The 144179-nt window shown below is 41.3% G+C and overlaps 5 protein-coding genes across 5 annotated transcripts; 4 read left to right on the top strand and 1 right to left on the bottom strand.

The window, feature by feature from the left end:
- The first annotated feature begins 2492 nt into the window (after positions 1–2492).
- On the top strand, positions 2493–8344 carry LOC311261385 (uncharacterized protein). The gene is made up of 4 exons (XM_084359948.1): positions 2493–2754; positions 5711–5830; positions 8190–8228; positions 8318–8344. Exons 1-4 carry the CDS (start codon positions 2603–2605, stop codon positions 8319–8321), a joined length of 315 nt encoding a protein of 104 aa, XP_084216074.1. The 5' UTR covers positions 2493–2602; the 3' UTR covers positions 8322–8344.
- An 18164-nt stretch (positions 8345–26508) lies between these two features.
- On the top strand, positions 26509–61609 carry LOC311261923 (uncharacterized protein; the record flags this gene model as incomplete). The annotated part of the gene is made up of 35 exons (XM_084360936.1): positions 26509–26616; positions 28587–28640; positions 29432–29485; positions 29610–29654; positions 29767–29811; positions 30982–31089; positions 31205–31258; positions 31433–31486; positions 31703–31756; positions 32597–32704; positions 33619–33672; positions 33805–33912; positions 34021–34074; positions 34726–34779; positions 35494–35547; positions 35646–35699; positions 46021–46128; positions 46268–46321; positions 49094–49147; positions 49282–49335; positions 50169–50222; positions 50311–50364; positions 52497–52550; positions 52792–52845; positions 53907–53960; positions 54547–54600; positions 54773–54826; positions 54924–54941; positions 55050–55103; positions 55263–55325; positions 56486–56651; positions 56856–56962; positions 58632–58712; positions 58817–58999; positions 60748–61609. The coding sequence occupies 35 exons, from the start codon at positions 26509–26511 to the stop codon at positions 60889–60891; spliced, it is 2526 nt and encodes an 841-aa protein (XP_084217062.1). The 3' UTR covers positions 60892–61609.
- A 5123-nt stretch (positions 61610–66732) lies between these two features.
- man1b1b (mannosidase, alpha, class 1B, member 1b) lies at positions 66733–94654 on the top strand. Its single transcript, XM_084359947.1, has 15 exons — positions 66733–66995; positions 67131–67252; positions 67851–67970; positions 69524–69632; positions 69865–69983; positions 72014–72147; positions 72237–72346; positions 72584–72763; positions 74327–74475; positions 75585–75773; positions 79043–79233; positions 86711–86831; positions 87947–88141; positions 88501–88632; positions 89017–94654. Exons 3-15 carry the CDS (start codon positions 67866–67868, stop codon positions 89221–89223), a joined length of 1941 nt encoding a protein of 646 aa, XP_084216073.1. The 5' UTR covers positions 66733–66995; positions 67131–67252; positions 67851–67865; the 3' UTR covers positions 89224–94654.
- A 744-nt stretch (positions 94655–95398) lies between these two features.
- Positions 95399–106753, bottom strand: dpp7 (dipeptidyl-peptidase 7). Its single transcript, XM_084360661.1, has 13 exons — positions 106621–106753; positions 106041–106167; positions 105821–105960; positions 103501–103664; positions 101705–101840; positions 101423–101504; positions 101055–101221; positions 99839–99899; positions 99256–99374; positions 96950–97106; positions 96204–96268; positions 96053–96123; positions 95399–95959 (listed from the first exon to the last, which is right to left on the bottom strand). The coding sequence occupies exons 1-13, from the start codon at positions 106696–106698 to the stop codon at positions 95854–95856; spliced, it is 1473 nt and encodes a 490-aa protein (XP_084216787.1). The 5' UTR covers positions 106699–106753; the 3' UTR covers positions 95399–95853.
- A 3373-nt stretch (positions 106754–110126) lies between these two features.
- On the top strand, positions 110127–132132 carry noxa1 (NADPH oxidase activator 1). Its single transcript, XM_084360220.1, has 17 exons — positions 110127–110218; positions 113146–113302; positions 114887–115061; positions 115563–115645; positions 117384–117492; positions 119156–119290; positions 121845–121952; positions 122633–122692; positions 122774–122811; positions 122949–123087; positions 124406–124474; positions 126138–126225; positions 128101–128207; positions 129921–130081; positions 130563–130671; positions 131333–131456; positions 131605–132132. Exons 3-17 carry the CDS (start codon positions 114888–114890, stop codon positions 131709–131711), a joined length of 1611 nt encoding a protein of 536 aa, XP_084216346.1. The 5' UTR covers positions 110127–110218; positions 113146–113302; position 114887; the 3' UTR covers positions 131712–132132.
- The last annotated feature ends 12047 nt before the right edge of the window (positions 132133–144179 follow it).

The raw sequence follows: 144179 nt of genomic DNA on the forward strand, positions 1-144179 counted from the left end.
AAAAAGAAACAGAAACCCTTCTAACCCACCCTCCTCCCACCCTCAATAAGATCTACGGTAAATAAAGTTTTGATAATAATATCAGGATGTGCATTACATATTGAGCCTGCATACATTCCAGTGAACATCAATATGCACAGACACATATATCCAATACAACATAGGTCCATAATTCGGTCCTCCTCTTCATCTCTATTTCTACTTCGCAGTACTAATACTCCAGCCATGGAACCACTATTGAGCCATTTTAAGGTCATAAAGGTGGTGGCAACAGATCTTGTCCAGTTCTAGGCTGCACATTCAGGTTATTCATGAAGGTTAGGAAAGATGACCACATCTTGTTAAAGTCCTCGACTTTTCCTCTTGCCATGTAAGTCAATTTTTCCAGTGCCAAATTAGATGACAGTGTGCAACAAACATATCTTAGCTTCAACTGGAACAACCTTTTCTGTGAGTTTAGAAATTAAGTCGAGAACCTCTTTCCAGAATATCTGTAGTTTTTGACAGCTCCACATACAATGTAGCAGGGTACCAACTTCTTCCATACATTTGGTGCAGTAGTCAGGAATGTGACATTTTTCATAGTTTGAGACTGACATTGTAGTGACTTCTAATCACCATCAATGTATTGTTGTCAGTTTATAAACATTCAGGTAAATAGATCTGTTACTTGCAAGTTACTTGCCTGAATATTAAAACTAGTGATTTCCCGGAATGCGAAGCTGCCGATCTATGACGACATGTCGGAATTTACGTAACTGTCACAACCCCTGCCCTTCCCACCAACCCAATATATGAAATGGGCAGCATGTATGATGAGAAGTTGAGTGGGTCCAGAATTGACTCTTGTGGCACACTGCATATTAAAGATGCTGATAACAAAAAGTGATCAGAACATCAAATTGTTTTTATGATGCTCCAGTTATGTTGCAAAATTGAACAGAATTGCCAATCAGATGAAAATGTATAAAACCTGGAGGAAGGTAAGATCCTGCATCATTCTTTAGAATCCTATAGAATTACAATGTATTTTGTGTCTGGGGCATTTCTCCTCACCTTCAGTGTGGTCATGGTCTTTCAGCTAGTGTTGTTTCAGGATTTGCTCTGTTTTTGATTCTCAGTTATTTCATACAGTGGCCCCCATCTGTCAGAGCAATAGTGATGAGCAGTGTGTGGAAGATTAGCTGGACAAATAGGCTCAGGTGCAGAGCGATCAAGTGTCTGCTTGCTGGGAGAGCTGCAGCAACAATGGCAGCTTGTCCAGGATAAAGGAGCATTGTGTGCTGTTGAATAAGGGGAATTTGTGTCTGCACTGCCTCAGTATTCTGCCACTCTTTAGGCCACTCAGCTGAGCAGCGCTATCTACTCATCTACTTTTGTATCAGATGGTCTTTGAAGTCCATCAGCTCCAGACCTGTGTTAGTGACCTGCTTCGAAAATCATGATGCTGCCAGATTCAAAAGTTCTATCAGCTCATTTGCATGGTGCCTTACTTTCTAGAACGTTATGATTTGAGCTTTAGCTTTTGAACAGCAATGACCTAAGTATCAGTCTTGTGTGCAAACCTGTCATTTGTCCTCATGGAAACTGGAAAGGGTTGGCCATCTAGAATGTCCTTTCAATTCATTGCATTCTGCCCATTATATGTTGATATTTCTTGTGTACAAGTGTATGTTTTAAGCCCGAAAATAAAAGATGAGAGGTTTAGTGGGTCACCACAAACATCAGAAATCATCCTCTGGTGACCATGAATATCCACAGGTAATGACAGTACCAAAAGCTTTCATGGACAAATATTGTTTAATTGAGAAAATTTTGATCTGATAATGCTGCAATAGAACCAAAATCATTAGGAACCGTCCTTTTTGGAATATGAATGTCCATCACAGGTTTCATGCCACTATAACCAGTAGTTTTCTGGATATTTTGCAGTAGATGAAATTGGGTGGACTGGCTGGGCTCTCAACTGGGGGGTTTTGGTTTCTGGCAGAGAAAGTGTGTAGACTGTGATCCCACTTTACCTCTGTTTATACCCTCCCCTTAAATACAGAGAGCCAGTTTACTGTACAAGGATTCAGTATTCACTGAACAAGGCAGCAGACAGTCTGGGTCCTTCTACTTGACTTTCCTGGTAGCACTGACACTGAGGCATGACTGGAGAGCAATATCTTTAATTACAGGATTGTAAGGGGATTTGATACAACCTACCTACTGCATCTGTTCCACAGCCTGTTTTCCAGAGTTACAAATGTAATGCTGTTGAAGACACAACTTTGTGATTGCAATTTCTTGCCTCTCTCCCCTCAGGATCACCTGTTAAAGAGAAACCCTCCAGACAACACAAATCAAGATGCTGGAGACAAAACTCATGGCTTTAAACTTGTTGATGAACCTCACATCATACACAGCAACAACAATGAAGACGGAAGAGTTCATGACATTGACTCCTCTTCAAACATCCAAATGTTTGATGAAAATATTGTTCAGAAAAGTGCAGCAGACTCAACTGTACATATTGTAGTCAATGTGACCATGCCTGCTACACTGACACAAATGTATGAGGAAGCTCATAACTGGGAGACAAACAGTCTTTTAAGAAACAATGAAGAAGAGCGGCATTCCAGTCTGCAGCAAAGGGAGTCACTACCATCTGTACCTGCTACTGGAACAAGGAACATTATCTATGGATCTGACCAAAGAATCTACCGAATCCACAAAGGTCCAACTGGTCCAATCGGACCACAGGGAAGAAGAGTAAGCATCTCTTTAGGATGAAATTAATCAGATACACATTAATCAAGGGAACATCATTTAATACAATTTAGTGCCTAAACTATTATAATTAAAGGGGCAAAGTATGAGATATGGCAAGAACTTTTGTTTGAAACATTCAAAAATGAATCAAAATTATCAACAGAATGTGAAGAAACTACAGTGTGATGTTCTGTCAAAGTCGTCTGAGTAGTGTGTTGAAGAGATGTCTGCTGAAGTTTGCATGCTAACCAGCTAGCTCCAGCCTGTCCTGTCTGCTAGTACGACTTTTTACCTCAAGAGGCAATAAACTGTTAGCCTTCGTAGTTTCAGCTGGGAGATATATGCCAGCTGTTAGTGTAATAAATTAACAGAATAAAACACGCAAATTGTCAAGAAAAGAGACATTTTTACATCTATTTTCTTTCCTAAACAGAAAAACACAATCGTACACCATTTTCTCTTTAACTGAAGTAAGACAAGCTTAATTGCCATGTTAAAACAATCACTAATTTCAAACTCAAGATAAAAAAATAAAACTCAATAGACAGTCTTGGTTTGTCTTTCACAATTACCTCTGGTTTGGTCCAAATAAATCCTCAGGTCACAAAGTAAGATGTGAAAAAATTTTGGCTCTCCATGCCATTTTCACCCACTGCTGATGTCCAACTCTCTCTCTCCTCTGTTCCTTCATGCCTCTCCTGTCCCCACCTGCTGTGTCTTCTCGTCAGAGTCATAGTCCTGGTCAGAGCCGCTGTAAATCACCTCCTTACCATATCCCCTGTCTTCAAACTGACCTCTGCTGGTCTCAGAGGCTGTGTTTGGCATCCAGCCTTTTTTAGGTGGGCATCATCACCCATGATGACTGCCTCTGTGATCCAAGGTCCCAGTCCAGACAAACTCTACGGCCACAGGCTCCAAGGCTAACTGAGCCATGAGCTAATTAGCTAACGGTAGCTAGCTACAGCCAAGGATAGCTAGCAAAGAGCAGCAGTTGTAGGTTACTCAGGTTATGTGCTGCCCCCTATGTTTTTGGAGCTATCTTTGAATTCTGGCCATGTTCTTCAAATGACACCTTTAGGAATACCCTCACATGGTATTGCCATTATCTTAGAGTATGAGGCTGGTGTTATTCTATATTGTTCTTCCTGTCAACATGAAAAGACCAAAAACAACAATGTGTCAGTCTGACTCACAGCTCTTTTTCATTTTCCTTCGCTGTCTGTGGCTCTTAACCCCAAACCCACTGGCTCTGTCCAAACCAACACCTTTAAAGCTCATGAATAAGCACGCTGTATCTCTCATTTGTTAAATCCACAGTCATGTGGAAATGGAAGAACAACAATTTGTGTTTTGTGTGAGAGTTGGCTTTCTCATCTCACTCTTGAATGTATTTTCCAGAAGGTTGAACTGTTTCTGTAAACTCTTTAACCTCTTTCAGAACTCTGCAGGGGAGCTGCAAACCTCACATTGGGTGGTACCAAAGTAGCTTCAGCAGTATAAACTGTTTCTCTTTTCAATTCAGCAAGTTTCCCCTGTGCGGCTTATGTAATTTCCCAAGTTAGCTCTCTTTAATGGGCCTGTATTTTGGTTAAAAGTAGAGGTTTTGGTCATTCTGTACAAATAGTATGGTTACATCAACCTACGTGAAGTTGACTCATACTGGTTTTGATTGAACTTGTAAAATTGCAGGGTAGAGAGATTGCTCTCAAAACACATTGCATTAATAACATGTTGGAGAGACCACGGACCTTTTCTTTGTAAGATCATCACACTGTGGATGAGCTCAGACAGCAGGCCAGCCAGTTGTCGCCAATAAGCTGTCTACATATGTTAAAAATAGTTCAATTCTATATTGTTCTTACAGGGATGTGCTGGGAGAGAAGGCTATTTTGGATTTAAAGGTGATAAGGTGAGATATGCATGAATGAAAATGATTTTTTTTCTGTTTTTAAGTAATCATAATGAGAATATGATGATATGAGAAGATATGCACCCTGTTCCAACAGTATAACAGGTAAAAATCAGATCCTCTCGTGTGCTCTAGATGTTACTCAGCAGAGTTATCCTGTTAACTCCTTTTACCCTGCTCTATGGACAAGGTCCCGTTTTTACTCTTTACATAATAATAACGATGGGTGAAGCAAACAGGACAAGAATGAGGTGTTAAGAGTCCTGCCCTACTTAGTTACTGTTGCTAGGACTAACAAGATGGACAAAAAGAAACATGGTGCCACCTGTTATGTTTAGCCAGATACCGCAGCATTTATTAGATTTCTGAGAGTCAGACAATATATCTTCAAGAAGCCGACAGCAAGGACTACAGTATGTGATGGAAGGATATATTAAAGGACATAAAGGAGGGTATTTATAGGAATGCCAGAGGAGGCACGGCTAGATAGCTTCAATTAGAGGAGGACACAAGCTCAACACACCTTTGCTTTAACTCCTTTTCACTTTCTACTGTATAAGGGTAAATCTCTGCACTGATGCTGATGCACAATATGTTACCATGGTTACTAAATAATTTTCATTACTATATTCCACATAAAGATTGTTTTGAAGATTTCTTTTTAGGCCTTTCCCATGAAAGGCAGATGAAGCTTTTGAATTCCCATCAAATCACATGTCCTCTATCATAAAGTCCACTGGTTAGTCTGCTTTGATTTTACATCATGAGCAAACCTCAACTAACCCCGCTTTTGAAGTGGTTTTCACACCAGCCCAAACAAACTGAACCAAACACCCAAACGCACAGGTCAGTTTGAAACATAGTCAGCAAATAACATATGAGAGCACCCACAGTGGTTTGCTGGGGTGTTTGGTTTTTACTTGGTTTGACCAAGGAACCAATTTTCCTGTTGGATTTAACTATAAAATATGTTTGCTTTTATCAATATTACAGTACATGAAATATGTGTTTTACTTAATACAAATCATTTGATATTTTCTCCTGCAGGGCTCTCATGGTATTCAAGGCCTGGACGGGAAGAAAGGAGATCCAGGACCTCCAGGACCTCCAGGACTCCCCACTCTCTACCTATGGAGGAACTCTGAGGAGGACTGGACTGCTTTTAGGGTAAATCTAAATGCAAACACCCACAAACCCTTGAGGATTTGGATAATGCTGTAACAGCAGTACTCCAGAGAGGTTGTCTCAGACCAACGTCCTCAATGTCCTCACCACACATAGTCTATTCCTGACTGCTAATGTCACCCTGTCTTAATACCACAATATTTCCAGCACACTTTCTATCATTGAAATCAATTGTTTTGTTAATGCAGTAACTATAAGAACTCTGAATTGGAACAATTCAGTGAACACACATAAATCAGCATGCTGATGCCAATGCCACAGCGTCAGCAGTCTGTAAGGCTCACAGGTTTGATGCTGCAACCTACAACATCCAACATCTCTTTCGAAAAAATTTTAGGTCCTGATGTCAGCATCAATAAGAATAAGAAATTGTCAATATAAAACATACACCAACTCTTGAAAGTGAACAGATTATGCAGCTGTTTGTGTACTTCTACTGTATGTTACTAATATTGGTGTGATTGTTGTGTCTCCAGTTTTAATGAACTAATGAACAGTTCAATTTCTTTATACTTTTTTAAAAGAGGAAAAAATGTAAAAATGCTTGAAGGTGGAGGATTAAAGCACTAGCAGTCAGTTGAACAGAGAAAACAAGAGTTCCTCCAGATTGTCTAAACCATTTGATTTGAAGATAGAGTGTAACTGAAATGTTGGTTATAGTCTGTCATTGCACAGCAAAACTGTGTGCACAACTAAAGTAAGAGTGGCTGGTCAAAGTTAAACCATTAATTTGGGCAAGAAACACTAAAATTGATGTCTGAAACTAAAAAAGTAAGACCCAAGTAGTCCTTTGATTTATGTGAAAATTATGAAAATGTGATTCACACTGACATTCAGATACACTACTTATGCAATGATTTAATATAGACAGTGACTACATAGAGAATTGAGCCTCTATTTTCAGGCAGGGCTGAGTAATCCTCTCCCAGTGTGTCGACAGTGTGTTTAGATGACCACAGCTCTATGTGCTCTCTCAGACTAATGAAAGCTGAAGTATCTGCCAAGAATTGTAACTGGAGCCCATCCAGACCTCATGCCTGGGTCAGGCCCTGCGTTTTGCTTTTTGACCAACCATACTGGCTGGGTCGAGCTGGCTGTGAAAGAACTCAGTGTTGCCTTCCCCTCGGAGTACACTGAAGGCTCTGACTGCTCCGTCCACAGAGACACAATGAGACTTAAGGGAGGTCCAGGCCTCTCTGCCAGGGTTTCACCTTGACGGGGTTGGCCAGGCTCCACTTTTACCCCTGCTGCAGCACCATCGCCAAGACAAATATGACATGAAGGAGCAGAGCTGGGTGGTGTAATAAGCCAGAAGGACTCCTGTGTGCTGCAGTTGACTAGCACTTCTCTTGATTCTCAGAGAACAGTGACAGTGAGCTCTGTGCCGTGTCACTTAACAACCATCAGAGCACTACAAGATGCACTGCATGGAGCTCTCAAAACTTTGTCACACAAACAAGTCTTTTGGCTCCATATGCAATCTCAAGTGTAACATGACATGTAGTGTGAAAGTCCAGTCCACCAACTGCATTAAGTAGCATTGTGCTCACTCTCAGCTATCCTACTTGAATGGCCATCTTTTGAGTCCATGTGCACTGTGCAGTAAAACAAATAAGGCTGCAACAGAAAAAAACCAATCCAATCCAACCTTGTGATGAGGAGCGGAGCTAGTAGCCGCTCAAAGTGAATTATGGTGTCAGAAGTTTTATTGATGGGGAATAATCTCCACAAGGGGGCAAACATTTATCAGTCAGTCAGTCCAACACTTTAGTCAAGATACATTAAAAAGATTTTTAAAAGTCTTGTTTTTCTCTAGTGCCACCACAAGGTGGACAATTTCAGTTTTGAGTGAAATATCTTTACGATAGTTGAATGGATTGCCACAAAATTGTGTGCATACATGTTTCCTAGACAGTGATTCCTAATGACTTTGGTGGTCCTCTGACTTTTCATCAAGTGCAACCAGCAGGCCACAGTTCTCATTTTTTAGATACTTTGATTTAAATATCTGCAAAACTAAGGACATTCCCATCAGCCTCAGCTGTACTTTGTGTTACTGCTAGTTAGCAAATGTTAACCTGCAAAAATACAAAGCTAAAATGAACAACATGAAAGACAGTAAACACCAGCAGGTTAACATTTTCATTGTGAGCATTTTCGCTTTGCTGTAGACTTTTTTTAGAATTTTACCATTTAATGTGAGATGTCAGTGCCCATATTTTAATAGTAAACTGTCATTACGATCAGATTTTACTACCTTGATTGCCTTTAATTATTATCTCCATTATATTTGTTGTAGTAGATCAGCAACTATCCTAATTGTGATTGCTTATTTTTCCAGAGATCAGCTGTCTATCAAATACTCAGAGCTGGCTGGCCGGTGAGTAGCTCTGCTTTCAGACTGGATCTGAGATGATGTGAGATGATCAATCAGAGCAGGTCACTGATTAATTTCCCTTGATTCTTCAGGTGATGCCAGGTCCTCCTGGATCCATGGGTGAAATGGGCAAACCTGGCCCTCCAGTGAGTTTAACTTCGCTTGTTATCACATAAGTAATTTTACATGATGACTTTCCCATGTTTGACCCTGCTTTATGTTGTCAAGTATTTTTTAAGGTTGTTATTAAAATGTATTCATCATTAAGGGTATTCCTGGAGATTCAGGGAACACAGGAATACCAGGACAGAGAGGAGACATGGTAAATGTTGAAATTGAAAACCCTTTCTTTAATATCAGTAGCTGCATTATGCATGGTGACCTAATATCATGTGACTGTATATGTGTGTGTTAGGGTAACCCTGGGCCAAAGGGTCTCCCTGGAAATAAAGGGAGGTGGGGCAGAAATGGCAGTCGAGGTTTGGATGGTCATCGTGGGCCACCAGGACCACCTGGACTACAGGTAAGAACTACCAGTTCTAGCATGAAGAGAAATCATTGCTCAGTGCTTTATTAATTAATTAATTAAATTTTTTTTTTACCCCATCAGGGTCCCAGAGGTTTTAAAGGAGAGGGGGCTTCAGCAGGGGAGAAAGGTGATGAGGTAAGCGTTTAGTTAAATCAAGTAACCAATGATTAATAATCCATTACTTATTATTAGTAGTAATATTTGTATTATTATTGCCATTGTTGTTATTGTTATTTTAATGTCATAGATTGTTTTGCCAAAAAATTTTTTTATTTATATACACCTTTTATTTATATTTTATTTATATTTAGAATTTGTATTTATACTATGTTATATATTTATATTATATACTATTATACTTCTATTCTGTAGGGTTGAGCGAGTACTGAGCTTTAACGAGTATCCAGTACAGATAATGTACTTCTGTGTACTAGTATCTGAGTAAAATGAATGAAGTGTATAAATATCTTGGTCTTTAAATAGTTCTCTTACTCTTGATCTGAAGCTCAGTTCTGAGGCTGTTCTGCAATTAGTTTTCAAATCAATATTAAACGCAGCAATTTCTGATCAACTCATATCCGTTTCAGGCTTAAATCAACACCTTCTTATCAGTCACACCCACTTCTGGGTTAAGACCCGCCCACAGATTACAGATACAGATAATAGATAATAGATAATAGTGAATTGCTTTTTAAAATGATTTAAATATACCGAAAACATCATAACAACAACTCTGAACTCTTCATTACTACTGAGAGTAACTCAGCCACCTTGTTTCCAATTGTCCCATCAGTGTGCACTGTGTATGCTGCATTAGCATGGAACTCCCGAGCAACCAAGTGATTGGGTATTCTCATTAAATAAGGGAAAGTTCATCAGGAGGGCAATATCCAGAAGACTTCACTCATTTACTAAACAATATGACAAGATTAATAAACAGTAATAAAAGGTACAATAATTTTCTTACAGACACACGTTATGTGAATACAATATAAAGTATACAGTGAATAATGAATGATTTCAGACCCAGCATAGCCTCTGCACTGCACTGAAATTAGGTGAGAGGTGAAGATCAACAGCTTGCTGCACCTCCAGAGCTCATTTTGTTTGCTAAAGATATTTGCTTCCCTCTTCACTGTCACAATTGAGTTCCACAGAGTTTACATCAGCCCTGGGGTGTTACAAGTCGGTTTGTAGCCAATATTTGCATCAAGCCACCTTATTAACAACCACTTCTCAGTGGCCAACAGACTGCACTGAGCAGCTCTGGGTATGAACTCAGTGAATGAAAAGAAGGATGTTGCTATAAAAAGCATTAAGTTTTGTTTTCTCTGTGTCCTGAACTGCAGGGTTTCACTGGTGAGCCTGGACCAAGTGGAGACCGAGGGAGGGCAGGGGAAAAGGTCAGTAGAAAAAGTAGATTTTGGCGAATATCAGCATCTTCTGCTGTGATCCTCTGTGTGCTGCAGATGCCATAGAGGTTTGACTGCATCCCCCTCTAGTGGCTGAAAATAAGTTCTAAACTTCAACCAAAGCTGCAGTATTTAAAAGTATTGCTGCCATCGCGACTGCCATCTCCACAACTGTGTGCATGTCATATTCTATTACATGTAACATTCATTTAATGTTTCATATTCAGCATGAAATGCTTTTTACTCAGTATAGATACAATCAAGTGGAATAAGTTTATCATTAAATATTCCTGGGTTAACATTACCTAATTAACTTTAGCCTTACTTAATTGAAACAGTGTCATTTTAAATGTACAGTTTCAGTATACATTGATAACAGAATGGTCGAAAATATCATGGAACAGTTGATTTAGTTTGAATGTTGTCTGTACTCTCCAGGGATCTAAAGGGGAGCCAGGAGAAGATGGACCTGTTGGCCCAACTGTAAGAGCGATGACTAGTTGATTGTATTTAAAGGGAAGTTTACTTGTCATGGGAAGTTACACCAAAGTCCTTTTTAGTTGAGTATTGCCACTTGGCAGCTATTTTGACAACTCCCCTCGGTAGTCGTGCCGGGCTTACAAGAGCAAGCCCCTATGAACGGGGAGAGAGCCAGGACTTCACTTTAAGTGGTTACCAGAACATAAAAACTGCATCGCCGGTCAAAACTAATAAATCTGATTCAAAGAACACTTAACGCCATGACCCCCAAATAATGTTTAAAAAGCTTTTTCCCACAGGTTGTACTTCTACGACACATGTGCATGGTTTCACAACACTAACTTCTTGTACAGCTCAATTCAGAATGACATGCCGTGACACTGTCACCTCATCTCATCAAAGCACTTGGACAAATGCAAGTTTAATGTCTAATGTATGAAAACCCTGACCTTTCTTGGTAATCATGTGCATTAGCTTGATATTCTCCTCTTCCGTGCCTAGAAGTTAGAAGTCCATCTGCACCCACACAAAAATCAGCTTGACACAATGTGTGCATTACAACCTGGGGACAAAGAGTTTGAAATACATAGGCATTTGCCCTCATGGATGTCATGAAAGATAGCATCATCTTGGAAAGTTTGTGATCTGAGCTCAAACGTTTTCTGCCCTTTTTCTGCTTCCTATCCACTTCACTATGTTCTCCTGGTATCTACTGTTGTGTAAATCAGTTTAAGATGGACTCATGCTAAATAATCAACTTGACTTGATGCAAACTTTAACTGAACTAACTGTGTTTATCAGGGTCCTTTAGGTAAAAGAGGCATTCAGGGGCTTCCTGGATCTCCAGGACCACAGGTTGGATGTTTCGTACACTGTATTGCTCTGATTTAGTCTTTATTCTCCTCACTGAAATGTCTCACTGTATTCATTTGTACTTTTTAATCAGGGAGACTCTGGACATGATGGAATGGAGGGTCCTCCAGGGCCAGTGGTGAGCTTGCGATAGTGCTTCTACTTGCCTCATAATGTTCTTAAGTGCTATCTGCTGCTAATGAGCTGCTTTTGATAAAGAGATGACAAGAAACACTCATTTAGTTGGACTTTTTTAGGGTGCACCAGGGGCTACAGGCAGTATAGGACCACCTGGACTGAATGGGTCTGAGGTGAATTCATATGCAAAGCTTCACCATATCCCCTTCAAATCATTTACATTTAAGTCAGTAAAGTAAAAAACAAATATGATTGTTTACAGAGTTTTCTTTGTTCTCTACAGGGGGATCAAGGTCCAACTGGTCTACGAGGTCGTAAAGGACCCCGAGTATGTTTTTCAATTCACCTATTAGACTTTACATAAAGTACTGATGGTCACTCAGCAGTGTAGTTATTTAATCTGCATCTTTAACAGGGACCATCAGGATTAGCAGGAGAGACAGGCTCACCCGGACCTAGAGGGACTCAGGTAAATTTCAAAAGAGTATGGCATCCTATGTATATATACATATACACACATTTACAAACATCAATCAAGCAAATAGAATGTTATAATGAGAGTGGTTATTTGCTATAGGACAATACCAGGCCTAACTATTAATAGAAATATAGATTGAATGTTTTTTTAAACCAAAAAACCTAGTCAGCAGTAACTACTGCGAGACTTGAGATGACAGGTCCTAACAACCCTTACTACTAAGGTATGGCAGCCAATACCTTACTAGGCCAATATAATAACTCAACAAACCACAATATCCAATTCCATCGTGCATATGTTGAAATTAAAAACCTGTGTCTTTCGGTTATGTGTTGTACCATTATCACATTAATTGAGGTTTGGCTTTATGGTTCAAAACACATATTCCCTCAGGAGAAATAATGCAGTTTATGTTCAAGTCACAGTTTCTTAAAATGTGTGTTTGCCAGGGTCAGCCCGGCAATGATGGCCTTCCTGGTCCAAAAGGGGATGTGGTAGGTTTTGATGCAATCATCTGCAGATGTATATTTGCTCAGTGGCCTGATTGAGTCAAGCTTGTACTGTATTGACACTGATTCCTTGGTTTTCTCTGACAGGGTGAAATAGGTCCCATGGGAACAAAGGGATTTCCTGGCATTGAAGGGCCCATGGTAAATAACATGAATCCATTACTCTAATGTTTAATTCCAGTTTTCAGTTACTCAGTTCAGATACTACTCTCTCAAACTTGTGTTCAACTGTTAGTAGAAACTTGTTTGAGAAAAGTTCCTGGCTTTTGGTGCGTTTCTTTGGATCTAGTGTGGTCTGCATGAGTTGTTGTTTTCTTAAGCGGGCAACTTAAATCACAAACATTTGGATTTTAGACAGAAGTTGGACTTGTTGGCTGTGAGACTTGACTTACTTAAATCTTGACTCCTAAAAAACTAGACTGGTCTCTAGACTTGTCAGGAAAAGTATCCATGTCCCAAGTTTTTACCTGGATAAATACTCCAACAATAATAAGAAACAGAATAGAAAACTGGCAGTCATTGCATGGCCTGAGATCCCAAATATTTAATTATTAGGACAATGCATTGAAGGGATTTTTGAACACTATTAACACAGCTTCGAAAGTAAACTGCTTAAGTGGATGTAATTTTAGCAGTCAGCATTCAGACCTGAAAGACTAAGAGCTTTACTTGCAAGACCGAAAAGGAACAACGACTTGAGACTTAAGACAAAACTTGAGAGTGGACTTGGTTATAACCTGAGTTTCCCTTCAACTTGGACTTGGACTTGTCTCAATTGACTAGAGATGACTTGAGATTTTCTTTAGCAACCTTGAGAACTTACCATACCAGGTCGATGGTGCGTCTGTGGCCCTAGTTGTTGCTGTATACCCCACAGTGGTAGCAGTAGTCAGCCTTTGTTGGCAGCTTTTTTATTTTGGCTGTTCAGTTAAGCGAATCAATGCATGAGAGGAGAAACAGATAAAGAAAGGGAGAGCTCCTTGAGCCTGTCACTGTAGAATCCAAGATTTCAATGTTCTTGCCCAGTACTTGAATACAGTTTTATTATCGTCTCCATACAACTGAATCAATTTAAACAAAAACAGCCATTCTGACAGCTGTAAATATCGAGTCAGTTTCAGACATTTTCCCTCTGTGCATTGTTCCAATACAAGCATGTCCATACTTCAGGGTTTCTCTGCTTGCTCTTTTAGGGGATGCCTGGAAGTCCTGGTCCAAAAGGATTTGTTGGCGGCACAGTAAGCAGCATAGTCTTCTGTTTCAATTAAATGTCTTCATTAACACTGAGGATTGAAATCAGTGATTATTAAAGCTGTATTAGTCGATTTCTGTCCATGAGGGAAGAACTTTATGTAACTTCCGTAACCCCGGTTCTCCGAGAAAATAATGAGTGAGATGTCTCACTATCGGATACGTCCCCTTGCATATTCACAGACGCACTGCTACCATTGTGCCAGTGGCTGGCAGTCATGGCATTTTTGTCAGGGCCCTGCATCTTATAAAAGACTGACACAGCATCAATTGTCATTCAAAACCTGCACATACGTATCTCCTCGCTTCACCCCAGCAGCAAGAAGGTCTGGTAAGACCGCCAGCCCTTCACACAGAAGTGTGTGGATGAGGCAGGTCCACGGAGATGCCCATGCTCAGGACGACATGAGCAAAGCTCAGAGATGTGACATCCAACTTATTAAACCTTGCAAAGGTGAGGCGCGATGACCAGCTAGCTGCAGAGCAGATATCCTGGATAGAGACTCCCCTAAACAGAGCCCAAGAGGTTTTAAGACCCCTGAAAGCCCTTGTTCATTCCACATAGGTATGCAGGGCAGGAACTGGGCACAACATTTGCACTATTGTCGCAGAGCCATGAGGAGGTGGCTGAAAAATTGTCATGTTGACTAGTAAACATGAATTGACCACTTTAGAGATGAAAGCCGCGTTAGGTATCAAGGTCACCCCAAGGTTACCAGGGGTGAACTGCATACAAGCAGGATGCATGGACACAGCACGTGAATATCACTCACATGCTTAGCTGTGACCAAGGCCAACAACAGAGCGACCTTAAGAAATATCACTTTCATGTTTATTTGTTGCAGTGACTCAAAAGGTCGACTGGTGAGGGCCTTCAGGACTACAGCCAAGTCCCAAGAGGGTGACATAGGTCTGGAGCTTGGTAACAGCCTCCAAAGACCTTTCATAAACCGCCAAACCAGGGGAATTTGACCCGTGTGCTTATCATCATTAGGTCCTGTAGAAAGGACAAGATTGAATCAACTGAACACTGAAAGGGAATTTCTTATGTCCCAGCATACCATTCCTCAAACACCTTCCACTAACCCTCATAAAGTAATCTGGTGAATAATGCTCTTGCGTTCTGAAATGACGCTCTGTGACAGTATCAAATTAACAAATTAACTCACGGGCCAGGCCCATACGGTGAGCCACTCCATGTGAGAGTGAAATACCTGCCTGCACTTCAGGAGAGGCAATGGGTTACTACAAAGGAACTGCTTCACCTCTACCAGCCAATGGAGCAGGAACAGACAATTCTTCCACATCTGAACAATGCCGGCGGAATCAAGGCCAGCGGACAAATGGGTATAGAGGAAGGCAAAAGCATCTACTCCCAGCAGCTCTGGTTGTGCAGGGAGTAAAACAGTGGGCATTGCGAGTTCTCCCTCGACACAAACAGGTCCACTGCTGCGCATATCTGATCCACTACAGCCAGATGCAGTGTCCACTCTGCATAAAGGGGATTCCCCCTGGACAGGAGGATTGCAACCTCATTCTGAATCCTGTGGAGGTGCAGCGCTCCACAGCATCAGCTCGCTTGCAGAGTGTTCATTTGCTGGGAACGCAGACACCCCCTGACATTTTGGTTACAATTTACTTAAGTCAATATAAACTTCTCAAGAGTCAATACAGACAATGCTCATGTCCACAAGAGCAACAAGTCTTTTGCATGTACGGGCGGGCGCTCAGCGCTGGCATAATGGTGTTAGTGTTTCTGTGATTATGTGAGGGGGAGTATCCCATAGTGAGACATCCAAACGACTGCTATGAAAGAGAAACAAGAACAATCTGACAGACACAGAGCAGTGATATACTGCCTCCTCAATCCCAATTTTAAGTAAAAACTATAGTGGGTTAAAAGATAAGTTGAACTGAATCAAGCTGAAATTGATGTGTGTCAAACTCACCCCTAGATTCCACCAGATACGTGTCCGGTCCAGCTCCGCTCTGTTACGGCTCTGCCACGGCAGCGGAGATGATAGAGTTCACTCTAGTCTATGTGTTAACTTCCACTGGCTCCTCTGCGTTGCGTATCTGCTCCGTCCCAGCTCTGACAGCCTTCCGGAGCAGATACGCAGGACTTCTATTTCTGCCGGTTGCCGGAGCACGACACAGCCATTCAGCTGAATTCAGAGCAGACAGGAAGTCAGACACTGAAACAACAACATAACATCCGTTCATTTTCATAATAAAACACTCCGTGTTGACGCCAAATAACAAATATCTCAAAAAAGAGCCAAGCACTTCTTCTAATCCTTCGGTTATGTCACGTGTGGTTATGTAATTATCGTGGGAAGTCCTCGGTCTCGTAACTCCAACTGTCCGGCGGTGCTGTGCCGCGCCGGACTCAAAGCGCAGCTGGTGGGGGTTGGTGGGAGCAAAACCGTACCAGAGCCGTATGCAACGCACATGCATCCAGTGGAATCTTTGGGTCTGACAGGGTAATGAAGGTACAATACAATGACAAGTACAAACACAATGTAATATTGATGTGCAGGGCTTCAGAGGAATGGATGGTGACAATGGAGAAGCTGGATCCAAAGGAGACAGAGTAAGACCAAATTGATGATTGAATGTAAAATCAAAGAAATTCAATATGTTTTGGGTTAGCTGAACTGCATTATTTAAGTGTTGTCTGTAAATTAAAGGAAAAGTTTACCCAAAAATTGAAATAGTTTTGCAGTCCACAAAACATTTCTGGAGCACCACAACAAAACAGTGTTGCAACATTTTCCTATAAAACTAAAGTAGACGGGGACTTGTTTTTAAAAATGAAAAACAACTGAGAAAAAAAATAAAAAAACATATAATGATTCCATACAGCTCTTCCAGCGTGATCAAAGTCTCCAGAAGCCCTGAGATACCAAATTGATTGAAAAGATGTTATTTACACCCTGGCCTCAGGTCAAGCTTCTACACCCACTTCAGACAGGGGGCATGCTATGTGGAGAGGGTTTAAATAACGTCTTTTCAAATCAACCTTCTGGAGACTTGGATCATAACGGATGAGCTGTGTGGAGCCCCTTTTTAAAAAAATATTTTCGCAGTTTAATGACAGTAAACAAAGAAGATCACAAAGAGTCCCACATATAACACCAAAAGCTCTGATAAGTAACTGTTCCCTTAGGGCCCACCAGGTGCTGCAGGGATCCAGGGTCGGCAGGGAGAGAGGGGTGAACATGGCAGCACAGGTCCTCCGGGGGTGAGAGGTCAACTTGGGCCCCAAGGAAAAAAGGTACTGATCCATATATCATCAGTAATCTCCTTTGCTTTAGTATAAAACAACACCTCAACACTACACTGGCAGTAACTGATGTTTATCAACCTTTGCAACTACATAAATAAATAGCTTATAAAGTATTTTATTGCTCGTTAATAGTCAAATAACTGTTGACTAAATTTTAACTGACTACAAATGTACCAGTTATTAATGATGGTTATTTTTGAAGTGTCACCAACTAAACTAGCTCTGTCACTTTATTTTTGATTGTGGTTATAATAAGAACACTTATAAGATTTCAACATTGTTGCATTTTATGCATTTGTGTATTTATGTTGTGGTTGTATGAGCACGTTCTGTGATAATTCTGTGTTCTGTCTAATTCTAATGTATGTTATGTCTCCTCAGGGTGAAGATGGAGAAACAGGTCTCCAGGGTGCGGTTGGGAAACAGGGGCCAAAGGTTAGAGGCTTTATTGCTGCTTGGTCAAGGGAAGCTAATAAACCAGAGCCATATGTGTCACAGCTTATTGTCCACAGGGACATTTATTACGCTGTATTGCACTCAGCAGACTGACAAAGCTTTTGAACACAGTGACGACGATCTAATTTATGAAGTTGTTTGTTTCCTTGTAAAAAGTGTCAGCAGCATGGCTGTACCAGGCTGTCTGCTTCTGTGTCTAAAGTGCTAAAGTCACCTGCCAACATTTAGCAGCTGTTTGAACACACTGTTTACACTGATTTCACCATTTACACTCAATTTATGAAAGAAGACAACATTTTATTGACGCTAAACATGTCAAATTTTACAAATACACTTAACAGTAATAAATATAGACCACTTCTTTGACACCTGTTGAGAAAGTCAACAGACTCCCTTAAAAAATGTCTCAATTTAGTGAGTTGTTGAGTTAGAAGAAACTTTATAAACTTTGTGAAACTCTGACTAATTCTTCACTATTTGGGCCTTCTTGTAAATTTGGCATCTGTTAAACATGAAATTATTTGCTTCTTTGTGTAAAAAACTTTGTGTCCTTCCCAGTGATGTGCATGTTTATTTGCATATAGAGTGGGGAAATAAGAGCCAATCACAGGTGGTCACTTTTATATCAGTTTTATTCTAAAGATGAATGTTTTTATTCATATTTAAGGGCAGCAGAAGCCCCCCTGGACAAAATGGGAATTTAGGACTCAAAGGACCAAGGGTAACTATTATCTGCACAGTAAAAACTCTCAATTGTTATTCAATATCAGTTTCTTGCAGATAAATTATGTATTGTTTTCAAAAGTTGTTTTTTTTGGTGTTCTTTTAATTGTCTGTCTGTCTGTCTGTCTTGTCTGTCTTTCTATCTATGTCTGTATTTCCAGGGTCGGACAGGACTCCCTGGCCTGTTTGGTCTACCTGGCATGCCGGTGAGAACAAACCCAATGAGCTAAAAGCTGGCTCATCAGGTCTGATAGTTACCTGCAGAAACTAAACTGTATTTGTGTATTTTTTGTGTGGATTGCTGTAGGGTTTCAAAGGCAGAGCTGGGATTGAGGGACCAGAAGGAAAGCCTGGTACACAGGTTCCCATTTTATAACTTTTCATCTCATATGATTCTGTTTTTGCTACATTCTACTTTGAACCAGCTCCATCAAGCCATGTCAACATTTTACCTCTAACATGTAGATACATTTTTAATGTCATCTGTCTTACGTGCAGGGTGTTCCTGGTTCTGTTGGCTCTCCTGGCCCTAATGGAGACAGAGTGAGTTGTTTTGTTTTTTTTTTAATCGAGCATGGTACAATCAATAAGGATACAGACACACAGCATTAAATAGTCTGGCTACAAGAGGATGCTATTTCACTGACATGTTTGTGATGTCTTCGTGACATTTTGCCTGTGAGCATCGGTGGTCTGTATTGTAAGACTTGTTACTTTATAAAAGTCTATTAACAGGCTCTCGTCAAAATAGTTACAGGGCAGTGTCTTGCTTTGTATGTTTTGTAAGCAAGTTCTTAATGGATATTAATGGCATCATTTTCATTGTCAAGCTGACAGGGCACCAAACCTGGAGGCTGCCTGTCAGCAGTTTTCAATACATTACACTGTTAGTCTGATAAAACCAGCTGATGATTGTGTCCAAATAAGTGTTTTCACCTTGCCTTCATAGGCTTCATTGTAATATTGACGCTGTGATGCAACAGTAACCTTTTGTTTGAGCAACATTATGTAGTCACTCGTGTTTTGTCCTATTTGGGACCCCCCATCGTAAACTCAGATACCATTTCTGGTATCAGAAATTTTCTGTAACAATTTGTCAGATGTAAAGAAATGTTATGTGCTAACTACAAAAACACAACTCAGCACGTCCCTCAAAACTTATGCACGCTCAGGTATTTTAGCGATGTAGCAGTCAAAGTTTGCCCAAGCGTTGTCCACATCTCAGAACAGTAACAGCACACCTTCCTGAACCGGAGACAAGAACACCTGGCTGTAACCTCTCACCGTCTAAACCTCTGTCTAAATGGGCTGACTTGGCTCATGATCAGAAGCTAACAACAAAAATACCAGGCTGAGGCTCTTGTTTCTTGTCTCTCGCTTGTTCATTGTCTCATTTTGTCTTCTTAGTTTTTCTCTGTCAATGTGCTCTTCGGTCTGTTCACCTCTGTCATGATGTCTGTAGAGACTGCTGAGCCCAATTCTGTTGCCCGCTCACCTGGCTCCAGCTCTGGTGCCCACTCTGACCCCAAACTTGAAAACCTCCTACCTCCTAACCTACCCTATTACAAGTCATGATACCATTCAAATGATTTTGAAGCTGTTTAGGTAAAAAATAATGTTACATAATGGGAACTAATATACTGTTGTGAGGAGGCTGTGAGAACTGACCACGTGACTTTGTTCAGCACTCTGTATTCAAGCAGGTTTTAGTGTGTACAAGTACAAAACTTTGTTTGGCACTTTGCTAATATTTCTGCATTTTGAAACTTCACATTGAAATGGAGCCAAATCATTCATATTTACGGCAAATTCTCTGATGGCAAAATATATAAGGCTTTTCAAATTTGTATATGATAACATTAAAGTCGCACAGCCTGAATAAATCAATTGTTTAAAATAGCTCTATGGTCTCTGAAGGGTTTTGCAGGTGTGGCTGGTGATCCAGGGAAGGCAGGTTCTCCAGGAGCTCTGGTAGGCCAACACTTCTCCCTTTAATCACCATATACATTTCCAAACAACTGAGCAAATTTGAAATTTTTAACATACTGAATGGAGTCATTTGTGACTTCTACAGGGTCCTCTTGGAAGTCCAGGTCAAAATGGGGTCCCTGGACCAGCTGGGGAGAGGGTGAGCAGATCACACTTCATAATTTCATTATATGACATGTTTCTGGTTGTGTGTGAGGAATATTGATTTCTGGCATTGAGGCCCAGTATGGGCTGTTCTATTTGAAAAAGATCAAATCAACACAATTAACATATAAGTGATTTTATTGTATTGTCTCTCTTTAGGGCTTCACAGGGCAAAAGGGGTTGATGGGCCCTCAGGGACCAGTGGGCATGTATGTGAGTAACTGTTACGAAGTGTGTACATGACCGTCAAGCTGACTAAATCAAAGTTGAGATGATACTTTTTCCTCTTTGATTTGAACTGTATTTCCTTTTCAAACTTTCCTGTGAAAAACCTTTATCTTTTGGGGATTTACTGAAGTAGTTCTTTACTCAGTATCTTTATCTTTACGTCTCTTTAAAGTTCCAGTGTGTAGTGGCATCTAGATGCAATGTTGCATCTGAACACCCTGCACCTCACTCTCCCCTTTGTTGGCTGTTAAAAACAAGAAAAATGCCCTCTGTGGGAACTTACAGTAGCTGTAACTTCTACCAAAAGATGACCAGGACATCACGTTTGAACCTTTTGTGTTTTACTGAATAACTGAGCATCATTACATTGACAAACACACAACATTGCACTGTTTTTTTACATCTCTATTATGTTAGCAAAACAGTTCTCACTAGATTTACTTCCTGCATTTTTTACGGCACTTCCTTGTGGCACTTGTAACACACACTGGTAAACTCAAAACATTACTGCCACCCTGTGGTCGGTGTAAGTTACTGTTCACAAATTATAATTCTTCATATAACAAATAAAATGATTCCACATTTATAATATGTAACCTTTATAACTGGAAAGTTTTAACTATTTGAATTACTGTATCAGCGAACTTAAAGGATAAGTACCGTTTTTTACAACCTGGACCTTATTTCTGGCAAAACATATGGTCATTTACTCACCCAGATAACTTTGGTGTCATTCGGCGTCGTTCGGACGAAATTAGATCCAGTGTAGCGGCGATATATCCATATAATGGGAGAGACGGGGCAGCGACACACAGCCTCTATATAACGCATTATCTGCCACGAAACTAGTTAATTTCATCAATATTTTGTTATGAAATGCTAGCGCTATTCCCCTCTGAGTCCGGGCTCGTCCGTTATCAACATCCGGGGTCAAACTAGCAGTAGCAGCTACAGGTAAACAAGCCGCGCTGTCGCGGGTGCGCGCGCAGCTCAGAGACGACATCTTCCAGGTCAGAGGTAGTAGATCAGCCTACAGACCCCGGATGTTGACAATAGACGAGCCCGGACTCAGAGGGGAATAGCACTAGCATTTCATAACAAAATATTGATGAAATTAACTAGTTTCGTGGCAGATAATGCGTTATATAGAGGCTGTGTGTCGCTGCCCCGTCTCTCCCATTATATGGATATATCGCCGCTACACTGGATCTAATTTCGTCCGAACGACGCCGAATGACACCAAAGTTATCTGGGTGAGTAAATGACCATATGTTTTGCCAGAAATAAGGTCCAGGTTGTAAAAAACGGTACTTATCCTTTAAGATACAACATCATGACACTCTCCCTGAGCGAGTAACAATCACAGGCCGCTGTCCCTGTGACAGTGCTGGTCCCACACTGTCATGTTGTGGGCTTTGTGGATGTGCGACTGCGGCAACAGCAGGCGGGTCCCCTGCCGTGGAGTCAGACACATAGGTTTCAGGTGTCTGAAGTAGGTGGCGTCTGTTCCTGATATATCTAGCATCTCCAGCCTTGACCTGGTAACTATTGGGTTGTGGTGCTGTTCCTAGCACTGTTGCCAGCCTGTCATGTCCTCTCTGCGTCTGCATTCTCACTGTCTGCCCAGGTCGCAGTGGAGCCAGCGGCCTAGCTGACTTGTCGTAGTAGGCTTTTCCTCTCTGTCTCGCTTGTGTCAGGGCCATTTGGACCTGTGTTTCCACTCTGGGTGAGTACCTGGCTTTGGTCATGGGAATGAAAGCCCTGGTGCGCCGAGAAAGCAGGCATTGAGCTGGCGATGGCAGCTTGTTCCTGGGCATGTTACGTAGGCTGAGGAGAGCTGCATCTATGTCCATTCCATCTCGTGCACATTTCTCCAGCAGGTGCTTTGCTGAGCGCACAGCCCTTTCAGCAAGCCCGTTGGACTGAGGGTACAGGGGACTGCTGGTGGCATGACAGAAGTCCCACTTGCGAGCAAATTCCTGGAACTCCCTACTTGTGAAGTAAGCAGCATTGTCTGTCATGAGTTGCTGTGGCACATTTGCCATTTAAGCTTGGCTACAAGTGTGGCACTTGTTGTGCCCGGGAGACGGTCTATCTCGAACCAGCCAGAGTAAGAGTCAACAAGCACAAGATGCTCCTTTCCCTCCCAGTCAAAAACATCTGCTGCAGTGAGGGACCACGGTAGATCAGAGATGTCATGTAGTTGAAGGGGCTCTTTAGGCTGGTGTGGCTTGAGAGCATTACAGGGGGCACACCTGGAAACTTGTCTTTCAACATCACTGTAGATGGTCGGCCAGAACAGTGTCTCCTTGGCCCTGCGCTTTGTGGCCTCGAGACCAGGGTGGCCCTGGTGCAGCTGTTGCATGTAGTAACGCTGGAGGGAGTGTGGAATGATGAACCGTTGTCCACGGAGGAGCAAGCCACTGTCGGTTGTGAGTTCCGCTCTCGTGGCGTAGAATGGCCTCAGGTAACGTGGAACCTCCCTATATGTGTCAGGCCAGCCTGCAGCAACGACCTCAGAGAGACGCCGGCACATAGGATCAGCCAACGTCTCACGCTTGAGTTCCTCAACCCTGTGTGAGGAGAGGACGTCCACCACCATGACCTCGTACTCCTCCATTTCCTCAGCCTGGTCAGTGGAGGGCAGATGTGCACGGGAGAGAGCATCAGCGACGTAGAGCTCCCTGCCCCTCTTGTAGATGACGCCGAGGTTGTAACGCTGAAGGCGGAGCATCATCCTTTGGATGCGTGCAGAGGCTGTGTGAAGTGGCTTTTTTAGTATGGTAATGAGTGGCTGATGGTCAGTCTCGACAGTCAGAGCCCGTCCATATATGTAGTGATGGAATTTCGTGCAAGCGTAGAGCTCTTTCTCAATCTGAGCGTAGCGTGACTCAGTCTCTGAGAGGGCCCTTGAAGCGAAAGCCACCGGCCTGTCGTTTTGGAGGCAGACAGCACCCAGTCCGTGCTGTGAGGCGTCAGCTGACAGTACAACAGGTTGGTGCACATCAAAGTACCGCAGCACTGGGGGACCTGCGATGAGTTCTTTGAGTTTGGTGAATGCCGCTGTGTGGTGCTCCAACCAGCACCAGTCTACATCCTGGTGCAACAGCTCGCGCAGGGGTGCTGTGGTCTCACTGTAGTCTGGTATGAACTTGGCCAAGTAGTTGGTCATGCCTAGAAACCTTTGGAGACTGCGCTTGTCCTCCGGCGGTGAAATCAGGCGGACGGCAGCGGTCTTGGCAGGGTTGGGTTTAACACCCTGGTTGGTGAGCAAGTGACCGACATAAGCAACCTCCGTGACCCTGAAACGGCACTTTTCAGGGTTCAGTCTGAGATTGACAGTCCGTATCCTGTCCATGACTTGGCGGAAACGTAGATCATGCTCCTCTCTGATCATGCGGCCCCACACCAAGATATCATCATCATCACAATTACACACGGCTGTCCTTCGAAAAGCTGCTCCATGCACCTTTGGAAAACCTCACTCCCCGTGGTGATGCCATAGGGCATTCGTAGGAAAGCATAGCGGCCCACAGGAGTCATGAAGGCGGTGAGTTTTGAGGACTCTTTGCTGAGCAGCACCTGCCAGAAACCACACTTAGCATCCAGAATGCTGAACATTTTGGCATCAGGCATGTCAGCGATCACCTCTTCCACAGTTTTCAACAGGTGGTGTGGTCTGAGGAGGGCTTTGTTGAGGTTGACGGGGTCGATGCATAGTCTGATGCTACCATCTCATTTGCTCGCAGCCACCATGGCTGAAACCCATTCAGTGGGCTCCTGAACCGGTGTGATGACTCCCAGTCGGGTCATTCTATGCAGTTCTGCCTCAATTCTGTCCTTCATGGCCAGTGGCACCCGTCTTGGAGCGCATATAGTGGGGTGCACGGTGTCATCCAGGCGCATGTGATACACCACAGGCAGTTTGCCGATGGTGCTGGTGTCAAATAGGTCCTTGTACTTCCTGCTGGACAACAGCATGCACCTCTGGTCCAAAAGTCACATAGCCGAGTCTGACACTGTCTCTGAGACCCAGCAATGGCTTGACGTGTCTGTCCACAACTTGGAATCGCAGCAAACCACAGCTAAAGTTTGTCTGCCGCACCAAGAGTCTGGATTATGTGACCTCCGTAGGCTACAAGATTTGCTCTTTTGCTGAGATTGATGTGAGCAGTAGGATCAATGTGCTGTAGAAGGGCCCTGGATATGACGTTGCATTTGGCCCCAGTGTCAATCTTCACAGTCAGTTGGCTGCCAGTGTTGCACGCAGACAATTCAGCAAACCTTTCATCTTGCTCATGCACATCCCTTGGCTTGTCTATGTTCTCACAGTAAAACATTTCTACAGTCTCGCAGCGAAACACATCAGTTGGCTCTTGCGTTGGCTGCGTGTCAAGTTCACTCACGTATGTGTATCTGCCCCGGCGTGCAGTGGGGGGCGGAACCTGCCCTGGCCTGTTGGCGGCAAACAGTTTGCCTGATCTGCAGTACCTTGAGAAATGGTTCATTTTTCCACATGTGTTGCAGCGCTTGTTGTGAGCTGGACACCTGTTTCGGTCAGGTGCGTGTTGGCCACCGCAGTTTGTGCATGGGTTGAATTGCACCATGCACACCTCTGCTTCCCTTTTTAGTTCTCTGTTGCCCTTCTCAGACTGTTCGTGGAGCATGCAGATCTCAATGGCCGAATTTAGTGTCAGTTTCTTTTCCTTCAAAAGCTGTGCACGGACAGTGTCACTTTGAAGTGAAGTCCGCAAAATCAAACGTGTCGAGTTTATCCAGTGCCTCCAGGCCGGCGAGGTTGACAAATGTGTAGGCTTTCACTTTCTTACTAGCCGTTGTTAGCCCGGCGTTACTATAGACGTGCCATTCCCGCTTGAACTTCTCCCAGTTGTGAGCGATATCCTCGTTAAAGACGAGCGGGTCGATCCAGCAGAGTGCTTGTGCCATCTTAGATTAAGTTCGGCTCACTTCTTACACCATGTAGATGTGCACTAATGAGGAAGACTGAAGACAGTCACGGTGTAACACCCGTTAGCTTTATTAGCCCAAAACTGAACAACAACAACCGCGCGTACCCAGCATTCCCCGCGTCCCTGACGTCATCACGCTGTAGCAGTAACCATAGCAGCTGTCAACACAGTCTACACTAACCCTCTGGTGTGGGCAGAAAACAGCTCCAATAAATACTCCCTTTTCCAGCAAGTCCAGAACTCGTTGAGAAGGCACTGGCGATATTTTCATCTCCGGGTCAGCTCCTCTCGGCTGGAGTTGGAGGTTTGGCTGGCAGCTTGAAAGGGCTTTGGCAGCAATGAGGAAAGTCACTTTCCAATCAGAAAGTGAGCTGGTGTCAGAGGCTGAGGTTCTTCCAGTTCATTGTAGACAAAAGTCAGTAGTCTTGAATTGATTGTTGCCTCTGCCTCTGCCAATAGACATGATCGCTCCTCAAATCTCAGTGAAGCTCTTCCCATCACCTTTTTCAAACATGTCTTCACTGACTGGACCAATCTCTCTCCCCACCCTCCTTGATCCAAGCTGCAACTCTGAATACAGTCTTCAGTTTACTTCAGTTTACTGCTGTTTAGTTCTCCAGTGTTAATAATGGATCTGGCAATTTTGTTTCACCAGAGCACCTCTTCTTTCAGGTTTGAGGCTGTCTGACCTCTTGTGGTGAGATCAGCTGGCTTAAGCTTTCCACTGCAATGTGACCAGGTTTCTGGTGCGGTCAGTGACTGTGTCTCAATCACTCTGTAAGCTACAAATGTTTTCCATCTTTGTGCTTAGCTGCAAATCCACTGGATAACTATCATGGAATTTGACCACCAGATTTGGTTCTGCTACATGTTCATTGCCTTCAGCAAGTTGTTTCCCATTCTAGCCACAACCAGAGCCCCCATTAACTCAAGACGTGGCAAGGTGAGTTTCTTAATGGGTGCTACTCTTGATTTGGACATGACTAGTCTGGTCACAGTTTTTCCCTCAGTTGTCTGTCCTTGGAGATACACTAGGCTTTCTCACTTGCATCGCTGAACACATGAAGAACGTGGCCTTGTCCATTTTGCACCTTGTCAGTTCCATGCTACCTGGGAATGACTCTCTGATGCAGCTGAAGTTACTCCGTGCACCATTGCTGCAACTTTTGAGGGAGCTCGTCTGGCAGTTTCTCGTCCCAGCTGATGCCCCTTATCCTGAAAGAGACATTTCACTCTTATTGCGAATGGTTTCAGAAATCCCATGGGGTCAAATATTTTAGCTGATGACCACAGGACACTCCTCTTTGTTTTCTCCTTTGCTCTAAAAATGTCCAATAGATGTTTGCGGTTGAAAACAAAGTTGTCTGTCTCTGGCCTCCATACTAGACCGAGCACCTTTAACACATAGCCATGTGCTTCAGGTTCCAGAGTCAAAATCAAAAAGTCAAAATCCCCTTGAAGCCGCTTGGCCTTCAATTCAGAGGAATTTGTGGTCCACTTACAGAGGTTCATGCTAGCAGTGGACAAGATCTCCCTCACACTTGTGGTTAGTGCATAAGAATCAACATCACTTGAGCTGTTTGGTATTTTTGTTTGGTATTTTTCCATGAGATTCCTGATTGTAGCTGCAAGCAGGAATGGACTTGAAGACACCACGCACGCCATTCTCTGTGTGCATGATTTGGTGTCCTCAGCATCAGGGGATCCTGGGAGCCACATGAACGTCAAGGCATCCCTGTCCTTCAGCAATAGATATCTGTAGGAAAGCCTTTGTGATGTCTGCCATGAATGCAATTGGATGCAGCCTGAATCTCACTAACATGTTTAGGAAGTCTGGGTTTAGGTTCGGCCTGGTCATTAGACAGTTGTTGAGAGAAGACAGCTGTCCTCGTGTGAGGAAGACAGCAACTGGCAACTTGGTTGTTGCCTTGTCCTCCCTAATCACAGCATGATGAGCAGGTACTACTTGACATTACTTTTCTCAGTTTCTACTGTGTGCTTAGCCTCTGGGATGTCTTCAAATATCCCTTGCTGAAGATAGTCCTCAATCACATCATTGTATCTCTTGTGCAGTGTCCAATCAGTTCTTAGTTTTCTTTTCAGCACCTTGAATCTTTTCTGGGCAAATCTCAGATTGTTTGGGAGTTCTGGTGCATCCTGTTTCCATGGTAACTCCACTTCATATCACCCTCTCTATTTCCGAGAATGAACATAACTGGTCTGAAACCTGTGTGGTTTCCTCATTGCCAATCTACATGCACAAAGCTTCACTCATGCTTGACATGGATAGTGGTCCCTGCACTGTCCAGCCGAAAATGGTTTCTATGGCAACCAGGGACTCTAATAGTTTTTCTACTTTTTACATACCAAAATCATGTTTGAACCTTTTACCTTTTACTTTTACTTCCTTGTGACACTTGTAACTCACTCAAAACATTACTGCCACCTTGTGGTTGGTGTTAAATTATAATTCCTCATACAACAAATTAAATGATTCCACATATATACTATGTTACCTTTATAACTGTATGTTTTTAACTATATGAATTACTGTATCAATGAACTAAAGATACAACACCCTCACAAGTGCCAGAGTTTGGTTCGTCTGCTCTGGGCTACTGGAAAAACATAACGGTGCAACATGGTGGACTCTGCTCCAAGGACATTGTATTACTGGACACAGCCTTGGAGGCAGAGCCCCGTTCATTTATATGAAAAGTGCTCGACTTCCCGGCTATGAAAATACCCAAATCTTCCATGTTGTGCGGCCCATAGAGTGTGTGCACTAGAGACTTCTGCAGAACGAGCCGGCTAACTTGAATGGGGATAAAATAATTTAATCATTGCTTTGTAGTTAAAACGTGGGATATGTATGTATTATGTTAAATACATTTTATTATTTTATGTCCACAGGGTTACCATGGAGCAGTAGGTCCGACTGGGAGACCAGGTCACATGGGGCAGAGGGTAAGGCTGATTCATGCCACAATGTTATAGAACAAACTAATGTAATAATGTAGTAATGTCTTCTGATTATTCATGGGCCGGAATGTAATGCATACATTTACTTAGTACTCAGTCACTATATTGTTTCCCTTCAATAACATGCACTGAAAACTAGTTTTTGCACATTTCCGCCAATGTTCTTAGAAAAAACAAGTGCTATCTCTTGCTAAAAAAATAATGTTTACATCTGTGCATTACTTATAGCAATAAGAATAATAATCATCAACCTCTTCCTTGGTAAAGAAAGAAATTATGACAGGTGTATTGTAATAAAAAAAATTATTGGTGTCCACTGATAAAATGCAATCTTATCTTAAGATGGATGACCCAGATATTCATAAAGTTTGTGATGAAGGTTGTTTCTTCATGCAAAATACACCTTTGGTTTAAAAGTCAATCAGGCTGCTTCATTTTGGGGGTTTAAGGTGAGTCATTTTTGACCCATAGGACAAGGGGAGTAAACAGAATGCAAAGACTTCATGAGGGTTAAATACTGGACAACCAATGTCAACTTACATACTTGTAAGGCCTGTGGTGTATAAACTATAATCTCATCAAAATCGCATATACAGTATAAATAACTTAGACCAGCAGCAAACTAAATTGAATTCAATATTTTTCCTGACAGCTACTGAATATTTGCTGCTATAAGAGTTTGGTTCGGTCAAGCTATCAGCCGTGCAGTGGTTAAGTTCATGTGTAAAGTCATTTGTTGAGTTGTGATTTTTAGTGTTTCTGTGACTGTTGTGCAGGGAGATGCTGGTGTCAGAGGGTCTCTTGGCTTCCCAGGAAAGACTGGACCTCCAGTGAGTATTTGGTCAAATTGAATGCATAGAATGCCCATTGTTCACCTTCAACTGAATACGCTGTTGAGGTGATCAGAAATTACAGAAATTGATTAACGTTTGTATTGAAACATGGTCTTCTCAGGGTCTGCAGGGCCCTCCTGGTGAGAGGGGGCCTGTGGGACCACAGGTGAGAACATTACTTTTCTGGACCCTAAAAAACTTACTGATCAGCATCACCATCCAGGATAATATAAGTTTATAACCTGACATTATTGCTGTTTGCTTAATCTTTCCTTAAGGGTCGGCAAGGAGAGGTGGGACCCAAAGGCATTGTGGGACTGCCAGTAAGTAGGTCTTTCACATAAGGTTATTTCAGGCTCAGTATAACCATCCTATCAGTACGGTAGCATGCTGAGTCCATTTATTTTCTCTCTGCTTGATTCCAACATTTATTTATCTCTCCCAGTGCATCTGTCTTTTTCCACTATTCCACAGTTGACACAGTAGCACTTCCAGTAAATCTGAATGAAAGTATGAATACAGATATTTTTAGTGAAATAAGGAGATATAGACACAGACACAGATGGTAGTTAGTGTTACAGCCCTGGTTAATTCCTCTTCTTTGGGAGGAGATCATGAACTAAGGTAGAATAAATCAAATCAAATCAAATCAAATTTTATTTGTATAGCCCAAATTCACAAATCACAGTTTGCCTCAGAGGGCTTTACAATCTGTACAGAGACGACACCCTCTGTCCTTCGACCCTCGATTCGAGTGAGGAAAAACTTGCCCCAAAAAAAAACCCTTTTACCAGGGAAAAAAAAATGTGGAAGAACCTCAGGAAGAGCCACAGAGGAGGGATCCCTCTCCCAGGACGGACAGACGTGCAATAGATGTCGCATGTACAGAGCAGATCAACGAGATCACAATGTATACAATATAATGGATGGTTGACAGGAATGAAAGCACATAAAGAGGCATCACAGCAACAACAATGAAATGCACATGGAAATGTGATTACTAGTGATAACAGTAGTAGTGGTTAACGGTAAGGATAGTATGTAGTAATGCATTACAATAATAGTAGTGGAACGTATGTAACAGAGATATGACTAATATTAGCAACAGTAGTGGTGGGTGTCAGGCAGGGCCATGGCAGTAGGCGCATCCATGATCAGGCAGGGTCATGGCAGTAGGCGCATCCACGATCAGGCAGGGCCATAGCAGTAGGCGCATCCACGATCCACGACCCGGGCGCGGCCAGGATCCATGGGAGCCTGTAGGACTAGAAAGCACAAGGACTCCGGGGAAGAATAAGATGGCTTCTATTAGAAATTGAGGTTTAGGGAGATTAAGTTTTGGTTTGGGTGCACTGAAAAAGTAAAACCCAACACTTAACACAATAATGAAACCTGAAATGCATTAAACATCACATCATGAGTTATGTACAGTAAAGTGCATTCTGAGATTTTTACACAACTTTTTTTTTTTGTTCTGTTTTAAATGGATTCAGGGCCCTCTAGGCCAGCCAGGACCAGAGGGTGGCATGGGGATCCCTGGTCCTTCAGGGAGCAAGGGGCCTCTGGGAACATCAGGGTCAGATGGACCGAGAGGGTTTCCAGTAAGTGGGTACTTCTCACCCTCCTCTCCATTGTGATGCTGCCTTCAGTAAAGAATGTACTGTATGCTATCATGAAATTTATCTTTGGCGTGAAATCACTTTTTTTTCTGATCAGGGAACAGCAGGAATTATTGGACTAGCAGGTCAGGCTGGAGAGAAAGGAGAGCAGGTAACTGGTTTTTGCATGGTCTTCATGCTTGAAGACATTGAATATTGGAATAAAATACTGTCTAACAAGAACTTCACTTGCAGAAATACTCTTTTATCAGCCTTCAAAAACTGAAATGAGTCCAGGCGTAGAGCAGGTAAAGTAATGTTAATGTGTGTTATTTAATGTCTTCAGGGAGCAGTGGGTCCTGCTGGTGATACTGGTCCTCCAGGTCTGAATGGGCAGCAGGTCAGTTATCTTACTGATGACACTTCACCAATCAGAGGACCATATAATGCATTCAGGCAGATATTAAATGTCATATACTCATACTAAAATATTGCAAAATATTTTCACCTCATTATCTTCAATATTTAAGAAATGCAATTTATAGTATAATACTAAAGGACCTTGCTATAAAGTCCACTAATTTATTGATAAGTATGACTGCGCTTGTCATGTCAGGGTCCTCCAGGGCCAGCTGGTGAAGAAGGATCTCCTGGATCAAAAGGTGACCAGGTCTGTGACATCATTACTGAATTGTATTTAAAACAAACAAACACATGAAAGAACCCATGCATAAAATATTAACATTTTATCAAAGAGTACATGAATGAAAGGCTGAAATGTAGTGTTTCAATGCCCTCTTTAATTGAACGTTTCTCCTGGACATTGGTCTGTATTTTCAGTTCCATTATATTTGCGTTGGAGGCTCACCTGCAGTCTCAGCACTAGCAGCCACAGCTCATCAATCACTGTCAGAGACACAACTGAAATGGCATACATATGTATGCACAAGCATATGAGTAGACAAGATGCAACAGAGAGAGCAGCGTTTGTTTATACAGGGTCACATTTTGGCCAATAAAGTAATTGTCATGAGAAGCAGAGAACAATCAGGAAGCCCAAACCTGGACTGCAGCCAGCATCACTGACAGGTGTGGTCTGAAGTGTGCTCTGCTGCAACTTTAACTACACCCAACGGTGATGTCATGGTGATGTCATGGTGTACTTACACACAAGAGTCTCTTAGACATCACTGCAGACAGGTTAAGTTATCCCTCTGCAGGTCATTGGTTAGTGTCAACTGTTGTTCAGCTACTCCCGTCGATGTGTGATGAAGCTATTGGCCTAAGGCCACGTTCAGACCAGCAAAAACCTTGAACCAGGCTCAACATTTTCTGTAACACAAGACATCATCAGATGACAAAGTCGGGTCAGTCCACACCTATCTTCAAACTCACCCTTAGTTTTGATCTCAACTAAACACCTGTGAAGAATGTCCAGCAGATCGTGTAACTCAGACAAAGTTGCAGACAATGTCAGACAACTGTCAAACACTGTGCTATTCTGAAACAGGGAGCGCTGGGCCCCCAGGGACAATCAGGGCACAAGGGACCAAAGGGAGAGCCAGGACCTCAGGGCTCCCACGGGCTGCAGGGTGAGCCTGGGCTGAAGGGCAAAGAGGTTAGATGTATTGTCATTCTATGCAACAAATTGATCTAGGTCTGCAACTTATGATGGGCTGGGCTGTTTGGCTACTTGCGGGGAGGCTGACGCTAGCATGATAGTGCTAACTCATGCTTTAGGAGTACTGTTTGGGACGGTACCTTTTGAGCTGATGGAAGAAGTTGGTGGTGTTTCCAGTTCTGCTGAGGACTGGCCACTGACACATTTTGCACCTAATGGTGGTCTGTCCTTTGTCAGACTTCAGGTAGCTGAACTATTTCCAAATAACCGAAGTGGTATGACCTTTCTTTGGTACAATTTCTTCGTTTTTGTCAGTTTCCTCGCACTCGGTTTCGCTCGTCAGACCGCTCATTTTCTTGTGTCGGCTACACACACAGGTGGTCACCATCATTCTGAGTTGTTGTGAGTGGGAGGGGCCGTAAACATGCATCAACCACATGCATTTGTTTCTCTGCTGTGCGATTGGCTGTTGATGTAATGTTTTCTAGGTAGAGGAAAACAGACTCAAAAATAACCATATCGAAAAAAAATGTCATAAATGAATCACCGTTATCGTGGAAAAATTTTATCATGGAAATGATCAAGATCATTTTATCGCCCAGCCCTATCTATAATGCATTTGAAAACTGTGAAAAATGCCCATAACAACAATGTCTGACTCCATGAAACATTATGTTTTGTCCAACCAGCCACAAATATATTAAGTCTACTATTATGTAAGAAGAAAAGCAGCAAATCCTGGAACTATTACATTTTTGCATGAAAATGACTTAAATGTTTAATCAATTATCAGATTCTTTGCTAATTCATTTTCTATCAATCCACTAATTGATTAATCGTTGTAGCTCAAATTTTATTCAGCCACTGGTTGTTGTGCTGCTGGTTCTTCCTTCATTTTCTTTCTTTTGCAGGGTGATGATGGAGAGCCTGGTGTTCCTGGGGACCTCGGTGCTAAAGGAACAAAGGTCATCTCAATGTTGTATTGTTAGCTGATGTAGCATTTTAGACTCAGATGCTCCACCTACAACTCTTTGTCATTTCAAAGTGAAAGCGAAAGTCAGTGCTAAAGTAGTCACTAAAATGACGTGTTTTCACAGGGAGATATGGGCAATCGTGGCCTATTGGGGTCAGATGGGCCTCCAGGAGTCCCAGGCACACAAGGACCAAGAGTGTCAAAAGGAGAAAAAGGTTATGCAGGTTTATTGGTAAATGAGCCTTAATACCTTTTTATCCATTAGCCTATCTGCCTGTATCATCATCTGTTTATCTACTGTACAATACCTGTCTGCCTCACTATGTATTTGTATTTTCAGGGTCAAGGAGGTCTGATGGGGAAGGTTGGACCATTAGGCTTATTGGGACTACAGGTGAGTAATGCAATTATTTTATTAAGCTTGACCCTGTAATTTTTTATTGAATGGTGTCAATTTTCATACTGGCATTTATCTCATTTTAAAATTAAAGTCCAACTGAAATTAAATCATTTTTTTTGTCTACTACAGAGTTCCTGTAAATGACTTATTATGTGTTCTGTGAGAAAAAAAAACACAAACAAAAGAAGAGAAATGTATAAGTATTTGTGTCATGATGCACCCTACATGCAAATGTCACATGGGAACCGTTAGATGCTGGTGTAGTCCTTACTCTAAATAGGAGAATAATAATGAAAACGTTGCCGTGGGGTTTTGTCTAGACCCAAAATGCAGAGACCAGAGGCTGGAAATCAGGTGAAAGGTATTTATTTCAGGACAGAATTCTTGTGGGAGTAGCAGACGAGGAGGGCAGGCAGACAGGCTAGGTTGTCTGGTGGCAGGGAAAAACACAAAACAACAACAACAAGAAAACAACTGCCACAGCAGCACTGTGACAGAAAAAGTATTAATGCATTTAAAAACATGTTTACATTATTTTTGACTATAACAAGGGAAGAGTAAATAACATTTCAGTTGAACTAAAAATCATTTATTGTGGTAGCTGCTGTTAAATGGTGACTGCTCTGACTGTGCATCTTTTTTCAGGGTTTCCCAGGTATTTTTGGGACTCCAGGACCTGATGGGCTACAAGGACAGAAGGTTCATAGTCTCACACTTTTAAGTTCAAGTTCAACTATATTTGTACCCAAAGTGCAATTGCTTTTGCAGCAAAGAGTACGACATAAAAAGAAACAAAAAACATGACATTAGAAATGCTTAACAGGACTCAATCAATACAAGCATAATCATCAGGACAGCAATAAAAAGGAACACGATGATGACTATCCTCCCATCCCTCTCAGTCAGGTTTGACCATCATAACACTTAATTAACAGTACATCGACGTAATCAGCTCAATCTTCAAGCGACAGCAAGGCTCTATTGTCCAAAAAGCATGCTCAAGATCAATTTGGATTTTTTCAAGTCTATCTTGTTTACAGTTGAGAGAGTTTATGCATAAACACCACATTATACACTATGATTATGTAACAGAGACTGCTCATTTACCTGAAACAAACACTGATGATATTCATATTCCCCCTCAGATGAGATTTGCATTCAAACATGTGCAGGTATAAAGTTCTTGGTTAGAAGTGATTATTGTGGTAATATGCATGGGCAAACCTGAAAATGAGCATAATATGTCACCTCTAAACCCAAGGTGCTCTCACAGTATGCAGTAAATCCAATAAAGTTCACAGTTTTAAAGAAACCAAATCACTCTCAGTAGAGTAGTAAAATGGATTAATGAGATGTATGTGGTGAATGGTATTCATTATACATTTTGATAAACTGGAATTGTCCTCTCTACAGGGAGACAGAGGTCCTGCTGGTTTGACTGGTGAGCCAGGGGCTCCAGGTTCTAAGGTACAGAGCACTTCTGCCAAATAATCATAGCTGTAATGTAAAGCAGCAGTCCACGTTTTGGCTTCATTACTTTCACTCTGTACACTGCCTAACTGCAGGGCATGGCAGGAAGCCAGGGTGTGAAAGGTGACCTGGGAAAGCTTGGACCAGTGGTAAGTGAAGTACAGTAAAGTATGACAAAGCCAAATGCCCAATGTCCCTTTGTGTTTTTATGTAAGCACAAACTAACAGAAACTAAAGAAAGAATTTCTTACATAAATATGCTACATAATTTTACCTAAACTCCACTAGCATGTCCTCACCCTACCAAGAGAAGCAGTAGCTCAGATCCTGGCAAATACAAAGCCCTCCCCCATCCCTACTTTGGTCAATCAGACCAGATTTCTCCAACTTATTCCCAGCTGATTAAAAGGGAAAACCCATCAGTGTGGACAGATGAAGCCACAGCCCCTCTACAGTATGGTTTTGAGTGCACAGACTGGCATGTTAGAGATGACACCACCCAGGAGAACCACACCAGTCTTGAAGAATGTACTGTACAACAGCAAATGTGTTAATGATGCAGTAACGGGCTGTCTTCCGGTATGAGACGCACAGGGTAGACGCATGTTAAGCTCGCTCCCACTAACGCACTTTTAATTACATTTTTAAGCCTCGGCTTTTTCAGCAACTGCCCTTCATACTGTTCGCACCTGGTTTATAAGGCTATACCAACCACCCAGCAATGTCCAAAAACAAGGGAAAAGACGCTGGAAAGGACAAAGAAACTGCAAACTGCTAGCATAACTATGGCTGAGATTAGCATGCTACTTGAGGACCACTGAGCGGCTCTGACAGCTAATTTTCAAGTCATCATTTGAGTCGCTGACATCCACACTGAATAGCATACACTCCACTGTTAAAGACCACGAACAGCGTATCAGTTCTCTGGAGGGTAATGCTACTGAGGTTGACCAGCTCCTTCAACAACTTGAAAATGCTCAAGGTGCGTTCACAGCGGACATTTTATTTTTGTTGCTGGCGACAAGTTTACATATTAAGTCAATGCAAACGAGCGATTGAGCAATTAGTCACTCAGGCGAAAAAACGCTGGGGCTCCGAGCGACAGTGACCGAGTGATGGAGCGAAAAATCTCTCAATTGCTCTGTCGCTCGAGATGAGAAACCCCAAGTCTCTGGCCGTCAGTCGCTTGTCGCTCAGTGCTGACTGGCTGCCGTAATCTATGTGTAACTTTGACAACTACTGAAACCATGGAAACGTAATACAACTCCACCGGTCCGGAAGAGCAAAGCCGGCATTACGTTGACACACACACACACACACACACACACACAGCCACTCACCGGCGCTTGTGGGACTTCCACAACAGGTACAATGTCAGCCATGCTGAACCAATACAAACGGGAAGAAATGAGCGCCTCCGAGCGACGTGAAATTCACTGGAATCAATTGAATGCCGTCATCAGAGCAATCTGTTGAATTGTGCCGACGAGCGACTGCAGCTGAGCGACAGAGCGAGTTTTTTCAAAAACTTCTTTTTCTCTCTCTCTGACTTACATTCCTGCCAGCTTATCCTCTTAAACCCATAGTAATTTCAGACCATGCCACGGTCATAGTTGGCATATGCCTTCCTGGTAGATCCCTGTCGCGGTCCCCCTGCCGCTTTAATTCGCTATTACTGCGTGAACCGGATTTTGTTAACACTATCAGCAGTTGCATAGACCTCTTCGTTTCCACTAATGTCGACCCAGCTGTGTCTGCAGCAACAGTTTGGGAGACATGCAAAGCCTATCTGTTAAATATTTTCAATGAAACATTGCAATGTGGCCTTCTCCCCACCACATTATGCCAGCCCACTATTTCTCTTATATTAAAAAAGGACAAAGATCCCCTTTACTGTAGCAATTTTCACCCCAACCTCTCTGCTGTGCGCGGATGTCAGGCTATTGGTTAAGATGTTGGCAAGACGTTTAGAATCTGTTCTGAGGACCATTATTTCCACTGACCAAACAGGGTTTATTAAAGATAGGCACTCTTCATAATGTCAGACGGTTATTTGATATATTATATTCACCCTCACCTCACCCTCATGTCCAGTCAGATGCGGGGTATCTTAAGGGGACATGCTGAGCACAAACTGGCCTTGTACGATGATGACCTCTTGTTGTTTGTCTCCGATCCAGACACATCTATCCCCCTTGTGCTGGCTATGCTGGAGGATTTTGGGCAAATTTCAGGTTACAAATTAAATTTTCAGAAAAGTGAGTTTATGCCCATTAATACTGCAGCTACAGTCTAACCCCTTGAACTAACTATTTAAACCATCTCTGAGTAATTTTAAATATTTAGGCATCTGTGTAACCAGGAACTTTTCAGATTTGTTCAAGTGTAATTTCTCCTCTCTGCTTGCTCGACTGACTGAAGATCTCCACCCCTAGGGGGCGCGCCCCCCAGTTTGAATACCACTGCTCTACAGAAACCCCAAGAAATGGGTGGGCTATCACTACCAAACTTTTTATGTAATTACTGGGCTGCCAATGTTTGGTCTATTTTGCACTGGTGTCACATGTAAAAACTGACTCAGATGCCTGAGGATGTCATTACAGTTTTTGGCTTCGGTTGCAAGCACCTGAATTGTCTTGATCTCAGGATTACCAACGAGTAATTCTGTTGGAGTGCTGGGTGTTAGATGTTATTCACGCTCCCAGAGAAACTTCGGTCCTCGCAGCCAGTTTGTTGAATGAATGTCTGAAGCACGAAGACCTTGGGATGTGTGATCGGCCGGGTTTTCTGCGGTGTCCACATAGTGCCACTGACTGGGATCACTGTTATCCCTTATCAACTGAACACGGTTCGCAACAAATATGTGGAACCTACGGGCATCATTGTTCATGTACCCAAGCACAACTTGTGAATCTGTCCAGGAAACCTCTTCATCAATCTTCAATCTTTGTCAAGTCTACATTTTAACATGACACTGGCTTTTGTAGAAACCACAGCTGCCGTGAGTTCTAGTCTCGGGATACTTGTGACCTTTGAGGGTGCAGCCCTTGCTTTCACCAGTGCGAGACTGCAATGGACCTCATCTTTGTCATTTTTGTACCTGAGGTAAGAACATGCACTGTATCCCACTCAGCTGGCATCCGAAAAATGGTGCCACTCTACTCTGACAATGTTAAGGAAGTCATATAAGTGGCAACATCTCGGAATTGAAACCTCTTTCAACTTGTGAAGACAATTTATCCACTCCTCCCACCGTGGCCTCATATCTTCTGGAAGTGGATCATCCCATCCGATGCCTCTGTGACACAGCTCTTGAAGGATATGCTTTCCAGTTAGGCTGAATGGAGCGATGAATCCAAGTGGGTCATAAAGAGAGGCAATGACAGACAGGCAACCACGCTGGGTTGAAGGCTGATCTTTCAAGCTGATGATGAGGACAATTGACTTGCTGTATGCCAACATTAAGGAGGCATACTCAGCGACACCCCTGCCCCCGCTAGGTAGATCAGACCACAACCTTGTCCAGCTACAACCACTGTACAAGCCAGTAGTACAGCGGCAGCCTGTAACAACCAGGTCCTTCAGGAAGTGGTCTACGACCGCGGGGGATGCCCTCAGAGACTGTTTCCAATCTACGGACTGGGCAGTACTACAGGGGGGGCACGAGGAGAATGACATCAACGGGATCACCACCTCTGTAACAGACTACCTTAACTTCTGCATGGACACAGTGGTTCCAGTGAAAAAAGTACACTGCTATGCAAACAACAAACCCTGGATTACCAGCGAGGTAAAGGCCGTCCTCAACAGGAAGAAGAGGCCTTTCTGGATGAAAGACCAGGAGGAAATGCAGAGGGCACAGTGTGAACTCAGGCTGGGTCTGAGGGATGCCAAGGAGGCGTACAGGAGGAAGCTGGAGAGCAGGCTACAACAAAACAACGTGCGTGAGGTGTGGAGGGGTCTGAAAACCATCACCGGCTACAAGCAGGCTACGGATGGAGCAGCTGAGGGGGACAGAGAAAGAGTCAACGAGTTTAACGTCTTCTTCAATCGTTTTAATGAGGTGCCTGCACTCCACCAGGTCCCTCCTCCTCCTCCCTCACCTCTCTCTCTCCCGCCCCCTCCAACCTACTCACCTACACCTACATCCCTCCACTCCTCCATGTGCCTCTCCTCCTTACCATCTTGCTCCTCTGCATCGCCTCCTCCCCCCCCCTCTTCTGCAGCCCTCCCTGCCATCACCGCAGCCCAGGTTAGTGGCATGCTGAGGAGATTACACCCAGGGAAGGCGGCAGGACCGGACAAAGTGTGCCCCAGGATGTTGAAGGCCTGCGCTGCTGAGCTAGGCGAGCCCCTGCAGCAGCTTTACAACCTGAGCCTACGCCTGGAGAGGGTGCCCACCTTGTGGAAAACATCATGTATTGTCCCAATACCGAAGGGGAGGAGCCCCAGTGACATCAGTGACTTCAGACCAGTGGCGCTCACCTCCCACCTCGTGAAGACACTAGAGCGGCTCATCCTCAACATCATCCGCCCCCAGGTTCAGCATGCCCAAGACCCTCTTCAGTTTGCCTATCGGGAGAGGGTGGGGGTTGAGGATGCTGTCCTCTTTCTCCTCCACAGAGCATACTCCTTCCTGGACAAGGGAAATGGCTCACTAAGAATCCTCTTCTTCGACTTCTCTAGTGCATTCAATACAATCCAGCCCGCTCTCCTGCAAGAAAAACTGACCAGAATGCACGTTGACCCCTCCATAGTGTCCTGGATCACTGATTACCTCACTGACAGACCACAGTTTGTCAGATTGAGAGTCCGTACATCAGACACAGTGACCAGCAGCACCGGAGCACCGCAAGGGACTGTACTCTCTCCTCTCCTCTTCACCCTGTACACAGCCGACTTCCAGTACAACACGGACACATGCCACATGCAAAAATTCTCAGATGACACTGCAATTGTGGGGTGTATCAGGGGGGGCAGTGATAGTGAGAATGAGTACAGAAGCACAGTGGAGGACTTTGTGAAGTGGTGTCGGCTGAACCAGCTGCAGATCAACACCATTAAAACAAAGGAGATGGTAGTCGACTACAGGAAGAAAAGTCCCCAACCCAAGCCAGTGTCCATCGAGGGGGTGGAGGTGGAGGTAGTCGGCTCCTACAAATACCTTGGCCTGCAGCTGGACAGCAAGCTGGACTGGACTGTGAACACAGACCACCTATACAGGAAGGGGCAGAGCAAGTGCTACTTCCTGAGAAAGTTGGCCTACTTCAACATCTGCAGGAAATTACTGCAGATGTTCTACCACTCTGTGGTAGCCAGCGTCTTGTTTTATGCTGTTGTGTGCTGGGGGGGGAACATCAAGAAGAGGGACAGCGGGAGACTGGACAGGCTGATCAGACGGGCCAGCTCTGTGGTGGGCCTGGAACAGGAGTCGGTGGTGGCAGTTGCAGAGAGAAGAACCATGGAAAAACTGCTGGCGATTACGGACAACACCAGCCACCCTCTGCACTCTGCCATCAGCTCTCAAAGGAGCAGATTTAGTGGCAGATTGCTGGCACTAACCTTCTCCACAGATAGACTGAGGAAGTCCTTTGTTCCCAGGGCAGTCAGACTGTACAATAGCAGGGGGGGGGAGGATGGTGGGACGCGCACAACATCTGCACTAACTGAAATTTTATGAATTGTATTTCTTTTATATGAGAGTGTGTGTGTGTGTGTGTATATATATGTGTACATATATATACACATATATGTAGGTGATAGTTTGTATATATGTGTATATATAGGTATATTTTATACTTTATTTTACTCTTTTATATTATTGCTACATCTGTCTGCATTAGCCAAGTATTTTTTTTTTCTTTCAGAATGTTTGGAGCAGCTGACAGATGAATTTCCTTCAGGATTAATAAAGTATTTATCTATCTATCTATGTTAAAGCTGAAAGTGTCCATTTTAATCGACCATTGAATGGCTTGTGCATGCTCTGATAGGGTTGGATCCAGTCCCAGAGGTTTGATGGTTGCTGCTCTTTCTGAGGGATCTAAGCAGGCGAGGGCTGCTTCCTCATTCAAGTTGAATTTATGAAGGCGTAGGCCTCCTCTTTTGCACAACTCCTGTGACTCAGTGATCAGTTTCTTGGCTTCCTCGACCGATGGGACACTGACTAGCCCGTCATCAACATAAAAGTTTTTCTCCACAAATGTTGATGCCAGTGGATAGGTAGCTTTGTGTTGCCGTGCCAGATGTTTCAAGCCAAAATTGGCACATCTTGGAGTCGAGGTGGCTCCGAAGAGATGAACCACCATCCTGTACTCCTGTGGTTCCTTCTCCAAATCTCCACCTTTCCACCTTTCAGATAATTCCGGGATTCAGGAGTGACGGAAGCTGATAAAACATTCTTTTGATATCACAGATAATCGCTACGGCCTCCTTCCTGAAGCGGCAAAGAACTCCTACCAGAGGATTGATTAGATCAGGCCCAGTTAGTAGAGTGTTGTTTCGAGAAACACCATGGAATTTGGCCGAACAGTCGAATACGACGCTCAGCTATTTCGGTTTTCTGGGGTGAAAGATGCCGTGATGCAGAAGGTACCACTCCGTCTCTCCCTCAGATGTTGTAGGGGCAGGCTCTGCATCACCCTTGTTAATTGTTTCTTCCATGAATGTTTTGTATTGATCATAATATTGTTTATTGGTCTTTAATTTTTTCTTCAGACACTGCAGGCGAACTGTGGCTAGTCTCTTGTTGTTTGGTAGGTTGGGTGGACTGTTGCCCTTAAAAGGGAGGGGCATCTCATAATGTCCGTCTTTCTTCTGCGTGATGTAGTCACTGAGGAACTGTATGTAATGAACATCATCCTGGGACACATATTTATCTTCGTAAGTTCTCTCGATGAAGTCTGATTCTAGGGCTTTAGAACATCTGTCTGCGATGGAATTGGCAGTTCTTTTACTGTGAGCCGATGCACAAAGCTCTGACTTCCTTGTCTGTCTAGGTGGGGGTTTGATGAGCCTACGATACTCCATCCTAGTTCTGATCTCTGTGCAAATGGTTGATTTTTGTCACGAATGATAACCTCAAGAGGAGCTAGTGCTGATGGACAGTCATATCCAATTAGGAGCCCTACATCACAGTCTTGAAGGGGTGGTAACTTTTCTGCCAAGTGTCTGAGAAGAGGCCACAGTAATGCTGTTTCCTTCGTTGGGACGTAAGACTTGTCCACTGGGATAAAGTCATGGCTGTAGGCCTGCTGTAGTTGGATGTGGTTCTTAGAGTGCAGTCCTCAAACTTGTAGACCATGGATGTTCTTGCTAGATATGATTGTGTCAATAGCCGTCATAGTACTAAGTTTCAGTTTTACTGGTTGGGCATCAACATTCAGTTTGTCAAGTACATCCTCTAAGGCAAATGTTGAGTCACTCTGTGTGTCCAGTATTGCATATGTAAGTACTTCTCTGTGTGGCTCTTGTACTGAAGACACAAGAACTGGGATGATACTTGAGGTAGCAGAAGCACGTTGTGTTGATGTATGGGATACGACCTTGTGCGTTTCCTGGCTTGCATGTTCTTCTGTGGAAGTGGAGCTATTCGTTGTTGCTTCCACAGATCTTTGTTTCCTGTCTTCGTGCAAGCAGGTTGGGTGACGATGGCTGCATATGTTGCATGTGTGATGCCTCTAACAATCTTTGGTCATGTGACCCTTTCTCAGGCACCCAAAGCAAAGCCAATTTTCATTGATGAATGCCTTTTTGTCTTCACCACTCTTCGCTGCGAAGGTGGGACACTTGGTGATGCTATGAGCTTCACTTTTAAAGATGGAGCAAGGTGATTTTGGTTTACTGCTGTCTTTTTCTTGTTTCTCCTGAGCGAAACTCTTTGTTTGTGTATTTGTGTTGAGAGCTTTGGCTCTCTTTGGTGATCTTTCATCTGTGGCCTTGAAATTTATCAACAATGGAGAAGCAATAGGATTATACAAGCTATCCGTGCCTCTTCTATGCCTCTAATCTATAAACCTTAAAGGGTCACCACCGATCATGGGTGGTTCAGGGACTGGCAAGCAGTTCATGCTTAATGACATGGTGATTGTATCTGTATTCATCTTTCTCACAGCATTCATACTTTTTGACTGTAAATAAATTCAAGCCACCAATTCAGTTTGACCTTAGCTTTTCAACAAACCCTAAATTATTTCACAGTTTTTAGATATTCTGGACATTATTCAAAGTTTTCACAGCCAGCATTGCGCATTTGGCGTCAGCTTCTCAACAGGGAGCATTCACAATCGCAAGTTTTTCAGGACTTGCCTTTCCTAGTTTATTAAGGGCTTCTACTGAGCAGAGGGTTTTTAGTTTTTTCCTAGTCTCCCTTGCTACCAGCTTCCAAGAGCCATAGGTCTTGTTAAATGCTTACTCACATTTTTTGGTGTCTTGGTCATGCATCTCTTGGCCTTTCCATGTTAGCTTTCTTTCGCGTGAGCTGGACCTGAATGGTGTGTCTTTAGGATTGTCTGTCTTCTCTGTCGGGAGTGACATCTTGTTTGTTTGTGCAGCTGCTTTAAGTCGAGTATAGCCTTTGATTGTCCTATGCCTGAATTTACACTTGTAAGCTATAGTTATCTTTTACCACAGAGTAATATTTATGTCAAGCATTAACAGATTATGGACATCCAAAAGGATTTTTAGCATAAAACAGTAACAACAAAATGTCAGAAATAAGCACTGCAAGCATTAATAGCTAAAGCTATAAGCACTTCACCCTTCAAACCTTTTCATAAATAGACATTTTATCAGTTATTATTCTACAAGCACATGGGCCAGTTTTCTTGAAATATTCACCAATAGTGTAAGGAACTGGGAAATAGCTCGCAAATTATTTTGAGCTCACAATACCATGTTATTATTTAACTCACTTCAGAATATGCTGTAGCTTGCGTGTGTAAAAATGGTAGTTTTTCAGCCTTTTGGCTCCTTGGCATCCAGTGTCTCTTTTTGCATCTGTGGTTGTACCTTAAGCATGCTGTCCGTTTTAAGTCTTGCCTGGGTGCAGGAGTTGGATGCAAGCAAAGTAAACTGGCTGGTATCAGGTTGGTAGTTGGACCTCGGATGTGATGGCGTCAGCTTCTCACCAGGGATGGCAGGGCTGGTGCAGGGATGAGTTTTCACTGTAGCGGCCCCTTGGATTTATTGATCAAGATGCAGAGAGTTTTAAACGGGTGTTGTTTATTTCTTCCTCTCAACGAGCACCATGCACCATAAGCACCGTGAAAACTACAGAATAAAAACAAAATGCTTCTTTGTAGTTTCACAAATAATTCACACATAAATCATGTTCACATATTAATCATGTTTACACCCAATACAAATCATTTTAACCAACTAATAACGATGAAATATGAATTGAAATGTGTTTTTTAAGCTATTGTGATAAGCGTATCACATGCTTCTTTTAAATGAAATACATATGTTGTAATTGTTCACAGAAAGAATATATTGCTTTTATCCTGATGACTTGCAATTAACTCATAAACAAATGAAGTAATGACATTCTCGTTTTTCTTAAACAAAATCCCATCTGATAATAATACACACTCCACATTTTTCATACCTCATTCAGCTCTCCAAGGGCGCTAATTGAAGAGTTTCCACCATCAGCTAGCATGCTCTCTAGCTCGACCCACACCTCACAGTTCGGAGCTTGTTCCTCTTACGATGCGGGAGCACAACATTGTGACGAGAGAGTAGCAGGAAGTTTAGCATCACAAAAACATCAGAAGAAGAAAACGGCGCACTTCAAAATAAAAGCGGAACAGACCACGAGGTGGAACTGTAGGACTACAATGTCTTGTTAACACATAAAAACAATACTGTGTAGGAGAATATTAATGCAATTTATCAGACATTTACATCACAACATCAACATCAACTTCCACCGTGGCTGCATATTGAGGATGCCTCATGTGGCTCTTCCTCTCTGTTTTCCCTTTTGTGCGCCCCCCTGACATTATAACTATTACCAGATTTGGACTCAATTGAAAGGCCATTTTGGGTTCCAGACGATTCCTCTTTCATCCCCTGTGTACTCTAACCCTCTGTTTACTCCCTCTATTAATGATAGGGCTTTTGCAGCCTAGGAGAACCGTGGGATCAAGTCTGTCAGTCATCTTTATATAGAGGGAATATTTGCATCTTTTGATCAGTTGGTTGGTGTATTGAAATTACAGAGAACCCACATTTTCAGATACTTGCAAATCATAAACTTTATTCGCGGTTGCTTCCTGGCTTCCCTGCTATTCCTCCTTCTACCTTGATTGACACCATTTTATTTTCAACATTAGGTGAAATTATCCTCCATAAATGGCACTGACCCTGAAAGACCAACTTAGCTGACTTCTTCCTTGTTAATGCTGATGTTGCGCTCATGCTACAGAATCATGACTCAAGACAACTGGTGATATTTTTGTGCGTCAGGGTTCTGCAGGAGTCAGAGGACTAGCAGGTAATCCTGGTCCAAAGGGTTTTTCTGGACCTGAGGGCCTGAGAGAAGAGCCTGGACAGAAAGGGGAGCCTGGAGAGGAGGTGAGAATCCTGACTATTCCAACTGCTTTGTCTGAAAGGGACTCCCATTAATAAGACCCTGAGATTGTAGCTCCATGCACAGAAGCACTATGATGTCTTATGAATCACTGATGGTAAATGTCTACCTGTTCGTTTGCAGGGTCCTGATGGCCTGCCAGGAAATAGAGGACCTCCAGGATTACCGGGACCAGAGGTAAGACCAGGACCCACTGCTGAAGGAGCACAGATTTGGAGCTTCCAGAGGACGTCCCACTAATATAGCATGTATATTTAGGGACTAAAGGGATGATTTACAACTGATAATGTAAAAAATGAGCAGCTGTGTGATGCCAGTGTCATCCAAAGATACAGTTGGTGGACAAACCTATATTAACAGAATGCTTGATGTGGTCGATCTGGTCCATTTTTCCATTCCATGGTGAATATTTAGTTTGAACTCTTAAGAAGGTTTTGTGAAACACTTACAGCTACATGCATTTTGATATGGAACTTATCAGAATGTAGAGTGAATCTGTTGAATGATATGGTTCACCTTTTTTTCTCTGTACAGTATTTTGTACAGGGATGCTAAAAGAGACTAACATTTAATACCGATGCAAAAAATACTCATTTTCAGGCAGGAATCAAATGGACTCATTGGACGTTTTGGCAACTGAATATGAAACAGTGTACCCTGAAATTTCTGTAAAATCTTCAAGATTGCACTATTACTACCAATACTACAAGTACAACATTGATTAAAATCTGCTTTCATGCAGACTGCTGTTTCTCTATCAATTCTTGGTGGTGCATCTAAGTCTGTTTTGGAGTGGGTGTTTGCAGAAGTAATACCATAATACCCACTCTAAAGCAGAGCTGATAAAATGTTGATATCTTTTATTCATATGAGAATTCACATGTGAAGGGATCTTGCTCACGTGTCTATGAGAGGCTAATGACTAATGTAACAAGTTTATGAATGAAATATCTGCGGATGGTGAAATTGTGGGTTGAGTGAAAGCATTTAAATATTAATATGCTAACGGAGCCCTAACCAAATTTCTCCTAAGCTCAAAAAATCTAATTCAGAGCCAAAGGGACAACAACTCATATTTCATAAGCAGGAATCCTGTAGGATGAAGGGATGGATACTTGTCTGAGCGTCGTTTGGAGAGTCAGCAAGCTGCTGTTGGTCGTCCTCCAGCGACCTTGGCTGTCCTCTAACTGCAGGGTGGCAGTCTCGATCCAATACCCAGCGGGTGGCACCGCTTGGGTTCACTGGGGGTAAAAGCGGAGCCGGTTCAGCCTGGCAAAAGAGTCTTTCTTTCGTTGGAAACCTCTCGCACAGTTTCTTAAACCGGTCGCCGTAACGTCTTTGTTAATGATGATGGTCTTGATGAAGAGGATGACGGTGATGATGATCTTCTTCAGTCACTTTGACTGGTGGTTCTTAGGCTCCGACTGATAAACTAATTTAACTTCTTCGCTAAAATAACTGGAGGATGCTTTGTCGGCCGATCGAGTTATCCTTAGTTAACTTAGTTTGAGAGGATTTCGAATTAAAGTTAACTTTTCTTAAGTCAGGTCACGATACTTAACTTGATTAAACAAATTAAAACAGAACTTTGTTCTGGAAGAAACTTAACAAAAGTTGAAGGTAAATTATTTCAGTCAATTTTCATCACAAAGAAATGAAATTAATATCAATTTTATGAACTTTGTTTCCTGATTAATAATATGTTAATTTCCAGAAGATTAGGTTCTGGCCTAATATTTATTCTTACTTTATTATAATATGGAAGGGAGTAGAAGACTCTACCCCAGGAATGTAAAAGGAGAGTCGGGTCATAAATCACCATGCTGTGTGTTTTCTTATCAGGCGAGGATGAGAGGATTTTAAGGGGGAGAATTTCACTCTGGGTATGTGTGTGTGTGTTAGCTAAACAGGAGAGATGAGGGAGTAAAAGGAAGAATTAAATGATAGCAGTTTTTAGTCTCATTTACAGATACAAAAGACATTCCATTATATATATATTTCAAAAGAAAGTTCTTCAGTCTCTGATGTTTTGCATCCGTGGATTCAATTGTTATCAATTGAACCTAGCTTGACCCTTAAAGGAAAGGGTGGGAGTGTCTCCAACACCTTTAGATGGGTGCGATAGAGGAAATAGCAGGTCTGTGAAGTCTTTATTCTTAAGAAAATAAAGTTTGTTTACCTCCCAGAGAAACAAGGCCTCAGTTCATAGTTCATAGAAGGGGCATGAACAGTCATGTGTTCCTACAGTGTTGTCTGGACACAAAATTCAGTCTGATAATTTACATTTACAGAGTGCACATACTCCTTTCAGATCTGATTTGAGAAAGAGATCAGACTTGCCTGCACCTGAACATACACTGTAGTACACTCTGTCATGGTACCAGCACTCACATTATCCTGCTGGGGGGCTGCAGGATAATGTGAGTGCTGATAATGTGCCCTGCCCCACTGCAAAAAAAAATGTTCAGGAATTGCCAGAGGAACATGACAAAAAGCTGAAGGCACCAACTTGGCCTCAAATTTTGTTAGATTCCAATCAGATCGAAGAACCATGTGGTGGTGATTACCTTCATCGAGTTATCAAGATAACCTGATGAAGGTAATCAAGATAACTCCTCATCAGGTTATTAAGATACCTGATGAAGATCTGAGTACTGAAAAGTTGTTATTAAAATTCATTGCAATTCTAATTATTAAAACACTATATTTTACAGCTTATACAGTTTACTATGAAATCCCTATAACAATGACACAAAGGTCATGAAGCTTGACAGCCTCCAGCAAACCCCACACTGTATTTGACACTGTGCTCCACTGGGTTGGATTCGGCACAAAACCAGTCCTTCACTGAATATGCCAGTAACTCACTGGCACTAGCACAAACATGCTAACATAACTTTAATACCAGTGCAGCCCGAACAAACACCCTGCTGTGTTTCTGTTCTCCAGGGTCTCATGGGTGAGATGGGACTTCAGGGTCCTGGTGGCCCTCCAGGACCTCAGGTCAGCACTGCCTCTTACTCCACACACACACACACGCACACACACACACACACGCACAGACAAACACACACACGTCACACAAGCATGTTTAGTATTACAATAAGATTCAACATTTTCGTCTCTTTTGCCTTCAGGGACCAAAAGGTAGACCTGGGCTGGAGGGAAGAAAAGGACAAAAAGGTCAAAAGGTCAGCTCACACATCTCTGTCCATACATATGCATATATTGATTGACTCAACATCATACAGTTTGCTTCTCGAACATAAATCATAGCATCTTAAACAAAAACACATCTTCAGTAAATCAAGAATAATATAACATCAAAGATAACATAATACGATGAAATGACATTGGTGATATTTTATATTACTCTTCTTGTCTATATTATTCTTATCATCAAGGGGGGGTGGGCTGCGTGTCTTTGTTCCCCCGCACCTTGGCACAAACACTGTGTAAGGCTGTGTGCTTTTGGTGTCCACTTTAATGTTGGACCACTTCTTTTTTATTCACCATGTCCGTCAGTTGCTACTCAATGTCTCTTTTTGCATTTGTAATGCCCACACTGTATCCACCAAACATTATTTTTGTATTAAGAACTTGTCAAGTTAGTTTTTGTAGCCTTTATCTTTGCAGTTGACATGATCATCTTTATGCAGTCAGTATGAATGAATATTAAGTAGGGGAGTTCACTCACTCTTTATAGGCAGCTATGGGTGTTACATGAAGCTTGCAAAAGCTGTTTCACATTTCAAGTTTGTGTTATGATTAAAAACATTTTTGTCTAACATATCTGTGTTTCGTCTGAACACAACCTTTTGACCTGAATCCTACGCACGCTATTTTTATTTATAAGAAAAGGCAGGCAGAGGGCAGGGTCTTAGTGATTATCGAGATAATTATTTGTCTATATGCATTGTTTTTTTAGAAAAATGCGTAGTGTACCTTTTAAGTGACATGTTGTTTACACTTAAAATATTTCTAGAATCTGACATTAAATGAATCTCCATTAATTGAATTTCAGGGAGACGATGGCAAAAGTGGACATCCAGGGAAGGATGGACGCATTGGGATGCGGGTAGAATGACACACCTGTCATCTATCATGAATATGAAATGTAATACTGCATTTTAAATGTTATGTTATTTCCTTCCTTTCCTTTGAAGGGGAAAAGAGGGAAAGCTGGAAATAGAGGCATAAGAGCAAGGCAAGGAGAAAAGGTCAGTTGTGGCCGTTTATTCTGACAATCTGTGTCAGCTGTGCTACAAATCTTGACTTTATTAATGCTTTTTTTTTAAATCAAGCCATGTCTCACATAAAAATCATTGTCCGTGGATTGATGAACCTATTAAGTCTCTCCAGAGAAACTGTCGAAAGGTAGAGCGCCTATGGAAATCAACTAAACTTTAAGTTCACAGGATTCATCTAGAAGGAATTGAGAGCCTCCTTAAATGACACCCTAAGAACTGCCAGAACCCGCTTCTTCTCTCAGTTAATATCTTTGAATAAGAAAAACCCCAAAATCCTGTTTGACACCATACACTCCATAGTGTCCCCTACCGCCCCTCAAATTCCCGTGTTTTCCCAAACAGACAGTAATGCACTCCACACTTTCTTTATTGAAAAGATCAGAGATATCAGGGGAAACACCTTACCACCATCTTGTTATGGGTCTGCCTGTGTGTTGTCACCCCCTCACACTTGGTCCTCATTTAACCGAGTAACATTACATGATGTCTCTACCCTTCTTGATAAAATGAAACCCTCCTCCTGTCCTACAGATGTCCTCCCTACAGCGCTGTTCAAAAAGTCTTTTAACTCTATTGGCCCTTGTATTGTTGATGTGTTTAATTTATCTCTTTAAACTGGAGTTGTTCCCTGTGTCTTTAAACATGCTGTTGTCGAAACAATGCTGAAAAAACCCAGTTTGGACCAATCACATCCTGAAAATTACAGGCCAATTTCTAAACTCCCCTTTGTGTCAAAAATCTTAGAAAAAGTGGTGGCAGAACAACTCACTATACATTTAGAAAACCATGACATCCTCGATAAATTCTAGTCTGGATTCCGTAAAAGGCATTCTACTGAATTTGCACTACTTACCTACAGTTTTACAGTAGTTCTCATCATATCTGTCAGGTAGAACCTTTAGTGTTTGTGCGAACCAGATTATGTCTGATACTACTGAACTCCCATGTGGGGTTCCCCAGGGCTCGGTCTTGGGACCAATCTTATTCCTTTTGTACATTCTTCCACTAGGAACAATAATCAGGTCCTATAACAATGTATCCTACCATTTTTATGCTGACGACATTCAGTTGTATTGTAAGTTTAAACCTACTGAGCTCCATAAACTGTCTTCCTTAACTGACTGCCTGACCAACATCAAAAAATGGTTAAACGACAACTACCTGAAGCTTAACTCTGATAAAACAGAAACATTGATTATTGCCCCGGATGACAAAATCCCTCAGCTCAGTCAGTACATTGGTGATGCTTTAGGCTCATCTCTTCAGCCAAACCTCAGAAACTTAGGTGTCATTTTCGATTCTGCAATGTCGCTAGAGCAGCACTCCAGACAATTGATCAGAAACTGCTTTTTCCACCTGAGGAACATTGCAAAATTAAGTGACATGGTGTCAAAAGCTGAACTTGAAATCGTTATTCACGCTTTTATCTCTTCTCGTCTTGACTACTGTAATAGCCTTTTTACCTGCATAAACAAAAAAGAGCTCAACCGTCTCCAGACTGTACAGAATGCAGCTGCACAGCTTTTAACTCACACTCACAAAAGAGCACACATCACCCCTGTTTTAGCTTCCCTGCATTGGTTACCAGTCCATTTTAGAATACATTTTAAGATCTTGGTCCTTACTTTTAGAGCCCTTCATGGCCAAGCACCCCCTTATATCTCTGACCTGATTACACTTCATGTACCTGCCCGTACTATGAGGTCTTCAGGTCAGAGATTGTTGGTGGTCCCTCACACCCACTTTAAGACCAGAGGTGACCGGTCCTTTCAGGCAGTGGCACCCAAACTGTGGAATGCCCTGCCTCTCTCTCTAAGATGCTCCGAATCTGTGGATTCTTTTAGGAAACAGTTGAAAACTTTTTTATTTAAGCAGGCTTTTAGTTAATGTCTTAAACTGTTTTATTCATTGTATTGTTATGTTTTTACTGTTGTATTTTATTTTATTTTATTGTGAAGCACTTTGTGATTTTTATCTGTGAAAAGTGCTATATAAATAAAAGTTACTTACTTACTTACTTACTTTTTTTCAACTCTAAAAATGACTCAAGGTTAATCAGAGTACTGAATTGAATCTAGTCTTGATGTTCTCTGGCCCTGCAGGGGAAGATGGGAGATTTGGGTGCATTTGGTCCTCCAGGGAGACGCGGGACATATGTAAGCTTTTAGCATCATTAGATTACTTTGAACTAGTGTGCTGTTAATCAATCTGATATTTAATTTGATCATAAGTGTTGCTTGCAATCTCTTCTTCACGCATTCTGTTTGGACAGCCTCAGTGTGAATGTTGTCACCTTGTATTTTTCATCCTGCTTCTTCCTTTTATTAAAATGAACTGCTGAGTACAACCATAATGAATAACATTCATCTCTACTCTTACAATCTTTTCTTTCAAAAGGGTGAAGCTGGTTCACGTGGAGAACAAGGTGGAATAGGTAGACCAGGCTTTAAGGTAGGCCTTTAGACTTCATTTTTTTTTCATCACCACTTAAAGTTTGCTGGAAGAGGTAGAAAAGATGTATTTTTTACTTAAGAATGTGGTGTCGTTGGATGGATCTAATCGCAGTGTGAAAACGACAACCTCACATGATTGCCTTCTGATCACAATGCACTCTGTGTGCATTTACACATGGAAAAGGGAATTCCAGTATTTTTAAACATGGGTGATGTCCAAAGTGCTTGTTTTTGCCAGAGTCAGAGAGAGGAGTTTGGATTTTACCTCGAGGAACTACCAGCAAGAATTTATTTCCATTCATTTAACCGATTTTGATCTAGACTACAACTGTAACTGTATTTTTAAACTCAGCATTAAGAATACCAGAATTTGCCTTAACATGCATTTCCTTATCCAGACCTTGACGTATAAATGTAAATGTGTGTCGTCTTTTCTTATCGTACCTCTGGTAATCTGAATAGAAATACTTGATGATGAATATTTAAAGTGGAGTTGGAAAGACGAAACAGAAATTGATCAATTGTCCCAGCTGAGGAGTTTCAATTTGTTTGTTTGTTTGTTTTATTTAATGTGACCTCAATGGAATTGTTTTAGTCACTGTATGTTTATGTAAAGTTTGAAATGGTCAGACAGGATATGAAATATGTGATTATCCGAGCATTGATATATAACGTAGCTGTTTCAGTGGTGATTAAGTTCCTGATGAATGCAAAATTAGGCAAATCATTATTATTATTTTCTTGTCTGGGGATCATACTATACATTGCACTCACTGCACATTACAGAACTTACAGTTCAGCTGATGGCACAATTCATTCCCACAATTCAGTAGTCATATGGCTTTCTGCATTAGAAAATCAAAAGGCTGCCAGCATTGTGCAAACATGGTCATAAAACAGTATATCATCAGCATACAGCTGGATGTCTACATCAGGACAGAAGGCTGATCATTACTGCAAAGACTGAATAAAAGTGGACTGATTGTAGTCTCCACCTGTATGGGCTGTTGTACACATTATGATTTTAAGAAAGTACACCGTGCATCTCTACCTATGCAGGGAGAACCTGGGGCCATGGGACCACCTGGTCATCCTGGTGGAGAAGGCTTAAAGGTGAGCTCTGGTATCAGTATAGTGTGTGGATTGCTGCTGCTTTATCTTGCAGTGCACATATATGCAGTTTATCTGTAGCAAGGTACAACAATGCATTAGCTTTCTGTGGGAACTAAGGTTATTTGGAAAGAACAAACAGATCCTGTTAATGTCTTCGGTCTATAATACTGACGGCGTTCTGCAGTATGGAATCATTGCATGGTACAGTTGCCTCTCTATTCAGCTAAAAGCTTGATTATCTCGACTGTAATAGATTGTGGGTCAAATGCCTGAGTAAAATTTTTACCCAGCATATACTAAAGACATTGTGTCTATGGCAGGTACCATAACATCGAGCCTTCTCATATTTTATGTGAAGAATATCAGCTTTTTTGCCATCAAACAGAAGATTTTGGGGCCCCTCAGGCTGTTCCTCCGTCTATCAATGTGGTTAATCAGAGCTTCTCAGTAGGCCTCAGTGTTCCTGTTTAGCCTAAGCACTGACTTTTAAAGTAAGTGATTACATTGACTGTGTGATGTACTATATGTAAGTATTTGTTTTGTTGTTTGGTTTAACGTAAAATAAAATAATATATTGATGTTTCAGGGAATGCAAGGCTCTATTGGAGAGGCAGGGCGAGCTGGTCAAAAAGGAGAGCAGGTGGACTAACCTAACATTATGCTCACATCATATACATCACATCAAACACAACCCTATTAGACCTCGTCACTGTGCTCACATCAGAATACACAATCCACTGTAAGAAATTACATTTTAATGTTCATTAGATCATTGCAATTATAATCATACTGCAGTATTGGCTGTTTCCTAGGGGGATATAGGTCCACCAGGTAGACAAGGTGCTCCTGGCCTGCCTGGGCTGCCTGTAAGTCATCTCTGATAACTGAAATAATGACTGCTGTGATGTTGGAAAGAATTAACTTCATTCTTAACATTTTCCTGTCTGCTTATCTGTTTTTTAGGGTTTGTTTGGACACAAGGTGGGTAAATCGGAAAGATGTGGTTGTTTCCTGAGAAATATGAAGAAAAACACAACAAGAGTAACAAACACATAACATTTGTAATCAGATGCTATTGGTGATCAACAGGGCATGAAAGGATTTACTGGAATACCAGGGTCTATTGGAGGGAGAGGCTTACCTGTGAGTATATGTACAAACAATGGACAAGGGAATAATGCAGTTTAGTGTAATTTAATATGTTTCTAGTACAGATTAATCCAAGTTTTATGTCACTGAATAACAGAAATGTGTTACATCTCACAGGTCATCTGTATTTACGGTTCACATTCTGTTTGATAGGGTCCACCTGGCCCACCTGGACCCCCAGGAACCTCCCTGAATGTCACAGTGACTCAACTGAAAGTAAGAGTGAATGGTAACTGCGTGTCTCAGAGACATTGTCCATTTGTGTGCACATGATTGCTGTCTCGCCTATTCTGCATATTGTTGGTTGTGCAGGTCCTCAGAGATTATCCCTACATGACGCAAGATGCAATTAAGCCGGTGAGCAGTGGGGGCAGTAAATTAAGGATGTGAAGAAAGTGAGCAGCAGACTTAAAAAAGACCAACCATGAAAAAAAAACTTCTCAAGAGAAACTATTAGAACTTGTCCACAATTAATTGCACTAGTGCGGGGCCCTTTTAAAACATGCTGTTCAGCACAGATTATCCGTCCGATATTTACACCCAACCAATGAGAGAGGCATCCTGAAGCAGCTGCCAAACAATAATAAACATTCTAGCCCTTGAGGTTAATGTTAACGAGCATGCTACTGTTGACAGAAATGTAAAATGTCACCTCCAGTTCTTGCCAAATAGAAAACCTGTGTTGACCTCGTGGGATTACGTGTGAGCCCAGCTTCATTGTGCTGAAGCCAGAGCACTGAAGCCACTTCCCCACTGCTGCACAGAGCAGTGTTTGCTGTTTATTCAAGATTAATTGATATTGAACGTGTCAAGTGTCCAAATTGTACCAAATTCAATACTGCTCTTCCTTAAGTGTGAAGTCAATCGGATGGAGGAGTGCTTGCTCAAAACGTGCATGTTCATTAGGAATTGAGTGCTTGGACTCCTTTATTGATGCTTGCAGCTTTCTCAATAGAACCAATTACAATGTTAATTTACAATGACGTCCAGGTAGAAAACCCTGAATCACACACTACCTTACATACAATTGCATTTTCTTCTTCAGCTCCATGTTGCTTGATTTCCAGGGCATATCAACTTTAGTTGTTTTTGGAGCTGGTTTATTCATTGTATTTATTTTAATATCTTTACCTGTTTCTGGATTGATTAGCAAGTCTTAAAGGTGTACTCCAACAATTTAGAATTGCACTTTCATAAAGCTGGGGGACTGAGACAATATAAAACAAATTCCATACATAACACTCAGAGTAGTATTCCAAGTAACAAATCAACACACCTTGATCTGTAAAATGTGCTCCTTGTAGTTTCTCAATTCATTATGTGACCTTATTCATGCATATTCTATATCCCTCTTTATTTTGCAATTAATATTTCAGGAGCTCATATACATGTCAGACAAGCCCAACTTCATCCTGGTCCGGACTCTGTTGGACTCCCTTCAGAGAGATCTGCACTGGTTCATAAACCCACCAGATGGCAGCAAACAACACCCAGCTACTACATGTCTGGAGCTGTGGCTCGCTCACCCCAACTCCACTAATGGTGAGAGTCACAGTCACTGATGCTCTGAAGAATTACAAGGATAAGGAAAGAATATAAACTGAAATAGCCATACATGTTTTATCATCAGAGTGTACCATGATCTGTAGGTATGAAATTCCTTCAGCAGGTCATGCTTATGTATTGTGAATATGCACAGGAGTACAGTATGTTGACAGCATGTTTTTAAGTTGCATCTTCTTTTAGGGATGTATTACATTGATCCTAACCAGGGTAGCCCAGCTGATGCTTTTCAAGTGTACTGTGACTTCACAGCAGAGCCAAAGACGTGTCTGTCTCCACTGCAGCCTCAGGTATCAACTACAGCCGATACACATTCATTCATTCGTTATAGCATTAAAAGCATAGTATCATTTAGATTTTTACTAATTGTTACACCCACTTCTAAGAAAATCTGTTGCTTACCTGTTATCTGTCACTTCCACTACACTTGTTTGCTGTCTTCCCAGGAGTTTAGCAGGAAGATAGAGAAATAAATACTGATTAAATGCGTGTGCTCCGTGTGGATGGATTATTTATGTTATATGCATGTATACATGTCTATATACATTATATACAGACATCATATACGTAACACTTCATAATAACCATTATGAATAAATGGTGAAAGTATAGTTAATTAAACTTAAGTCAATGGTTATTTCACTGTGAACAAACAATGAAATGCTTCATAAACCATTTATTAAGACATTGTTTATTGTTAAGGTGCAACTTATTTTTAGAAAACTTTTGCAATTGCTTAATAAATAAAGCATTTTATTGTTAACAGTCAAATAACTGTTACCTAAAATTTACTAGGACTATAGATTCAACATTTATTAATGATGGTTATAATAAAGTATTGTCCAGTAAATGACTACCTTAAAACTATAAAACCTGTTTACACATATTTCCAAAATAATTTTTCATCTTCCGATTTTAAAAATGGTTGTCAGAGATCTTTGAACCAAAGATATCATTTATTTTGTGTTCTCAGTTTAGAAATGTGTGCAATATGGATCCATACCAACACATCTAGTAATCATTTTTTTTTGCCAAATACTTAAGGTACACAATATAACATTTAAAAGTCCTGTGTGTAGGATTTAGGAGGATTTAAGGGAAGAAATTGAATATATGTTCGTAATTATGTTTTCATTAGTGTATAATCACCTGAAACTAAGAATTGTTGTGTTTCGTTACCTTAGAATGTCTGTCATGAGCCTGCCATGTTGCACTGTCATGTTACTACAGTAGCCAAGAACGGCCAAAACAAACACTGACTCTAGAGAGAGCCTTTTCGAGTTTTTAAGTGGCTCCCAGAGGAGAGGGTGAGACAAGGGGTGTTCAGTTGGCCATAATCTGCAACACATCTTGATCTGCAACCATGCCACTAAATCCTACTCACTGGCCCTTTAATAATATCTATTATGAAGTGTAGGGACTACCAGTCTTCACTGCAGTGACATTGTTTGTTAAGTCTGTGTCACACAGTAGTGTGAGGTTCTTTATAATACCAGCAAAGTAACTTCACTGTTAAGAAAGAGGCACCGAGAAAGTTTTAATAATTTATTAAAACTATTAAAACACCAATTAAAATATATTTTTTTTAAAACCCACATAAAATAGTGCATAAATTGAAGGTCCTATAGTCCAATATTCAAGGGCAGTGTTCAGTTCAACAAGAAAAATGGGGATTGGAGGTACTCAAGTCTACTTAAGGGGGAAGGGGAGGATGTAGAGACTCCAAACAAAAAACACACATGCAAAAAGATAAAAACATCAAATGAGTATAAAAAACATGCAATATAAATAAAGGACCAAGTGATAAAAGCTTACAATAAAAGATCTCACTCTGACATATGCTCAAAACCAAGGCCATGTTTGGTGATAATAGTTCAAACTGCTGATAACAGTTTGTAACTTAAGCTGAATGCACCTTTATTATTTGCAATTACACATCATATTAATGTGATACCACAGGTTCCAGTGAAAGCTTGGCTGAAGGATTCTGGCACAGATATGTCATTTCACTGGTTGAGCACAGTTGAAGATGGCTTCCAGGTGAGTGTCTGACCCAGATATTACTTTATTAGTCTGAAATGGACTGCACTTCTTTCTTTTTCTTTCTCTAAATCACATCTCCTGTGCAAACCCCGTACCTCCAGTTTGAGTATCCAGGAGCAGATGTGGTGCAGTGGAGGTTTCTGCGACTGAACAGCAGATTCTCCACTCAGAACATCACTTACTTCTGTCAGCCAGGAAACACACAGAGCCGCACAGAGAGGGAAGTCAAGTTCCTGGCTGACACTCGGAGGCAGAGTTACCTGGGGTCACTGCAAGACTGTGTGGTAAGTGATGATGATGGAGGTTTTATTTAAACAGCCCAAAATTACAATCACATTGCCTTGGTGGGCTTTGCAAGTCTGTACAGTGAACGACAACCTCTGTCCTCAGATCCTCGATTTGAGTGAGGAAAAACTTGGCATATTGAGAAAAAATAAAGGTGGTAGAAACCTCCGTAACAGCCACAGAGCAGGGATCCCTCTCCCAGGACGTGCAATAAATGTTGCCAGTACAGAACAGAACTAAAAAATCACAGTTTACAAATTTCATATGATATAAGGAAATTATATAAAATACATGTAAAGTGTGTGGATCCAGGAGGACGACTGAGGCATCGCCAAGTGGCGCCCGAACCACACGACCTCCTCTCCACCATGGTGACCTGGAAGAGGACAGGCCATACAAAAAAATTAGCAGTAAAAAGAAAACATCAGAATGAAGAGGCATCACATTTTACAGAAGTACAAATATGAGGAGATAATAAACAGAGGAGAGCAATGATCCAGCGGAGCCCAGGGTATGATGATCCAGATCTGTCAATATGTGAGGCAGCGGGAGCCAGAAGAGAGGGATGTTTCCAGGGGCCCGTGGTCCATCAGAAGGGGAGGAGGAGGAGGAGGAGGAGGAGAAGGAGAAGGCTATAGAGAGAGGACAGTGAGAAAGCGACACAGCTAGCAGCTTGAGGGAACAATTACAGTCCTTTAAATGGCACCTACTCCTGGCACAAAAAGTGAGTTATAATCCCTTTAGATACTATATAAGAAACAAAAACCACTGTTTTTTGTGGTGGAGTGTAGTGGATGAGTTCACGAGTCTCACAACCTGATAAAAAAGAAGCTGCTCAGCAGTGTGGTGGTCCTGCAGTGGATACTTCTGTATCTTTTGCCAGATGTTTCCTACTCACTGTATGTGCACTGGAGGCTTTACACCACACTTGTGTATGCTGAATATTGGATCAAGATTGGCTTCCAAACTGTTTGTGATGTCACAAATCATGCTCATAAGCCCATCTCTTCGAAACAGTTCACCCAAAAGTTAAAAACCCAGTCATTATCTCGTCCTCCCATGCTGATGGAAAGTCAGGTGAAGTTTCGTAGTCCACAAAACATTTCTGGAGCTTCACAGCAAAACAGCGTTGCAGGATTCTCCTAAACAACTGAAGTAGCTGGGGACTTGAAGGGAAAAAAACAAAAACAAACTCCACAAAGTTCATCCAGCCAAATTTAAGTCTCCGGAACCCCTGAAATCCCAAATTGATTTGAAAAGACATTACCTAAAGCCTTTTTCATAATCAAATCATAATTTTAGCTGCAAAGCTAAAAGAGTGAAGCATGCACAATATCGACTACCTATCAAGGGTGTAAATGAAGTCTTTGTATCATGTGTTTTTTAGGTATTACTCAAACACTATAGTATTGGACCAATTAAGATGTTGATATGATGATGACATATGAAAAGTTAAGGGATCAGCAAAGTTATTACAATTTGATATGATGGGGGTCATGAATGTGTGTTTCCTGATATTTCACTAAAAACTACCCTCTAGTGGCATTAGAGAACAGATCAGTGATCACCAAAGTCAGTAGGACCATGAAGGTCTGTGCAAAATGATATCCTAATCCAGTCAATAGACTGACATAGCCATCTGTAGAGCCTCACTGCTAGAGTGGCTAAAACAAACACGAAGACCAAGAAACAGGAATGATATTCACTTGTTATCTGAGTACTTTCAAACCCTTTCTCTTTTCCACAGCTGGAGTCAGGAGCCCACGAGTCAATATTTCAGTTTGAAAGTGAAGATCTCCTACTGCTGCCTCTCAGGGACCTGGCAGTATTTGGAAACAAAGAAGTAACCCAGAAGTTTGGCTTCACCATCGGACCAGCGTGCTTCAGCTAGGGATGCCACCTGTCTCTGAGCATGATTGCATCTCTGCACAGGGACACCATGTATTTCTGGCACTTATGGACTTATGGTCTTTATAGCGTGACATCATTTTATAGTTGCCATTGCTTTGTAGTTCACTGTTGTCCAACTTTTTTGCCAGCGTGCTGGCCAGCCAATCTATTGTGGATGTCTTTCAGCGATTTTGCTGCTCACAGTGGGAATTCTTGGTCAAAACTGACCAATCACAACCATTTTTCAAAACGACAAAACAATGAAGACAGAAGACACAAAGTAAAGTGACGATCCAGCAAGAGAAAGAGTTTCTCTCCCGTTATCACAGACTGTTTTCGGACACATTTTAGACCAGGGATATTATAAACCTGACATTCTTGACATTAACCATATTTTGTACATTTTGTTTGTGTCTTTTTGGAACTTTCCTATTTATGTACATGCTTAACATTAACTTAGTCATTTTAATTTTGATTCAGGTACATTTTGGCTTGATCATTGTGCTCAAGTGACAACATAGGTGGTGCTGGAAGCTGGGTGATGTAGTGACAACTCAATGGTCATGTAACAAAGCAAATATGATTGTTTCCTCTCCTGACTCTCCAGTTCTCTCTGTTACTATATAGGTGAGCAATGTTGAGCTGGTTTTCACTTGGTGAAATTCACATGTCAGAGTTTGCCAAAGTTAAACTCTTTTTATAAAGACCACATAATTTGACTTGTGGTGTTTGTTTTTTAATTATTTAACTGCATTTTTGAAAGATTAAATAGATTAAATAAAATTAAAATTAAAAATATTTTTTTTAAATAAAATTAAATTAAATATGAAATAGATCAGCTGGGCCAATGCATCTGCCAATGTTAGCAGTTTACATCCAAAATTAACAGCTGGGCACTGCAGCTTTTAGCAACACCTGAAAGACCAGAAGGAGCACATTGCAATGATTTCAGAATCTTTGATACACACTTATAACACCACACCTCACTGCTACAGCAGAGCTGCTGACAACTGTTGTTGCAAAACTCCTGGAACACATCTCAGAAAACAGCTGCCTTGTATTTACATTTGTTTTGTTCAGTAGGAATTTTTTGTCAATCCTGAGGTTAACTGTACAATATACACCGCATTACCTCATATTGAGATATTTCCAATACAGAGGAGATTGACGGAAAATATTTCAATCTTTTATTCATAGTTTATATTTATTTTCTGTCCCTGTCACTCTTTTTATTGAATAAAGTGACTATAGCGGTCTGACTTTGTACGCAATTCATTAATGATGTTTTGGACGCTGGACCATCAGGTACACTTTTTTTTGTCAAACTGTAGCTTCCATTTTATAAATGTGTCATCAGGAAGAGTCTACCAATCAGATTGTTGACTCTTCCCATGTGACGATGTGCTCGATTCTTTGGCTTCTTTTCTGTCAAGAGATTTGGATCCTCAGTATCTCAATCAAAGTCAATGAGACCTCCTTGGGTGTAAGAACTGTGTCCAAAATGTCACCTATTCGAACCTACACGTTCAATGTAACTATTGTAAATACACTGTGTGGCTGTTGTAGATATTTTTTAACCTAGTTTATTTGTCATTGCCTGTATTATTACTTCTGTCTTGTAATAATTCTGTTGGTTTACCGGTGTTAACAACATGTATTTATTCATTGTTGATATAAAAAAACATTGGTTAGTGCAACTTTAACCAATAAATGAAGGGATTTTGCTGTTTAGTTGTATATGTACCTGCATGGCTCTCTAGGTACCCTGTAAGGTTGAAGGGTGTATTCTGCCTGAGCTGTCCATGCTAAAACTCTGTTACTGCAAGTTACCTTTGATACTTTATGGTGCTTAACCATAAATTAAACTGATTGAAATGGATTTTGTTGCATATTGTTTCACTCACACAGTGTGAAGAAAAAACAGTGTTGATATTCTGTCAAATCCGATTATGTGCTTTGAGATGTCCTCGGAAGTTAGCATGCTAACTAGCTTGCCCCAGCCTGTCCTCTCTTGTAATACCATTTTGTACCGGCAAGAGGCGATCTGGCTTCTTTAGCCTGGTGTCCTTACCAAACAGAAAACACAACCGTACACATTCTGAATTCAAGTTTTTCTCTTTTACTCGACGAAGATGAGCTTAATCTCCTCGTTAACTCAAGCACTTTATTTAAACTGGACATAAACTAAACAGAAGCCTCTAAAACAGTCTTGGTTTATCTTTCCACAATCACCTCTGTTTTGGTCCAACTTAATCCTCAGTTCAAAGTAAGATGTGAAAATATTCCAGCTCTCCACACAGTTTTCATCTGCCGCCGATGTCCGACTCTCTCTCTCTCCTCTGCCGCTTCATGTCTCTCCTGTCCCTGCCTGCTGTGTCTTATCGTCCCCGGAATCATATTCCTGGTCAGAGCTGCTGTAAATCACCTTCGTACTGTATCCCCTGTCTTCAAACTGATCTCTGTCGATCTTTGAGACTGTGTTCAATCTCCAGACGTGTTCACTCTCAGACAGACACGTCCAGTTGAGGTGATCCCCATTGCCTGCGGTGCCTGCAACTGACTGAGCCATAAGCTAATTATCTAACGGTAGCTAGCTAGAGCCAAGGATAGCTAGCAAAAAGCAGCAGTTGTCGGTTACATTGGTGATATGCTGCCCCCTATGTTTTTGGAGCTACCTTTTAATATTAGCCAAATTTCACAAATTACACCTTTATCGTCATGACCACATACATCCTTTGCTCTGCACTTGGCTAGAGTCATAACCTCATCCTCAGCATGCTAATAAGTTACACACATAGTTAAAAACAGATATGATTCATGCCACTTGCGGAGACAGTGACAGCACTTTGTCACAGTCTTGTTCTTGTTCACAGTACAACTAACATCACTGCTGTATGAGAGCTGTTTTTTATGACCTGTTTATTATTTTCCCCGCTGGGGGCTTCTGTGACTTCAGTCGCTATGCAAGTATGGTAGTTGAACTCCCAGCAAGCTACTGCTGAATGTAGTTCAACTACTAGTTTAATTACATGTAGTTATGAAAGGAGGCAAAGACACACATCCCTGTCTACATCAGTGGAGCAGGTGAACAATTTCTCAGTTCCTGGGAAACATCACAAAGAACACTAGATAGAAATAGACACCATCCTGAATGGAGTCTCAATTGGCCTATGATGTGCATGTCCCACAACAAGAGGGCTCATTAACAGCTGATTAAAACTGCCCAGAACATGACTGATACCCGTCTACAGAGCATCAGTGAGGTGAGGTAAAGCGAGGTGCCTGTGCAGAGTCAAGTTATCAGGTTTGTTCAACTCCAGCCCAAGTTGAAAATGGCTTGGTACTAAAATCCTCAAAGGATGGAGAAAAAAAAAAAAAAAAAAAAAAAAAAAAAAATTATATGCACTTGTATGTTCTTACCCTTAGCACTTACATCATAGCACTTTTGTAATTTATGGTATCCTTGATAAATACCAGCTACTTTGCTCAGATGAGGGCTTGAAAATTGTTTCTATCTTTTCTTTTCTACTTTATCGAGGGCGATATGTTGTGGTTTCTTTCTTGTGACAAATGTACTTATTGTAAGTTGCTTTGGACAAAAGCGTCTGCTAAATGCCCTAAATGTAAATGTCTATATGTAGGTTGTACAGGACATCTCATTCCAACCTTTGTCATTCCAACATTTTATTTTTCTCAGCAGTTGGTTGGTTGATCATCAGGTTGAAAACCTTCAAAGAGCAAAGGACAAATTATACAAAGTATGATTTTCAAACCAACCAACATTTAAACATTTCCACTGTTATGTTTCACACATTTTATAGTGTACTCTTCAAATCAAAAGTGAATGAAGAATTCGTAAACTTCTATCAGCAGCATTTGTGCTTAATTAACACACATCAATGATCAAATCATTTTTTCAATTTAACATTCAGTCCCATCCAAAACTCTTGGAACAGTGAGGCGAGTCCTTTATTTTGGCTGTACACTTAAACATTTGGGTTTGACACCAATAGATGAATATGAGACTAGAGATCAGCATTTCAGCTTTCATTTCCAGGTATTTACATCTAGATCTGTTACAGATCTTAGAAGATAGCATCATATGTAATGGAACACTAAATGTGTAGGTGAGTAGAAGTATAGGACCAGGTAGACTTAAAATAGATTAGAGTGAATAATGTCTAATATTCAGTTGCAAATTCTTTGCTTGCAATAACTGCATCAAGCCTGCAACCCACTGACATCACCAAACCTTTGCATTTTTCTTTTGTGATGCTTTTCCAGGCTTTCACCACAGCCTCTTTCAGTTGTTGTTTTTTTCCGGGGGGAGTTTCTCCCTTCAGTCTCCTCTTTAGCAGGTAAAATTCATGCCCAATAGGGTTTAAGTCTGGAGATTGACTTGGCCAGTCTGAAACCGCCTACTTCTTTCCCCTGATGACCTCCGTGGTTGTGCTGGTAGTGTGTTTTGGGTCGTTGTCTTGCTGCATGATGAAGGATATCCCGATCAGTTTGGTTCCATCTCTCTTTAAATTGGCAGACAAAATGTTTCTGTACATGGCTGTGTTCATTTTGCTGCTGCCATCATGTGTTACATCATCAATGAAGATCAATGAGCCCTTCCCAGAAAAAGCCATGTAAGCTCAAGCCATGATATGACCTCCACCGTGTTTCACAGATGAGCTTGTGTGTTTGGGATTATGAGCAGATCCTTTTTTTTCTTCACACATTAGCCTTTCCATCCCCTTGGTAAAGGTTCATCTTTGTCTCATCAGTCAGATTGGTTTGCATCTTCTAGAGTAGCCTCTGTACTTCTAGTCTTCTGCGAACGGTGGATTGTGATACCTTCACTCCTGCCCTCTGGAGGTCGTTGGTGATGTCACTGACAGTTGTTTTAGGGTTTTTCCAGCTCTCACAATGTTTTGTCATCAATTGCTGATGTTTTCCTTCGTCTACCAGTTCGATTCTGTTGCTGAGTACACCAGTGGTGTCTTTCTTCTTCAGGACATTCAAAATGGTTGTGCTGGCTATGGCCAATGTTTGTGTAATAGCTCTGATTGACTTTCCATCTTCGCTCAGCTTCAAAATGGCTTGCTTTTCTCCCATACACAGCTCTCTGGTCTTCATGTTGGTTACACCTTGTTAACTATAACTGCAGTCTGCAAAGGCAAAACCCAAAGCTGAAACTGAGAGTAGACATTCAGCGCTATTTATTGTTTGAACAATCAATATGATAGGACACGTGGGCAGCAAAAATACCAATAATTTTGCACAGTTGAAAAATGGGTGGGTTCAAACAAAAGGTGCGTTAAAAGTGTTTTAACTGTTCTAGGTGTAAATACCTGGAAATGGATGCCGACAGAGCTCTAGTCTCATATTCATCTTTTGGTGTCAAACCAAAATGTTTTCAGTGTACAGCAAAGATAATGAAATTGGCCTTGCTGTTCCAATAGTTTTGGAGCTAATAGAGCCAATGAATGATGTTTCCTGCGGTGATTTAATATACTACTACTACACTACTACTACACTATCGTTTTGTTTTCTCAAGATCTCAAATTAATATTGTTATCTCGGGAAAACAAATTTTCTTATCTCGAGAAAATTATCCCGCTATCTCGGGAAAAAGGCAGTTGTTATTTCGAGATAATAACTCGAGATCTCGAGAAAACAAATGAAATTAACTCGTTATCACGAGAAAACGGAGGAAATAAAATGTATGAATGCATGGCCCTTTAAGGCTTCCGTACCAGCAGAAGCATTTAAAATATCATTTAATTTGAAGCATCATTCAGAAAACCGTGTATACTAGCTGTGACTGATATTTACGATAATTCAAGGAAGTCACTGAAGGCAGCATAGGTGCATCTGAGTCACAGTTGCTGTTGACAGTGAGCATCATTATACCCTGAGCTACAAGTGGATGACATTTTGTAGTTTTTATCGTCTCTGTGATAGTTCTAAGATAAGAACTACCGGCTCCGCGGCTTTCGGTACTGATGAAGTGTTTTTAAACATGAAGAGACCCCCGAGGCGGTCTCAATGACGCTGAGCTCACCACTCTGGAAACACTACACACTGCACGTCAACGTCAGCGTTGGATACGTAAAGGTAAAGTCAGTTACATATTTCAATTTTCTCGGCGCCAATTAAATCCTCATTTGAACAACTTTTGTCGTTTTACAAGGATTTATTTAGCTGTACGTTACTTACACTAAGCTCGAATGTTTACCCATGGTGTCTTAGGCCCCGAGCCATGCCTCGGTCCACAGTTGAGCTGTGAATCCGCCATAACGTCACATCGAGGCAAGGACACGGAGGCGAAGTCACTGTAGCATTCACAGCCGGGTTTACCTCTTGTGTGAAGGGTAAGTTAACGGTAGTCTGTAATAACTGCACATTATAATGTATGTCACACCTCCTGTTATATAAAGCTATTGGGACTGGATAAGTTAACGTTATGTATATTGATATTCCGTACACATCTAACGCTAGTCAACAATATTAATGACATTAGCCTGTTGATTAACTCTTGGCGGTGCATGGTGGCGTATGCAGATGTGATGTCAGCTGTATAGCTAGCTGTGCTGTGATATGCTGTGCTGCTAACCAGCAACATTTCTGCTAACACTGCCCCTGAAATGAAACAATACAAGGATTAGTCATGTTGGATTTATCTTCCTTGATGTTGGGTGTGCTATGCATTTAGGTGATCAGCGTGAGAACTAATAAGTAAGGTTTCTCCTGCAAAGCCAAATGTGTGTTAAGTGGAGCTGAACTCTCGTCTTCATATCTGACAATACGGTGTTCATATAATCACACTCCATCCACATGCAGCCAGCCTCACATGCTCAGTGTATCTTGTCCCTCTAGCTTCCTTGGAGCTGGGTTAATATCACCACACATGCCACCCCCATCCAGCTCTCCTCGTGCTCACAACACTGTTCAATGTGTCTCTTCCTCCAGGGCTGTGTTACAGACATGCATCCACCATCCCGACAGGACTATGTATCTATAAGCTTTGCTGGACAAGGAAGTGGAGGATACAATAACAGTAAGCAATGGAGGAGGCAGTCCTGCTGGAGGGTAAGTAACTTGAGTTGATTGTAAAGGTTTTTTCCTTTCTCCTGTGCTCTGGATTATCACCTTGTGCTGACTTTAGCTGCTGATACTTGCCAACATAACTGTGGAAAAATGTATCGCGGCGAGCTATTCTTTCCTTTGCAGTAATGTAGAGCCAGATGTTGGACCCATGATGACATTTTGCAAGGTGCACTGTGTAGCTTTACAGAAGAAATGTTAATCAGCAGAAGAAGACCTTCATTGACTGATTTTTTTTTGTTTTGTTTTAAATAAACAAACTGACCTTAAAGGACAACACAATGTCATACTGTTTTACTTTGTCTATCTGTGGTGGACCCTGCCACCTTTCTAACTTCAAACAGTGTTCTGTGACCTTATTTTCCTCTGAGAACAGCTTGTTTATTCATTTCTGGAGAAAATACATATATTGTGAGTTTGTATTATAACCTCATTAATATTGTAAAAATTTAAATTCCAAGTTTCAATTCCTTCTCCCAAACTACATAGTGCCCCTTTCAGAGTTAACTATCAACATAAGGGCTGTGTCAGACGGGAAAAGGAGTGACATTACATACTGCTCACCAAATATCATTGTTAAGCGTTCAAGCTTATGCTAATTTGTCATACCATCTATTAAACAAATAGGTGGAATGAGATATTTCATACTTGAGAAATTCCTTTTTTAAATTCTTTGACCTAAAATTGTAGAGTGGCATAGCATAGCTGTCTTTGAACTTCTGTTGGTTTGGTGTCGGCGGTGCCGCTCCAGATTCCTCTTTTAGACAGTGCTATACATACATATACACACCTGTCTTTCACCATTGTTAGAAGAAATTCCTCTACCCATTTTGAATGACAATTGTATGTTTTTGCCTTCTCCTGTGGAGCCTCTGCCATGCTAGCTACCTTGCAGACTGTCACCATGCAGTGCCATATATTGACGATGTCAATATGTCAATTTAATGTTTGCGACAGCCAACATACTCTTCTCTTAACTCATTGGTCACTTTAATGCAGCACTTGCTATGCTGAAAAAATGCATCTGAAACGAGAGAGAGAGGCTCTTGCAAAACTGAACATAAATCAGGCATTATTCATTTGTGTATTTATGTTTCCATTATTTATGTGGCTTTGATTTAAAAAAAAAAAAACATTTTAAAAAAATTAAAGAAGCTGCTGCCCTCATTGGAGGTGATCTGGTACTTTATTTCATTAATGTTACCAGTACTGCTTTTCAGACAGAAAGTGGGCATGAGTAGCAATGAGATGTATGATAACCTAGTCCTAGTACACAGTGTGGTATCAGCAGAACATAGCTGTCACTGGTTTCAAGTAGGAGAGGTCTCTGTTAGAAACTAGACCTCACCTGATCAGTGCACCACAGCAGCACTAAATATACTGCTCCCCTGCTTTGTAGCAGCACTAGACTTGAGTGATGAGACTGGCCAGTTGCTTGTTGATCCAGATAAAGCCCTGCACAGTTGGAACCATAGAAATTATTCAGGAACTCGATGGAAGCTGATGTAATTTTCAATCTCTCTCCCCTGTGCCTACAGAAATGGAAACAGCTGTCCAGGCTGCAGCGAAGCCTCATCCTCTTCATCCTCGTCCTCCTGTTTATTTGTGGAATTGCTTCTTATCCTTCTATTACTGAACACCTCAGCGGTAAAGCTCTCCCACATTAAACATCTACTATGATATCCCATCAGTCTGAGCCACTAGCATGCTATAAGAACCTCTTCGGAGCCGGAGTTGTTTAAGTTTGTAATTTTGTTAAAGATAAAGTAAAGACTTGTAACAATATTAATAATTAAGTAACCCTAGCCTACCACCCTTGAGCTGTGTTATTACATTACTTTTATACTTTCATATGAAATCTGTTCGTATGTGCCTTCAGGCCTTACAGAAGGAGAGCATGATACAGAGAGTAACAGCGACCTGAGGCCCGTCATCCCACATGTGCTGCCTGAGCCTGTGAAACAGGTCCAACCACCACTGCCCGAACAAACCTCACAGGTTCTTATATCTCTGCTTCTGTCCTTTGAGGGGTAGCTCAGGGTTTCCAAAGAGACTGGAGCGATTACATTTTAATGCTTCTGTCCCGGCGACAGCGGTGGATGGAGGCATTATGTTGTTGGGTTGTCTGTCTGTCCGTCCCATTCTTGTGAACACCACATCACAGAAACACCCTGAGGGAATTTCTTCAAATTTGCTACAAATGTCCACTACGACTAAAGCATGAACTGATTAGAATCTGGTGGCCAGAGGACAGTAGTCAAGGTTGCTGTTACCCCACAAAAAATGTAACTCAATTATAACTCAAGAATTCACATGATGCGGTTATTCTAGTTTGAAGGGTAGACAAGTTGTCTTTGTCAATTAGTGTTTTTACATTCAGTGTCAATGTTAATCAGGTGACTTATAGCAGAGGTGGGAATTGTGGAGTCATCAAGTCATCTCCATGCCATGTATTTGTTCTGCTCAGTCACTGAACCAGGTGCATTCACTAATTAGCTCACCTTCCTGGCTGAAGAGCTGTGCTGATCAGACTCAGCTGGTTTAGTGCATGAACAGAACAAATACATGGCATGGAGATGACTTGATGACTCCACAATTCCCACCCCTGACTTATAGTGATATTTTGTGTCTTTTGATGTGGGGTTGTGTGAGGTACTTATCCCTGGTCAGTGTGTTACCTGCAGTAGACAACTGTCATCTCGCCGTCGGTGTGGAGAAGCAGTGTGCAGATGCAGCTTCCAACTGTGCGCAGGAATACTGACGCTGTATGGTTGAGGGATATAGTGGCAAAGGAAAAGGCTTTTAACAGCAACGGAAAGCGCCAAAAATGTTGAAGAGAAAGCGTAAACTTAAAAGAATATCTGTATTTTAGGTTGGACTTATTTTAGGTGGCTAAAATACGTCTTGTTACAGTTTCAGCTGTACAAAGCCCTCCTGCCTACCGGTGTTGCAGATTGCAGGTCACTAAAAATACAAAAAAAAGTGCAAAATTCAGGTGATTATTAGTATTGAGAAAACTATTTTGCACATATTAGAGTTGTTAAAATGGGTCCAGAATTGGAGTTACGCCATAGGATAACAATGCTGACCATAACCCTTTTGGCATGAAGATAGTTGGGTATCAACACTGGACTATGGAAATAAAGTGTCGTGCTGAGCTGACTTCACCTTCACTGAAGACCACACACTCTGGTATTTCTCATATCCTGATGGCTAATTCCTCAAGCACTCTAACAATAAAATAAGATTAACTACTATAGTGCCTAACAACTTAACACTATAGTAGTTCAATAAACATCAAATACTAGTATATTAATTTTACGTGATTCAACATTTCTCCAACTCCCTACAACCTGAGCAAAGATGAATACTGCAAAGATGAAGACAGCCTAATCGCCACTAAAGATGGATTGCTAACAAAAGAAAGATGCAGTGCACACAGGTGTGAGCAAGATTTGTGATCTAAAATTGTGCTTGTTCCTCTTTTGAAGTAATACATCTGCGGCAAGCTGAACAGCTCAGTATTGTCAGCACTGGCAAGTAGTTGAGGCCCAGTGAATGTTGGAAGATAAACTGTGATTCTCACAATATTGTCATATATGCAGGCTAGTTCATCCACTTAAAAGCACATTATCTCATTCACTTCCAGTGGCAACTCCCCATACAGGGGATAGGTTTGGTTTCATGTGTCCATGTTTTGAAACATTTGCCTCTTCGATTCCTTTTTGAAACAGTGAAGGTGAATAGAGTTATGTTTGTGGTTCTCATGGCTTTGAAAAAATACTTCACAGGTTAGACGGTTCTGGTAATATATACAGCATTAGTTCTTTCAGAATTCCAAGCAAAATTGGTGTTGTAGCTGAAGTCTCCTGAGCCAAATTGATATTGAATCAGATCATCAGCAAGTTAAGAATGTGTGTATTACATTTATATATAATATGGATCTGCATTTCCCTCCTAATGGCATGCTTACATGAAGTGAGAATTTTGATGTTTAAGTGTCTTGTTTATGTCACCATTTGCCACAGAGGAAATTATCCATTAAGAGAGGACCGCCTTTCCTTCAGAATCGTCTTCAGAAGAAAGAAAACGTTTCAAATACAGTGGTCGAGGACAAAGCAGCTGACAATAAGAAAGAAGGGGAGGAGGAGGGGGTCATCAGGTGAGACTTGGAGTGTGATCAAAGTGAAAGTATATTTTTGGTTGTATGAATATTTTTGTATTATTTATTAATTGTCTGGCGACTTTCAGCTGGCGAGGGGCGGTGATTGACACTAACCAGGCCACGGAAGGCACGAAGGATGAGGAAAACAATGAGGATTCACTTGCCAACCAAAAAGCCAAACCATCGAAAGAGTCTGGTATCTGCTGTTTTATTTTCCGGTTCATGTGTGGATTATGAGTTATAATAATTGTAATAGTTCTCATTCAACACTTTTGACAAAATAAAAGCAACTGTAAGTGTGACCATTAAAGCTCTACTTGAGAGTCTATTTGTAAATTGAATAAGTGGAACATTTCAGTCTCTTGTTTCTGAATCACTTTGAAGACTTGGATGGGATAATTAACTGTCATCTTGTGTGTATTGTGTGTTCCAGCAATCAACTGGCTGGAGGCGGTGCGGGAAGCTTTCAGACATGCATGGAAGGGTTATAAAGACTTTGCTTGGGGCCATGATGAGCTCAGGCCCCTCTCCAAGTCCTACAGCGAGTGGTTTGGCCTAGGTTTGACGCTTATCGATGCCCTGGATACAATGTGGATCATGGGGCTTAAAGAAGGTAGATTGACCTGTGTGCCTTCTAACTTTGAACTTCAACCTCTTAATTAAGTCTTTGATTAAAAAGATTAAAAAGTAGGCAGCTTGCAGCGGATGAAAGCTGTAGTCAGATCTAGTGTTGCAGCAAAAAAAAAAAGTCAAAATCCCCTCAAAAAAAGCCTCTCCACCATGGATCAGTACGTTTTAGGATGTTCCAAGCACTCCTATGCCGTTTTTCCACCAGCACTTTTGGCTGCACCAAGTCCAACCGAGCCACGCTGATTTGCTTTTCCATCACCAGAGTAGGGCCAAGTCGTGGTCACCCCGCTTCCAAGCTGGCAGTGGTGACAACTCACAACTGTGACCAACCCATAACAAGCACCCATCTCCCCCTAAAACCAATATTCAACTCATGTCTGTGCAGGAATTCTGAGAGAAAGATGTTTTTAAAAGTCAGTGTGTTCAGCTCTGAGTACTTTCAAGCTTCTAACTGAACCTCTTTAGTTTCTGTCATCCTGTTTGTTCTTTCAAACAACGTTTCCTGTAATGCTGCTTCACAATAAAAGATTTTAAATGACTCAATAACGAGGGGCTTTTATTGTGAAGAAGTCATAGTAAATGGAAGGATGTTTGTAACTTAATTAGCAGAGTGACTTGATTAGCAGTGATTCTTCGATAGTACTGCGGGGATTGGGACAAGCGTGTCATTGGTTTAAGACACACCTTCAAGCAGGTAGCCCAGTTGTCATGGTAATGCAAAACCTCAGTCGCGCCGGGCTGCCGTGCCGAGTCAAACCGAGTAGAGCCAGGCCGGCAGATGTAATGGAAAAATGGCAATAGTTTCTCCATAATATTTCTAAATGACTCCTGTGTTACACTCTACCATTCATATTGCTCCAGAGTTTGATCAGAAATAGGCTTGCCGAGGTATATCTACCCCATGCAGCAGCGGGGCCAGCAGCAGAGTCGCAGCACAGAATAACAGGAGTCCCATTTCAAGTTCAAGCAGCTCTTTATTGTTCCATTACTTCCACAGACTGTATAAAACTACTCCCTGTCATATTTAAAATTGATCCACTGTCAGAAAATGCTGAAAATGGTTAGAAAATTACCATTGTTTTGCTCAGCAGACGCATTTTTGATGAAGGGAGTGCAAACTGAACACATTGTATTTCCTGTGACTAGCCTACTTCAAAATAAAAGTCAACTTGTGTTTCACTATTTAAATGCTTCTAATGTCAAGCTGCAGCAGTAAGAAATGTTCTGTTTTCATTAGCGGTAAATTAACACAGTGCTCTACAGATAGTGAGCGTCTTGTAAAACGACAGTGTACCTGGGATTATAGTCACAAGCTTATTAGTCAGTGGGAAAATGTCGCCACCGCAGCAGCCCTAATCAAAAGTAACGTGAAATGAGGATTGGGACAACAGTGAACACAAAAGAGATGGAAAAAACATTTCATCACAATTAGCTCAGTTTACATTTGATCTTATTTTAAACCAGTTACATTTATGAAATCATTTCAGATTATATTGGTTCATTCTTAAATGATCCTGTATTCATTCTCAAAAATATTGCGTTGCAGAATTTGAAGAAGCTAAGGCGTGGGTGGCCACAGAACTCACATTCAACAAGAATGTAGATGTCAACCTGTTTGAAAGCACCATCCGCATCCTAGGAGGCCTGCTGAGTACCTACCATCTGACTGGAGACACCCTGTTTCTAGACAAAGCTGTGAGTCAACATACATGGACTCATTTCTTTGCTTCTGTGTAAAAACACTATTAGAAGTTGACACCTACTTCCCTCAACCTCAACATGGGAGATTTTGTGTGATTTGAGCTGAATCAACTGCACGTTTCATCCTGTCTGCTGTCTGTGTGTGTAGTTCAGCCATTTACCTGCCAGCTACAGGGGGCGGCTGCATGGGGCAGCTGTAGCTTAGGAGGTGGAGTTCGAATCCCTGGCTCCCCCAGCTGCATGTCGAAGTGTCCTTGAGCAAGATACTGAACCCCAAATTGCTCCTGATGAGCAGTTGGCACCTTGCATGGCAGCCTTTGCCATTAGTGTATGAATGTGTGTGTGAATGGGTGAATGTGACAAGTGTTGTAAAGTACTTTGAGCGGTCCAGTAGACTGAAAAAGCGCTATAGAAATGCAAGTCCATTTACCATTTACCATTTACAGACCTGTAGCTCTCAGTAACAGAAGAGAGGCACATTAGGCGGGCCAGGAGTTTTTGTATTTATGTAAAGTCATTATACAGAATCTTACATCATGTCACGTTGGAAAACAGTTTCGGAGGCGTATCGGCAATGCTTACATATGCAAGGATACATTGTGCAAGCTTCTGATGCCCACACCCACATTGCTGTGTTACCATGGCCCTAGCCTGACTTACCGGATGTAGACTGCTGGTATAAAGCCTGTCATTGGGCTCCCATTTCCCTCCTTCCTTCCACTATTCCTCTGTTTTCATGACCCCTATCGCTATATGAAACAACAAACACCTGCACGCTAGCAACCTACATGCTGTAAATGGCAAGCTAATGTAACACTAATCTGCTCGCTATTGGCATGAATATCAACAAGCTAGTAGCTTTTACCTTCACTTGTGCTGGGATTGTCAAAGCAATATCAAAGCAATATCAGTTCAGTCAGACTGAAAATCTGAAAACAGCAAAAAAAAACCCTCAAGTGGCTGAGTACACAAGGCAAAGCTTTGTACCACCCATGATAATTTAAAAATCAAATTGAAGTCCGTCATGGTTTATGTGGTCACTTGTAGTTTTCATGCCTTTCAACTGCAGAATCCTGCATGTAATCTGTATTCTTCCTCTGCAGAAAGACATCGGCTCTAGGCTGATGCCAGCCTTCAACACCCCATCCAAGATCCCCTACTCTGATGTGAACATCGGGAAAGGCACAGCTCACCCCCCTCGCTGGACCTCAGACAGCACTGTGGCAGAGGTTACAAGCATCCAGCTGGAATTCAGAGAGCTCACCCGCCTCACCCAGGAACCACAGTACCAGGTAACTCACCAAACGATACAACCTCTCTGATGTCACTAAGGCTCGGCTTTCCTTTTGTAACAGTGCTAACACAGCTTGACGTCATTAGTTTTTTGTAAAATAATATTATGGCACTTCTAAACAGCACTGACGGATACCACTTCCCTCCTGCAGGGGCAGTTCCTAAAGATTGGTATTACTCAATTTACTCAAGTAATTATTTCAGTCCTAAGTTTAGTTGAAAGCAAAACCTAGGCTGCTTAAATAATGTGTGGCTGAGCTGAACAAGATAAATCTTTAGAAAGTTAATACTTTTAATGCAATAAGCTTTCCTCTGGCTACCCTCTAGCTAATGATTTTTTGCTCCCTTTATGGTAAGACTCAAGGAGTAGCTTAATTGTCTCGCCATTGTTTTATCCATCTATTGGTTTTGTGTGAAGTTAGGGTGTGGCATTAGCATTAAAAACAACCACACTGGGCTGCTTGTCTGGCTATAGACGGTAAAAAATGGTAGACCTTCTTGTGTAGACAGTGTATGCCAGCTTTTTCTAGTGTGATCCTGTATGCATTGATACTTACTGGATTTGTTATCAGCTGCTGCTTTCGTTGCCTTGCAGCAGCCATTGTCAACTCTTCCATCGGACTGTGGCTAGCTGTCAACTAAAGGATTATAAATTCGTGGGTCACAAGAGATGGGCCACATTCGAAGCCCCAAGAAGTCTTGTTAACATGGTATGTGACTTAGTCCACAGAGCTGGGGCATTATCCTTACAATCAAGTTTAGAGAAGACCAAAAAAAAAAAAAAAAAAAGATTTTATTAGCATGAGAATGTATTTGAGATGCTGTATGCCCGGTCTTGGTCTCTAGAACAGTCAAAACCCAATCTTAAATCAGCAGCACCTACCGTAGTCATGTTTGGTCTAATAATTGGCTACAGTACTTTTAAAAAACAACAAAAAAAAAATTAGAGTAAATTGTAGCATTATTTAAAAATTGCAAGTCAGGGGTAAATTATGAATATCAAAAGAATTGATAAGCATATTATGATTGCATAATCATAGTATGTAATTGTTATTAAAGTTGCAGTAAGATAATTGAAACCAGCAAGAAAGATTTGAAAGTATCCAACCGCGAAAAAAAAATGCAACCTCCTCATGGGCCTCCCTCGAAAACCAATCCCGAAACACAACAAACCCGGACTGCCCTGAAGCTGGCAGTTCATGAGAGCTGTCCCCCATAATAGCCTATATCATTGTAAACATGTGATTTAACTTAACAATATGCATTGAAAACACTAACTATAGAAAATATTGCGTCTTTGACTTTAATATGATCTGTTCCCCTCTTGAAAAAATAACTTGCAGTGGTTTGGTCCGATGCCTACCAACCCTGCACCTCAGCATGCATTAGTGCTCAGTTTGAGTGTCTGTTGAGCAGTCTCTGGGATAGTGTTGTTGGTGGAGGCTCTAGTAAAGAACTACTTTGCTAAAGTTAACTTAAATCAAAAGATGTGTCTAACATTTGTATTTGCTTCTACCACAGAAAAGAACATAACACATTTACAGATTTAGGAAGGCTGCATTTTGTTTTCCATTACCTCACTGTTCTGGCCACAGTATTCTTAGCGGCTGCGTCTTTTAACATGCTGGTACAACCCTGAAGTTATTTACCGTTCAAATATCCAGTATAGTTTAATAGTAGTCTTCAGCATTTTCTCTATATACATTTAATACAATAGTATTTTTGGATTTTGGTGTCCACTCAGGAATTGCTCTTGCTATGACAATTTGTTCTTCGGCTCAGGGGCTGTTTACTGTGAGTGCAACACATGGTTGTCAGTTTCAAACATCAGAGCATAATTTGAGACCTTAATGTGAGCAGTGGTTGTATAAAAAACAGTAACTCAGTATAGGCCTAGTTGACATCCATTCCTTAGCTGCTTCTTGTCACCTTCTAGCTAGAAGCTTCTCTACACCAGTTTAATAAACACAGGATTGCACTCCCAATTGCAAACCCCTATGTTACACCCCTATCCATGCAGGCACATTAATCGCTAGGAGATGTTGGTGAAACAAGGAGACAATCTCTCACTGGCTTCACAAACACTGTTCATTTTTTGGTTGGGGTATACATCCTGTTGGTGTTGCTGCCAGGATTTGTTTTTGCTTGCTAATTTGACTTTTCCAGAAAAGTCTTCTGCATGTGTGGGCAGAAAAAAGGGAGATCTTTCCCAAGACCTAGCAAAGGTGCATCACTTGCGTATAGGCGGAGAAATGGCCAGACGGATATTTTCGGTCATTATTAGAAGTAAAATTGTATTTATTTTTTCACTCTGTTTTTTGTTTTGAAGCTGGTCCAGTCATGTGTGAGATGACATGAGCCCCCTCCCTTCAGAACCACTGGACTGACCTGTTTATAGACACAGTGTGTGTGTGTGTGTGTGTGTGTGTGTGTGTGTGTGTGTGTGTGTGTGTGTGTGTGTGTGTGTGTGTGTGTGCGTGTGTGTGTCCGTGTGTTCTGACCAATTTTGGGGACAAACACCACAGTCAAGACTGCATTTGCATACAAAAGGTTGGATCCACTGGTCTAGAGTGTAGAGAATACTTTAAGCGGAATGTAAGAGCAGTATTAAGAGGACAGTGTAATAATGAATCATAATCTTCTAGTAGTTCAAATTCAGGGACAAGAGTTTCTCCTCAGACTGGCTATTTTTGCTACTAATACTATTGTTGTTTTGGAAGATGCACAACACTTGGTATTGATCTTTTTGAACAAACTATATGCACTTAGGTAGAAACATATTTCTGTTATCCATTTACTATCACAACATTGATTCAAGCATGTTTCCTGATGGTAGGGTCATACTATAGCTTTCTTAAGTCTTCATAAGCTTCCTAAACTAAGGTTTCCCTCAAGAAAAAGTGTTTTATGTAATTTATTTTGTGTTGATTGTTGACAGAATTGTGTTTCAGTGCAAATTGGTTCCATACCAATTTGTAAAATGTCATTTACATTTTCTAACAATATTTAGATATTTAAATACTTCAGAGCACAAGAAATTATTTTCTATTTCTTGGTGTTGTATGACTGAATGCAGTAAGGTGTTGTGAGATGATGTGTGTCGGAATTCTGAATATATATTGGCAGGGTATTTTTTATTTTTTTTATTAAATTGAAAATAAGAATAATATTTTTTTTTTGTTATGGTCAAATTCCTTTGAGTCCGTAACTAAATGTCATGAAATTCCCCACAGCTTAAGTCATCTGATCTCTGACCTTTGTGTTCCAGGTTGCGGTGGCTGAGGTTATGAAACAGGTCCACAAACTGGACGGGAAGCTGGATGGTCTTGTGCCCATGTTCATCAACACAAACAATGGACAGTTCACCCATCAAGGCATCTACACACTGGGAGCCAGAGCAGACAGCTACTATGAATACCTGCTGAAGCAGTGGATCCAGGGAGGCAAACAGGAGAGCCAGTAAGTCACACCAAAGCTAACCAGCATTCACTTTGACATGACCTTAAAGCACATATAGAGAATATAATTTCTTCCAAACTTAGATAGGCATCAAGCCAATTATCAGAGATAGGGTCAACAATCAGGGCCTCAAGTTGTGTCGGATGAAGATTTATGGCTCTATTTAGACAGTCTATGGAGCATGGTTTAAAGGGCAAGGGCACTCGTACGTTTAGTGCGCAATTCCATTTTGCTAGTTAAACGGTGGATAATCTGGGTGCAAAGTGCAACGCATGGCGCAAAGACATTGTATTAAGACTGAATTAGTCATGGGTGTGTTTTGGCCAAACATAAATCAAACCCATCTCCCATTCCCTTTGAGAGCCAGGTGCGCCAGGACCTGCAGCGTATTAAACCGTGGCACTTGTCTTCGCTGAGGGAAAGGGATGTGATCCTGGTTGCTGGACCCTCTGCCCTGCCGTTCACAATCATCTGTCCCATTAACAACTCTGTTCGACTGCATATGAAAAAATACACTGATATTTCACTGAGGAGAAGGAGCGCTGCTGCTCCCTCTGTGTGTCCACGGATCTCAGTCCATGGATCAACAGGCATAGGTCTTAAAAAATATGATCCTGATCAATAATGGGTGGGGTGAGAGTGGTGAAATGCGTCCTTAATGAGGAAAATGGATGGAAATGAAAACTGTGTAGAAATTGGCATTTTGTGTGATTTGGCGCCCCCCACAGTTTCTGAGTGCAACACCAGTGTGGTAAATACTCATGACGTCAGAACAATGTGATGTGGTGAAAACTTGTATGTTTCAGTGAACATGTATGTAACGCTGTGATCCTACCCTCTCACTGAAGTTACATAGAGCAGCAACAAGAGGCAGAGACACCATAGACCCTGTTACAAGACACTCTACTAGGACATGGCAAAATATACAATATATATATCATCATTATATCCACATTACTGATGATTATTTACCGAATATCCAAAGCGAGCAACACACCAAGCTGCCCAACTACGCGTGGCGGTGCGGCTACTATAGCTAGCAAACTTGGCGGCAGTGAGCTCTGATGGTCTCGTCAATGAATCCCCGGACACTCTATCAAGGAGCCAGCTGGTTTCGGAACTGGAGAATCAATGAGCCTCGCTTTGGAAAGACATGTCTTCATTAATCCAAGAGGTGGTTAAACCATTACAGACCTCGGTGGACGCACCCCACGAAACTGTGAAGAACTTTAACGGCTGCCTTGCTGCTGCAGAGTCCCTGGCTGGGGAAAACTTTGAATGCCTAACAAGCACCGAGAAAACAGTGAAGTTGCTGCAGGCCCAGAACAACTTCCTCAAAGACTGCCTCGAAGACCTTGAAAACAGGTCCCGTAGAGTCAACCTCCGGATAATAAACATCCCAGAGGGCAGTGAAAAATGCCAGGACCCGATCGAGTTCATATGTGGTCTGCTGAGGGAAAACCTTTGGCCCGGCGTCCTCTCCAAATCCCCGGAGCTTGAGAGAGCACATCGTTCCTTGCCCCTAAACCTGGACCAGTAGGTAACCCCAGGCTTTTTGTGATGCGTTTTCACCGTTTTCAAGAGAGGGAGAAGGTGCTTCATTGGGCCAGGCAAAATGAGCTTAAATACCGTGGAGCAATGATGCGAGTGTACCCGGACGTCAGCGCAGGCACTGCAAAGAAATGAGCTGCTTTCAACAAAATCAAGCAAGTCCTCTACCAGAAAGGTGTCAAGTTTAGAATTCTGTTTCCTGCACACCTGCAAGTTTCATATGGGGATGAAACTTTCACTTTTGAGACACCGGAGAACGCACACGCATTTTACAACAAGCAAGTGATGAACAAAGAGTAAGGCGCAGTATGTTGTTCCTGGCTGCCACCCAAGCCTGGGGTTTTCTTCCCCGTTTAATCAGATGAGGCGTCTGCTCCTGCTACTGTACACTACCCTATGGTCTTATTGTTCTGGGGACATCTTTAATGAGTGTTATGGTAACCATGGAAAGGGGTAAGCGCATGATCTGTGTTTACTCTTATCATGCTTCAGGAGAAATGTACATGGACTTATTTTGTTTTGCTTTGTTACTTTGGGGACTTGTTTACCCCTAACTGTAGAGTGCCGATGCCATAAATTATGTTACTTCCCATCAACACTCCGGCCAAAAATATACCCCAGACCTTTTTCCCTTTAAAATATGCTACAGACGGTTTTAAATATTTGGGGGTGTTTATTACTAATTCAATTAATTGACTTTTCTCCAAAAATGTCTCTCTTCTCTTTGAGAGGTGTAAACTAGACTTTGATAGGTGGGGTAGTCTCCCATTATCCCTAAGAGGATAAGAGTTAGCTTGGTTAAAATGGTTGTTTTACCCAAGTTTTTATATCTCTTTTCGCATATCCCCATCCTTATTAAGAAGTAATTTTTTAGATCACTTGATCAATTAATAAGTTCTTTCCTCTGGGGCAACAAAAATCCACACATCAGGAGATCAGTGCTACAGCTCCTCAAAGGTCTCGGTGGCTTAGCATTGCCCAATTCTTACAGTATTACTGGTCCTGTAATATTCATAAACTCTTATACTGGATTAACAACACAGCAGACGACATGCGCCTCGCATGGGTGGATAAAGAACTTGCATCCTCTAAACTCTATCTTCATTCCCTGGTTTGTTCTCAACTCCCTTTGACTGTCTCTAACTTTACCTAAAACCCAGTGGTAATTAACTTTAGAACTAGAATCTGGATTCAAATTAGGAAAAGTCTAGGCCTTCATAGGGCCTCGGACCTCTTCCCCACTGTAAACAATCACCTGTTTCCGCACTCTTGCTCTGATTCAACCTTTCGGACCCGGTTTGACAAAGGGATAACTAAATTTAAGGATCTTTACAAACAAGGGATTTTTATGTCCTTTTCTGAGCTCTCAAAGAAATTCGACTTACCTAATTCCCACCTATTTGGTTTTCCCTAGTCGTCCCCCAGAAACTCTGGTAGACTCTATATTGGCTCTTGATCCTGAACAAAGGCAGCTAATTTCTAGCAAGGCAAGGAAGGAACAGGAAAGGTGGGATAGTGAGGGAGCGAAAGAGAGATAGGGAAAAAACTGTTGATTTTGCTAATACAGTATGTGATAAAGCTTGAATAAAAGAAATATGGTAAAATAGCTCACCATAATACCGATATCACAATTTATACCTTGACCTGTACCATAGCAAAACCCAATATTATTTTTATTCTCTGACCTACTGGCCCACTAAGCTTTTAATCTGTTGCCTTGTTTATGCAATAACTATACAACTTGTCCCTTGTTGTTTAAGTGTTGTTATTGGTATGTTTCTCGTGTTTTTACTTTTTAATTTATATTTTATTGTTCTTTTGTATAGCACTTTGGTCAACTTATGCTGTATTTAAATGTACTCTAATGCCAACTTGTCACTGAAGTAACCAGTACCATCCATTTTATCATCAGGTTTGAATCTGAAATTGCACTAAATAGACTTGCTTTTCACTTTGACAACAAGTCCTCTGCCATTATCTTATCAGTCAACTCTCCTTAGTCTTTTCACATGACAGGTAAAATCTGATCAGGCTTTAATAAGAATGTTGCTATATAAACAATGCAAGGGACAGTCCACAGCAAATCCTCACATTTGACAAGCTGGAATCAGCAAATTCTTGACACGTTTTTCTTGGAAAATACTAAAACTAAACTTATAATTAAACATAAATAATAAATCCTAGCACATTTATTTTATGTCATTTTATTGATCTAGTGAGTGTTACAGCTGTAGTTCTATCCCTACCACATGCTGTATATTGATTTTAAAATGGACCAGTATTGACTTTATATTAAAACATTTTAATTTCAGCTGATGTCAAATGTAGAGATGGAAGTGATTATGTGGTTCTGTCAGCACTGGCAGCATTCTGTTGCTTTGGCTGTGTCAGTGGGACTGATTAAAGATTAATAAAGTGGAACAATCCCCTCCAGACACTCAGCACCGCTTGAGTGCATAGGCTTAGATTAAGCAGCTTTTAGTGTCTGAATTATTTGTTGGAAGTGTGTTTTTGTGTCACTTTAGGGTTTTGGCCTACATTAGCTGGCATGTACGTTAGGTTCAAAGAGGAATATATTTGATGTCTTAGCTTCAGGCTCTGAATTAATTGCAGAAATCATCTGCTGCATGTCTGCTCTGAAAAAAGTCTTAGTCTATATATCACATAGGAGAGTTTCATCCTCATTGATGGCATGCAAGTCTCCAAAGACTTATTTCTTCACTCTACCAGCTGTACTCACTATGGACTACCATATTTCCTCTAATACCGACTGGGCGCAAGGTGGCACACAGTGCAGCACAAGTGTCATTGCTAGTTTCAGGCCGACACAGTTGTCATTTTCACGGCCAGCGCCCACGTTGTGTAAATAGCAAATGTACTTGTGCCATGCTGTGCTCCCCTGAGCGTGTTGGTCTTAAAATGAGGTGTGGTCAGGTGCGCCACCAGAAGGTTGGGCTAGGTGGATTGCTATCTTGAGGCAGCAGAAAGCGACGGTGACATGGACCAACCATAAGCTAGTCTGAAGTCAAAGTCACAGTCTGTTTCCTTCAAGCAAAGCAGTTTATCATCTGTTCCTCGTGTGCAAATGTTATGTTAATGTAGTGATACCCATATTGTTCCTGCTGCTGGAGGATCTCTGCAAGTAATGTCATTCATATTTTCCTCATTGAGGATGTATTTCTCCACCCGTTACTGATCAGGATGATATTTTTTATGACCCGTCCTGGTTGATCCACGGACTGAGATCCATGCGCACACAGGGGGACGCAGCAGCGCTCCTCCTCCTCAATTCAATATCAGTGTATTTTTTCATATTTAGTCAAACAGAGTTGTTGATGGGACAGATGATTGTGAAATGGCAGGGCAGAGGGTCCAGCAGCTGAGGAGTATATCCCTTCCCTAAGCGAAGATGAGTGCTACTGTTTAATATGCTCCAGGTCCTGGCACACCTGGCTCTTAAAGGGAATGGGAGACAACACTCTGATTGGTTTGATTTATGTTCCGGCCAAAACACACCCATGACCAATTCAGAGTCTAAATACTACCACTTTGCACTGTGGGCTACACTTGGCGCCCAGATTATCCACCGTGCAGATAGCAAAATGGACTAGCACATGCCCTAAACGCACTAGCACCTTGCGCTTTACACTAAGCGCCATAGGCCGTTTATATAGGGCCCAATATCTCTTAACAGCAACAGCCGGATGGGATTAAAGAACGACAAAGCAAAGTGGATCAGAATGAATGAATCAAATGTCACCATTGTGTCAGTTTGAATGCAGTAGAATATACCGGGTACATTTATTTGTATGTAGTATGACGCAACATAAAAACAAAACACAATCTGCAAAATGCAAAATCAAAAGTAGGTCATGCCTAAATATTAACATTATGGCCACTACCTTGATAAATGATGAGGATGATAATAGGCCTGGGCGATAAACCGAAAATTTACCGATACCGAAATTTACGACGATAACCGACGTCATTTTGCCCATGTCGGTATATTCGGTGTGTAAAAAAAAAAAAAAAAAGTCGTTTTTGTCTTGTTTGGCTGTGTGTGTGTAGGTAGGCTACCGGTATAGTCATGTGTAACTGCTGCCAAAATGCAACCTCGGCTTATTTTGTGAATGAACATGAGTCAAACCTTTGTGTAAAAGCATAATTACGACGAAAAAGCCACTTTTAAGATTCACGGTAGTTTCGTTTCCAGGTCAAACTCATTTACAATGGAGGTGCACGGGGCAACTTTTCTGTAGCATCAAAATCGCTATTTTTAAAACACTAAGAAGACTCGACACAACATGAAACTCTGCTCGTAGTATCACCAGGGTCTCTACACATGAACACGAGCATTGAGAACATCGTTTGTGGACACAAAGTTTGCTAAAAAGAAGGTTTTTGAACAACTCACGTTAGCTTAGCCGTCCTGCCAGTCGAGATGCGTCGATCCCCGATCGCGACTGGCAGGACTGCTACTGCTAATGCTAACGTGAGTTGTTCAAAAACCTTCTTTTTAGCAAACTTTGTGTCCACAAACGATGTTCTCAATGCTCGTATTCAGGTGTAGGGACCCTGGTGATACTACGAGCAAATTTTCATGTTGTGTCGAGTCTTCTTAGTGTTTTAAAAATAGCGATTTTGATGCTACAGAAAAGTTGACCCGTGCACCTTCATTGTAAATGAGTTTGACCTGGAAACAAAACTACGGTGAATCTGAAAAGTGGCTTTTTCAGCTCTGGAGGAAACATTGGGTTTGTACTTATCGTTCATTTATCGTTATCGAGGTGAGTTGCTCAATATATCGTGATATTGATTTGAGGCCATATCGCCCAGCCCTAGATGATAATGAGGTCGTCTTTGCTGCCGTCAGTTTTCACAGATAGTCCACAAACTCTGAAAGACTCTGATGTTCAGTTCCAGTTTGTCCCAGGCAGCAATAAACGTCTTTTCCATTGCAATAATGTCCTTTTCTGAAATCCTTGTAGTGCCGACAGCCTTGCCACCATACTAAACTAATAAAACAACTTTGTAGATCAGGGTCTTTCTGGGCCATTGTGGTTTGACGTTGAAGTGAGAGTTTTTCTGGCCAAGCCCTGCTAGCTACAATCATCTTGTCTTTATCACTCACTAGATAGTATATCTCCAGTGCTTTATTTTTTAAATAATTTTTCTTGATATTAAGTTATGTTTGCCCCACTCTGAGTACCGAATAATCCACTCTGGAAGCCTTGTCTCTACGTCTAAGATAACTTTCTTCACCACCCCTGTAAGCCCTACTTCACTCTTCAGCTAACAGCAAATCACTCTTCTCTCAGGATAGAAAGCTGCACATCACATTGACCTGGGGTTTCCTCTATACCTATACTTCAAAACTCTGTCTTTGAATTTGAAATCAAATCTCCGTCTGAGTGCCATGCTCAAGTTTATTCTCCTCTCTGTCGGTCAAATGCAGCTACTGCTATCTATTGGCACTATTATGTTATGTATGTTAATAACTACAGTTGAGACATAAACACACATAGACCTGTGGTGACTGAAACAGGACGATAATATTTTAGATGTAGTCCAGCACAGCAAAGTGTTGAAAATAGCATGATTATATGTTGAATTTATTATACATATATTATATCATTATAATATGTACATTATACTTAATTGACATATGCATTTTATGAAATGCACCAGGAGTTTATCCACCCTTGTTTTTATCACAGACTGTATTTGGGGGCTAGCCTTTATTTGTTCAAGTCAATCGCACCCTTGACCATTATCGGAGGCCCAGCTTTTTACTGACTAATGGTTTTTATTTGAGGTAATATGATATGTCAGTGTGTGTTTGATTAATTTCCCCATTGATTGTTAAATATCTCTCTCTCTCTCTCTCTCTCTCTCTCTCTCTCTCTCTCTCTCTCTGTGATTTCAGGCTTTTGGAGGACTATCTGCAGGCAATAGAGGGTGTAAAGAAGAACCTGTTGCAGAAGTCTTCACCTAATGGCCTCACCTTTGTTGGAGAGCTCTCACATGGACAGTTTAGCCCTAAAATGGTCAGTAAACCTGTGTTTCCACAGCAGTACCTGGGTTAACTCCTCTACTTTGGACTGGACTGGGTGGACTTTTTTTCCGCTGCTCCGCTTACATTCACTGTCACTCCTTACACTCCGCCACTCTCTCTCTTTTGCTCGACCACACATTCTCCACAGACAGCACACATTTGTTGTTGTTTATATATTACAACAAGGAAATGAGCTTCACTTGAGAAAATGAAGACTGGGTCGGTTGCTGTTGACACTCGGCAAATTACTAATGTCTGTGGTGCTTAGTTTAGTGTTTGTCTATTGTTTTTTTCCAACCTACTGCAAAATATGACAACTACAGTAACTTAGAAATGCTAAAGGTATAAAATGCTACTTTACATTTAAAGCAAAGACAAAAGGCAAACATTTCTGAAAACTAGTTTGAAGTTCTTGGCTTTTGTGCCTATATGGATAACGAACTATAATCCATTTAAAGATGCATTACTCAAAATCAGTTAGGGATATTGGGATATTTTAGTGTGTCACTTGATTGTTTATTCTGTGATATGTCTGAATTTTTTTTTGTTTTGTGAATATTTTTGGTAGCTTACAATAATGCAACATATTTAATTTGACTTTCATTGCATATCCATGCACATGCATATATGCACCCAGTTAAAACAACAAAATATTGTTTCAGATATTTTTATTGAGAAGCAAACAGTATATCAAAAATACAACCATCTTGGTTTATGCAATGCTTCTTTGTTTTGTAACATAAGTAACAAAGATGTGCTACAAGTAAATAAATGCAAAACAATAGATGGGAGAAAAATAGAAACAAATACAAAAATAAGTAAATAAATAAAATAAAATAAAGTGATTAAGTAGTTGTCTCCCTCCCTGTCCCACCAAAATATTGACAAACCTCCTGAGCTGAGTGTAATTTGGTGAAAGTGATGATTGATAATATGGATTTTGGCATTCATCAAAGATGTTAAGATAACTGAAGCTGCAGAGATGAAACTATATTCAAACCAATTCATCATTAATTCATAAACTAATAATTGAGGTCAGTTTGAGGCACCAGAATGTATTTGTTAACACGGCTGGTTGTTTACTGTCTGTTCTTGTGGGCTTTTTAGGACCATCTAGTGTGTTTCCTGCCGGGCACTCTGGCTCTCGGTGCTCACAACGGCCTGCCTGCTGATCACATGGATCTCGCCAAACAGCTGATGGAGACCTGCTACCAGATGTACGTCCAGATGGAGACTGGCCTCAGTCCAGAGATCGTCCACTTCAACATGCATCAAGGAAGCACCAGAGACATTGATGTAAAGGTAGGTAGAGACAATGCTATCAAAGGGTGAACAGAGAGTGTCCCTACATAATCATGCAGTCTTGTCCTTTACCATCTTCAACTCTGATACAGTAGCTACAAAGTACTTTTGTGTCATTCTTGATAAGGGCATTACCTACATTTCTGAGGGGGGGTACATGTGACCCAAACATCCCACTGATCACATACTTAATTGTCTGAGGCTGTTAAGGAAAATGTTCTATATTAGAAATGCAGGAAAATGTGACAGAAAACCATCCTGTTAATGTTTAGGAACAGAGTGACTTAGGCAGATTTTTTTTACAATCAGATTAGGCTCATTATTTACTGTTTATGTCTCTGTTGTATTCTCTGTGATAGCTTGCTGACCGACACAACCTCCTGCGACCAGAGATGGTGGAGAGTCTCTTCTACCTGTATAGGTTAACCAAGGAGCACAAATACCAGGAGTGGGGCTATGAGATTCTCCAAAACTTTAACAAGTACACTAAGGTCAGTAAAATGGAGGCCGTTACATATTCCTGTTTGTAATTTTACTGTGTGGATTTAAGCTGCCTATCCCCAACAAGTTTCATAACAAACCGTAAATGTGTTTGACCTGAGGCTTGGAAAAGAGACAGCTTGCCAATCTATAGTAAAAGTGCTAGCTTGACTATTGTAGATATAATAAAACAGTTTGACATTTGACTAAAGGCAGTTTATTCAAAACACTTCAGCTGTGACTGTGCTCATTTACATCGTCAGTGTTAGGAAATATTACATTTTTGCACCCATATTGATAATTAGGGTAGGGTTTACTAAATGACCCCTTTTTTTGTTCTAAATTCTAGTGAATGGTTTGTGTGACATTGGACAAATTCTGTGTGTTTCCTTCAGGTTTCCTCTGGTGGCTACACCTCCATCAATAATGTGCGTGACCCGGATTACCCGAGCCCGCGAGACAAGATGGAGAGCTTCTTCCTGGGAGAGACCCTGAAGTATTTGTACCTGCTCTTCTCAAATGACTCCAACCTCATCAGCCTGGACCAGTATGTCTTCAACACAGAAGCTCATCCCCTGCCTATATGGCCTGCCACTGCGTGACACACAGGCACACACACACACACACACACACACACACACACACACACATACACACAAATTCACATAGGAATACATATGGCAGATAGAATTGCATGTATAAACACAACAAACATCTCAGGGTTGGTCTAATACCAAGATAATTCCTTCATCTCGTGTTTCAGTGAGTGAATGTTGTCCAAACAACAATCCTGAACACAGACCACTGATGGAAAAAGCCTACTTTTTACTGTTGGAATCAATTGTTTGCTATGTGCTGATAGCCATGGGAAAATGACAGGAGCTTAGTTCAGTTTGTGGCTGAGCTTTGTTTATTTATTTGACTGGTCATTTGAAAGAGTTAATGCTGGAGAAGCAGAGGAAGGCTTCTGTCCTCATCACCACCCAGCATTAGGAAAAACCTGATTGTGACTTGAATCAAAGATGTCTTAATAACGCATTATGTGGATGAAGAGGAGTGTCTGGTTGGACTGATACAAGTATTTGAAAGCTGATACTGATATTTTCAGTTAAAAGCTGCTCATAGCATATATTTGGTTACAGTTCTGCACATTCTATTTCTAACATCAATGACCATTTTTATGTCATAAACAAAAATCCCTCCAAAACTTTGAAGACTTACTTTTTCACCCCTGCATTGTATTCTTATGACAGTGGAAAGGTTTGTGACACAGTATTTAGCCCATTATGAAACAAAGCCTGTGTCTGCTCTGGACGTCTGACCTTACTGCTGGGAGTGACAGCAGGCTGGTTGCCTTCGTAGCAAAACGTTCCCTGACGGCAGCCAACAGCTGTCTGAACTGAAACCAACTCCTGCCTACTGCACCTACAACCTGACTGCTGTGCTGACACGTCTGAACATGGGTGTGACTCTTGCAGGGATATCAGATAAAGCTAATTCCTCATCACACTGTGTAATATATTCATTATGTGCTCTAGCTAGAGCTATTCTCAGATGCCCTCCCTTTTATGACTGTAAACAGGAAATAAAGCTGAGGCTTCCTGACAGGGCATGATCGTGCCCTCAGTCCATGTATTTGCTGTCTCATGCTGCGTTCATGTCACACAGGAAATGTGACTTCACTACATGAAAACCTCACGTCAGGTCAGCATGAAACACGGCTTGGAGTGTTCACACTGGAACATCATTAATGAATGAAACTGAGCACTCGACCAGTACATGTGGAAGCAGTTGTTACCCAACTCTGTAATAACAAAAATGTTTATTACAGACTTGGGTGATATTTGATATGACTAGATCGTAATTGACTGTGAAGGTATAGAATATGAACAGATTGTAAGGGTTGAAATATGCTTCATGAGAGGTTCTTTATAAAGTGATACCCAGTATTTAAATGGCGGAGCTGGTGCCCATTTGAACTACTGAAAATAGTGATGGGCAGTTTTTGTAGCCCCACGTCATATTTTACAAGCTGATATTGTATGTTTTACATGTCAAAGTAACTATAACTCCAACTGAGAGAAATGCAACAAATAAGTAGAAAAGTAGAGGCAATAAATAACATGGAATAGCATAAAATTAAAATATTGAATTACCCTAAAATTGTACGTTGAGTCATGTACTCAGACTTTCTACTATTGGCCTTTATGTAGCTATGACTGGTATCTGTTGGTAGCGCAAATCAAGGAGCAGGACTAATTTATGTCCGTATGAGATTTTTGCATTAACAAAGGCAGGACCTTGACTTGTCAGGTGTTTAATATGTGGCTGGAAAAGACAAACATGGACAGCCCTGTTTGGTAGTTCTATCTATAAATTGTCAATTCATCATCCAGAATGTTAACATCATGTTAAATGTAGATATCTCAATTTAATGTGACCTACACTGTGATTTGGTCCATGTTGCCCTCTAAGTTATATATTATTTCTGCTTTGCTTTTGCCTATCTTGTTTCATTGCTTTGATTCAAAACATAAAAATGCATAAATAAGTCTTTATCTATTCGGAGTCTGGGAGGCATTAATGAAGGCAAACCCTGAATCTTGAATCAACTTCTCCATTTTACACTCACTGGGCTGAGGTGTTGTTCAACAGTGTGGTGGTGACCGGTTGGTCATGTTACCCACAGTGTGAACATTTGACACATGGCTTGGTGATAAACTCTGATCTGTGAGGAATGACGTGTTACTGATAAACTCATACAATCCCACACAGCACTAAAGTCTGGCATGTATGGCTGGCTTAGAACTAATTAAAATGCACTTCCAACTTTTCCTGTTTAGTCCCGTGTGACACGAATGCAGCATCCGTCTGTACTCTGGACCCAGATGACCTTAGTCTGATCTATCAGATTTATTTATTAACTGTGAAGTTTTTGTATTATGAGAACAGCAACGGGTTCTTTGCATCATTGATTTTTGTTGTGAGCAGCTGCTCGTTTCACACAATGTTCATTTCTTTCTTCCCCTGTAGGGTGTCCAGTACATCGTTTTTTCTTTCAAGTGAGAGACTGCAGTTGTGAGATCATAAATCTAAATTTAACATAATATATTGATTTGTAGTGTATTTTTAAAGGTATACTAACAGTTATCCTGATACAGTGAGCTCTCCTTGTGTTTAGTTTTTGTAGCTTCAGAGTAGCTTGCAGTCATTCCTGTTAATATTACTAGTTTACATCATAGCTCTACTTGTAGTTGTTGATTTTAAAAATTTGTATTGAGACCAAACTCCTGTATATTCACTTTTATTTTTGTCCTTGGTGTTGTCTCACTCGTGCCTTTAATGTTGCTTCAGACAACATTCAAATGACAGCTGTTAACTGTCTGTAAATGTCCATTTCTATCCATTCAAGCTCTTTTTACATGTGCATACGTTGCTGATTTTCCGCAGCATACGGTCATTGTGATAACTGCAGATATGTCTATTTTTACAGTAGGACAACGATATAAGGATTGATGTATTTGCAGCAGTCCCTCAAAGCAATCATTAACCCTTTCATGCATGGTGTCCACTACAGTGGACAGATATTTGAAAGCCATTTTAACCATTAAAGTTGGTGTACGATGTCCCAATCAAGCCTCGTCCAAAATTCAAAGAACTCTGAGGGAAGACCAGATGAACCAAGTCCCTCTGGAATAACTGATGAATCCTCCAGTTGTCAGAAAACCAGATAGGTTAGAACATATTTTTTCAACTTAATAAGGTTTTAGAAATACTCGTATCCAGATTGTACTAGTCAATGGATGTTATGCACCAAAAGGTATGCTCTTATTCTTCTTCTTTCTTTTTTTTTTAAGATCAGTTTTCCTTTATTCAAAATGGTAAGGGACAGCTTTTCAGCTTGCCCCCCTCCTAGTGTTTTCCTGTGGTATTACTGTTGGTGGTGCTGTCGCAAACACAGAGTAAGCAACATGGCTACTGCTAGCAGTCTGGCTACTGTCCAATGCAAAAGCAAGCATAACAATCCCAGTTTGAGCTAGAAACCCTGATCTCAGTGGTGTGAAAAGGCAGAGTAAAACACTCAGTTGTATAAATAAGCAGGCAGGTTTTGTAGAAAGAATGCTGGTTTTGAAAGCGTTTCAAGACCCAGTGGTAAGAAGAAACCCTGTAGGGGGGACAGACTTTGACAACACCAGAGTGCTCTCCATCGAGTGCTCTTATTTTAACTAGGTTTCTGTCATGCTCCTTCACTTTCTTTGCCTCCTCCATCAGCAGGGTTCTTGTTCTTTTGCAGTGTAGAGTTTAGTTATCAGAATTAGCTTTATTGGCCAAGTAGGTGTGGTGGTTTACATTACACATAGACATACAGTTAGAAACGAGGACAAGAAGTTCTTCCAGTTGGAAATACTGACAGGGGAAAACAATGCTTCTTCCTGTTTTGGTTGTGCAGCGGCAGCCTCACCTCCTTTGTGTTGTAATTCTTCCTTAGTTTTTGCTGGAGAAATCCAGCCTGGTGGCAGACCAAAGAGCATAGTGAAAGCGAGGTTTGTAGGGATCTATAAGCAAAAAAGTTGTCTATTGCCAGTTTAATAATTCTATTTAAGTTTAAATAGTAACATAATTTTAAATAATCTTCAGATGTTATCTAAATAAAGTTTCAGTAGGCAGAATATACCCTTTGGAGGATAACATCCACTGGAATGGAAAGATGTGTTTTCAGTCACAAAAAAGATGTGCCAGAAAAATGTTATTAAAATCTGGATTGCAGTATTTCTAACCTCTGTTTAGTTAAAAAAATAAAAGGATTCAAGAGTTATTCCAGGATCTCTTTTTATACCATTGGTGCATAGTGTCCACTGCAGTGGACACTTGTGTTATTCTTTCAAAATCACATTTGTTTAAAAAAAAAAGTTATTGCCATGATTAAAGAGAATAAACAAAACATATTAAAACATGTTACTTTGTGCTTTACTAATTGATGCATGAAAGGGTTAAAGGGTTAAAACTTACATAATGCTAATCTCTAGCAGTGTTTAAATTTAAATCCTGCCTATAAGGGCTGTGTGATTCCTCCCTGGATGTATTTCAGCATAATGCCTGAGCCAAAGATGTCCTGAAGATCTAATCAACCCTGGTGTTTGAATTTGTTTAGGGTTTGAACGATGAAAAGCCATTTCCTCCAAAGCCACCTCTTTCAGGAAAAACTAACAAAGGAGATATTTTCAGTGCTTTTGATAACAATTCCATCAGTGTGCTGATGCTTATATTTGCATATTATAGCTGCAGCCACCAAGCAGACTGCTTTAAAAGGAGGCTGCACACAGATGCACTCAGCTGTGAAGATACAGAAATAGAGAGAATTCATTTGTTTGTTGTCATGACTTTTGTAGTGACACCACCACAATGGACATTAAAGTGTTCTTCAGCCAGAGTGGAACGATTCAAACCTCATTTAGTGCAAGAAAAATCCAGGTGGGATGCAGGTTTTACATCTCATCACATATTTGAACAGTTAAGCTTTGGGTCCATCTTGGAGCAGCTGGAGGCCCCATTAAATATCCATTCACAGGGCCCCTAAGGAATTATGGGTATTGAATTAGATTTTTTTTTTCCAGGGCTTTAGAAGTGAACATGCACTGCCATTTTGTAGAATACTCTGGGTCAGGTGATCTTTGGTTACAGAGTGACGAACTGTCAAGGAGCAACATGTTAAAACATACTTTTGGGAATTGCACACAAAGTACATTTGCAGATACTGTTGCAGGGACACATGAACTCTGATTGTAGACCCACATGTCCACGTTCCGTTGTAAAATGATTGTAAATAGAAGATTGCTGTACAAAGTTGAAGAATGATCTCTTTAATTTCTTGAATTTACAGAAATGGTTCATTTGTTTATTTTTTTCAAATTTGTCTTTGTCAAACACAAAATGTTTTGTTGATGTCACCTGGTGGAAAATAAATGCTGGATCGGCTTTAATTATGAAAAGAAAATATAGAAATTAAAGAGATTTCTTTTAACCGAAACAGAACATTTGTGTCCATTACTGACTAAAAACAAAGCAGCTCTGCAGAGCTCCACTTATAGTCTGGTTTAAGTGTTTGGTTTTATGGTGAAAGATGGAACAGAACACAGCGAGATCAGTGGAGCCACTGACTACCATCCATTTTCTGGAAGAGGTAGTGACAGACAGATGAAGCCAATAGTTAAGCAATAGTAAACTGGAGTCTGACTCCATGGATCCTCTAAGTGTGGGAGGTGTTTGTGTCTGGAGCTCTCACTAATGTGTGTTTGTACTGTACATGGTGATGATGATGACACCTTGTCTTGTGTTCACTCTGACTCAATTATACCTTTTAGCCAAATTCACACTACATTATACTAATACTCAAGTCTACACTGTAGAGCTGAATAATAAGTCAATCAAGACATTTAAGTGGTGACAATCAAATGATCACTGAGGTCAACATTTAATGGCTTCATAGCTTTAGGTTTCAAACTGTTAATTAGACTAAAACGCTTTCTGAATACATCAACTTAGACTTTAGAACATTGTTACAGGTGTTTCAGCTGTTTTCTGATGCATGCAGAATAGAGCTGTAACTGAATTATTTTCATTATCTATCAATCTGCCTGTTATGTTCACAATAAATGGATTCATTGTTTAGTCTATAAAATGTCTAAAAAACAATGTGAAAAGTCCAATGTGAAGTTAAATTGCTTCTTTTGGCCAGTCCAAAACCCAAACATGCTCCTTAATGACCAACACATATCCTCACATTTCAGAAGCTGAATTAATTTATTATGAAAAAAGTTGGCAATACATTTTAACATTGATAATCTTTGCCAAAAAAGAAGGAAAAAAGCAGCGCAAGCAAAATGTCACTTTATTTTGATGCTTCAAGATTTTCCTGGATCTCTCTCCTCTGTCCACTGAGAGCAGCTCCTCCATTCCTGCTGTGGATTTTATTGTGGGACGTTACTGCACATTGACAAAACTCAGATCAGGCAAATTCACTCAATTTTGGCTCTCCAAGCTGAACACATCTACACCCACTAACTACAGTTAGTGTGCAGAATGGAACTGTTACACCCAGGTGGACTCAATATTTTCTGTACAACTTCTCCGGAATTCTACTACAGTGATCTTAGAATGATTTGTGATTTGACAGGAAATGATAACAGCTGGTCTTGTGCAGTTCCAGTCTTGAACCAAACTGGACCTGTGCTTTAAGGTGTTGATCTGGTCCTCTCCATCTTCACCCAGTGTGCAATGAGGTCTGCTTCGGTCTTCCTGGCACTGATTACTGACACTGGATCAGCATCATTAGATCCTCTGCATATAAACACAGTAATGTCAGGTTAGATTTTAACAAACAATGACAACAACAACATGCAAGTCTCTCCAGGGGCCAGCAGGCTTCCGTACCTCAGATCCAGATGATGGGCTCCTCCAGAAATATTGACAGCTATGAGTGATGTGCTCAACGACTTGCGCACCTAAAGAGCAGAGAGCTGATTAAGCAAATGCACCTACCTCACAGTTTACTGAGGTGTACTCACCTGGTTTAATGTCTTACCCCTCCGTTTGCCCATGGGTCCAGATCTCCATTGGAGAAGATTATGTTGCTGGCTGTGGAGAGGGCTGAACACAAGGGCACAGCTCATTAGAAACAGGAACACAAGTCCAGACACATACAGCTTATGGGAATACTCAGGAACAAGTGGACTTGAATAAACATAACATAAAATGTTTATGAGGCTGATGTGGTAGTTAGCAGAAAATCATCACAAGGAGTCGATGTCTGTCCGTCTGTCTGTGACTGAAATGCGTTTTATTTGGAAGCAATTTGTGATGTGATTGACTTTAGCCTACTAGCTGCATTAGATGCAGCCCAGCCCCCCCCCCACCCCCCCACAGCAGACACCTCTTTACAAAACAGAGGGCGCCCAGCCACCCACTCCCCACGCGACAACATGACATCATTGACTTGACGTGTAAATGAGCAATACAAGAACCGGATGAAATGAATGCAAACACATTTCAGGCATCCGGTACGGGTCGGCACCGGGGTCGATCCACCTGGATGAGATAAGCCCAGAGGTGGCTGCTACAGAGCCAGTTACTGTGGACGACTGTCCGCTCGCTTTTTTAGTTTTTTTTGTTTTTTGCGGGTGCTCATGCCGCCCCTCCACAAATGCCACCCTGGGCGGCTGCCCATATTGCTCATAAGAGGAACCGCCCATGCCCATTACCTTTAATTTCTAGCTTAGACTTTGAGATCTGTCAGGGCAGTGTGGGGGCCCATAACTATTGAGTACTCACTGTCACCCCAGAATTGGGTTTTGAGCCAGTCTGGTCGTGGAACCACAGCCCAGCGTTTGGAGCAGTACAGCTCACGGTCTTTCTCAGTGAAGGCCAAGGGAGGAAACATGTCCGTTACATTGTTGCTCTCGTAGCACAGATCGATCTCTGTGCATGCCTGCAACCACAACAGAGGCAGGGGACGTGTCAGCGTGATGGACAGTTTGAAGATTAAGCACCATAGCTGAATGGGCTATATTTCTTTTGTCAGATTGAAATTCTGTTAGTCAAAAAAGGAAAAACAAACGATCGGTGATAGTAAATCTTTGAAAGGATGCACTTTCCCCACTGTTGCTCAGAAAGTTGCTCAGTTTAACCCATTTTTTCTCACCGTGTCAACAAACATGCTCATGCTCCAGTCGCGTGGCCTTCGTCAGAACAGGGAATAGAAGTCGTGTCAATTATATTCAGGGGTTTGCAGGTGGTTGGCTTAAAGTGATTAACTTCCTTATCTTTTCTTGACTATGTGACAATGACTGAAATAGGTGAAATGCTTCACACGATCTCAATTTAACAGTTCCAGCCGAGGTTACAGGTCCTGTGATACAAATTCTGTTATTTAACATGTGACCCTTTAAACCAATTGCGTACCGATTCCTGTATAAAGACTACTTGACCTCCATTTCCCTCCGTGCTCTGATGAAGGCCATGAGGCCGAAATGTTGGCCAGAATAAATTAGCGAAAATGAGATAAGCCAGCTGTGGCTACAGGCTCCCTTGGATCCTGGCCGCGCCCGGGTCGTGGATCATGGATGCGCCCACTGCTACGGCCCTGCCTGATCGTGGATGCGCCTACTGCCATGACCCTGCCTGACACCCACCACTACTGTCGCTAATATTAGTCACATCTCTGTTACATACGTTCCACTACTATTATTGTAATGCATTGCTACATACCATCCTTACCATTAATCACTACTACTGTTATTACTAGTAATCACATTTCCATGTGCATTTCATCATTATTGCTGTAATACATCTTTATGTACTTTCACTCCTGTCAACCATCGCTTATAATTGTATACATTGTGATCTCGTTGATCTGCTCTGTACATGCGACATCTATTGCACGTCTGTCCGTCCTGGGAGAGGGATCCCTCCTCTGTGACTCTCCCTGAGGTTTCTTCCGCATTTTTTTTTTCCCTGTTAAAAGGGCTTTTTTTGGGGCAAGTTTTTCCTCACTCGAATCGAGGGTCGAAGGACAGAGGGTGTCGTCTCTGTACAGATTGTAAAGCCCTCTGAGGCAAACTGTGATTTGTGAATTTGGGCTATACAAATAAAATTTGATTTGATTTGATTTGATTTGAAGATTTGTGTGTGCTAACCCTAAACCTTTGGGTATCCAGCAGCTGAAACAATCTGTTGTAACATTTGTTTTAATACTGTATACTGACACTTTCATTCTAATGGATATTCTTTTATAATTTGTCATTTTCCAGCCGTATTTCAAGTGAGAACTTTCCATTACGAATGTGTGTCGATTCAGCTGATACATCCAGGAAGAAGTCAGAATGAGACTATTCCTGTACTGAAGTTACAGGTTTCCTGTTCAGACGGTTATTGTGAAACTGATAAATATCCTTCCTCCGTTACATATCTTTGTTTGTCACATTTGAGAAAGCACTGCTGACTATGTGTATATATATTGGCTGATATATTGATATCAGAACTTTTTATCTCCTCGTACTGGTAGCGTTATCGGACCCAAAAATCGAGCATCGGTGTGGCTCTAGTAGAGATGTGGGGCTTATTACTGTGAGATTACTCACACACACTTTTAAATGACAAAGTACACCGAGTACAACACAAGCACAGTCGTTTAGCAGCTTCTGTCCAGTTGATCTGGGAAAATACTCACGCCGACGTGCACACATACCATGATGATTAACAGATGATTTGCATAAAAATACATAAGATCAATTATAAGATCCTTCAAGAACAGAGCTCATAATCAGCAGATGCATCTATTAGAAGTTCAGCTTTTGAAATGATGCTAAAGAGTCCATCCGAAAGCAGACAGAGATCGATTGCCCGCTTGTTTTGTCCTGCATCTCAGCGCGACTGCTGTGTTCACACCTGTCCAAGCAAACTGATCATCTGAAAGGGAAGTGCTCCCAATTTTGAAACACGTGCATCAAACAAGTCAGGCATGAATACACCCTTAGAGTTTACCGATACAAACTTGAAAAGATTATATGCTGACATTTTGATCAGATTACATACAAGTACTACAGTGCTGTGCAGTGTGTATGTGGGTGTTGGAATACCTGGTAGTCCCAGGCCAGGCTGTCAGAGCCCAGTCCACAGCCGGTGGGATCAGCACACTCCAGATACAGACTGTACAGGTCAAAACAGGTCAGCACCCCAGTAGAGTTGTACACTATTCCTGCAGGATACATCAAGAGAGATTATTTAGGTTCCTTGGAGATCAGGTAGATCCTGCTCAGCATCAGGTTTACAACATAAATAAAATTCACTTTCCGTTAGGGTCACAGAGATTTGGATTGTTGCCCAGCAAGTACTCAGTGATCTTAGGAGCTCACAGACTTTGACTATTCCACACAGTCACAAGTCCAGCATGAAGAAGCCAGGAGAACATAGGCAGAGCAGTGAGGTTACTAACACCAACAGAGGAACCGTTTCTACTGACTGTATACTCAAAGAACACAGGCACCTGGAACTAAGTGTATTTAATAAGGAATGTGAAGCTGGCCACTGCCCTCTAGTGTCTGCTGACATGAAATACACCCAAAATTGACTCACTTTTCATTTGCCAGCATCTCAAATATACACAATCCAGTCTGAAACAAAGTGGCAGCTTTCAGTAAGATCCAGTGTTTATTGTTTTACCTGCAGTGTTCCTCAGGTTAGTGAGCAGGTTGGGTCCACTCAGCATGGTTTCACAGGCCACCTGAAAAACACTCACATCACATTTCTCTTGTTAACATCTCACTCATGTCACTCTTGTCATATCCACTTATTTATGATTGTGTTATATATATTAATGGTACAGCTATTTGTGTTTTATTTATATCTATGTAACATATGATTTTATTTTGTGTACCCTGCAGACTTGTTGTTATTTGTTTGTGTCATTTCTACTGTAACTGTAGAACTGTATGCACCTTCATGTAAAACATCAGTATGTGCTGCAGCTACTGTACAAGGACCCACTTTCCCAGCCTAGATAATATCAATAACTTTGACGAGTAACATTTACTAAAACCTGACTGATACGAGATTGTTAATTTTCATCATATGAATCAGAGACTCAGACTCAATGTTGGGAAAGGGGTGTGGGGATGACTAACACTAAAACCTGGAAGTCAGTCACACTAGCAATATTTGGCAGTTTCAGAAAGACAACAATATACATTATTCTTTGATCAACTTGTTTAACAAACTATATGTACTTGTTAATGAAACAGTTATTTAATGCCTGTCACTGAATGGCACTAAAACTAAGCTTACTTTGTTTCACCATCATCATATTATTCATCTTATCCATACATGTACCACATACACTAATGGCCATGTATTGTGTTATAAAATGTATTCCCTCTTTCTTCAGGTGCTTTCAGAACAAATGCACATGCAGCCAGATCAACATAATAACCAACAAAAATCTCAGGTCCTTGTAGCTGCTTTTAGCACATAACTTCACTAAGGATCATTTATATTTGGTTCCTCTTGTTACTGTGTGCGCTCTCTGAAAAAGCTTTGCAACGGTGACACCATTTCTCAAAAAATATCTCTCTGTACTGGCATTTCTTGTTACTAATGGACCATCATATAAACCTCACCAACATCTGCAATAAGCTCATCAATATTTATATACATCTGGGCAATTTATCCTCTGAGCTCTAATACTTGGTTTGTAAGTCGAAATGCAAATGGCAGCCCTACTAGAGGTCCACAGCTGTTGTTTAAACCGCTGGTTTTATTTGGTCATTACAGCCTGGGAAAGCTGAACATAGAAAGTGTGGGCTCGGTAAGTTTCTCTTCTGCTTTTCAGAATAGTTTCAGCATATGTGATGTTGCATTTTAAAAGAAAGGCTGTGTGTACCTTGACAGGGTTGGCAGGCATGTTGCCCATGAAGTGAGTGCTGTAGGGGTAATCCAGCATGGCCATCAGAGTGAAGGCGTTCCTCAGCAGGCCGTTCAGCTGGTGGATGTCCTGAGCAGATGATGGAGGCTTACACAGGGAGAACTCGGACTGGATACGAATATAATCTGGAGACAGCACCAGAGTTACTACATCTCCATGACAACGTTTTCCTTTCAGACCAGAGAGCAATGCCTCCGAGGTCAGGAGACGTTCTTGACAAACAACCACTAAACACATTTAAGGTTGACTTGAGACAAATCCAAGTGCCATTGCTGCGTAAGCAACATAATGTAGTCAAACATGTATTTTCATTGTCACAGATTTACCTTGGTGCTCAGCTAACTCTTTCAGCTGATGGAAAGCTCCTCTTACAGCATCTGTGCATTCAGGGGCTACACTCTCAAAATCCTTTGAAAGAGAAACAAAGATCATTATCCAACCTGCACGTGTGAGGAAATTCACTAATTATTTTCTAAAGTGAACAAATTAAATACACTGTTTCCAAAACAGCTCTAACAGTTTCAGGGACAAACAATTCTCTGAAGATAGAAGAACAGATTCAGGACACTTCAGGCTGAATACAAAAAGAAGAGCATAGATGCACTTACAGCTGTGACATCTCTGAAAAACTGCCTGGAGTCTCCCAGCCCAGCAGTGGACAGTATGGGGGCACTGGCAGCCAGAGCTCCAGCCACAATGTTGGGATACTTGAGCCTCATATAGACTGACAGCATTCCCCCATAACTGCAGGAAGAGATGAGACGGCTGAACAGCAGGTACTCCAAGATGAGCAAATAAGAATAAATAAAGAATTTCTAACTTTTATTTTAGAAGAAATCTTGTGTCATGTCTGTCTTAAGCTGACTTGAGGAATAACTGGGTTACTGCCAATTTGGAAAATTATAATCAAATATCTGAAAGAAAGGAGACGTTCATCACTGAGTCATTCAGGACTTCATACGATTGAAAGAACAGGGAGAGAAGGGCTCAGATCACCCTCTGAAACCTGACACTGGAGCTCCTGTTAGATCTGGTATCTGATTCCAACCACAGTTAAACCTGGAAGTGTGAAGTATATTCAAAGTGTCAGAATAGCTGCAGTTTCAAGTTTGGCTTGATGGATTTCTTTGCAAAATGGCACAGGAGCGCATCTGAAATGATTAGTATATGTTGATAGGCATCTAGTAGAACCTTCTTTCAGACAATAGTTACCTGCACAACAGAGTAGGCTCTATTGAGCATGGTCTAATAAGGTCTGTCACACTTTGAGGACCATTCTAAATGTACTCCAGCAAGCTGAGACACTGTCCCTTTTTTGGGAGGGGCAATGAAACAAACATTTATTCAGAACCTCACAATAGAAACACCATGATTCTAAACACCTTTTAATCTAACAGCAAACTATAAAGTCTGTGTCGCTACCATTCCACGTGATAGCAACTGACTGTCACTTTGTGCATCATATTGATTGGTTTGACTTATGCCATGTGTATATGATACTGTTAGGTGCTCATATGTGTTGCATAATGGGCTTTATCTGTTTACAAAGTTCATCTAAAAAATTCTCGAGTAACAAAAATTTGACGGAATTCAACTCAAAATGACCCTAAAGTTTGATCAACACCTCTCTGAAACAGTTTCCACAAAGACTCAACATGGAGGTGGGATTTGTTCCAGGTCGAGCTGCAACAATGAATCGATGTCCACTTGTGAATGTGAATATGTTCTGTTTCATTCCTCCTCTTTGACTGTAAACTGAATGTTTTTGGGTTATGGACAAAACAAGACATTTGAGGACGTTGGGTTTTGAGAAACACTCATCAACATTTTTCAGAACTTTCTGACATTTTATAAACCAAACAACTATTTGATTATTTGTAAAAAAAAAAATAATCAAGAGATTATATAGAAAAGGTCAAATCATGGCTAGCTGCAGTCCTAATGGACGGACTGTTGTTCAGTGACTGGACTGCAGTGGTTCCTCACATAAATACTAGACACTGACTGTATATTAAGTATCCAGAGACTATGCCTCACTTCCTGTTTGTGCATCTTCTCTATAAAATTCATTTGTGCACCATGGCCAAAACATATCAAATGGAAGAAACCAGCAGGTTTAATGATTTCAGTCAAAGACTCAGAGGTGGAGTGTTGCTGCTCACTACAACCATTTCTTTTGGTTTATGTGTGAAACTTAGTGAGGTTTGAAACCTGCTCACTAACATCAACTCTAGTCTGATTTGATCACATATGAAGAGGTTATTTGTTCAAGGGGACACAAAAAGAAAGCCACAGCCAGTATCGGACTGATTATTCATATAAGAAATGAAAACTTGTGAGATGCTTAACAACAAGTCACACAAGTGACAAACTGTAAGAGCAGTGTCGGGCGAATGGATCCTACCTGCCTCCAAACACGATAACAGGGCAGTGTGTGGCTGCCAGCTGTTGTTTCAGCTCAGTGATCATGACAGCGTAGTCAGCGAGGGCCTGCTCCACTGTCAACAGGCTGATCTCAGGGATGTTGAAGGATTCTTTGCCAAACGGCAGGGATTTGCCATAGTACCTCTGGAGGGGGGGGGGGGGCAAAGGTGTTCAAGGTTAATTACATTTTTCAAAACAAAAGCAGGCAGAGTCAAAGCTGCAGTGTAGCCCTGCTCCAGTGAAGGACACTGTGCATCTGTACGGAGGTGAAGTGATCCAAATTCTTCCAAAATCATCTGTATAATGTGACTCTGACTTTCTGCCACATAAGCTGGTAGGTATGAATGTTTCATTATTGAATTTAGAATATTTTGACTCTGGTGCTAAACTTAAGACAGTTAACAACACAGCTGCAATGATTAGTCGACTGAAACAAAACTACATACTAAATCATTAGGGGGATTTTTCAAGCAAAAATGTCAAACACTTGCTGGTTCCAGCCTCTTCAATATAAAGATTTACAGTTTTTCTTTATGACAGTAAATAAAGGATCTTTGGGTTTTGGACTGTTTGGTGGCTAAAAGAAGACATTTGAAGGCATCACTTGGGGCTCCAGGAAATTGTGGTGAGCATTTGTGACATTTTTTTTTTATAGACTAAACAATTAATTGATTGATTGTGCAAACGATCATCAGATTAATTGATAATCAAAGCAGTCGTTTGTTCCAGCCCTAGTTAACGACCACAATCAAAAGCAGCATATTAAACACACTTGGCCTTTGTATGTTTGTACGTGTCTGAGAGAGGACGTGCAGCATAATGAAAGCTGCTGCACAAAAGACTGCATTTAAAGGATGCGCCTGGTGAGATTCTACTTCTTCTTGTCAACACATCCCAAGTGCAGAGTCAATGTATCCTCACAAAGTACTGTGTGTGTATTAATGCCTGATATATCTTCTTCCTCTGTGCAATAGTTTCCACAGTGTAGTCCCACACATGACGTCCTGCTGCTGTCAGGAAGACTATAAAGCAATATGCTGTAGGTTTATGAGCCATTATTTAACATTTATATCCTCAATAGGAACAGATGAAGTGTGAGAGCCACAGACAGGGTAAGTACTGACAGGCATATTGAGAGTTACACATTGCTGACTCTAAGAACAAAAAAACTTTAGTTGGGCTCTGTATCAGTATGTGACAGTTTTCAGTATACATTTTGACACAATATTCAAGTTTAGTTAATAAAATATGTGTTTCTAAAAAACCCTGTCTTTGTTTAACAAAATACAATCACATTTCTCAAATGTTACATATTGTGTAAAGCAGCCACACAATAAGTCTTCAGCAGTCCAAGTGATCTGGTCAAAGTACACAAGATCACAAATGCGATCAGACATTTTACGTTCCGTCATCCCTCTGTGCTACAGACACATGAGCTGTGACCCCAGGACGGGGCCGGATATGGATATCACATTGTTATTGTGAAGTAAGACAGTATGTGATCTTGGTTGGCTATCATTATATGGTGATATGTCAAAAGTGTTGTCTTTTCCTGCTTTTAAAGGCTCATTACAGTAAAGTGATGTCATGACTGTTCTACTTGTTCTAATACTCTCCTTTACCCACTTAGTCATTATAGCCATATAATATAGGAAGATTGCCAGGAAAATGTTTTTAAACTATGATAATTACATTTTTCTTTACTCCCATGATACTTTGCCTGGTGGTAAATCAGCCAGTGGGTCAGTCAGTCAGTTTCTACTATACTTTGTATTCATGTAGAAGATGGTAATCAATATGAAAAATAGAGAGAAGAAGAAAAAGAGTAATAATAATCATATATTAGTGATTCATTTGACGCGGACGGATGTGATCACTAAAAGCGGTTTTCACTGAAGATTGAAGATCCTCTTTTTCCCTCTAAATTACATTTAATAATGAAACCGCCTGCACTTTATTCTCTCCTTTATTGTTTTATAGTCCTGCAGTGTTTTTTTTTTTTATTTTGGTCTTGCAAGGTGTCCTTGGTGCTCTGAAAGGCCTGCAGTTACACCAGCTGATTAGAGTTTGTAAAGGTGGCTGGTTTTCTTGTTCTAGTGTCTGGTAGTGGAAACCACACTACCTTGTAAAAAAAACAATGCAATAATTGTTCTTGGAGGGTTGTGGGGAGTGAAAATCAGCTGATAGTATGAGTCAAACTTCATCCATCCATTTCCCATTTTCCTTTGTCACATGACCTGTAAACTCTACTCATAGATGATGACAGTACTGTTTCATGATGTGCACCAGTGTTTTCTTACATGTTCGGCAAATACGACCAAGGCTTCCTGCTGAGCAGCTAACTCTGTGATGAATCCAGAGTTGAGTGCAAACTCCCAGATGTCTCCCTCATTGCCAGTGTAGAAGAAAATAGGGCCGTGGCCTTTGTGCCAGTACTCATCTTAAAGAAGAGGGAAAACAGAGCACAATAGGTCATTTGCTCATATCTTCGTTAGGTTTAAAATGGGACACTGGTCTCACCTGTGATCAGGTAACGCTGACTGAATGTACAGTTCCCCATGCTGTTAAAGTTGAAGTGGTCCAGGGTCTGACTGAAGTACTTCTCTGTGAACTGGGGTCCTCTCTTCATTCCATCATGTTTTCGCCACTTTAAAAATAAATGTACAGGCTTCACACACCAGGCGTTTAAAATGAGAATATAACAGGAACGACACTACAAGTTCAGGGACCTGTCATAAGTAACGTCACACCAACCAAACTCCATTCAAGAAACTGGAGATGTATTATGCGGACAATGAGAACATGTAGTGCTATCCTCACTATAAACTTCGGCTTACAGCTGACTCAGCAGTTAGCACTGTTCACATTACTTTAGCGACACATATGTATTTCATCCAGCACTACACATATTTAACTAACTCTTCGTAAGTGATTTATATATTATCAATTATCATTAACATTCTCAATAATATTTTAAGTCCATTTTAGTGTCAGCAGCGGACACTGACCGACGAGAAGTAGAGCTTTGAATGGACTTTTCTCCAAAGCGGAACTGAGCTCTCACAAAAACAGTCACAGACGTTACAGAGGGCCTGGTTACCTGAGAAGTGCGGCCCCGCAGCCCCTGCACCGGCCACAGGCTCACTGTCACCGTCACGAACACTAAGATGCTCCACATGTTTCAATCACAGCGCTCGAAATACTACCTCACTTCACATAAAAATCTTCACCGCGCCTGCGCACATCGCATGTGTCACATGACTTATGTTATGATCTGTGCTGCGTTCAGTGCGTCTCGTAAATTCTGACATTCTGTTTTTATGCCTCCAATCAGCTGAAACAATAGAACAGAGAAATGAGACAAGCAAAGAGAGTGATTTGATTTGATGTTTTGTCTTGGGGAGTACTATGTGAAAAAAGCCTACATTACCCACAATGCAATTTAGCCACTGAGAGACATCACTTGAGGCAATTTACATTTATGACATGCAGCTTCCTCTGGAGCCACAAAAGGTTTTCCATGATGTGTTTCACATGTGCAGTCTACTCCCCAACACCTGTTAAAGTATTTTAATGTGTTAAATTGGTGTTCACCCTTTCATTAAGAGATATTGTCACTTGTACTTTCATTTCATGCTATGTAAACTGATATTTCATTACATTTCAGAGGCCTTTTTAGAACATAATTCATCCTGAAGTTCATGTGCTAAAAGTGCTCCATATAGATCATCTGTATACATAGACATAGTAAATATGTATGTATATATGTGGTGGTGGGGCTTTATTCTGAATCTCACTGTTGGGACAGGTCTAGCCAGGGAAAGCAGTGGAGAATGTTTACCTATTGCAGATGAGAACATCTATCATGTTAGTGAAAGCTGCTCCAGGCCTGACTCCTCCTCTATTCAATACCCAATCAGGGCCAGATTAGAGATTATATATGTCACCTGTGGGCCTATGCTAACTCTTTTCACTCCTATGCTCTGTCTGTGTTGTGGCAGGTCAAGTTTGGTATCGTGTACATAGTTAAAATGTTAAAAAAAGTCCTGTCCACCTTTTTGAGTGATCCATTGTGTTTATGTCCCATACCATAGATGGTATCATTTTATTATGCAGCATGGTGAGTCATGTTAAAGCCTTTTTAGCTGTATTAAAGCAATACTTTGTTCCCCTTAATGGTCTTTGTAACTTCCAGTTGGCTATTCAAATTCTTTCCTGCCCAGCAGCTTCAGTCACTTCCGATTTTATTATTTTGATGAATTCATTCAACATTTGGCTTATTGTGAAAACACATCTGATAAACCTAATAATCATAATACTAGTTACAAGAACCTTAAAGCTCGACTGAAGTTGCGGATCACATGAAACAAAAACTGAGTTGTCCAAACACCATACCTACTGTCAAGCATGGTGCTGGTAGTGTTATGCTGTGGGGCTTTTCTGCTGCCAGTGGATACTAGTTACTTTACAGACTAAAACATATCAACATCTTATAATATATACAATACACTATGAAAGTATTAAATAAAATCAAATATTTATTCAATATGACAGATTCAATGATAAAACACAATACAATAGATACAAATACAAAACAACATGCAAAATGTACTTATGGAATTTATCTCCATTAATACAAGATACAATATGAAATCATTCATATATTGTACTGCATAACATTAGCAAGTTCAGTTTAGCCTAATTCCTACTCTAACATTTGATCATTAAATTGGTGCCGATACATTACATCTTACATTTTTGAGTGCAGGGCTTTTATGCATAGTAGTATTCTCACATTGTTGTACTTTTACATTTACAGTTGAAAATGTATATCATGTCAGTCTTCGGTTCCAATTATTTCTACAGCGCTCATGTTTCTGTGATGAATGAGTGGAACACAAACTACTTTGGTTCAAGTTTGGTCCAATAATTAATTTATTATAGGTCTTCTGAAAATGTGACCAAATCTGCTGGATCAAAAATATACCCTACTGCATAGTAACTTGAATGGGAAAGTCTAAGGAGCTCAGCATTGATGTGAAAGAGCCCATTATCGATTTGAACAAGTCAGGAAAGTCACTTGGAGCCATTTCAAAGCAGTTACAGGTCCCAAGATCAACTATGTAACAACTGTTTGTGAGTATAAAGTGCATGGCACAGTTGTGTCACTGCCATGATCAGGAAGAAAACACAAACTTTCACCTGCTGCTGAGAGAAAACTGGTCAGGATGGTCAGGAGTCAACAAAAAACACCAAAAAGCAAGACTGCAATGAATTAGAAGCTAATGGAAGACAGCTGTCAGTGTCCACAGTCAAGTATGTTTTACATCAACATGAGCTGAGAGGCTGCTGTGTTAGAAAGAAGTTCTTGATCCAGACACTGCAACTTAAAGCTCGACTGAAGTTTGCTGCTGATCACAAACCTTCTGGAGGAAAACTCTGCGGTCACATGACAAAAACTGAGTTGTTTGGCCACAATGAGCAGCAGTATGTTTGGAGGAGAAGAGGGGAAGCCTTTAACCCCAAGAACACCATACCTACTGTCAAGCATTGTGCTGGTTGTATTAGGCTGTGGGGCTGTTTTGCTGCCAGTGGATCTGCTGCTCTAATGAAAGTAAATGGAATAATGAAGAAGGAGGATTATCTAAATTCTTCAGGAAAACCTAAAATCATCAGCAGAAGATTGGCTTTTGCAGTTGGGTGTTCCAACAGGACAATGATCCCAAACACATACAAAAGTGGTAAAGGAATGGATAAATCAGGCTAGAATTTAGGTTTTGGAACGGTCTTCCCAAAGTCCAGTCTTGAACCCCATCGAGAACATTCATTCATTCATTCGACCTTTATTTAAATCTTGAAAAAATCATTGAGGGCAAGCCCTCATTTTCAATGATGTCGAGAGCACACATAAAAAGAACAGAATAGGTACAAAAATGTGATAACAAACAAACAATGAACATAATCACAGAGCAAGTAAAAAGAATGGGTACATAACAATGATAACAGATAAGAAGCAATATGACAGAACAGCAACAAAACAAAAAAATGAAGTGCTGAAAATGATAAGAAACTGCAGCAAACGAACATGACAAAACACAAATAAAACTGAGGTGCATAAAGATAAATGGCAGACAAACATACAGGACAGCACATAGTAAAAAACAGTTACATTCAAATGTTAGAGTAGTTTGAAATCATAGTCTTAAACTGACCTATAGGTATAACTGTATCAAGTTTACATGTACATTGTAAATGTTCCAAGTGTATGGAGCACTGAAACTGAAAGCAGTTTTCCCTAATTTACCCAGGGAACTTGGAGCATTATACAATCACTAGAGTGTGTTGAATAGTGACTCTGTGACCAGTTTAATAAAGAGCTTGTCATGAGTCAGTGTCTTGTTCTTGTGTTTCCTGTTTTATTTTGTCATGTGTCTCTTCTTGCTTTTCAGTTCCTCCTGTGTTTTTCCCTCCCAGTGTTTTTCCACTCGTTCCCTCACCTGTCCTCTTCCCTCCTCACTCCACCTGTTCCTGATCCCCTCGTTAGTGTGTCTGTATATAGTCTTTGTTCTCCCTCATGTGTTTGTCAGTTCCTTCCGTGTTGTTCCGTGTTACTCCGTCTTGGTCTGCCTTCCCCCCGTGTTGCCACCTGGCATTCTGCCGCAGTGTTTCCTCCAGTGTTTCCTCGTGCCTCCTTTTTGGTATGTTTCTGATTTTGGTTTCTTGTTTCTTGTTTGATTTGAACTTTGCTTTTCTGTTGCACTTTGTTTAAGCTTTTTAGTTGCTACTTTGTTTTTTGTCCTTGTATCTGGACTCCTTGTTTTTTGTATATTCAGCGATTGTGTAATAAAGCTCGCTTTTTTGTTGAGTCGAGTCCTGTCCCAGCCCCTCGGTCGGAGGCCCAGCCGCGGGGTGGAGCCACTGGCAGATGCTGGCGGCCCGGTCGACATCTGCCAGTGGCTACACCCCTCGGCCCTGTCCCAGCCCCTCGGTCGGAGGCCCGGCTGAATTTGGTTCCTGCCAGTGTTTCCCCTCCTCCGGCTCATCCTTGCCACCCCGCCTCCAGTGGGTCCCAGCCTGCAGTGGGTTCCAGCCGTCGCCTATGGCCTCCCGCTAGGCCCCCAGAGGGATCGTCACTTTCACGGGTCATGACGTAAGGGGGCCGGAACTTCTGGTGACTGCCTCCCATGCGTGCAGCGCCGCCCCTCCCTAGACTCAGAACACGCGTTGTGCGTAGGGCCCCACGATCCGTGGGGGGCCCCATTTTGCGCAAGGGGACGCATTCTCTGCAAATACGCAAAGGATGCGCATCGCTGCCGTGAGGCGCGCTTAGAGCACCGAGTCAGCCCGAGGCAGGAGAGAAAAAAAAGAGACGAGTAATCTGACACCGCACACGTTGCCGCAATGACTGACAGCACGCAGCATCTGACCAATCAGCGGTCAGATGCGCCGACAGGCAGTTGGATGCAGGTGGAGAGATGGCCTCCAAGCGGCAATATGAATCGGGAGCAAGCAAAAGAAAGACAAAGTCAAAACAAGAGGAGGCTCGTGCTTCACTTGAAGGTGTGTATGTTGTGGCATGAACACCCCTGCTAGCCTGCTACTCATGAGACAGAAGAGAGGATAATTCTGTCTAGATGTGGACTGGAGATTAAATTTTCCAGCGGCCCTGATTATCATTTATTGAATGTCTTGTTTACTGCATCTACATTCACCTCTGTTGAAAAAGGAGCGGTTAATTGACCAGTTGGTGGTCGTATGTTGGCTCAGGTTTATAGCCTATCAATCTATGCTATCAATAGAAGTTTTGGGCTATTTTTATGGAGGTAAAATGTCGCCATCTCTTGGTGAATTTAATTCATAAGTCATATAAGATTAGATAAGAAAAATTAAGATAATCCTTTATTTGACCCACAATGGAGAAATGTAAAGCGTTGCAGCAGCAAACAGCAGTGTATGAATATAGAACCTAAGTACTAAATGTAAAAATAACTATATAAAAATATTTAAATATAGAAATATCATCAAAGCATAATGAATATTATTATTAGTTGTAGTCGTATTTGCATTAATTGCATTTTAACCTTTGTGAGGCTAGTATTTACATTAATTTCATTGTGTAATTTACCATTAAGACCAAAACAAATCTTAATAATCTGCTTGTATGATGGATTTCTTGTCATAACAGGGTCCATGCTGAAGTTTGTTACTAAGGGTGACACGGAGCCAGCGGCCAGTATGTCACAAGGGCCATCAGGCACCATGTCTACTGAAGCAGCCTGCATCTGTAAAAGGCTTGTTCCATTGTTGAAAGAGGCTGTTCATTTGATTTGTTCCTACTAATAAAGGTTGTAAACCTAAATGGCATTTTGTGATACAGTCATTTTGTAAAGGGGGGGCCTCAAAATAAAATTCTGCTTAGGGCCCCAATTTTGGCCAGGGGCGGCCCTGCATGCGTGTCTGCATTTGGGTCCTCACCTCGTCTAACATAGTGTAACAGAGCTGATGTATGATGGCGTGTTGCCCTTCAAGGCTTTAAAAAGAAACGGAAACCAATGGCTGTCACGTCTTACTGTTTAAGGTGCCCATCCAACTTTTTCATATAGAATATAATGATGAATGAAATAACAGTCACCAGTAATGAATCTGTACTTGAGTAAAGAATTTGAACTGGTAATCTGTTACTTCTGTAGAGGCTTATAGGGGGTTAGGCCACCAGGTGGCTGTACTACTTACCAGCAAAACACAACCTGTACAGCAGGTTGACCAAATAGTTTTCCAACATTTGCGTCAATCTCTCAGGGAATAATGCATGGATCTTCATGAGAAAAATCATGTATTTGGGTGGCTCTGAGTACAATTTTCATGTAGATCCAAATAAAAGTCCAGATCTAGTGGATTTAAATACGCACGTTTTATTTGATATTGGATTAGGCCCGATTGACTTAAAGGGGACTGTTTGGCCTAGCTGAGGTATGCGCTCTAAGTGCCATAAACATTATGGCTATTTCCTGTACATGCCTGAGTAAATGTATCCCTTATTCTCTAAATCCTGTGACTTCTGGAAAGTTCTGGAGTCATTTTCCTCTTGACTTCCTTCTCTGAAACATCCGTGTAAAGTGAGGTCAAAGGTCATTCTGAGAAGATGTCATTTAAATCATCACAGTAATTGTATTATGAGTTAAACTTTGGAGCAACTAGAGCTCACTACAGTATGTTGACATGATATGATGACTGTGTAAAGTTAGACCATGGAGTTTCTTAAGGACAGTCTCTGGGTCAAGTGTTGGCATATTTTTAGTTCCACCTCTCTGTACAGTCATGTAGTTGGGGTTCGACCACACAGGTCAACAGTGTGCCAGAAATTTAAGACATTTACAAAATGTAATCAATTGTCTACATTATTCTGTGATTTAACTTTTGACTTGACACTTGCAGTAAATCCTCAAACAACGCATCTGCTGTAAGAAATGTACTAGTTTGAACGCAAAACAAAATCTATCCTCATGGGGTTATCAGGTCCAACAGGTTTGACTGAATGCTGTGTGACTGGAAGTTGTAATTGTCATGCGTATGTGCCACACTGCCAGGTGAATTCCTGAGTGTATCTGTGTGGCTCGTTTTCCAGGAATGTGGATGGAGGACTTCCTTGTAGCAGCAGGGTGGAGACTCCTGAGGAGGCAGGTTTAACTCGCTCTCACTTCCCTGTTGGCACAGTGTGGAAGGCAGCAGGCACAGCTGGACACTGACTGAACTCTCAGCAGCCTCTCATTCAGCAGCACAAGGTGAGCATTGTGAATGAGTGGACAGGATTTATCAGGTTTCTCTGCTAAACTATTATTAAACTATTAACCTGTATGTACTGACCTGACTGACATGTGCACAGGGTAAGGTACAAGGAAGTATTCCAGTTAAATTGTGCAGAACGTTACTGATTAACGTCTGTGCAGTTTCTCTGTAGGTTTCTCTTTCCTTTTTACAGTTATTGTTTAAAGAAATAATAAATACAATTTAACAATTTGGTCATTAGGTTTAGATTAAGGCTTGGTGTAAGAATTTGTATGAATTAGTTGTTGATCCAGTCTACCTTCATGTCCCTCGCCCCTCCCTCTCACCGTTTTTCTTTTTCCTCCTTTGTCAAACTGTTTTATTTAAACTAACACTTAATCTATTGCCCTTTGCAGCAAAATATTGAGGTCAACTTTATTTTTCAGTCCATTTGTTTTCTGCTCTTTTGGAAAGTTACAAATTACATTTACTGTACTTAAATACAATTTTGAGCTACTTTTGAGTATTTTCTTTTGGTGTTGCGCATCTCAGAAGGAAATACTCCACATTCACTAGATGGCAGTCATTTAAAGTTACTTTGCAAATGAAATGTTCCATCCAAAACATCTCCTTATTATGAAATATGACAGATTCAAACTACAACAGTACAGAGACTTGATATGACTCCATCAGCTGTAATGTTAAAATGTGGTAATACACCAGTTATACTAATCCAGTTTGATGTTTAGTTTTTCTTTTACTTAAGTACGATTGTGATTTCAGGACTTTCATCTGTACTGACAGCCGTCAGTCAAAAACATAGCCTCGCCTTTCCAGGATTTCGATAGTCCAGTTTTCTATTTCAGATATAAATGTATATGTAACATGTATTTTTCATTTTTCTTAAAGTGTCTGTCAGCCTGATTCGGTACCTTTTTGTACTAAAATGTTCAGACAAATTCATCAATCCATACATGTAAAAACTGGGTCCATATTTATCAACTGTCTACGAATTACACCAAAGACAATGGAAAGAATCTTAACATATAATTTTTACAAATGCAAAAAAGATTATAGTTGCAAAAACATGTTATTTACATGTGAGTTTTATTTATATAACATCGTTCTGATCAAACGTGTCAAATGCAGACAATAAAGATGCATGGATGCATTATTAACCTCTTTTATTGTGTAAAAAGATTGTCAAATGTTCATATCAAATGCAAGAAATAGGCAAAAATTATCTGAATGATACTTTTTCTTAAGCTAAGTTATTTTCCACAATGACCATACTTTGTTCTCCAAACACATTGTCAGAAGGTGTGTGCTCATTGGTCTAGGATCTACTCTGAAACAAGTCAGACCTTTGGCGCTCTCTTCAGTTCAATAGCATTTTTAAGTTAAGAAATTTGATGAATAGCTTTTCATGTTTTTGAGTAGAGTGAATGATTTTTAATTTTATCTTTTCTAGTCCAAAAAACAAGTTTGTTAGCAGTTCGATAAACACATTTAGAGCACCTCTTAAAAAAGCAGAAGCAAAGAACAACCTCCTCTGTTTATTTATGTCTGTTATCCTTTGCTCTCCTGTCTCCACTGTCCAGAATGCTTTACACTGAGTTACTGCAGTTGTGGAATGAGGCAGTGCAGGCGGTGGATGCCAAGGACTGGCAAGGATCTCTGGCCATACTGGAGCAGATCAGTGAACCCACCTCTCGCACTCTGTTCAATGCTGCCTCAGCTCACCTGGCTCTGGGACAGCTGGAGCCGGCCCTGAGGGTCAGTGTGGTGGGGGGATGAAGGGTGACAATTCCTCACAATTATTTAAACGGGTCAAACTGTCGGACACCAGTGTTTTATTTAATTGCAACCCATGCAGTTGCTGGTCCGTTGTCTAATACAGGTTTTTAAGTTACAACCAGTGTGTGTTTTTTTTTTTTTTTTTCCTGTTTTTGGGGTGAACTGTCTGTTAAGATTTACAGCTTCAGACTTGACGGATTACTGTAAGAGCAGTTGTTTTTCAGAGAGTAACTGGTCAAACAGTCCATAGTAGTGGTCATGCTGACGAATCAAAAAGCATAAAAGAGAAATCAAGTGTCAGCAAAAAGTAAACCAAACCCCAAGCAGCTCCTTTTCAAACAAGACGGTAAATCTATGAGCTATGATCCACTGTACACCAGTCTGAGTATCACCATGGTTAAAAACGTACACGATTACATATTGTAATACTTCCATCTGTTTGTCCATCCTACCTTGTCTCTCCCCCACTGTTATTTCCAGGCTTTAGATCTCACCCTTGCCAAGGATGAACGTCTTGCTGTTGGTTTCTTCCAGAGAGGAGCAGTGATGATGCAGATTGACAGGTAGGGAGCAGCACCCTGTGCCCCTGTATAGTCTGTGCTTTCGTAAAGACAGATTATATAACTTTTGAAGCAGTCACAGATAATGAGGCTTAATTATGGAAAACAGTGCCCTATCATCCTGTAATTGCCACTATTGCTCCAAATGTCACATAAAATGCTATTGTTGCTTCCTTAAAGCTAGGGTCGGGAAGAAGTTTGTTATTTGTAGAAAATCATCCTGACGGCAATGAATAAATCAAATGCTCTGTCTAATAAAAGAAAAACATCCAGGATCTGTGGCTGTTGCAGGCCTCTAATGAGCCCATCCAATCATCTTGTTTGGCTTGTATGAAATGATTGGACAAGGCTACCTGCCTGTCTACCTACATACCAGCCTGCCAGCACTCATTGCACATGATCAGTCTTCCCGCAAGCGATGTATTGTTAAAGCTATCAGCGAGCTAGTGGCACTAGAATGGCAGAGAAAGTGCAGCAAAATACTAACAAGCTAGCTTGACAGTGGTGAAAACTAACAATAACCATCAATGTGCTGAGCCCCAAGTACACAGCTTCTGACCCTGTTGTTGAGTAGCTTGCTAACTCTGTAGCACAAAGCACACAGCCCTGAACGCAATAACAGAGCCACTGCAGCCGCAAAACACTCCTGTAGCGGCTATAATCAGCAAGTCTAAGTCTAGTCTAAAACGCTAAAAGAGCTTGCATGTGTCATTAATGTAGACGTAGCAAACAAGCTGTTAATACATCTCCCAGCTGGCCAACAAGAGCTGCAGGGCAGTCTGTAGTAAGGCAGTGTGTGTTCATATGCTTTGGAGAAGTGGGTGTGAAGGGGGGAGGTGGGAGGTGGGGTTTTTCTGTTGGATACTTTCAAAATTTGGCTTGCTTTTGCTGGTTCTTACGGTCTTACCGACCCCAGCTGCAAAGGAGCTTTTTTTTTTTTGTTGATTCGGCAGGCCGGCAGTGGTCTTTCTTTGCCAGCACTAAGTTTTATAAAGCTGACCAAAAAACACACCTTGCATTTAGGATAGATATAATGGGCAGGAGTGAATATATCTGGGCAGACCGTCCATGTAACGCCTATGTGTGGGAAATAATGGGTTATGTATCTATTTGTGACTATGTAAGACTAATAACTGCAATATGATGATGGTAAAATAAAGTAAACATTGTTTTACTGCCGTATAACCGGACTACAGAGCAGCCGCTCTCCTCAGGCTTTAAGACTCAATTCATCTTCAGCACTCCACCATAAAAAATAGTTTTAATTTTTGGAATCCAACCCGGTGATGGACAGTAAGAATAACTATGATAATTATACAGAAGTTGCCATCTTCTCGCTGAAGGTCTTTTTTGATTATGATTTGAATTTATTTATGATTTTAAATCCACAGGCTCGGTAGATGTGAGGTGTTATTCTCAGGTTGACTTTATTAGTTGACTTGGAAGTTAGACCATGGATGTATTAAGAAATGGCTTCACATTTTGGGAAATGCACTAAGGCTTATTTTAAATCCTGGTAACACTTGAGAAGATTGATACCACTTATTAGTACTGTGAATGTAAATGTGTTATGTGTGGACTATTAACTGGCCACAGCCACTTCCTGCACACCTTTCATCACTGTGAGGTTGCCAGGCAACCAGCAGAGACTCAAGGAAGTTACTGCGCCTGACGAAGAAAGTCAGACACATAACCTGTAAAACATTTAGTACTGTACATCTCTGTATGTCTGTCTGTCCAGGTTGGAAGAGGCTCTGTCAGACTGTATCTGGGCACAGAAGCACATGAGAGGAAACGTGGTCATTGATTACAAACAGCTGGGACTGCGATTCAAACTGTACAGCTGGCAGGTCAGACACTCAGCCTCACACACTACGCCACACACCTGCACTCACACAGCACGCTTCTTCTCACACATTAAAAGATCTATTCCCATGAGCTCAGAAACTACTGAGGAATGATAACAGAGCAAAATGTGCGGTGTCATCACCTGCATTGTGTAGTTCCAATGTCACACACACCCAGGAGGAACAAGGCTTCATTGATGAAGGCTGAGGAGGTTGCACAACACTGCATATTTCTCAAAGTACAGATAAGACATTCTGTGTGCCAGTGCAACAGCTACGCTATGGCTGAGTGCAGCTAACATGCTTACAGCCTTACAGTGTTTAAATGGGTGATGTGACCATCAGCCTGAAAAATCACATCACAACATCAGACACAATCGGCGTCATACACCTTTTGATACGATGAAAATGATGCAGTTTTGTTATGTAAATTACATGACAACCACACTGGTTGTCAGGGGAACCCAATCCAATAGGACTCCACAAATGCATGATGATGATAACAAAAGAGCTCAAAGGTGAAATAATGATTAGGACATTGCAGAATTGGTGTTCAATTGAGATTGGTGGTAAAGGACATCACTCTGCATACATTTCCCACAGTGACAGCTTCAAGTTCCCTTGAAATAGATACTTGAACCAACCTAAAAAATATCTACTTCCTGGAAAAGTGCATCTTCAGTGATGACCTCATCCTGCGTGTGAGAGCCCATACAGGTTGTGGCAAAAACGCACGTCCTCAATTTTAGCAGAAATTTTTGAAGAGGCAAAAACGATAAAGCAGAGGGATTAGAGGGAAATAAGACTGGATTCCCCGGTGACTTTTAGCATCTGTCAGAAAAGAGCTGGGACAGACTCACTTGGTGTCTACATTGCTTTGTTAGTTTGTACATTGGCTGTTTGGGGAGATTTATTAGACAATGATACTACAATTTCATTGAACACTTGGTCAAAATGTGCAAATTCACTCCAAACACAATTTGAATACATCTAAAACTTAGTTATTATTATTTTAATATTATTTTGTAAAATACTAGATATCTGTGTTCAGGAATCATCACTTGTATGATCAGTGAATGCTTTTTGATGCATTTTTCTCTGACTGACAGACAAGCTGCCCCTTCGTCTTCAGCTTGTAGTTGTTGGAATGTGTCCATCAGTGAGGAAAGCAGCTCAACAGAACAGCATTTAGGAATTATACAACAATTGAAACTGAACTGGAGCACTTACCCAAACATCACACAATTAAAAAAAAAAGGATCAATAATGCACCCCACTACATCTCTCTGACAATGTTATTCTTCAAGGTGGGAGAACTTGAGAAACTGGCACAGGTCTCTGGTTGTTTAAATCACACACGTCTCATCACCCTGATGAATACTTGAATAACAATGCTGCTTTTCAGCCTCAGTAGCAGGAAGCTGCTGATGGCTCCATCTTCCAGTGTCTTAAAACTACACTGCATGGAATTGTTTTTATTCCGAAAAGGAAGTAACTTTGTAAAGATTTTGGTTGAGTAATCATTTAATGATTGGTGCTGGCCTGCATACAGGCAGTTTATGGTCCTCAATGATTCAGTGAAATCTCTTTAAGCAGGTTTTTACACAGCAGTAAAGAAAACCTCAATATTCAGGGATGTAATGTCTAACAGTGATGTGTCCCCTAGGTGTTACATAATGCAGCAGCTGTGTACTGTCGGATGGGCCAGTGGGAGCAGGCCAGGGAGGTCCTGCAGTCAGCTTCCCAGGAGAGAGGAGGAGGTCGAGGGGGTAACATAGAGGTGGCTTTGGACAGCATCCTGGTGAGTGTCACAACTTTGAGAACAGACTGGGAGGGACACAAGATAAACCTTGGTGACAAATTTCCAAAGTCAATTGCGAGTGCACTGTTTATGTTGTCTGTTTGTTGTCGCCATACTTGAAGTCTAAAGGATAGAACGATGAGGATGGTCCTCCAAAGTAAATACAGTTTCTGTCCTTGTTTAGAGATGCAATGAAATGGAAACACCTGGTAAACAATGAATCATTGGCTGTGCTCCATTTGACTCTACTGGTGTGTTGTCTCACCTGCTGCTGCATATAGCACCAGATACATGGGCCAGAAGAGGCCATCGAACAGGAAAGGGGGGTTTGTCACTGTGTAGTTCCTAGAGCGCCTCCTCTTTTGCCTTCTTCATATAGATGAGAGCAACCCATCCAGGTACTTTGCCCTTGCCTCATGCCCCACTCCCTTTTGGGTGAAAACAGCCCTGCTAATTTGAGTGACAGTGAATGCAAATTCTGGGGTCTCTACCAAGCTGTTAGGAGCCGAATCTGATAGCCAAACAGGCAAACAATCATGTTATGTTGTAGTCGACCCATGTTCAGCGTTATTATAAGAAATTGCGGATGATGAGTGACCTTTCAGTCCCAGTCTCCATCAGTGGACAGACCTGACACACACAACTATGGGTTAAAAAAAGTTTCTTATCTCCTACAATTCACAATCTATTCACAAATGTCAAAAATCGATTTTTGATTGTTAATTAGTAGCTCGATGCTGACGGCTTATTGGTTAATGGCAGGTGGTATGAACCCTGGCTCCTCCTGGCCAAATTGTCCTTAAGCAAAATATTGAACCGCTGGCTGTTCCTGATGAGCGTGCAGAACACTTGCTGGTTTGTACGAATGTGTAAGCGAGTGAAGCACTTTGTCTGTAAAGGTAGAAAGCACTAAGTGCAATCCATTGGAATCCAAGATGTGGCTGATAACTCTGGAAGAAATCCAGTAAGTAGGCCTGCAGTTAAGGTTTTTATTCAATGCCGTGTATGAACCTTCAAGTTCAATGTAAAAAAATATTTTGAAACTTAAGGGCACTGGAAATCTGGTTCTGACTCGGCGTCTCTGAGTAACAAGGTGTCACAGTACTGCAGCACTTTCTGCCAGGGTTAGGAGTAGCTTTTGTTAGCAGCCTTGAGAGATTTCTCTTTGTGCTTTGTCTGTTTTCTTCCTACTGGTTTGAGGTGGGCAAAGCTCAATTAGTAGCTCCATACACTTGGAACATTTTACAACATACATTTAAACTTGATACAGTTATACCTATAGGTCAGTTTAAGACTATGATTTCAAACTACTCAGCATTTGAATGAAACTGTTTTAACTACGTGCTGTCCTGTGTGGTTGTCTGCCATTTATCTTTATGCACCTCAGTTTTATTGCTATTCTGTCATATTGCTTATGTTATCATTTTTATGTACCCATTCTGTTTACTTGCTCTGTGATTGTTTGTTGTTTTTATCACATTTCTGCACCTATTCTGGTTTTATTTGTGCTCTAAAGGTTGATTGAATAATTTTAAAGTGCCTCCACCAACCAGGAATTAGAACTATTTGAATCAAAATCTAATGATAGCTTCAGGGTCAGATGAGCAGAGTATATAAATGTTAAATTCAAATGATAACTAAGGATGTTTTTTTTGGACTGTAGCTTATTCAGTCATGATTAACGTTTAGGAACATTTGAAAAAACATTTGAGTTATTCAGTGACGACAAGTGGCCTGAAACTGTCACTAGTCTCTATTATTTACCATTGCTGCATTAACGGATGATTTAGGGGCCGTTTCACCAAATTCCCAACATGCTCATCAAACAAAAGAGAAATGTACCACATTTCAACCCACAAAGCAACGTCACAGGACCAAACAACAGTAATGTGGTAACTGGTAGTGTCTTTGGCAAATTGTATGAGGGGGAAAAAAATACCACATCCATACATGGAAAAGCGTCTGTCATCCTGTCTGACCTACCGACTCTTCGTCACATTTCTGCCTGGAAAAACAGCGTCTGTCCCCGGCAGCAGAGCCAGGCAGCTCCTGCAGATGAATGGTGGTGATTGTGATGCAATTTAGAGCAAAAAACTTTAGTGGGTCAGGATCTCAGACACAACACTTTATAACTGCATCCATATGATTATAAACAGTGGGATACATGTTTAGATTAACAGATGGCACCACATTGAAAAAAAACCACACGGATGTCAACGTCATGTGTATTGTCACTCCTCTTTTGGTTCCGCAGCACCGAACTTTATGCTTTATGGCGCTGCTTGGTTCAGTGTGAATAAAGGCAGGCCTTCTCTGTGGCGATAATGCGGAGTCTCTGTGTGCTAGAACAGATTCAGGTCAGCACAGGCTCCACAAGCACAGTACTGAAAGTTACTTTTATTGCTCTTTGTGAATTTTCTTTTATCATATTTTGGCCACATTCTGACTTAAAATTGTGATTTTATTCATCCAAAACAGCCACTTGGAAAAGTCAGTGCATATGTAATCGTAATTTGCAATGAAAAGGAACACTTTACTTTGAATTTCATAACAGAGGGGGGAAGTCCCAGCTCCTCTTCTGGTGCCTGAGGGTTCGGTTTTTCGTCCCAGGAAACAGGATGTGGAGCAGCTGCCGCAAAGAGACTTCCTGGGCAAGGCAAAGGTAGAGTATCCCTGTGGTGAATGTTGTGTCATGGCTGAATGTCTAGTAACTATTTGTAAGGCTAGTGGGGCGAGACAGGCAGGGATGGCAGCTGGTAAACTGTGCGGGGCCATGACATCTAAAGCTTGGAAGGGCCAGTCGATGTGGGTTAGTCTGAGCAGATAGGATGTAAATATAAGATCGGGTAAAACAGCTGAGAAACTGATTTTTACTTGGGTGAGCATAGAGTATGAGGGTAGTTAAGGCTACGTTAGTTCAGGGCTGGAGAGTGCTGTCATCTGTCAGAGGACTCGGTAGATTTATGACGGCACAGCCTGACACTCACTGCAAGGCCCAACTACTGGTCAAAACCTCATTTAATGAGTACTGGGCTTCCATAGCAATGCTCACCGAACTTCTGACACATTTCACTGTGTATAGATAGCTAGCTTTACTATGTCATGATATAAAATTGTATGTATCATGTGTACATTTTTGAAAATGCTGTTTTGTAATCGATTAAATACTTTTTTTATCAAGATTAAATTTGATTAAAACTCTTTTGAAATTGAATCCAAATGATTTGATTCCATCCAGAACAATATATGTGCCATTCAAACTCCTCATTCAACAATCTGCAACCTCTGACATAAGACACAATAATAAGACAGAATTCAGTAATGTATGATGTTCTCTTCTAGGTGATTTCCTCCATTATTCCTAATGATGATTTTGGAGGCTTTGAACCTCTGAGGCTGCAGGTGAGAATGACCAGTGTCAGTATGAATAAATATGTGGTTGTCACTCACTTCCTTTGCTAACTGTCACTGTCTTCTCCACAGAAACCTGGTTTCTACGAGCCCAAGATGGATGGAGCGGAGTGAGTATTATCACCAGTCATATAGAAATATTAGTAACCTGAGCTGATGAGACACTAATCCTCCTAGTGAATAACACATTATTGTAAAACAATGATTGTAGATGAATGACAGATTTTGTGTTTTCACTATCTGTTAGGGATTCTCGATACATGCGCATACGGACTCCTTACATGGCCCGGGGCCTGGGACAGCTGACTGTGCCAGGAGGGGCCATGGTGTTTTTATTCGGTGAGGAGGACAGGGATGGGATGGCAACTGTCATATATGATGGAGAGGTGAGGAGAGAGAGAACCTGAGCCAAAGATACAGTGTAAATGTTAAGTGGGTGTCCTGAGAAAAGTCCTTGTTTTTTCTTCTTGAGCTTTAAAACACCTTAGATACAATTACATTTTGGATTAGAAGAGTAAAGCTGTATTGAAGTTACTTTGTGGCCCTATGGGGGCAGAACAAGCTGGAAACACAACATTTACATGTTATGCCCTTATAAAGTGAACATGACGTATGGTGTATGCTGTATACACCTAGCAGACATGGAGCAATATTATCATGTATGTGGCATAAACAGAAACAGATAGTAGCTCTGTGTTACACTCCTACTACCTGCTCAACAGTAAATGGCAAACAGTCAGTCAGAGGCTAGCTGGTTAACACAGTGGAGCATGTAGCAGCTACAGAGCCAGAGATCTCTCTAGAGTCAGTGGAGACCAAAACAGAGCTAAAAAAGAGAGAATATTGGACTTCCGTCAAGTGGACACAAGCATACTCCAAATGAATGATCATGTTGAGCTGTGTGCTTTCAAATGAGTTCACCACAGGAACGTAAAAGGTGTCAGTGTTTTGTTCACAACGACTTTCTGTGGCCCCAATGCAGCCAAGGAAGTCAGTTATTGGAGTTTAATCAAATGGAATAATAATTAAATCTGCAAGCAGAGTTGATCGGGCCCTGGACCCACGTACGTCGGGCTGCGGTGCCGTCGGAGGGCTCGTGCCTAGACGTCTGCTTGCCCATTGCCTATCAAAAGGTTCCTACCTAAATGGGATACGTGTCACCCAAAACACAAAAATTGACATCTTCAGTGACTTCCTGTGTCCAGTGGGTGGTGCTATAGATATGACACAGTATTGATGCATAGACGTATTCAGGGAGAACCCCTCTACATGTGCGACCACTTTGGTGTAGATGGGGAAATCTCAGCTTTGAATCAAAATGGCCAACTTCCTGTTGGACTGAGGGTATGGGTCCGGGGGGGGTGCTATAGAGTCCCCAGGCCACACCCACACCCAATCAAGTTGAATTATAACATTTTTCACCAGATGTGACATGTATTCCAAGTTTGGTGAGTTTTGGGGTATGTTCAGGCCTCCAAAAAAACGCTTAATGTGCAGAATAATAAGTGTTCTTACAGATTCAATAGGTCCTCGCGCTAACAAGTGCTCGGGCCCTAATTAATTCTTGAAAAGTGTCCATGTGTAATTTATATGCAGTTATTCCTCCTCAGGTTTTTGAGGATTTGGTGTCTACAGCCTGGTGCCCCTGGTGGCACTTGACATACGTCTGCAAGTCTGTCTGATTTTGAGGTCTTTATCTTTCAGAGAGGACTTCTGCCAGTGTCCCTGCTCGAACCTGCTGATGTCAAGATGTCCAAAGGCAAAAAGGAGAATGTAATGTTTGTACATGCAACAGTCACTCAAACACTCAGTTTAACTGGCCAAATATGTGTACACAAAGAAGGAATTTGACTGTTTTTAAGTTGTTAATGTTACCAGTGATGGAATGCGACCAGTACATTTACTCAAGTGCTGTATTAAGTACAATTTTTTGAAGTACTTTATACTTCTACCCTACTGCATTTTGAAGACAAATATTGTACTTTTTACTCCACAACATTTGATAACTCTAGTTAATTACTTTTTAGATTACATGCTGCATCAGAGCCAGATACATGATGTTTGAATTAACGTATTTGATCAAAAATCCGATTTGAAAAAAAACTCAGCTGAAAAATGCTTATTGATTGGCCCATAGTATACAGTATATGCATACATGTATGTATTGTACGTACATATGTATAATTGACTTTGGTACTTCTGTACATTTAATATTGGATACTTTAAGACTTACTCAAGTACTATTTGTTAGTCACTTTTACCAAAGTAATATTTTAACACCATATCTTTACTTTTACTTAAGTATGAGTTTTGGTTACTTTATAAAACGCTGACTGTTCCAATAGAAATGGACATACAGCTGAACAAGGTAAACAAGACTGGGTATGTCTTGTTTACCTTGTGTGTGTGTGTGTATATATATATATATATATATATATATATATATATATATATATATATATATATATATATATATATATATATATATATATATATATATATATATATATATATATATATATATATATATATATATATACATATATATATGTGTATATATACATATATACATATATACATATATGTGTATATATACATATATATATGTATATGTGTAAAATAACGATGACCAACATGCAAAGAGAACAGACTGGATTATTGTAGTGTAAAACTGGATCGGCAGATTGAGCTTGAAGAGGAAGTACATCCTCTGCTGGGCCTTTTTGATGATGAGGTTGATGTTGGATGCCCCCATTATGGTCCTGGGAAACTATGACAGTGCTGTTGATGACAGGGGGCAGTGTTGGGGGGGCTCGTCCACAGCGTGTTTGTCTAAACACACTGGAGGGCCTTCCAATAATAGCTACACATTGTCATAAACAACCGAATAGGTTGATTGCCAATGATTCCAAAACAACGTATATCACTGGCATATCGCCAAAACATGACCACTGCGGTGTAGCAACAACAGTTGTACCCTTTTGGCTTCACAAGGGACAGTGTTCTCTGGGATTAAAGTCCCCTGCTTATGCATATTGCCCATCCACCTCCCTATGCAGACTTTGTCGCTCAGTATACTACTTCACCTGACTTCCACTAGAGGTCACTAGAGGTCACCACTTAACAGGATGCATAAATATGGGTCGTAATAGGCTGCTTTCACAGTTGACCTATATAGTCACTTTAGTCAGTGTATTTCTGAGAGGAAACACTGACCGTTAGAGCTTTAATGGTGGCACTTGAGATTGCTCAAAATTATACTCATGCTGAGCAGAGCTTGAGCTCTGCTTCACTCCAGAGACCAGGCAGCAAAACTGTGTCAGGGAAAATACAAGAAAATATTCTAACAAATTGTGCTATACAGCAGTTCAGCCATAGCATTTAGATTACTCTGTGGGGAGTTTCATTGACCTTTCTGTCTTGTCTTCATTCACAGAGAGTTCCCAGAGGGATCCCTCTCCCACCAGGACTCAAGCCACCCACTCGCCCACAGGCCCAGCCCAGCTCTGTAGCTCCTCCTCGTGGTAAAAGTCAATCACACTCCTCCTGGTCCTCCTACTCTACTTTCTCTCAGATCCTCCTGTTTCACATTCTTTCCTCTGATCTGCTCCAGTAAGCTCCTCTCTATTTTAACAGATCATTTCAGGGCCAGAGCAGTATTCTTTGTGTCTACTGTCTGGCACTGTGGCTGTACCAAATTGCTGCCTATGATTTGGGTGCTGCTGGAATTTCAGTTATTGTTGTTGAATTTGCTTTGAAAAGAAAAGCTGTTGAAGTAAAGGGCTGATACTGCCTTTAGTTTTGCAAAGGGCACAAAGACAGACATGTCAGATTGTAGGTCTGTAAGTGTGTCCACCCAACATTTTGTTTCACAGAAAGGCGTCTCCATTACGTGTGGCAAAGCTTTATTTGACAAGGCCTTTATCTGTCAGTGATTTCTTCGTAGTACTCTGGGAAGAGCTTTGTAATTTAGTACTAACTAAAGCAAGCAAGCAAATCAAAGTTCTTAAGCAGCTGATGAAGTTTCAATGTTCTGCTCACTGTAGAGTACCTGACCAGGTGTGAATGACTCATTGATTTGAGACACAGCCTGGAAGCGAGTGCACCAACAATGTTACCTAAAATAATTCCTCATCAGCAGCTTGTTGGCTTTAACAAAAAACTGACCCTGATGACGACCACAAGCCATAACCTGTTGGTGTAAAATGAGTGTTGCTGGAGTTTTGACCTCTTTAGACTTTCTTTCCTTCTCTGTGCACCTTGGAAGTATACTGTAGGGAAGCTGTGCCTGAAACGCCTCCTCTGCTTAAAAATAAAAAGAGTTCATCTTACCTGTGCATTTGTTTACAAGCTGTCTGATTACAATATCGTTACAAGTAGAAATAATGTCCCAAACTGAATATAAGACTCAAGATGTAATAGTATGATTGGTTCTAATTATTTTCAGTCTGTCTTAAAACTACAGTCAGGTGCCCATATGAACACTGAAACATGTTGTAGGCTACCTGCTGTGATGTCCTGTTCATAATTTGATTTCAATGTAAGTGTTTTGGGTAACAAAAAAGCAAAGCCAAAGTACATACCATTTTAGTTTGGCTAAAGTTGATAAGAGGCTCCAGCTGTCTGTGGTAGACAAATCAAGTGGTTATCTATTGAAGAAACTCTGTCCAGGGACCCAGAAGGGGGGATGTTCTAGTCTTTCAATGGTTGGTATGAATAGGGGAAATGATTACAGCAAACGATAGCAGTTCCAATGTATTTATGTTCTTGTGAGTATTGTTTGAAGACGGACTTGAAAAAATGTGAACCTTTCCTTTAAGTACTGCTCCTGTTAAAGCTGCTGAGGGTGTAAAGAAAACAGCAACTTCTTTAGAATCACTAGCCGCTTTTAGTTAGAAAATGCGCCACATTTGCAGCCAGGTAAAGGCTGCAATCTGCCGTCTTGTCTGTGAAACGGAGATGTAATATTCCTCCTTTGCAAAAAAGCCGCCACTGGGGTAGGCGTAAACATGTGACGTGACGTGAAGCACGAAGTTGGGTGTGAACAGTGACGTCGCACAACAGTGCATGTCATCGACACCTCCGCCCATGTCACGCAATTGCCAGGACATCGACGACTTGGATTTACAAAGCAATGGAGGCGGCAAAAAGTGTACCCTCCGAGGCGTCATATTGGCGGACCAAAGCAGACCCCCAATATGCCGCGCTCTGTCTAAATTTGCGGACCTAGCCGCGAAAAGGACAGCCAAATTGGCGGCTTGCTGTCCAGTATAAAAACGGCTATTGTTGTTTGTCTTTTGTTTTCACAGTGGATCAGACTCAGAACATCTACAAGTCTAACCTTCCATTAGTATTGTACTGTATGTGCTCACACTGTACCTGTGCTGTTTTCCCTGCAGTACGTATTACCTCAGACACTCCACCTCCATCCTACACTACTGCCACCCACGCACTGCTGCCAGCCTCAGAGCCTCCGAGGTACACAGCCAACACAGCCAGCGACCAGGTATTATCTCCCTCTCGCCACAATCATCCGTGTAAGCTGAAAGGTTTACATTACAATTACATCAAAGATCTTTTTCACACATTCAGCTCATGATACACACACACACACACCCTGATCTAAATATAGAAGGATTGTGTGGACTTGTGAAGAAACTGCTTTGTAAGGTTGAACTTAGCAGAGGAAATGCTGATGTGTCCCGATTAAGTCACTTTGACACTCAGGGGAGGCAGAGGTAGTCAGCGTTTGGATATAAATATTCTTTTGTGTCTCTGCATGCCACTGTGACCTGAAAAGATTCATTCTTATGTGAAATAACTAATGGACTTCCTGTTCCACATTTGCCATGAAATAAAAGCTTCTCTCTGTCGAGGTTATACAGGAAGCCTTATCCTCAAATTGATGAGGATGACACGATAATATCTTCCTGTTAGTCATTGATTTGTTCATTTCTAATGGGCTGGTGACCCAATGGGAGCCACCGACTGCACCCACACAACTAACCAACACACTCGTGCACACCACCCAGAGGAGTTGTAGGATGTCTAAACCATGACCATTTCTAATTTGAAAATTTCATTATAGAAATACTACAGGCAGCAGTTTGTCTCCAAAATCCTCTCACAACTGCATTTGTCACTTTGATCGTAAAGGTGACACTACTTTTTAGAGCAGGGAAGCCCAAAGTGGGGCTCATGGGCCAAAGCTGGCCTGCCATAAGGTTTGATTCGTTGGGAGGTGAAAACACTCTTCAAAGATGTTGGATCCCTAATGATTAATTATTTTTTACAGTGTGAGCATGGCGGGCAGCGTGACAAGTCAGTCAAGTCAGGGTCACACCTGAGAGGCAAGTGGGGGAAAAAAGCAACCGGCATAAAAGTTATAAACATGAGGGAAAAGAATTGAGGCAATGGATCAGCAGAATGTTTTTCTCACTTGCCTCTCAGGGATTCTGAATACACATTAGGTGCCTCTGTAGGACCAGGGTCCACCAGTGAGTTTAAGTTTAGTTTTCCCTTCCAAGGGAAAATGTTTGGGTCACCCTGCTACAGTGTAAAGGTATATGTTCACAATATAGTTTAGAGCTGACTATATAGTATATAAATGAGAGAATATTACAGATCCAATACAAACTGACAGAAGGGCTTGAGAGAAAATGGAGCAATTACAAATCTGTGTGATACTTCAGCACCACAGATTAATCAATACAGAGACAGTTAGGCTGCTGATCTGTCAGAGCCATAGTAGAGGCCATCGATTCTTGTTTTAAGGTCGCAAGCTGAGCTTGAACTTGGGACATTGCAGTTGCATGGTGTGCATTCTACAAGAGAAGAAAACTATGGTAGTCATAAGTTGTTGTTGTTTTTTTTTTTTATTAATCTGGAAATGTAGCCAGAAAAAGAAAACATTAAAGTGGTTACCTTGCCCTTTACATTATGCTGCTGTATATTGGGGTTGGGTAAGACCCAAAAACATTTGGGCAGGCCCTGTCCCAGTAAAATATGTGAAGTAACTTCTACCACTAAAAATCTGACTACTGTTGCTTCTAGCACTGAAATTCCTCTTGGTACTAGCATTACAAGTACTTATCAATCGTAGGGGCAGGAGTAATGATAGCACTAGTAACTAAAATAAGATCTATCTGAAAAGTGTTTGTACTGACTGGACAAGATCTGTATTTTAAATAAAAGCTGTATTCCTGTTCTTTCTTCCCAGAATGCTGGTGGATCTCAGGGAGCAGAGACGGGCTCTGTGGTAGTGAAGGTCCACTACATATACACTGTGGCTCTGTCTGTCCCTCTGGACACACCGTACGATAAACTGAAGGAACAAATTGCACAGAAATTGGGCCAGCCAGTGTCTCAGCTGCGCCTCAGGTAACCACAGGCCTGCCAACCCACTTCTGTCTCCTTGAATTTCAACAAGTGATGCTTCATTTCTAAAAATATGCTTTTCTTTGTCCACTCCACCCTGTGGGTCCAGTGTCTGTTGAGAGACAAAGGACATTGAGACTGCAGATATGCACACAGATATGAGTGCACTCCATGACAGCAGTGATAAACAATAGCACAAGCATCGTCGTGGGAAAAAACACAAAAGCATTACATGACATCTAAAGCTTGATAACAAGACCAGTTCACTTTTCTGGCTGCCAAAATAAGAATCGGAGCTGACAACAACCAATAACAAGCTTCAAAGCCTTGCTCTGATGATTGTAATCATCTGTTCTCTCAAGATAAATTGTTTTTTTTCTATCCTGTGTCAACCCATGTTTGCCCCCATGATGCTTTCAGTTCCCCATCTATTCCCCTGCTACTACTCCCCCTCACCACTCCCCTCCATGTCTTCCTTCATCAGGCATAAGCAGCATGGCTCCAGGGTGCTGATACCTCTGGGTGGGGAGGACGAGCCAGGCTACACCGTGCAAGAGGTGGCTGAGGCTGGTAGAGCCACCCTGTGGTGCCAGGTGAGGATTTTATTTCACACCTGCACATGCCTCATTGATTCAAACTGGACAGAATGCCTCGGGAGGTTGCACTTGTCCTCACACGAGATTTTCCCCCTTCAACGAAAAGGTTTGTTATAGGAATCCTTTCCATAGTGTTGTCAGACACTTTAATAACAACCACAGTGGACAAAGCCAGTTCACCTTTAGTAGATGGAACTTTGATGGTCAGTTGCCCCAAAAGATTGCATTACAGCCTGAGTTGTGGCTGCAGGCTGGGACAATCTGGTGGAGTCATTTCAAAACTTGTTGGACCTATTCTTCATTTACAAAACCAAATATGCAAACATAGGCCCAGGTTTAAAAACAGTCACCCCGCCATAAGGTTCCAACGATGAACTTTAGCTGCTAAGGGAGCAGGTATGTAAGAACATGTATCCCAATCAGAACGGGTCTTATTTGAAGTTAAGGCAACATTGCAATGATCACTGGCTCTCCATAAACCCACATATGGCCCACCCATTACAAACTGAGAAATGCCCATGTATGGCAGGATCAGATTAAAAGGAACATCTGTTGAATATGAGATTCAGCTACCTCCCTCCTCTTGGACGTTTGGTTGGTTGTATCCAGTGATGCTCCTCATGCCTCTCATTCCCCTCATTGTGCTATCATGCTTCAGGCTGAGGACCCCCTGGCCAACCGTACCATCCTTTACCAGATGGTGGCACTGTATGACTACACTGCCCAGGGCTCAGAGGACCTGGAGTTCAGTGAAGGAGACACTATCGACATCCTGGGTGAAGGTGAGGCCTTGGGTTATCTTCATACTGAATGACTTGTCAGTGGAGTCTAGTGGCCACTTTCATTTAAGATGTTTTCACACAGCTTCGTCCTCTGTTCAGATGGCAGTCTCACTGCCTCGTTATGTTTCTCTCTTTCACCCTCTGACAGTTAATGACGAGTGGCTGGAGGGACACTGTGCAGGAAGTATCGGCATCTTTCCCAGCTGCTTTGCCTACAGGGAGAACATGGACGTCACCCAGAGCCTCGAGTTATAAAGGCAGGCGTGTTCCTGTGCAGTCATCTCTAATAAGCCTACGAACCTGTGAATGGCTGCTGTTTACAGCCTCAGAGCAACTGAAAGGCACCCATATAGGGACAAACGGTGCACTCACTAATGACTGTCATGCTTTCAAATGTTTCTTCTAATATGGTTTCATTGTAGTGCTGTTGTCGTGGCTCAGAGTATGTTTATATTAAACCTGCTGTACTTTTTCTGTCCTGTGGTATAACTCTGATAATCCTGTTGAATGAACCAGGGTTTCAATAATGCTGGTCTGGCAACCTTAAACTGTATTGAGGTTGTTCGATATCAGAGGGTCTAATATTGTATCCTGATACATTTTCTTAATGAAGATGTTGAAACTTTTAAATCAATATGTACCTAATGATTAAATTAAAAAACATATTGTGAATTTACCAGTGATGCATCAATTGTAGTAAATTATTAGGAAACATGTTATTTACAGTAGTAAATGCAGTCATTTACACACACTGCATATAAAAGTGTTTATCTGATGGTTTTACAACATGGAATGAAAATATAAAGGTCTGTGCTATTTATATACATTGGTTAAATCTAACATTACAGATCGTATAAATAGGTTATTAGTATGACACAGATCACTGAGGTCTGTCATGATGCAATACTGATGCACTGTGAGCATGGCTGTGACCAGAATTTTAGGAATACTGAGGTTGAGTTCAAATTCCCAAAGGTACCCCTTACCTAACTCAGAATATGTAGAACTGACACCAAAAAGCTTTTTTTGTTCTTCGTTATAATTTAGATTTTTCATATTTAATGATTCAGTGAACTGTTACATATTCTGGACACTTCATTTAATTAAGCTGTAAATGCTGTCATGAATATTTTGGTGGACGAGTGCTGAATCCTTTAATGGCCTAAATGTAGCCAAATGTTATTCTGAGTCTAAAAATAGTGGAATCAGCATATAAAATACCCACCATGTGTTGCTTTTAAAGATGAATGTAAGATTGCTGCATTGAAATGTCAAAAAACAACTCGACCTTTATTCTACATGTTGTTCAGTTGTGTTCTTACATTATCCCAAATGTTTACAACAATGTTCAAACCAGAAAAAAGTTTACTCAAGTTAACAGTGCATTTCATTTGGTCGTATGTTGCTCTAATTTCCAGGAGAGGGTCAGAGAGTGAGGAAGGAAGTCAGCAAACGACACTCAAAGCAACTTAGGGTTAGTAACAATGAAACATTTGTGCCCGAGTCACATCAGATTGATTTTCACCAGCAATGAGGGTAATTTGATGTTGTGTTTACCATCAGTGAAGCACATTTTTCACAAGTGTTTGTTCACCTCATACAGCCAGATGACTGTACTGTACAGCCTTAAGCTAGCAAGCCACAGCACACTGAGGGAAATGACCACAAAGTTTTCAAGAGTAAAGTATAGTTTAAGAGTTTTTAATTGTCAGGTAATTTATAAAATGATTAGCTGTGTACAGCTAAGGTGTGAAAAAGCATTTCAAATAGATTGAAAAAGATGAGGATTATTGGGAGACACAACTGATACAGTATAGGAACATTTTCTGGACTTAAGACTTTTATGAAGAGCTACAGGGGATATTGTTAATCTTCCTGTCACACGCTCTCTGCAAAAACTATCCTGGAGAGGAGGGCTACAGTGAGGGAGGCCAATAAGATGCCCACAGCAGCTTTGAATTAACTGTCTTCTGAGACTGAGCTGGGATAAACTGTGCATACTGGAACAGTGGGCCATAATCTTCACTTCTTCACTAATTCATAAGAGAGTCAAAAACAGAGGTATTCAAAGAAACTCACCATGTCTTTGCAAGAGTTTGCCACCAGGCGTGAGGCAGAGTGAGATGTCTGAGTGGAGGAAGGCTTAATGGTCTCAACAGAATAAATCTGAGCTTTTTAGACTTTTGAGGCAAACAGGTCTGAAGGTGGTCATGTGGCAGGTATACTGGTGCATGTAGGTTAGGTCAGATGTTACAGTTACCTATATTCTCTCTCGTGAACTGTTTTGTTATTGTACACATCTATGGTGGATGCATGTATATTTTATCTTGTTGCTGTAAAGGAGGAAAAGTGAGTTTGCAGCCATTTTTTCATTTAGGGGATATCTGTGTCCAGACATTAAATGTCTCTTCAGAATCCTGTGGGGGGGCCCTGATGCTAGGTCCATGGTTTTTCAAACGTTTATGGCATCAGTCTTTGGTCACTATGGACACGGCTTTCTCATGAGTATGCAAGTTGGTGGCAGCATCATACTGCAGGGCCTACCAGACTTCAGAAGATAAAGTGTAAAGTGAATGAAGCCGAGCACAGGGGAATTTAGCAGATAAAACTTGTTCTGTGCTTCCTTCATATTAAAGTGCATGGGAAATTAATACAGTTGGATTAAGCAGCTGTTTTGAAACCAAAGCACTGATGATGGCTTTGTGTCTGCCACCAAAATAAAACCCCAAAACAAATCATCTTCAGGCAGTGCCAATTCACAGTTATGGAAAAATAAAAAAAATCTAAAATCACATGCCACTAAATCCTGAGAAAAGATAAATCAGAATCAGAATCAGATTTATTGCCAAGAGGGATTTTACACCGATGAGGAATTTTTCTTGGTGAATAAGGTGCATTGAAGACAATAAACAATAAACAAACAAACAGTGACTATAATATATACAATATAAACAATATAAACACACAGAGGCAAAAAGTGTGGGATGGCTGATAAATAAAGACGGAAGATAAAATAGAGAAGATATTAAAAATACAGGATGCACAAATTCCACATTAATGTAATGCAAAGATTCAAGGGCAGAGGTGGGTTTGATTGCCAGAGTGCGAGAGTGCAAGAGACAGTGTCAGTGTCAGTGGGGGTGGGGGACCCGGGACTTGTTGAGGATCCCAACTACAGAGGGGAAAAAACTGTTCATGTGGTGGGCGGTTTTGGTCCTGATGGACCGCAGCCTCCTGCCAGAGGGCAGAGTGTCAAATGGTCTGTGACCGGGATGGGAGGGGTCGGCCACAATCCTACCTGCACGCCTGCACGCCTCAGTAGTGGCCAAGTCCACTACTATCTCCACTGTCTTTAGAGCATTAAGCTCCAGGTTGTTCTGGCTGCACCAGGTCACCAGATGGTCAATCTCCCACCTGTAGGCGGACTCATCCCCGCCAGAGATGAGCCCAATGAGCGTGGCGTCATCCGCGAACTTCAGGAGCTTGACGGACTGGTGACTGGAGGTGCAACCGCTGGTGTAAAGTGGAGCAGTGACTGACTTCATTTATTCAGAGTTATAAATTAGACAAAGACCAAGGTCAGCAGATATTCTCTAATGTGTCTGTATGTAAACACATCACTTTCACACTTTAATATCTGGCACATTATAATCACTTTTAAAATAAGAACAGCTACTGAATCAATGTGGCACTTCCTCAGACTAAAGTATATTTAGTATTATACCTTGCCAATACAGCATGAATTCAGACACCTTTAACATTCTACTTACCCTAACCCTACCCTGGGTGGTAGACTAAAGATAGCAGTCCAAGTCTCTGTATATTAAGCTGAGACCTTGACTCCCTCAGAACTGTGGGAAGTTCACTGGCTTGGGCATTAATTGCCAGCGATGGAAATGTCAGGTGCTTTTAACTGTTGTCACAAATGGTAGATGTAAAAAGCAGCAAGGTGGGGGCACCTGAGCCACTGACAGCTTCATTCAAATGGCTTATGAAACAGTGGCCTCTAATTACTGCTCTACTCTCCCAATGCACAGAATCAACACCCACCTGCCCTGCCTCAGAGCCTACCAGTGAGGACTATGACTGCTCTCACTCTGTATGTAAAGCTAGCAGTCATCAAATGACTGCTCTGAACAGAGAGGCAACATACCTGAGTGCTTGATGTTGTGCTTTCACCATTTACACCACAATTATTAAGGAATATAACATATTGACTGTAAACATGTAACATTTTATAAATCCAGTAAACAGTAACTAATATAGTATATATGTAGTAACTTTGGAGAAAGAAGAAAGTGGAAAAAGTCACCAGATTCCCTTACAAAAAAAGCTCAATTTTGAGACTTTCAAATCAAATCAAATCAAATCAAATTTGATTTGTATAGCCCAAATTCACAAATCACAGTTTGCCTCAGAGGGCTTTACAATCTGTACAGAGACGACACCCTCTGTCCTTCGACCCTCGATTCGAGTGAGGAAAAACTTGCCCCATAAAAAAGGCCCTTTTAACAGGGAAAAAAATGCGGAAGAAACCTCAGGAAGAGCCACAGAGGAGGGATCCCTCTCCCAGGACGGACAGACGTGCAATAGATGTCGCATGTACAGAGCAGATCAACGAGATCACAATGTATACAATTATAATAGATGGTTGACAGGAATGAAAGTACATAAAGAGGTATTACAGCAATAATAATGAAATGCACATAATGGAAATGTGACTACTAGTAATAACAGTAGTAGTGGTTAACGGTAAGGATAGTATGTAGTAATGCATTACAATAATAGTAGTGAAATGTATGTAACAGAGATATGACTAATATTAGCAACAGTAGTGGTGGGTTATAATGATATAATTGTATACATTGTGATCTCGTTGATCTGCTCTGTACATGCGACATCTATTGCACGTCTGTCCGTCCTGGGAGAGGGATCCCTCCTCTGTGGCTCTTCCTGAGGTTTCTTCCGCATTTTTTTTACCCTGTTAAAAGGGCTTTTTTTTGGGGGGCAAGTTTTTCCTCACTCGAATCGAGGGTCGAAGGACAGAGGGTGTCGTCTCTGTACAGATTGTAAAGCCCTCTGAGGCAAGCTGTGATTTGTGAATTTGGGCTATACAAATAAAATTTGATTTGATTTGATTTGATTTGTCAGGCAGGGCCATGGCAGTAGGCGCATCCACGATCCACGACCCGGGCGCGGCCAGGATCCATGAGAGCCTGTAGGACTAGAAAGCACAAGGACTCCGGGGAAGAAGTGAAGTCAGTGACATGCAGAGATGGGGCATGTATACAGGCATAATGTATACAGATGGAGAGGAGAGGAGGAGAGAGAAGCTCAGTGTGTCACTTGTCCCCCGGACTGGGCCTATAGCAGCATAACTAAGAGCTGGTCCAAGACAGGCCTGGGCCAGCCCTAACTATAAACTCTATCGAAAAGGAAGGTCTTAAGTCTACTCTTAAAGGTAGAGAGGGTGTCCGCCTCCCGGACCAAAACAGGAAGATGGTTCCACAGAAGAGGAGCTTGGTAACTGAAGGCTCTGGCTCCCATTCTGCTTTTGGAGACTTTAGGAACTACAAGTAATCCTGCGTTCTGGGAGCGTAATGCTCTAGTTGGGTAATAGGGTAGTACGAGCTCCTTGAGATATGATGGTGCCTGACCATTAACAGCTTTGTAAGTGAGGAGAAGGATTTTAAACTCTATTCTTGATTTTACAGGGAGCCAGTGCAGAGAGGCCAATACAGGAGTAATATGATCTCTTTTCTTAGTTCCTGTTAGTACAAGTGCTGCAGCATTCTGGACCAGCTGGAGACTCTTTAGAGACTTGTTAGGGCAGCCTGATAATAGACAATTACAATAGTCCAACCTGGAAGTGACAAATGCATGGACTAGCTTTTCTGCGTCTTTTTGAGACAGGATGGGCCTGATTTTTGCAATGTTACGTAGATGAAAAAATGCAGACCTTGAAATTTGTTTTATGTGGGAGTTGAAGGACATATCTTGATCAAAGATAACTCCCAGATTCCTGACGGTGGTGCTGGAGGCCAAGTTAATGCCATCCAAACTAGCTATATCATTAGATAATGCATCTCTAAGGTGTTTAGGACCAAGTACTATAACTTCGGTTTTATCTGAATTTAACAGCAGAAAATTGCAGGTCATCCAGGCTTTATTGATAAGTATAACTGGGTATCATCTGCGTAACAATGAAAGTTTATGGAGTGTTTCCGAATTATATTTCCTAGAGGGAGCATATATAAGGTGAATAGTATGGGTCCAAGCACGGAGCCTTGAGGAACACCATGACTAACCTTGGTATACTTAAACCAGTTTAATGCGGGTCCTTTAATGCCAATTAAGTGTTCCAGTCTCTGTAGTAGAATATGATGATCAATGGTATCAAATGCAGCACTAAGATCTAGCAAGACCAGGACAGAGACAAGTCCTTTGTCAGAAGCGATTAGGAGGTCATTTGTAACTTTCACCAGTGCCGTCTCTGTGCTATGATGTGCTCTAAAACTTGATTGAAAATCCTCATATAAACTATTGTTATGAAGAAAGTCACATAGCTGGTTGGCGACTGCTTTCTCAAGGATCTTGGAGAGGAAAGGGAGGTTGGATATAGGTCTATAGTTGGCTAAAGCTTCTGGATCAAGATTAGGCTTTTTAAGGAGCGGTCTAATTACAGCTAGTTTAAAGGACTGTGGTACGTATCCTGTTAATAGAGACAGGTTGATCATTTCTAGTAGAGATGAGCTAATTAAAGGTAAAGTTTCTTTCAGCAACCTAGTTGGGATGGGGTCTAGGAGACAAGTTGTTGGTCTAGATGAAGAGATCATCGAAGTTAGTTGGTGGAGGTCAGTGGGAGAGAAGCAGTCTAAATATAAGTCAGAATTTGCAACTGTTTCTGAGGTTCCTGTGTTTAAAGATACAATAGTGCCAGTTGAGGGCAAGCGATGATGGATTTTGTCTCTAATAGTTAAAATTTTATCCTTAAAGAAACTCATGAAGTCATTACTACTGAGCGTTGTAGGAATACATGGTTCAGTAGAGCTTTGACTTTCTGTCAGCCTGGCTACAGTGCTGAAAAGAAACCTGGTGTTGTTTTTATTTTCCTCTATTAATGACGAGTAATAGCTTGCTCTGGCATTGCGGAGGGCCTTCCTATATATTTTAAGGCTGTCTTTCCAGGCTAAGCGAGATTCTTCCAAATTGGTGGAACGCCATTTCCTTTCAAATTTTCGTAATGTTTGCTTCAATTTGCGGGTATCCAAATTATACCAAGGTGCCAACCTCCTGTGTTTTATGGGTTTCTTTTTCAGAGGGGCAATAGAGTCCAGTGTTGTTCGCAATGAGCCTGCAGTGCTATCAACAAGATGATCAATTTGTGAGGAACTGAGGTTAGCGGAGGAGTCCTCTATTATATTAAGACATGGCATTGAATTAAGTGCCAGCGGTATAATTTGCTTAAATTTAGCTACAGCACTATCAGATAGACATCTAGTGAAGGAGTTTTTGCCTAATGGTGTGTAGTCCAGTAATAGAACTTCAAAAGTTATTAAGTGATGGTCTGATAAAAGAGGATTCTGTGGAGAAACTGTTAGATTTTCAATCTCGATACCAAAAGCTAGAACAAGGTCAAGGGTGTGGTCAAAACAGTGAGTTGGTTTATGTACACACTGAGAGAAGCCAATAGAGTCTAATAATGAGATAAATGCAGTACTAAGGCTATCATTACGACATCCACATGAATATTAAAATCACCTACAATAATTACTTTATCTGATTTGAGGACTAGACTTGATAAAAACTCAGAGAATTCAGATAAAAATTTACTGGCTGTAAAGTTTTCCACGTTGGATGTGAAAGACTAAGAACAAGGCTTTCAAATGAGTTACAATTTAATTTAGGTTTAGGATTGATTGACAGACTTAAGTCATAAATAGCTGCAACACCACCTCCTCAGCTGGAGCCTTGAGGAATGTGAGTATTAATATGACTAGGGGGAGTGGATTCATTCAGGCTGACATATTCTTCAGGATGCAGCCAGGTTTCAGTAAGACAGAATAAATCAATATTACAATCTGAAATTAAGTCATTTACTAATACAGCTTTCGATGACAGGGATCTGATGTTTAGGGAGTCCACATTTAATTCTCTTGCCTTGTTTTGAAATTGCAGAGTTGCTGTTAATTTTCATTAGATTTTCATGCACAACTCCTCTTCTGCTGACTTTTGATTTGATTAATTTAGGTGGTCGGGGGTCGGGGGGCGGTTGAATGATGACATGCGGCTAAACATGTCATCACTGGTTAGATTTTAGACTTTGCATGAGGAGAAACTGTATGTAAAATGCTGAATACGACACATTCTTAACTATTTGGGCATACTTGTTCATTCAGCAAACATTAAACATGATTATATTCCTGAGATCTGGTCAGATCAGTGAGATCTGGGCCCGTATTTATCAAGCTTCTTAGAATTACTCCTAAGAACCCTGCTAAGAGTTGACTTATGAGTAAAAAAATTCTTTGCTGAAAGCTGCACTTAAAAGTTAGTTATCAAGCATCTTACTCACACTTTCAACGAAGTGTAGGACTGAATCTTAAGTGTCACTCTCAGAGCTGAATTACGACAGTACTATGTGCCGTAAATGGAATTTTAGGTGACGTCACTTCCGTGTCCATGGAAATGACCAATCACGGAAGGGAATCCCTTGTCTAAGAATAAAGAAATATCTTAAAAATATTTAAATGGACAATGGGAGTGTATATTTTGAATAATCTACAAAATAATACAGAACATAATGGCAATGAATCAAAAATAAATGTTTCCTTATCTTTCTAATTCATTAATTAGGCAACTAACTTGAAGCTGGTGTCGGTGGCTCTATACTAGCCTACTGCAGCCACATGCAGAAATCAACATGGAATCGAAAAGAAAACCCAATTGGCGAGAGGAGGAGATACTGTTATTAGTGGAGCAAGTCGAGGAAAGGAAGCTCATCATTAAAATTCAGCCCAACGCTTACCAGACATGATAAAAAACAGGCATGGGAAGACATAGCGAATCAACTGTACGCTTCTCAAGCCTTCTGCCATTGGTCACCAGCTGACTGCGAGAAGAAGTGTTATAACGTTCTCTCGAAAAGCAGAACTGAAATCGCAGCTTTCAAGGCCTGCTCCATGCGCACTGGTATGTAGTGCTTCTTTTTCATTTGCTTGCATGCCACCCTATTCGCTCATATCTAATTCATTTTTATATTCTTATGCAGGCGGAGGACCACCTGGCAAAGACTTGAGCGCAGTTGCAGAAGTTGTGCAGCGCATACTTGGAGAAGATAACCCCAGCATCTCTGGGTTGGACGGCGGCCAGGATCCAGCTGCGATGAAGTTTGAGTTGCTTTCAAAAGGGTGAGTTTACAAATGATTCCTGTTACAACTCTATAGGGATATTGCAGTGCAGCCTAGGTGCGTTTTGGTGAGAGATACGTGCGTAAATTGTTGTTGGATATTTGCCAGGCTACTGTTCAGTAAATGTCTTAAATGTGTGTTTGTTCAAGTTATAACCATAACAACGATAGAACCATTTCTGGTATTTCAGCCATATTCTTTATTTTTCAGTTTGGCGCGCACTCTCCCTGTGCTTTTGACGCGGTGCAGCCAGGCCCAAGCACTTCGTGTGAGGCAACGGGCATCAATCAAGTGGTGGGTGAAAAAGAAAAAAAGAAAAAATCAACTTAAGTTGAATTGCTGAATTATCCGGGGTGTAGTTGGGAAGTCAATGAAGCGCATGACGAGGTGAGGAGCAGTAAGGGCCATTATTGTTTCCATAACAATTCTGCAAATTGATGGTTGTGATGGCCCCAAATCATCAGCGTTACACTGTTGCATTTTCCCAGTGGCGAGATATCGAAGCATTGTGATGACCTTTAGTTCTGCTGTGAAAGCTCTGCTGCATGATGTTGCTGATGACATGACGTCCCTTATTAAATCTGCGTACGTCTCTCTCGCCTCAGTGCCATCCCCTGCTGGCAACTCCTAACCACTTAGGACACCTCTGGAGGTCTCTTAAATATCTGGGGGAGTAGGAGTGATTCTTAGACTTAAGAAAGTTGATAAATAGCTTTTATTCTTAAGTTTGAGAGTAGGACTAAATTTCACAAATTCTCAGGACTTAAGAGTAAAATGGCACTCTAAGACACTTGATAAATACGGCCCCTGATCTAAAGTGTACTCAAGACGCATGTCAAGACGTGTTTAAGATGGTGTGAATTGACAGGCTTGAAACTGGATCACTGAGGACCAGGGTTCGAGTTACATGGGAGCCAATGGGAGCTCCCTTAAGGAGGGGTCTGAGCTCCCATAAACGCAATAAAATTATACATCTGTGGGGGCCCAAATACATTACCAACATCCATTATTTTTAATCTCTAATAATGCATTTTTCAGTGTGATGAATAATATTTATGTTAACGATATAAACAGTCTGAAAGAAACATGTTTTTCAAATGAACTATGCACCATATGTCATGAATGTCAGAGACAATGGACCTCATTCACCAATATCTTCTTAAGAATCTTCTTAGATTCTTTCTTAAGTTGTTCTTAAGAGGTTCCTTAAGAAAACCCTACGTCAGATTCATCAACGCGTTCGTAAGCCTCAGAATTGTTTGCAGCTGTGTTACTACATTGATGAATGCCACCTCCTCGTAAATTGAGAGCGCGTGCAAGGTGAGTCTAATTAACATAGGATTAGCATAGGTAACCGCCCATTAATGCCCATAAAAGAAACTGCAGGGCCGTGTAGACGCTGATGCCGTAGTACAGAGCAAACAGCAACAAAATGCCAAAAGCAAAAAATAAATCAGTTGGAGCGCAGCAGGTGAAGCGAAAAAAAAAACTTTAAACGTGTGAAAGATGTGCAGTGAAACCGGTCTGTCTTTTTTTTTTTTTTTTTAAAGTGAATTAGACTGTTAGACTGAAATTGTGATATTAATGCATTTTCTTCACGAGCGGGCAATAAATTGCGCTCGAACATGAACAGCGCGCCTGCAGTCTGGTCCCATCATTGCGTCAGGACGCACATCCTCACGGTGTTGTGGCTGAGGGGGAAGTGACACACCACGCTTTATAGCGATGTTGTGCAGGACACAGCAGGCCATGATTATCCTACAGACCTGTAATGGTGAGGGAGAGTCATAAGTTAAGATGCAAGGTGTTTGAATAAACGTGACCTTAGTCTAAGCAGATTTTATAATAAAATAAATCAAATCATCAGTTGTCTTACCTTCTCCGGTTTGTACAGCAATTTGCCACCCGCTGTGTCCAAACACATCCAGCGCCCCTTTAAAATGCAGATGGTGCGTTCGATGGTGGAGCGAGTGTGCGCATGCATCTGGCTGAATAAAATCTCCTGTGGAGTCTGAGGGTTGGTCATCAACCAGGGAGCCAGGGCATATCCTCAATCCCCTAATAAAATAAATCAAGATAAAATCAAATAAAAAGACACTTTTATCGGAAATTATAATTACATTATAAAAGATACGTACCATGAGCCATGTGTCACCAGCTGCTCCTTGTTCAAGGTGTGTTCCCACGGAGCTGAAAAATATAGGAGTCGTGTGCTGCTCGTGGGAACCGGGAGACCATGTTCAGTAGGTGGTTATTTGAGTCGCAGATAAGTTGTACGTTTATCGAATGGTATTGCTTGCGGTTGAGGTATGGGAAGGGGTCTGGAGAGGGTGCCTTAATGCGTACGTGCGTAATTGATGGCATGGTTTCCAATTGACTTGATTAATGTTTAATCATTGGCACATTTAATTTATTTTAAAATTTTTGACCAAGAATATGAAATGAATAAATAAATAAATATGACAGAATTATCACTGTAATGTTGTATTTTATTGAACTGCACAAGAGAAGAAAACACAACCATGGCAACATGTCGGCACTGAAATGTGCGTAAGAGTACTCCTGAGTGTTCTTAGGATTTGTTCTTACCTAAGAATAAATCCTGGATAAGAAAAAATTCATGAATGCCACAATCTTCGTAAAATCTTCGTAAGTGGGACTTAAGAACAAATTTGTTCTTAAGAACAGTTCATGAATGAGGCCCAATGTGTTTTTTGACATTGTTGAACTGTTCCTCTGTCGGAGTGCTGACTCCTCTGTCGGATCTCCATGAAGCGACGCACCGAGTGATTTTTTACTTTCTCGGGGATTTTGCTGTTTGTTCACCGGGACATGATGTGGACACCGACGGAGGACGAGAAGATCGGAGTTGGGCTGAACGGTTAAAGATCAACTACTTATCTTTATTGGCGTCTGGGGGAGCGGACGAAGAAAGGAGTGGTTTGAATCGTGTGGACTATCTGTCAGCGCCACAGACGACGAACTATTTGCTCAGCAGTAGTTGTCAGCGGATGTGTTCATCGGCTCCTGTTGTGGCGATTAACTTCAACGGGCGACCTGTCAGGTTGCGTATGAGGATTAGCAAACAAGCTAGCTGCCTCTGCTGCTAACCTGCTAACATCACTGCTGGCCTGCCTCTGCTGCTGCTGGTCTGTTAAAGCCTCTGCTGCTAACCTGCTAACCTGCTAACATCACTGCTGGCCTGCCTCTGCTGCTGCTGCTGCTGGGCTGTCAAAGCCTCCGCTGCTAACCTGCTAACCTGATAACATCACTGCTGGCCTGCCTCTGCTGCCGCTGCTGCTGGGCTGTTAGA

This window comes from Pagrus pagrus (assembly GCF_965226575.1).
Source record: "Pagrus pagrus genome assembly, chromosome: 8".
In the NCBI taxonomy this organism is placed as follows: Eukaryota; Metazoa; Chordata; class Actinopteri; order Spariformes; family Sparidae; genus Pagrus; species Pagrus pagrus.

Bases quoted from the DNA above. Each gene is read 5' to 3' on its own strand.
- dpp7 (XM_084360661.1), bottom strand. From the start codon at position 106,698: ATGTGGAGCATCTTAGTGTTCGTGACGGTGACAGTGAGCCTGTGGCCG. The intron at 103,665-105,820 runs GTAAGAAAACAC...CCCCCCCTCCAG, and splicing joins TGGTCGTATTTGCCGAACAT to AGGTACTATGGCAAATCCCT. The intron at 99,375-99,838 runs GTAAAACAATAA...TGTATCCTGCAG, and splicing joins TAACCTGAGGAACACTGCAG to GAATAGTGTACAACTCTACT.
- noxa1 (XM_084360220.1), top strand. From the start codon at position 114,888: ATGCTTTACACTGAGTTACTGCAGTTGTGGAATGAGGCAGTGCAGGCG. The intron at 119,291-121,844 runs GTGAGTGTCACA...ATTTCATAACAG, and splicing joins TGGCTTTGGACAGCATCCTG to AGGGGGGAAGTCCCAGCTCC. The intron at 128,208-129,920 runs GTATTATCTCCC...CTTTCTTCCCAG, and splicing joins CCAACACAGCCAGCGACCAG to AATGCTGGTGGATCTCAGGG.
- LOC311261385 (XM_084359948.1), top strand. From the start codon at position 2,603: ATGAAGAAGAGCGGCATTCCAGTCTGCAGCAAAGGGAGTCACTACCAT. The intron at 2,755-5,710 runs GTAAGCATCTCT...TTTCTCCTGCAG, and splicing joins TCGGACCACAGGGAAGAAGA to GGCTCTCATGGTATTCAAGG. The intron at 5,831-8,189 runs GTAAATCTAAAT...TTATTTTTCCAG, and splicing joins AGGACTGGACTGCTTTTAGG to AGATCAGCTGTCTATCAAAT.
- man1b1b (XM_084359947.1), top strand. From the start codon at position 67,866: ATGCATCCACCATCCCGACAGGACTATGTATCTATAAGCTTTGCTGGA. The intron at 69,633-69,864 runs GTAAAGCTCTCC...ATGTGCCTTCAG, and splicing joins TATTACTGAACACCTCAGCG to GCCTTACAGAAGGAGAGCAT. The intron at 86,832-87,946 runs GTCAGTAAACCT...TGGGCTTTTTAG, and splicing joins GACAGTTTAGCCCTAAAATG to GACCATCTAGTGTGTTTCCT.